The 143848-nt window shown below is 46.8% G+C and overlaps 2 protein-coding genes across 23 annotated transcripts; one reads left to right on the top strand and one right to left on the bottom strand.

The window, feature by feature from the left end:
- Positions 1 to 26522: 26522 nt before the first annotated feature.
- Positions 26523 to 30848, bottom strand: LOC115608769 (translation initiation factor IF-2-like). Its single transcript, XM_030488090.1, has 3 exons — positions 30807 to 30848; positions 29343 to 29606; positions 26523 to 27212 (listed from the first exon to the last, which is right to left on the bottom strand). Exons 1-3 carry the CDS (start codon positions 30846 to 30848, stop codon positions 26664 to 26666), a joined length of 855 nt encoding a protein of 284 aa, XP_030343950.1. The 3' UTR covers positions 26523 to 26663.
- Positions 30849 to 32364: 1516 nt separating this feature from the next.
- On the top strand, positions 32365 to 132943 carry PAX2 (paired box 2). 22 transcript variants are annotated; one of them, XR_003991460.1, is made up of 12 exons: positions 32365 to 32419; positions 32627 to 32775; positions 48872 to 49040; positions 50262 to 50459; positions 79053 to 79138; positions 81222 to 81341; positions 103336 to 103511; positions 105325 to 105451; positions 117961 to 118170; positions 121738 to 122031; positions 127931 to 128017; positions 129326 to 132943. XR_003991460.1 is itself a non-coding variant. In XM_030486490.1 (12 exons), the coding sequence occupies exons 2-12, from the start codon at positions 32751 to 32753 to the stop codon at positions 129464 to 129466; spliced, it is 1419 nt and encodes a 472-aa protein (XP_030342350.1). In that variant the 5' UTR covers positions 32388 to 32419; positions 32627 to 32750; the 3' UTR covers positions 129467 to 132943. The 22 variants fall into 22 exon arrangements, 15 of the variants coding, with proteins under 15 accessions (XP_030342350.1, XP_030342349.1, XP_030342347.1 ...); XM_030486490.1 differs by having other exon boundaries at positions 32388 to 32419; positions 48875 to 49040; positions 121930 to 122031; positions 129345 to 132943; XM_030486489.1 differs by having other exon boundaries at positions 32388 to 32419; positions 121930 to 122031; positions 129345 to 132943.
- The last annotated feature ends 10905 nt before the right edge of the window (positions 132944 to 143848 follow it).

The raw sequence follows: 143848 nt of genomic DNA, 5'->3' as shown, positions 1-143848 counted from the left end.
ATTCAGTACCTGCCCTTGCATTCAAGAACCAGCTGGTGGAGATAAGTAAAGCTCCCTTGATTCCCAAGGAGCTACACTGATTTAAGCTAACTGAAGGTTCAGACCCCAACTTTTATACAGGCAAGTTTGGAAATGCTGGAGTGCTGCTGTTTCCTGCAGAGCCAGCATGTGGAAATGAGGTGCTGTTGTTTATGACAGACCACTGTGCAGGAAAAAAATGTCCTGGTCTCAAACATGACCTTTCCATCAGAGGCCACCAAAAAGTCATCAGTGATTTCATCAGATATCAACCAACTCAATTGCCCTTACGTGCACACATAGCAGTAACAACGTATAGGTCACACTCATTTCCTTGTGTGAGTCAGTCACTCTGAGCCCAAGGCCACCAGTTAGAAGAAAGAAAGATCGTCTGAGATCCTGAATTAGATTTCTGCTGTTGGCTCAGGTCTCATTCTCAGAAATATGCCTACTGAGTGATTACAGGAATTATACACCCAGTTTAGCATTACAGGAGGGTATCCTAGGGACAAGGCATAAATCAGTGTGGCTCTACCGACACCTCAGCACCTCCACTCAGATTGTGGATCTGCTCTGGTACATCTATCCCATAGATTTGTTTGGCTTCTGTCTGATGTGAGCATGGGAAAGACAAAAAGAAAGAGTAATACAGACATGAGGGTGAGTATTATCCAAAGAGGAAACACTTGCTCTAGCTGTCAATGATTTACAGGGTCGCATTGTTCACTGTTGACATATTTTATTGTCATTATTTACCACATTCACTGCCGGAGCCCTAAGGAGCCCTGCACAGGAACTTGGGCCATGTAGTGCAAGGTGCTGTACAAATACAGTAAGCTGTCAGGGGGGTAAAGGCACCGGAGTCCTGCCAGCTGCTGCCACTGCCGAAGATATTGCAGATTCACAGCAGGACGTAAAAGAAGCAGTAGGGGGAAGATGGCAGGTGTCCAGAGTGCCAGAATATTTCTCAGCTCAGCACAGAACAAAAAGATTCTCTTCACTCCATCAGGTTTATAGAGTTAAGTTCACAAATGCTAAATGCTTACATCATTTTTAATGCTTTCTTACTGGCCACAAGGCTGTCAAAATGCAGAGGAACTGCCTGCGCAGTCAGAATCCTGAACAGGAGATTACCCAATAATAATAATTATTATTGGTATTATTACCACAGATTTATACAGGCTGCCTCTATCAAGAGAGACATTGTATTCTCCTTGTGAAATAACATTTGCTTTGCGCTTCACAGAAGAATTAGAGGCTTTACAGTCAAAAATATATCGGCAAGCTACTCCAAAAGCACTCTGAGCGAAGGTAAAGGTCTACATCAAATATGTACATTTGCACCTGCTTAGCCTATGATCAGATCTGCAGTGGAGTAAATCAGGAGCAGTGTTCCTGGAGTCAGTGCACCAGACCAGACACGCCACTAATGCAAATCAGTGCAGTTCACTGACTTTGTATAAAAACCTCACAGACGTGATACAGGCAAGAGAGCGCAATCAGGCCCTGTCCGAGATCACCCCGTGTCCATATGCTGTTATTCATTACAAAGTATGATCTCAGTGCCTAGGGGCTCCCAGGAAGGCCAAAGTCCCCACTCTGCTATATTCTGCACTCATCAGTAATGACATACAGCACCTGCTTCAATAATTTGCAATGAAAGGAGACTGAAACCAGGTATATTCTGGATACACTCTCAGATGATGAAAATACTGCCAAGTCTCATAATGATATGGTGAGCCCATACAAGCCCACATTTTTCTTCAAGCCTCTGCTCCCAGTCTAGTGAGTTGATGAGATCTTACAGAGAAAGGCTTCCCTTTTACTTAAAGAAGCCTCACAGCTCAGACCTTCAGGCTGGTCTTTCTGCTCATTTCTGGTTTCCAACTGCATCTTCAGTGCATGGCACATTAGCCACTGGTTGGGCTGGCTCTCAATCCTATTTGTGCTAAATCAGTCTAGAAGGAACTAGAAGCCTAAAGAACAAAACAAAAGCAAGCAAAGACTAGGCAACAAAATGCCACTACAACCCCTGTAAGTCAAAACTGACACAAACTTTCCAGACTGAGTTTTCAATGTGCTTGAGCTGGAGTCAGAATTACCAACTCGACGTGCACATTTATTTTACTTACTTACTATTCAGATCTAAAGAAATCATTTATCTCTGTCAGGAAAAAAGTGAAATACCAACACACACTAAGAAAGAAAACAAACACACCACTGCTCCAAGACAGTGGTGTGGGAGCTATGCAGAGCTGGCAGCCGCAACCCTCGTGAGAAACAGTGTGTCTCCTCCCTGCTCTGGCATGCTCTCGGCTGTTGTTTAACCATGTTATTTTAGTTGAAGGGAGTAACCCAAGTCTCCCAAAGAACAGCTGCCGCTATTACCCATACATACAGTTACTAACAAAAAAGGAAATATAGGATAAGAGGCTGTGCTGGCCCTCCAGACAGCACAGCACCTGCAGTCCAAGTGGGAGGAGAGCCATGGCTGCTAGCTGTCAGCCTGAAGGCCTCTCTGTAGCATAGCATCCTTCCTGGACCATGTTACAGGTCCTAGAGACACCTACAACTCCACAGTGCTGCCAAGTTCCTCATGTCAAAGACTTTCAGGTCACTGGAAGACAGCTTCAGAGCCATGCCCCACAGTGCCTGTTACCAGAAGGAGGACCCTCCAGGATCTCTGTACACCTCTGTGACTTACACAATACAAAAGTCACAGACTGGAGGAGGTAGGAAGGGACTGGAGATTGCCCAGTCCAACCACCCTGCTCAAACCAGGGTCAACAAGATGAGGTTGCTCAGGGTCGTGTCCAGCCATGTTTTAAATATCTCCAATGATAGAGCCTCCACAACCTCTCTGGGAAACCTGTTCCAGAATTTGACCACCCTATAAAATCACTGGTACATGGCTGACATGGAGATATTCAGCCACCTCCTAACCTGATTTGCCCACCGTGTGTCAGAAACAAAATGGAATAACTCCACTGTCCCTAGTCAGCATGTATTGTAACAAACCTACTGCAATAGTACTTGGAGCCCAGCTGGAGCTCAGGGCCCCATATGCTACATCTGTCACACCATGAACAGACAAGACAGAGTGAGGAAGCTGGATGCAGAGAGGTGGCAAGGTTCAGTTTAGCTCACACAACATGCAGAACTAAAATCAGGTACTCCGAATCCCCTGTTCACATCACAGCATCAGGAGAACCATGCTGAAACATCCACAACAAAGCAGCTTCCTCTGTTCCACTTTGACATCAATTTGCTGATATTTTTCATAGTAAGCACAAGCTGTTACAAGTTTAGCCTTTAACTTTTCCTGTTCATAGATCTGAAAAGGAAGGGCTTCCTACAGACGGTTCATTGTCTGAGTATTCCTTGCACAAGGAACATGCTCCTATCTCTATTTAGAGTGATTCACCTTCAGAAGAACTTTCATTCCTATGAAAGACATCTGAGGTCACTAAAGTTATCTGCTCCTACTACTGCAGCATGGATTAACCATGGAAATAGAAAACAGCCACAAAATGGGAGTTTTCAGAGGGACCAAGAGCCACATGTGTCTGCAGGGCTCTTAGAGGGCCATAGATCTCCTTCTCATTGAAAAAAACAGCTGCTAACACACACCCACTGTGCTATGGTCTGTGATCTTGTTCATAGGGCTGTGTGACTTCTCCATCCTGGGCAGGGATATGCCTGCCCTGAGAGTCTCCACTTTTCCCATTTGTTGCCTTCTGCTGGCACTTTTCTGGTTAAAGGCAAAGTAGAGGGAAAGTTAAAGAGCAGCAACAGCTGCTCCAGTGTCTTCCCCAGATGTTCAGCTATGTTCAGCCCGTTAACAGTTTGAGAAATCATTCGTCAGCAAAGGTTTTGCTGCCTTGCAGGCTTAGCTCTGAAACAACATGGCACTTACCAAAAGAAGAACTTGCTCTCACCCTGCCACACTTAGCACCTAGAAACCCCTTATCACTTCTTAACCCACCACACTCTGTATTCTTTCTTTGGGTTGTACAAATTATTTAGTGCCATGACAGAGAGATGCGAGAGGCACCCACCCAGTTAAGGCTGCCTGCATGCTCTCACAGACAGCAATCTGAACATTTCACGAATAAGAAAAGTTAACCCAGTTTTTCTAGGTCCTGTGCTCCAGCACATCTCCCTGCTAGAGTGCTGTCTTCTGCCGGTTATCATTCAATTACTGTTATGATCCTCTGTTACAGGGATTGATTGCAGAGGGCAGTAAAAGGGAGAATTACAAGGAGTGTTAATGTTGAGATCAGGGTATGGTTGAGATCAGGGTGGAGCAGAGTGGCTCATGTCCAAAGTTATAGTGGTCAAATTACAAACAGCAAAGGGCAGTTTACATAGGCCAATGTTAGGACCTCTTGATACACCAGGTATCAAGGACTTGGAACTGAACTACAGTGACAAGAGCTAATTGCCAGAGGGATACAGTCAGGACCAATTACAAGTGTTAACTGCCAATTAAAATGACATGGCCAATATCAGGGCTACTACAAAGATCAATTATGGGATTACGGCAAAGGCCCACAAGTAGGTAAGAACAAAGCCCACCTGTAGCCACACAGAGAAACTCAGATGAGGTGCTTCCAAAAGTGGGAGAAGACTTTTTTGCCTTGAGGCTGCTGGAAGACAGCAGCTCAGTCTCCCACAGCTGGCACAACTGAGGTTCAGTGAAGTTCAGGAAACAAGCCTGATTTACTCCAGCTGGGGTTTCAGCCTGGAGGCCTTCAGCAGTGGTAGGAGTGAGGTAAGATTAGACTTACCTTCTCCATGGTGTTAACAGTGTCATGGTTGTAAAGAACTACCAGGAGGAGAAAGAGACAGCTACATTTACAAAGGGCTCTTTTCAGGAGCAGAGAGCACAGCTCTATCAGCCTGAGGAACCAGCCAGGTGTGAAGTCCAGACCTCCTGTATTGCTTTTTTGCTAGTGTTAACACCAGTGAAACCAGGATCAGAGGTTTTAAGCTCAGCCTTGCTCTCTCCATGCTTAATTACCTGCCCATGCATAAGTACATTATGCAGTGTGTGAAAGGGCTTTCTCAGACCTTTGCTAAGCACTCCAGCTGTTTCAGAGCAACAGACAGGGCTTTATGAATAACCCTAGAGGTTTTCCCCTCTGTTTGCAGAGCTCACACGTTGCTCTTAGGACCTGACCCACCTTCTCAGCTCACACAGACCTTCTCGTGCACTTTGAAGGCATCTAGCCACAACTCTAGCACAACTGGAACAGTAGTAAAAAAATACCATTTCTCATTTGCCCTCCAGAGCCATACAGGTGAAGATTGAGGTCAGAGCATAAGGCAGGCAGAGAGGCCACACTGGGCTGGAGGAACACCCGTGGGTTTCCCTGGGACCTGAACTTTGGTTAGTTCAAATGAAGATGCCCAGCATCAGGCCTATTCCCTCCAACTGCAAAACTCTGTTCCAAATTTGCTCTCCCCTGATATCAACTCATCAATACCTAAATGATCCCAGCTTGGAACAAATTGCTAAATGCCAATAGAGACTGACCACATGCACCTTTGGGGAAGGACACATGCCAGCCCAGAATCTTTCACATGTGGAAGAGACAGCAATCTTCTGCATGCCAACCCTACACAGTCCTGAATACTACAGGGGCTGCCCAGATTCCTTTGGAGCTGCAGGCCCCACAACAATCAAATTAGCTGCAACCTCACAGCACATCTGCCCCTACAGCATGACCAAGACAACCCCAAAACCCTATCCCAAACAGCCTGGCTTTCTTGTTGAAGCCCCCAGCCATACACTGCCCAGCTCCCAAGCAATGCTGGAGCACCATTTGCCCAGGCTGGAAAACAACAGCCCTTTTACTGCTGGACACAGCCCAAATCCTGTGCTGTGCAGAGGCAGCCAGTCAGAACTGCACTACCTCCCCAGCTCATCTCCAAGATGCTGCTGTAAATCCAAAGAGAGAATATCTTACCTGCCACAGCCTTACCTCCTTGACTGCCAGCAACGGCAAAGGGACTGGTGAAAAATGCTGTAAATTAATTAACATCAGACCTCTTGTAGCTGTTTGTTACTGTAAACAAACATTTTAATATGCAGTAATTAATTAAATCTGCCATGCTGTCCCCCTCCTCCCATTGATCTTTCTTCAGCTTTTCTTCTGCTCTGCCTCATCTTTTTCGCTTGGTGAAACAGATCACTTGCAAACAGAGACATGGCTTTCCCGGTGGTCCAACAGCAGCGACCCAATTCAAAGAGATCACTTTCCTCTTCTTAATCAAATGCTGGTTCCCTTTTTTGCCCACACATACAGGTTTTTTTCCTCCTTCTGTGCAAGTTCTTTTCTCCCTATGGCACCTTCCTTCCCATTTATCAAATGTAAATATAAAACTAATTTTTTTAGTAAAGATTTAAACACCCCCCCAACACTTACCAGTTGTTCCTCAGACAAAAAAAAACCCCAAGCTCTATTAGATTACATATGTTGGCACTATCCACTTTCCTTCAGCAGCATCTTTCCAGCCCCATCCTGCTACAACTCAGTTTTTCACTCTCAATTCTGAGCCCTGAGTTTTCTCTTAAGCTGTAGGCAAGCTGTACCAAGCACTGCTCAAACAAGACACATATCCCAGCTAAGCTTTTCTTGTACCTCTAGCTTATATTTGATAGCCCATTAATAGTCCCAGAGCAATACTGCCCTACGCTTTACCTTTTTCCCATCCCTAAATACTAACAGAATCCAATTGTAACTCTGAAATTTCTGCAGAGCTGTAGACAGAACCCCACAGCCACTGCCCAGACAGACCTGGTCACTTCAAAACTGAAGGGTTAGGGTTAGAGTTTGGGTATGGAATAAGGGTAAGAGGAGAAAGCATAAGACGGCAGCTGGAGCAGGGCTGAAGACACATAGCAAATGGGAAGCGGGTACTGTCAGGAGACATGTTCCTACTGACCAGGGCTACAGGGATGTCTTCTTTGACTAAACAGGACAGTTTAACTAAAATAACCATAGTTACAATAATTACAACTGGTAAAAAGAGCAAGCCCAGCACTCCAGTCAAGAGTAGGTTGAAAAGCCACATGGAACAGGAAGAGCAGAACTGCTTCATGTCAGGGTATAAGCCAAGAACCAAAGGTGACCACAGCAGAGGCAGCACTCACTAGATACTGTGAAACTGCACTCTGAGCAGGACTGCCATAACAGAGACCATCAGCATCCCCAGAGAAGACAAGTTGTTGAATTAAGTTCAGGGTCCTTCCAGGGTGCCAAGTCAGGAGCAGCATGAGATGGTGCTATCAACAGGACTGAAGACAAAGCTAAATTTGGTCTGAAATGCTTCCACAAGACAGACATGAAGATGAGTGTGCCTAAAATACATGTTAACCAAGGAGTGAAAGGCCAGGCCTTAGATGAAATGAAAACTCCCAATGGGCAGAGGGGGTGCGGGTCCCAAGTGAGGCTTTTCAAGTCAATTAAATGCACCAATAGCTCTCAGGACCCTGATAAGCTTCCCCCTCATCAAGGTGTGTCTTCAGACCTTACAAAGATCTAGGTACTAGCTGGGAAACAATCTGGTTGCTGTGGGTTGACATGGGAATATTTCAGTAGGCCACAGAGCCAAGGCAGCAATATGCCATGGGGGACTTAGAACTAGGTCACAGCTACGGCAGAAACATGGAAAGGGAGTAAGAATTTGATGTGGGGAACCCCAAGGACATTTAGACCAGTTCCCTTTCCCACTTTCACAGCAAATATCCATTTGAACTGCACCCATCCCAGTCTATGTTCCATTTGGCACATTCACCTTCTCATTTCCGTGCACCAAAAATGATGGTAATGTTTGAATGACAGGAGCACATGGTTTCATTGGATAAGGGCTGGGATTTCAGGGTGAGTCTGTATGTGCATAAAGAAGGAGGTGAGCATATGAAAATGAATTTACTTATAGTTATGCTTGTATAGTAAATGTTATGGCAAGGCATGCTATTTGTGAATGACTGTTCTCATTGATAGGTTGTACCATCTTCACCGTGTGCAACACCTCCAATAACTCCCAACAAAATTTTACTCCCACAAAAAAAACCTCTTAGTGTGGATGAAGCTAAGCCAACACCATGTGAAGCAGAAGGCAGCTAGAGCAGAAATGAGTTACAGTACCTCACCAATACTGGCTTATACTGCCTCAGGGAGAAGTTGCCTTTTCTGGCAACCAGAACTACCCAAAGAATGGGGCCAGGGCCAGGAGCAGGGCCCAGGAGCTGTAAACAGCTTTCTGCTATCCTGGTCACTTGATGTGATCCTTATTCCTTCCAGGGAGCAGAATTTCTGCAGACGAGGCAGGTCAGCCAGTAGCACTTCACAGGCAGGAGACAGGGTCTGTTCCACTGCAGTGGGAGAGCTCCCTAACCTCCATGAGGCTGCCAGGGTGTGCAGGTCCTAAGGTTTCCTTGTACCTTTCAAATTATGGGCTTCACCATGAAAGCTGGCTCCAGTGAAGCCAACCAGAGCCATGAGTACCCAGCCCCTCTAAGGAGCAGGCCCTGCATTTGCAGTTTTATTATCCATTTTTCTTTTAATGTCCTGCACACTTGAGAAACCCTATGTGAGAGTCAGAATGAGAGAGGGAAGAGAGAGAGAGGGAGAGAGAGAGCTCATCATGCCCATAAAAGGGACAGATTCTGATTAGCTGAAGTTATAAAAATGATTTATACTTGCAAACATTATTTCTAAGTGTATTGTTTGCCTGCAAGCGTTTACATCACATCATGGACACTGTAGCCAGACTCAGTCATCCCTTGAGACAGGACAGATGGCTAACGTCCCCTTCCTATCAAAGAAACCCCCCAATGCAGAATTGGGGTGACCAGAAAAAAGACTTTGCTCTGGCTCTTCCGAGCCTCACAGGAACATTCATCCTCATGCAGCCAAAAGAGAGTCTCAGGCACCAAGGAGAGGGATCCTGATATCAGCTTCTTCTCCTCTCTGCTTGGCATTTCCCAAAGCACACTGAGTCCTGCCTATATTGTGCGATTTCCCCGCCTCCTGCCAGCCCAGATCTAGGTTTATTTCCTCATCCGTGATTATTGTAAAGAGGAGCAGAATGAAATGCAGATGCAAAACATGCTCGTAAGAATTTCCTCTCTCTCTCTCCCCCATCTGCCAGAGAATAGATTTTAATCTTTAATCCATGAGCAATCAGCGAACACTAGCGAATTGCAAATTACAGATGTTTTACTGTCTTTGGCATTTTTAGCTTCCTCGCTTCCCCACTGCCACTCAGTGTCTTTCTCACATCCTCCCCTCTTCTGCATTCATCGAATGCCACGCGCCATCACCAAAACCATATGACACTGTCATCATTTGGTAATTAAACCTTTACTCACTTTAAATATGCAAAGCTGGATGGGGTAAGCAGCACTTAACCCTTTCCTGACAGGCTCTGTGCATATATAGAATGAAGGGAAGCAGGGGGGGAAGGTTGACAGAACAGTAGGTGAGGGGAAGCCCAAAGTTTGAAATCATATCCAAGTGCTGATTGCTTTCCTTGAAAGTATTCCTGCTCTCAGGCCAAAAGAGATGGCGAAGGTCTCTGCTCTTTCGATTTACTTTGTTGTTTGGGCTCTGTGGTACCACTGACAGAGAAGAGCATAGGCTCCTCTATTAAACCCCAGGGGCTGCTGGAAGACACTAGGTCCCTGATAATCTCCAGTAACTGCCCACTGCACCTTTAACCCTGTATCACACTTTTGTACCAAGCAATTACAGACTCAGCCCTGGACTAGCCCTGGCTGTTTCAGGTTGGTTATTGGCACAAGCTGTCCCAGCCTGAGGTCCTTGGCTTGACTCTGCTTCCCAGAGACCTCCAAAGAAAATCACATGCAACAGCAACAAGTATCAGATGTAGGAGCATGGGCAACCTCTCAAGAGGGGTGGAAAGTAGGCTTATGACCACCCTTTTTCTCTCCTTAACCCCAGTGAGGTCAGTACAGGGCACTGTGCGTACATCATTTGACTTAGTTCCTGGGAGTATAGTTCAGCTGCAAAAGACAAGGAAGAACTTTTACACTGCCTCAGTGGGAAGTTTCTAGAGAAAAGACAAAGCATGGCACAAAATGCCTTCAATGAGTGCTGCTGTAGTGGCATGGGTCTCTTGTTTTAGGGTGGCTTCCAGCAGGGGTCACAGCAGGGTCCAAGGCACAAGAGAGTGCTCATCCCTACCAGTCTGTGGGAGACCTGAGCTCCCAGCAGAGGTTACATCACCATCCTTTATCAAAGGAGTCCCAGGTAAATTGGAGACGAAGAGAGTAAGACATGGCAAGAAAGAGAGGGAGGGAGGAAGAAGGGAGAGAGAAAGGTGGCTGCAATTATTTTGCCATAGATTGGCAGGGCCTGCTTTCCCTGTAAAAAGACTGCAACATTTGGGGAGACATAAATAATAGTTGACAAGAGACTGCATCGTAGAGACAGGCAGTAATTGTTTCACCTCCCTCTGTGCCCTGTCCACTGTAGGCTCCCAAGGAACTACCTTTGTATCTTAGCTCGAGGCAGCAGCTCAGGGCCCCTCTGGACCAGGAACAGCGAGAGCCTTAATCATTTTCTACAAGTTTGTCAATTTAACAAGTGTTTGCCCAAGGGGCATCTGTCTTCCTGCCTTCCTTTATTCCTCTCTCTGCTTGTTTGTTTGTGAGCTGGTACATTCTGGCTGCTATCACCAGCACACCAGCTTCACACAAGCCTGGCTGTAAGCAGGATGCGGCCAACACCGGAAGCAACATGGTTAACCCCAGTTTCAGAGGTTATTAACTGGTATCCTCTCCACTTTCTGCCTTCATTTCTTTTTTTCCTTCCATCTCTCCTTCATGTATGCATGTGCTGCAGCAGTTGCAGGGAGAAACAGCGATCCTTCCCTCTTTCCCTGGCTGGCTGTCTGCACCCTGCACTGGAGACCGAGTTTGCTCCATGGCAGCTGGAGTAGAGCTCATCAAAAGGCTGAGGACTGGCCGTCCTTGAAAAAGCTGCCTTTCAGCCGAGTCCCCACAGGACCTGGAGCAGCACCAGGAGGTCTGGTTCATCAAGACATCCTGCTGCTGGGTGTCTCAGTTGAAAGCACATGCGTGTCAGGCAAGGAGGAGGAGGAAGGCAAGAGTGGAGACCAACTGCTGATAGGAAGGGGCTGCACTTCTCTCCCTGCACCAGGGCCCTGGGTCCTATCAGAGTGCGACAGTTTGAAACATAGAACTTGAGAATTTCCACAGCACTTCAGACCACTAAAAAACAGGCCCTGAATCTGCTTTTCTTTCTCTTTTTCCTTTGAATGCAGTTACAATAAAGTTTCTGTAGTAAAGGATTAAAGTTACTGATTTGAAATGTATTATTTTGTTTCAGATTTCTCAGGGCAGGGCTACTTTCACAGACGCTGTTCCTATTAGCCATAACCCTCAATATCATTGTAACGTTACATTAGAACAACTCAGTGTTTTCTCAAGAAAACGATTTACACCCTGTCACATCACTCTCAGCTTATGTTCTCAGAAAGCATTGGACTTCAGTGCCCATGATTCCCAAGCCTGGGCCTTAACTCTAACCCAAACCCCAGGCTTGAGAACCAAGTCACCTATCTCCACAGCAAAGTAGAATGTAGGACACAGAAGTCCAGAGGCACCAGATCTATTCCTTACTGTAAAGACCCAGCAGATTCTGGTAAACAATAGGATTGTTAAATCTTTATATTCTGACCCAAAACCAAGTGATAACCAGAACTGTCATCCCTGTAGCAAGAGACAAGAGAGGCATCAGCCCTGGTGAGAACTAGGCATCTCTCTAAGGATGATGACCCTGCAGAACACATTGATTTTTGCTTCCTCAACCTAAAACTTCACTTGAATTATAACGGACAGCCCACCCTTACAGAAAAGAGAAATTTAAGACTCGGCAGCTATGAGAGTCCTGTAATGTGCAGCTAAACTTGATTCTAGGAATTTGGACTGAGATGTTTCTGCAGCCTATATTTGGGGCTGCAGCAAGATGTATAGTCCAGTTTGGTCGTGGTACTACAAAGATTGAAGTTCAATGCCCCATAGTGCTGGGCCCTCTCTCTTTAAGAGAGGGCTGTGTTTGATCAGCAGCATTACAACAATCTTTCTTGAATTACTTGTACGGATTTCATTATTCTGATATTTCAGCACTAAGACCATTTTGGAGGTCCTTTCACAACATCTTTGGGACAGTTATTGCTCTCTTAAAGAAAGGGTACTAACACAGAGTAAATTCAGCTAATATCTCCTACAACATTGAGCAAAGCCACAGACAGGATCCAAACCTCCTGCATATTCCTATCCTAGATTTGGCTTAGGCCTAAATATTAAATACATGACCAAAAGACCAAAGTGTTTAAAGATGCCATTAAAGATGGGACTGGGAGGACATTTACTCCCCTGTGAGATGGGGCAGGGCAGAAAGGATAGAATGCAAAACACACTTGTATTCCAGACATGGCTTTTATTATGGAGCTGGATGGAAATTGCACAGGCAACAGGACATTACTGCAGGCAGGCCGTAGCCAAACTCCCAAGAAACCTCCCTGCCACTGTCAGTGATTTTTTTTACAGTGAGGCTTGTCTGAAGCTTTGTACTTGAGTCATACTCCCACTGATTACAAGGGAAGACTTGCCTGGACCATGATTCATTTGAGAAAGGCAAGCAAAAGAACAACCACTTAGCCACTTGGATTCATAGCAGGCAGGTTATATCTCACAGAAACCATAAGAGAGGCAAAAAGTTTCAAGTCCAATGGAAAATCTTCTAGGATGCTCTCACTTCTTGGCTTTTCTTGATCCTTGAGACAGTGAAGAAATGCTTTACAAGAGCCAGAAGTACCACAACAGCTACTGTTGAGATTGTCACCTCTGAGAAGGTATCAGTGTGAATAACAATGAACCATAGATTCCAGTGTTTCACTTCAGCTGCAGGAAACCTACAGCTGACAGCAGAATTTGTCTCTGTAAGCTGCCCTGTGCTCTCTCCATGCTTGGAACTGCATCACAGCCTCCCCAAGACTTGCTGCCCCCAGGCCCTTCACATGCCAGCAGCGGTTTATAATCTCAGTCTCCTCATACTGGCAGGCAAGTCTTTAAGAAAAATGGGTGCAAAACCCAGGAAATGTGTGTCCTTATTAATCACTGTTAGGGCTGACGGGGGGAAGCGAGTCCTGGACCATATCTGGATGCAGCAGGGAGAGAGTGAGAACTGGAAAGACCACTTCCCAAACAGTAAACAACACCTCAGAGCACAGCCCAGAGTGACTCAGATGCAATCAGAGAAGCTGGAGTGTGTTTACAGGTTCCCTTAAATCTGACACAGAGATGGACAGGCCCAAAGCAGACATAGCGGGGCATTTCCCACCTGCCACTCTCATTGAGAGAAGTCTCTTCTGCTTTCCCCACCCACTTCTTGAAGACAAACATCTCCCTGGGTCATTTATAACAAAGGTGAGATGGGTTTAAGAAGAGATAAGCAAACACAATACATGGTGCATTTGCAAAGTCCTGGTGAGAGGCTTAGAGAGGCAGAAATGCAGCCATCCTTCCCATCAATCTCAACTCCTTCTCCAGCAGCTCTAGCCATAGTCTGCTGGATGCCAGAGTCAGAGCTATGTTTTTCTCTGCAGCACTCCTCTCTTCATGTCATTGCTATTAGACACTCCAGGCAGGACAGAACAGGGATGGGATATGCACTTGCTCAGCACTGACCATAAACACACCTACCACTGTGGAACTAACAAGGAGATCAGTGAGGAGTTTCTGGGAAACAGATCTGATTAGCCCTGCTAAGTCCTTCTCACCTCCCTTCTGCAGCTTTGTCTGACCCACTGACATGTCTCTCTCAAGTGTTCTCCAGCTCTCCAGCTCATCTAGCCTAGGTGTTTCACTGGCACAGACTCAGCCTGTAAGCCAAGAACTGCTCCAGAGAGCAACTTGAACTTTAGGTCAGACGAACCTCCCCTGACTACATCTCTGGCTCTGCTGACTATAGACATCTCAAATATCCAGCACTCTAGGTGAAGAGATTCAACGAGACATTTTGCAGGGGTAGTGGCAAGAGCTGAGGTTGGGCAGGCAGAACAAGAAGGAGGGAGAGCAAGTGCTGCAGAACAAAAAGGCAGTGTACTTAGGTGGGTAGGTGATGATGCAGGAGAAGTGAAACCAAAATAACAATAACAACAAACTTCAGAAAATCAGTAAGTGACACACACTAGTCACACTGCTGAGGTTTCATCTGTACCAGTTTTCCTCAAGCCTAACAGGAAAGCATGTCCCATTTGATCCTGGCATGTAACTGGAGTATTTTAGTGAAGGCTACTGTGTGTCTATACCCTCCCCTCTGGTATTGCCCTAGAAGATCATGTAGAATAACACAGCTGCCACTTAGCACACTGCTCCATAACACCACACAGCAGTCTGCATTATGAACTGCAAGAGGAGATGTAGACATTAGGCTATAGCATGGACATGCAGCCCAGATGACTGCCATGGAAACAACTTGGCTAGCCTGGCTCTGTCGGGAGGAATACCTGCCCTAGGCCAGTGACCCAGCAGGGAGACTGCACTGTTGAGGAGAACAGGAGCCCATTTCCAGACCACTTCTTCCATTCCTCCTGCCAACCTCAGCTGTTCCCCTGCTGTCAAGCTTTGGCCAGGGGCTTCCCATCACAAGTATTCTCAGGATCTGCTTTCTGTTTTCTCCAGGCCAAAGTAGCTGAGGTCACATGGGAAGATCCCAGAGTGAGAAACATATTGCTTAAGAGCTTCAGACAGCAACAGAGCCTTTGATCCTGGAGCTGTTGGTTTTAAAAATGAAAGTAGGAAAAATGTTCAGAATTATTTAACCTGGCCTTCTAGCAAATAGAGACAAGAAACTCTTAATCAGAGTGTGCTAGGGAAGCAATACAAGCCACTTCCCTTCTCAGTTCCCTTTCGTCCCCTTTTCTCAACTTTTCCCCTCCAACCACCTTATGCCCCCACACCAGGTGTCTTTAGATGTATGTATGTGCTCTGTGTGTTCGTACAGCACCTTGCATACAGCCATGCTGGCCTCTGCTGAGCTACCTGGCCCCACAGCAGTAACAATCATAAACTCCATTCGCAGACAGTCCACTGGAGTAATTGGAAAAGGTCTGGAACACAAATGAACTTGTACTAGTACAGGAGGGGAGTGTGGGAAGTCCAGTAGTACTGCAGTGGCCTTGAGAAAAGGGCTTGGCAAAACCCTACTAGGGAAGCAACACCAGATGGGCTTGCACAGAGCACCATCACGTGGACCGAAACCTGGCTGATGGCCCATAAAACAAAGGTAAGGTAACACGATAATGATCAGCACAGGGGAGGGAATAGCTGAGTCTGGTGTCAGGCCAATTCACAGGTTTATTAATGATACAGAGCAGAGCATAAACACTATAGTGGATGGTACCAAAGTCTCTTGTTTGTCAGCTCAGCAGCTAAGTCAGGGCCAAGTGAAGACTCTTCACTCGTTTTATGCCTATGGTCTAATACATATAAGGTGGTCTACCACAGCTATGGCCACAGCACCCACAATTTCTTGATCATTTCCCTTTCATGAATGAAATAAACATCAGCCTGTTCAGCATCCAAAAGGATAAGGGGTCAATCTGTCCAACAAAGCTGAAGGCAAGTTTGTGTGCTGGGAATTACATGAGTGCTTGATGATTGAGTCACACTATACTTAATCATGATAAAATCCCAATATGAAAGCAGACAGGGCATGAACACCAGCAACACCATGACAACTGCCCGTGGGTGCTTTCTAATACCTAGGAAATTAATGGTAGCTTAGCTTTTTTTTCTTTGGGGAGGGGGGAGAAAATATGGGGTGTTTGGCCTCAATGATTTTGCCCTCAGTGTGGAGTGCCACAGGACAAGGACACGCACAGAAACTGCCTGAAATAGCCTACTCAAGGCACACCCAAGCTCGTTTCACCCCATGGTAACTTGTTTGGCTGAATCCTGAGCAACCACAAATGAGAATTTGCTGGTTCCTGTTACTTTCTGTGGACATTTGTACAACAGACACCATGCCAGTCACTCCCAGAAAGTGACTATCAGGCTGGTTGCCAGGATCTGTGCAATCAGCACTTTAATTAGTTTGGCTATATGTCTGTGATAAACACATGCCAGTCACAGAACAGGCAGGTAGCCTCCCACACGGCTCTGGCGGCATCAGAGAAACCAGCCAGAAGGAAAACAAGAAGGAAGGTGTCTTTTCAGCAAGCAGAGGGGAAAGTCAGGTTCAAAAAGATAGCAAGCTAGTCCTCAGCTACAGTGCACAAGTCCCATAAGCAAATAGGGGTTTAGTTCATGAGTGAGGGAAGGAAAAAGCAGCACCTCTACAGGGCACCAGAAACAGAGGAAGGTCTCTTTAGACGTAAGAGGAGTGAAGCAAGCAAGAGTCAACTTGCAGTTTATGTGGAAGTGCCCCAAAGAGAGAGGATGGAAGCTTTGGAATTAAGTCACTTGAAACTTGCCTGGATAAGGCGTCTGATCACACACAATGAAGAATAAGCCTCTGCTGACCGCCTGGGGAGGGATAGCCAAAGGACCAACCCATATTCCCTATGCAGGAGTGGTTCCCACCAAGACACAGCTGATGAAGCATTCAACTGTCCCAGAGCACTGCACAGTGGGTAGCAATGCAGCCAAATGCAGGCAGAGCAATAGCGAGGGCTCTTCACAAGCTCCCGAATCAGTATTGGGAAGTTTGGCTCATCATCAGCCCCTGATGCGAGTTCCTTCCTTTGCCCAAGCAGACTGCTGATTAACTAGGAATTAAGCTGGCATGAGACAAGAGCTTGTTGATGTCTCTATAATGCTTCAGCTGATAGACAAAAATAACTTTTGTGTTGTCTATTCTGCTTCATCTTCTGCAAACATGCCTGGTACAGGGAGACTGTCAGTCAAGGTCCTCTCAGTACTGCAGTTTTGTGCTTGTACTCAGCTGATGCGCAGCTTGCTCACCCTCCCTTTCCGACACACATATATGTTCAACCACGTGCAGAGTCACACATTCACATATGCCCCACACGTGTTCACATACAAGAATCCCCAGACTGCCCACATATAGGCATCTACCAAATGCTCAAGGCTACAGAGGTGTGACTGTACTGTGACATACAGAAACACTTTTTCCCACCTCCCTCTCAGGCACAATCATGTCAATATAAACGTGTGTGCATGTTTGAAGATGCTGTCACTTAAAGCAGTACATGCATTCTCCTATACATTCACCACCCAAGCATTCACACACACCTCAGCACAGATACCATGTGCAAATCCCATATCCTTTACACATGCTAAGACATAAATTAACACTTATATGCAAGACGCATACAACATACATATTTGAGCATGCTTACAAAAGAGCACAAATATACAGAAAGAAATACTTTTAAGTCACATTCATGTATGCGTGTGTGAAGCAGCCTTACTGAAAAACTAATTGCTGACAATTCTGTAAGAGGAAGAGTTGTTCTTCAGTAAAGATCAAATCATTTGTCTCTTTACAGTTCATTATGATGGCAGAAGCATGGAGCAGTTTTAAAGTGCAGATATTTTTACCATCATGAACATTAAAGATTCCTCACAAACCAATTTAAGAGAGAAAAAAATTCTGCCCTGTTCCCTGTGCCCAGCATACATTCAGCTCCAATGCCACCACTGCTACTTGTACTGCAGCAGTACCAGGTCCCAGGCAAGGGACCAGGAGCCCATAGTGCTGGAGCTGTACAGAGGGATCCTGACTTTAAAGAGTTTATAGCCAACATACAAATTGCTCCACGCCCCGTGAAGCATGAGAGCCAATTGTAGTGGTAGGGCCTGTTTTGCCTGGGTGAGCAGTGCCTACTTTACTTTCTCCCCTTTCCTGCCCTGCACTCACTTTCCTGATGCACACCTCTGTGCCACCGGCTTCCTGGCATTAGAGCTGGCTTCCCTTTCTGGACTCACCAGTGGGCACCCAGTTCTCAGCAGCCTCCACAGAGAGTGACGGCGCAGTAGAGATGGAACCGTGCAAGCAGTGAAACAGGCAGCAACACAGCCATGACAATGCAAAGCTCAGCATGAGCTGTGAGACCCTCCTGAGGAGTGAAGCAGGTATTAAGCACAGAGTCCAGCTTGGACTTATTATGGACTACAAACAATACCCAAATTAGCCAGTTCAAAGCCAGACCAAGCATGTCCACATGACATAATGGTCTCTGACACACATTTACATCATCAACACAATCACTGATTCGTGTTGATGATTTGAATTTTCACCTGCTTAGAAGAATATTTTCCTCTTCAAAGCTCCTAGTTCATCAGTTCTTTCCAATGGGAAACTCTGCCCTAACCCTGCCCCTGAGAAGCTTAAGACACTACTTAAGTCCAAAACTGCTGGGACTTACACAGAACATGCTTTGGCAGATCTGCCTCCAAATCACTTCAGCGGTCATGAGCTAGCTTCAAACTGAGTATAAATGCTTTCAGAACTAAGGCAGTGGGTTTGGGGAAAAGGAAAATAATAATGAGGGAAAAACCTTCCCACTATAATTCAGTTGTTAGAATTAATGAATTCAAGTTAACTTTGCATTATATGCCAATAGCCAACATGTGGGGGCTACTGTTGCAGGCTAAGAGAACACCAAATTTAGAGTCAAGACGCGCAAATTTTCACACAGGATTCTGTGCATAAGGGCTCATGAGAGAGCAAATATGGTCATTCCAGAAAGACATCTAGCAATGCATGCTTGGAGTATTCTTCCAGGTTTCATGAATAAATGGTACTGACATATGTATATGTTAAATGGGAGAAAGTAAAAGTTTAAGTTCTCTATAAGGAAAAAACAAAGATTGCAAAGGTTTTGACCCAAAAAAAGTGTACAAGCTGAAGAGGGAAGAAGGGGAAAGGAACTGTTCTTTATCTCCCCAGCAGGTTTTGACTGACCTAGAAGCCTTCACTGACCCTAGAAAATGGTTTTGAAATATCGATTTCACAGACAGCAGAAGAGGGACAGATGCCCCTCTGCCACCAACTCACAAAACATTGAACACTTACCTTGCAAGTATTTATTGAGCTCTGATGGCAAGAAACACTAGGGAGTACAGGCTCTTGGCTAATCTTTTGATTTTTTTGACTGCAGCCAGGATAACAGCCAGAATAAATAGCAGCAAAACTCCCAAATAATTCCTCAACAGAGCCTTCAGGCTTCTGTTTAAAACATCAGCTTTCATGAACAAGAGTAAGTTTCAACAGGAAGCACAAAAGGCTGCAGCAGCTCTGTGGGACATGCACAGGCACCTCTCAAGAAGGAGTAAGGGCCAGCTGTCCTCCCAGGAAGGACGAGCTGAGGCTGAGGACAGCCCCCAAGCAGGCACATGGTGCTGAGGCAGGGTGGCACAGCACCTGAGCACAGCAAGCAGAGCCAGGAGTCAGCAGCAGGCTCCATCAACAGACCCAACCAAAGCAAGCACTGAGCAGTGCAAGGGGGACATCCAGGAGATGAGCTACCTACAAAGCAAGCCCAAAGTCCAGCCAAAGGCACAGGGAAGAGGCCAAGCAAGACTCAGGTCTAAGCTTAAATGGAACTCCTGGAACACAGCTCATGGGCCAGAGGGTATGGGGCATGTAGAGACTCCAGGTGAGGCTGGTCAGGGCCATTAAAGCCTATTGGGGCATTCAGGGCCCATTTCTCAGGAGAAGGTAGATTTGTCCAAATAAGATGTGATATGCATAATATCCAAGGCTTGCTCAGAACAGAGTGCTGCTCCAGAGACATCCTGAGAAAAAGTAGCCAGAGACCACTGGAGCATTTCTGCAAAAAGTAGCTGAAGAAGAGTCTGGGTGGGATTCGGGAAATCTGGTGTGACCTGCTGGTCTCTGAACAAGAAGATCAAACCTGCTCTTGATTTTGCCCAGGCCTGAGGGGACAGCTTAGACATTTTATTTAATAGTCCTTCACTAAATTAGCAGTGACCTGGTTCCCAGCTCTGCTGCTGTTTTTCTTTGTGTCTTCCATCTCCTTCTGCCTTCGCTTCTCACCAGTAATGTGGAAATACTATTATCCATTTTTCCTACTTACCTGCTCTGTACTAGCTCTGAAAAGCATCACAAGAGGTTCTCAGGTGCTTTGAGGAGTTATAATTCTTTGCTAAATCAAGATTTTAGAGCAAAGACTAGTTTGTGTTATGTCTTTGCCTTACAAGGTAACACCAGAGTATCAACTAGTTAACTAATAACATTTCTGTTAAAATAATCTGACCCCTGCACCATTTCATGGGGGTTTTTTTAAGAGAAACTTGCACCTATTCAACCTGTTCACCTTAAAACAAAAAAAAGGCAAAACAAACAAACAGAAACCACCATGAAGAAGCAATAGCAATGAGGTTATAATACTTGTTTAAGTAGTATGACCAAAAAAAAAAAAAAAACCAAAAAACAAAAAACTAGTTGCTTTGTGCATGTGTGTCTTGGTTTCAGGTTATTCTTTAACCCTGGACCATAGGAAGTAAAGTGACTGACCAGTCACAGACTTCAAAGAAAGGAAAATGATCTTTATCCTCTGAAATGACCAGAAAGCTTGTTGTGTGTTTTTAAAGAAGGAAGCAGGTTTGATTCATAAAATATACGAGTCCCATTGTCATCCCTAAACACTGTACCAATCACGAATCAGTTATAGTTTGAGATATGTGCAAATTAACAATAAACTTTACATCCTTCTCATTTGATTGCTAAGGTTTTAGCTAAGCTTTTCCTTGCAACTATCTTAGGCTAAAAAGACACTTTTAGAAAGACGTGAAAGCTGAGAGTTGCATAGAACCACTTGACTCCAGGAGCTGGGCCTGAGAGAAATTCCTGTTAGGATAATCTCAGGGACAATATCCCAAAAGCTGTCCGGGCAGCTTCTAGGAGGTAGCTGGTAGATGGAGGTAGCTTTTGCCCATGCCCTGCAACAAATACACAAACCCTCCAATATTTCACTCACGCAAGACTCAGGCTAAGCCTGAGAACAAAGTTCTTAAATGCTAACAACAACCAAAGGAAATAATAATAACATCCAATCCTTGTTCAAAATACGCTCCCTGGGCTAAAGGGCACTCAGTTCATTACTGCTGCTACGATTCCTTTTTCTGCTGGTTGTTGATCATTTGCACTTGCAAGTCTATTTCATTTGTAAGGGCATCTAGAGGTTGGGGAGTTTGGGATGGCAGGGTGATTTCCAGCTTTATTTACATCTAATAATTCATTAAAAGTCCATCTGAGTTCATCTCCTGCATATGTACCTCTGAGATCCACTGCAGACCACTCAGTAAAACAAACAGCTAGGACCTGGGCTCCTCCAGCCTCCTCCTTGTTGACCTCCAGCCCAGCTGAGGTCAACAGAAACCAGGGAGCAAGCCGAGCTTGGCTGACTGGGGCCGGCAGGACTTGATCTAAGGATGCTGCTCCATGGAGCATCTCAGTCAACACACAGACAGAATTACAGAAGAAGAAGGAAAATAAGTGCCTAACTTTCTCTTCGGTGGACAGCTCTGACAGGGCCACCAGTTCACTCCTGCCGCTCAGCAGCTTCCAAGGCTGCCAGCAGAAAGCAGCAGCAAAGGCTGGGGGTGCAGAGGGACAGAGCTGGACAGACCATAGCCCCATGCCCAGCAGGATGACCAGGGCTGGGCAAGCACTACCCTGGCCCAGCTCCGGCTCAGCCAGCAGCACACCCAGGGTGCAGCATGGGGCAGGGGCTGAAGACTCCTGAGGGTCACCCCCTCCCCGAAAAGGGAAGCTGAAATAAAAGGCAGAGGGAGCCTTGTGTGTGTTTTTATTATTATTATTTCTGATTAAAGAGGAATTCATTTCATCTTTGCCTCCTGCCAGGGGCTGAGGTGCCGCCATTGAGGTTAACGGTGCGGAAGAATACAAAAAAATTTCATTGAGGAGGATTATAAAAGTTACTAGCTGGAACATTAACAGAAGAGTAACTTGTAAAAAATGCAATATTACAATATTCACAAGGACGGTAGAGCGTGGTAAAGCTATAAAATTCAACATTAAAATCTTCTACAGCCTAGATAACCTAGTTAACAAACATTGTATCGGAACTACTTTTTTTTCCGCGGTGCTGAAGGGGCGCGGGGCCGGGGCCGGGCGGCTGGGGCCGCCCCGCGGGGAGAGCCAGAGCCCACGGTGAGGGGCAGAGCCCCTCCGCGCTGTCGGTCCCTGCCGGAGAACCGCGATCTTCAGCGGGGATAAACCCAGGCGCGGCTCCAGCCCCTGCTTCAGCGCTGATGAACTTTTTGTCATTAGCAAAGCGTGGGAAGCGATTTGTCTCATCCAAACCCGCAAACAGGAAGCACCGATTCGTGTCATTTGTCACCAGCACCAAGTGCTCGCATAAATAACAGCCAATATATTTCCCTGCGCCGGTAACATTCTGCGAGGCAAAACACCGGCAGCGGTTAAATACATACATAAATAAATAAATAAAAATGGAGTGGAATCAGACATTACTACTACTATTTTTATGATTACTATTACTGCTGCTCCTAATAATCATGTTCTCATGCAAAGACGTCAACCCTAAAGATAAAGCGATGCCACCCTTCCAAAATCGGCACGCAGAGCCAGTTGGCTTTCGAGTCTCGCTACACCAGGCAAAACTTATTTCCCTTGCAAGAGGTGGGGATGGCATTTCACCTTGTTGTGTGTTATTTTAATGTTGTTTGCCGCCGCATCCTCCTTCCCCCCCTTCTCTCTGCACCCTCTCTCCCTCTGTTCTGGGGGCTGCGGAGCCGGAGGAAGCAGAGAGTGTGAAAGGGCCGGGAGAGAGGGAGAGGGAGCGAGAAATGCTCTGAGCGACTGCAGAGTGGAATTCAGTTCCCTGGGGAGTTAGCAGACAGTTTGCGGAGATGTTACTCCAGAGTTTCAGACTATGATAAATATGATAATTTGTATAAAATTTGAATGGGTTCTTGTTTTCAGGGAGAATGCCTCCGATGATGAATGTTCATGATTTTCAGATAGATGGCTGATAAAAAGTGTATTGAATTGTTGAAAGCGATTTTAATTTTAATTCTCTACCTGCAGATGTCTGATAATAATAATGTCTCCTAATAAAATAGGAAGGTGTCAGTTTAAGCAGCAGTATTTCGCTTCACTTCATCCTTCCCATCCCCAGACTGTGGCAACATTAACCTCTTCTTATAAAAAGGCACATAAAATTATTATAATTACAGAGTTATTAATTTTAAAAAGAGGGTTAGCAGGATTTTTTATTATTATTAATAGAGCTCGCACAGTACCCCTGCAAGTAAATCCCCGTGTGAAATGATGGATCCGATTGCTAATTCTATTATTAGATATTGCCTAGCAATTGCCTTTCGGGTTTTTAATTAGAGTAATTGAAACTAGAAGAGGCGGGGCTAATTATTTTTATTTTCCCCCTTTGTTATTATTTAAAAGTCATTGATAATGCTCCCTGCATTCAGATCTTGGCTGCAGAAGGAGACTTACAACAAAGCAACAAAGGGAAAACAGGCAGATCCCCGGGTCTGGAGGCTGAAACTCCCAAGCCAGCAGTGTGCGTGTGTGAGGTTCATTGGGGTTTGGGGGATTTCAGAGGATCCGACATCCTCAACCCAGCTCCTCCTGCCTGTGATCTGGGCTGATATGTCATGTCAAGAAAAAAAAAAAAAAAGAAGAAGGAAAAAACCCCACAACAACAACAACTCTGGTAACATGAAATCAATGACCTGGCAGTTACACTCTAATTAGCGCCTCCTGCGAAGCAGCCCAAAGCCAGCCCAGGAACATCACACGCAGGCACCGGCACACGCACCCCGGGGCGGGAGGCAGGCGCTCCCCACCGCGGGAAGCAGCGCCGCTCGCCCGGCTCCCAGCCCGGCTCCCCGCTCCCACCCGCGGCCGCATCTTCCCCACTCGCGGCGGGGAGAAGCGCGGGGGGCGGCTCGGCTCGGCCCGGCGAAGGAGGCACCTGTCCCTGGGTTCGTTCGCGTTTCCCCAGGCCATTTTTCTCTCGCTCTTAAAGGAGCGGACAACACTGCCCATCCATCAGGCGGGCAGGAATTTGGTGCTTCTGGTTGACTCCGAGACGGGTAATTCCGGGAGAAAAGCAAGCTGGATAAATGACTCGATAGTGTAAACTAGTGCGGAGGGTGCAAAGCGCCTCGCAGAGCGGTGTGGGTTTATAAACAGCATCATCTGGCAAAGGGGTAAAGGACTGTGCAGAGCTCGGAGCTTTTCTAAAGCATCACGGTGATATTTTATACATGCACAAGAGGGGAGAGCGAGAGAGATACATATGATATATGTGCATAAACACAGGCTGTGCAGCACACGGGAGCGTTCCCTTTCAAATCTCCGCACAGGTGCATCTCCCCACATATCAAATGCTCCCTAGCTGTCTCCAAAAGAAATGGTTATACGCAATAAAATATAGATAAATTAAAGTATCTTCATTTTGATATAGAGATTCGGGTTTGTATTATACATTTCGTATATATTGCCGCGTATTCCTCTCCACAGACGAATCTATTTCGGGTGTATGCGCGTAGTGGTGAATGTAACATACATAGTTATAGTTACGCAGGGAATCTGAGAATTGGTAATACGTCTGGCAAGGAGAGAACTCGTTAGATACATAGGTGCATAAAGGATCGTGTACAGTTACATTAAGTCCCATTAAGAGAGTGAATGTCGGTCTCAGCCGTTTCGCACACGAAATGCCAATTACAAGTTCCTGGCTGCAGAGCGGGAGGGAACCGACGAGCTGGGGGGGTCCGGTCCCCCCCCTGCTGCCCACCACCCCCCTCCCACTGGGGAGCGGGCTTAGAGACCCCGGGGTGGGGGAAAGGCATTTATTCTGGGCAATTAGAGGGCAGGTACCGCTTCAAAAATGGATTTATAAAGGGGGAAAAGAGTTGAAATTATTGTTAAAAAAAAAAGCGCATAAACGAGTCTAACAAAGTAGGGAAGCAGAAGCAGCTTGGCGTGTAAGGTATCACACTGGAACCGCTTCTACTTCAGACCTCGGGATTAATCAAAGAAATCGGTGCGGCTGATGAGGAGTTATTCAGCAGCTGAGCTCTGGAAAACTGCATCCCTGCTTTCTTTATACATTTTATTATTTTCAATTGGGTTGAAAAATTAGGAGTGTTTAGAGAAAAGAAATACACATTTCTTCTTCCAGCGGGCTGGAAAGCTTTGATTTTATTTCCCCCCCTCTCTTCCTATCTTTCCTTTCCTTTCCTTTCCATTTTCCCTTCCTCCCAAGTTTGCGGAGGGGGGCGCAGGGAAGGATGCCTTTGAGAAAGTCAGAACTGCAGCGCTTTTCCGGAGGGGACTGTCCTCCTCCGCCCCACCCCAGTACTGTGGCTGCTGCCTCCACCGACAAGCCCAGCCCTGGAGCTGCCAGACAGGGAAACGGGACAGACCTGGGCTCTCCCGGACGGTTTTCTTTTTCTGCCCTTAAACCTCTCCCTGGCAGGACTGGGGAAATGTGTATGTGTCCCCCCTTCCCACAGGCATTCCTCGGTGACAAAACTTTCTTAGGAAATTTGTGGGAAGACCCAGCTCTTGGCAATCAGCTACCAGAGTTGCCCCTTGCCATCACCCTTCCGCAACGCTCTCCACTTCCAAAACCAGCTTTCCAGGCTGCCCATCTCCCCGCTCCGTTATTTTTAAGTGCAAATCTTTAACGCTGTTGAATCAGAATCTGCGTCCCTTGGCCAGCTCGGAGGCAAAGTTGACCAACCGAGGGGACGGTGGGGAGGGAAAGTTACTGACACGAGTGGGACAAGGCAGGGGCGGCCGCGGCTCCCCGCACCCACCCGCTGGAGTGACAAGGCCGTGTCCCACTCGAGAGATAATGCCCCGGTCGCCTCTCTCCCCCGACGGGAGGCAGTGTGCGACGGTGGGGGTGAAGAAAGCAGGGGGAAGGAGGTCTCAGGCCAATTCATCAGTTATTAAAGGACTCTTCCTGGACCTACAGACCTCAGGGGCATTCCTCATTTCAACTCCAAATAGGAGAGGAAAAAAAAAAATGTAGTCAGCTATCTTTAATCATTGACTCGAGGGCACACTTCACATCATCTCTCAAATCTGCATTTTTTATGAAGTGGCCAAAACGTGTGCTGTGTGCCTAATTTTCTCTCCCATATAGGCGTTAAGAAGAGTAATGAGAAATCGGCTGGAAATTAACTTGCTTCTGCCCCTGCAGCCTTCTCCCCTCATGAGAGACTGGAACTTTTATCCCCCTCGCACACACTTTTATATCAACCGGTTCGGGGCCGGGGGCTGCCGGGGTGGCAGAGGGAGGGGGGGCACAGCGGCGTACGGAGACAGACCTGCAAACTTCCCTTTTCTCCGCAGCTCCCAGACCATAACGGAGATTCTTGTCACAAGGACAATGGTTGTGTTCCCGCGATAAGGTGAAAGGCACACGAGTTACATCTCCCCCGGCTTTTACTCTTCCAGTCAATATTGCTTTCCCAAACCTGCCCCGGCCCCCGAAACACTCTGAAAACTCAGCGAGTCCCAGAGATGGGGTGACCGGGGAAGCACCGGGTGTAGGAGGTCATTCGTTTCCTAGATTTTAATATACGGCAACGCATTATCACTGTTGTCATTATTGTTCCTCTTATCATTATTAGTGCCCGGAGTATCGGAGTTTTCCACCGAGGTTTGGAGTTTTCCACCGACGTGGAGGCGGCGTGTGAGGACAGGCTGCCTGGGAAGGGAGAGCCACTTCGCTTCCTCAGCCCTGCGCACCTTGAGGTCTCTCTTTTGTTGTTCCTGTAGCCGTTCCCCAGCCCCCGCCCGGTGAGAGCTGCGGAGCCCGGCGGCCTGCCCGCGGGGCCGGCTTCTCCCTCCCCGGCCCGGCCCGGGGACGCCGCGTCCCGGGCCAAGAACGGTTCCTTCCCCTCCCCCGACGTGCCGGGGAACTGTTGCTCTTCCCGCCGGCAGCCGCGGGACCCCCGGGGCAGGAGGGCAGGAACTGTCGCGCCCCCGGGCGCGGAGGGGCGAACCCGCTGCCCGCGGCCCGGTGGGAGGCACTTGCTGTGCGGGCGGTGTGCGGAGCCCAGGGTCGCTGCTCGCCCTGCACCGAGGGGCCCGCGGTGGAAACGGGAAGTGAACCTAAAATAGAAAAGTGCAGGGAAAATAATTCTTACAGTTCAGCACAGCACTAGGCTGAGATTTAGGAGCTCCATAAAATGCCAATGGGGATATCGCCTCGGCGCGGGCTGCCATAAATGTTTCAGCTTTTCTGTTCTAATTCTGATGCCTACCAACTCTTTGACGGCTTTTTAAAACCTTTTTCCTCTTTTCTCCTTTCTTTTCTTTTACTTGTCTTTTCATTTTCTTTCTTTTCCTTTCCTCCTCATTCTCTTCTTTCTGTCCATGAACACTAGAAAGGGGTTTTCCCCCTCATTTTCTTTTCCCCTTTTTTCATATTTTCTTTTATTTTATAAAAATTCAATCTCTATTCTGTCCATCTGTCCTCCTTTCATCTTCAAATTAAACATCCCTTTCTTTATTCGGCCCTTTTTTCTCTAATATTAGTAAAAATCAATGTATGTCTGTCTATTCATCCATCCTGATTTCCATCATCCTGCTTGGTTCCATCCTTCTTTTATTTCCCCCTTCTTTTCCACATTAGTACAGGGCGTGCTCTGTGTCTCCAGCCTCTCGGATCTTTAACGTGATTTTCCATTTTCCCTTTCCCTTCCTTCAGTTCTGGCAACGGCGACCGGGTGTCCCCCGTCTTGCGTGTCCCTATCCCTCCTCTCTCCCCACATTCCCAAGGCCTGGAGCAGCCCCTGGTCTCTGCTAACCCAGGCTGTCCTCAAGCACGGGGCACCCGCAGGCCACTCGCTGCCGGCTCCCTTCCTCGGGATAGAAACTTGTGCTGGACTGCGCAGGGAAGGAAGAAGTGATCCCACCGACGTCACCCAAACCCTGGGAGAGCGCTCTCGCTGCCCCTCGGCCCCGGCGCCGAGCCGGCCCTGCGCAGGGGCTGCAGTAGCCCGAACCCCGGGAGACCTTGCCCGGTTCTGCCAGCCGCAGCCTTCGGTCGGGGAGACGGGACGGAAGCGTATAAGCGTCGTGGGGAGCGCTCTTGAATCTGACCTTCACCACAGCTCAGCGAGGGGTTAGAACTCTCCGCCCCCCGCTGCGGCTAGGGCAGAACTCCCTGCCCGGGCCGAGGCCGGAGCTCCGTGAGCCCCGTTCCCGGCGGGGCCCGGCACCGCCGATCTGCACTGCCCCCTCTGGCGGGACGCGCGGCCCGGCCACCCCGCCGGGAGCGGGAATGGGACCGGGGTCGCCCTGCTGCGGGGACGCCGAGACCCCCGGGCCAGCGGGGGTGAGCTCACACGCAACACCCCTCCCGGCTCCCTCCGTGTCGGTGCCGGGGACCGGGCTTCCCGCAGAAGCCCGCCTTGGTGCCCCGGGCCAGCCCAGGGCCGCCCGCCCAGCCCGCTCCTTTCAACGCCACGTCCCGCCCTGGTCCCGCCGGCAGCTCCACGCTGCAGCTCTACAGGCTGCCCCCTGCCCTTCCTCCCCTTCCCCCCTGCCAGCATCTCGATACCCTGCCGGAGAGACCCGCAGGCTGGGGAGCCCCCGGGATGCCTCCCGCGGACAGCCCGTTGGGTCCCATCCCGCGGCGGCCACGGCCTATCCAGGCACTGCGCCCACCACACAGCCCTCGCAATCCCCTTCCCACCGCGCTGCTCTACCCCAGCCCAGCCCCCAGAGGGGCAGCCTCTGCCTGTGCCAGCAGCATCCCTCCAACTTCGGTGGTTCGAGGTTTTCCAGCCTCTGCAGACAGTCCCGAGTCGGCGAGGAGGCCCACTCCTTCCCCTGCCCCTCTCTACTTCCCTTGTGTCCTCCCCAGCTCCACCATCACCGTCACAGGGCACCAGGCACCCCAGCACTAAGGCAGCGGCAGGGACATCCTGAACCTCTGAGGTCACCCCGAAACCCTCGGAAGGGGCCGGATCCGCCCGGGCTCGGCTGCCGGCCGGGCGGAGCGCAGGGGCTGAGCCCCTGACTCTGCATCCGTCTTGCAGCAGGTCCCCTCCTTAATATCCTTTCTGTCCTTCAGAGAGCACCCTGCCTCGAAGAAAGGAAGAAGAGACGCCGGACGAGGGGGAAGGCATCCACTTCCTCACGATGCCCTCAAGCCAAACAGACAAGCAGCGTGCGTTTCCCCTCGCCCCTGAAAAGCCACCTTTCTCCCCGGGTCGCTGGTGTCTGCCCTATTACCTGTTGCAGCCACTTTCTGTCTCGGTCTATGGGGAAAGAGCCTGCCTCCCTCCTGCATCCCCCAGCCCCACCGGGAGCGTATTCCTTAAAACACCCGGTCCCGATTGCTTTCCCCAAACGCGGAGGCAGCGGAGCCCCGAGCCTGCGGCGGAGGGGCTGAGAGCTGCCCCGGGAGTACCGCGGCCCGGGGTGCGGCCGGGGCTCGCTGTGCTCCTCCACCTCCCCATTTCCCTGGGAACTTTCTACTCCGAAGTTAACTATTAACTGCAGGAAAGCAGGCAATTTTCTTCGGAATGTGAACTATTTCCTTTATCCAGCAGATAGATGGGGTGATTAATTAATATGGAAATTGATATTAAAATATGGGTCGTAGGCAGGAACACTTTCCCTGTAGTCACAGCCACACGGCTACAGCTGGACGGAGGAACCGGCGTCCAGGGTGAGCAATGCACCCAGCTACTGACCAGTGTTTTCCTGGTTGTCCAAGAAAGGCTTTAATTGTGAAATACTTGAGGATATAATTATAGCAGCTCACATTAATACGTCCTGAACAGTGCCGAGTGAACGGGCACACGGGGGGGCATAGGAGCACTCAACTGGGGGGAGCAGCGCCGGGGGTCCCGCCACAGGACAGAGAGGTGTTGGGATAATGCTGTGGTCACCTCGGAAGCAAAGGCGGGGCGGGGGTTCCATATACTGGTGGGGTCAGTGGATAAAGAGCAGAGAGTGCTGTATGTAAAGATGCTGCATGGCCAAACAGGTACCCGTAGCCAATTGTAAGGTACCGGTCTGCTGCAAGGGGAGAAACAAGAAATTACAGCTGGAAAGTCTGTAATTCTAGGCTCGAGTTAGGTAATACTTCAGCACGGCTCTAAGGTGGGAAGAGATGTGTGTCCGTAAATGCACCCACGAGCCTTCCCTCCTTAATCGTTCGCTCCGTTTGTTTGCGGTAGCACTTACGCTCTTTAGTTAAGGGTCGCAGACTGACACCAAAGGGAACTGTTACACTCCGGCAAGGCGGGAGAAGCCCGCTCCCCGTTTATCCCGGCCCCACCATGTGTTGCTGTTCCCCCTCGGCCAGCCCTGTTCTAATTAACCGGCCCCTCTTTTAATGAAGAGGAGGACTCCCCCGGCGGCGACCCCCGGCTCTGCTCAGCCCCCGCTGCCCCCCGGCCGGGCGGGACCCGCGGCCGGCCCCGGCCCGGTTGCCCGCAGGGGTGCCTGGCACGGTCTCCGACTCCTCCCGGCCCGGTCGGCTCAGCCTCCTGGCCAGACTTTTCACCCTTCCCCCCTGAGCCTATTCACATCTTATGTTTTTTGGCGGATCCTCCCCACTTCCCCTCTCTTTATTCGGGGGGGGGGGAGGGGGGGAGGAATTTTCCAGCCTCCTTTGCTGCTTTTCCCTCTTCCCCGGGCTTGCCCCTCTCCCCCTTCCCCTCCGTTTCCCGGCCTCTCGCCCCCCACCCCCCCGCCGGCTTTTTTTTGTCCCGGTGCCGGGACGATCATCGCGGTGTATGAAGTTCTAACTGGTTTGTGTCAGGCAGCTCTCTCTAAGCAGCCTGGCGTGACGGATTAAACATCAACTAGTTAAATAAAAATTAATATCAACTGCCTCCTAACTTCTAATGTCATGTTGTTTATAACTAATGAACTGATTAGGGGATAAACACATCAGGAAGACATTTCTGCTTCCCTGCTCTTTCGAGAGAGATTTGCAGAATTCAAAGTAAATCTCCCAGCGTCCCTCCTGGGTTTTTCCCACACGGGTTTGGGAGGGAGGAGGGGGATTCCGTGGGGTTTCTCGGGGTTAGGTCGGAGGAAGCCGGTAAGCGTGTGAGGGTCAGCGGGACTTATTCAAACATCTCCCCGTGGAAGCAGGTTTCCGAGCGGCAGGAGCAGGGCTCGGGCTGCAGCGGAGTGAGGAGCTGTTCCAGACAGATCCGGCGGCTGCTGCAGAGCGGGCTGGAGACCACTTATAAATATATTCTTATAAAAATATTCCTTGCTGTCATTATTGACTTTTGCCGTCCCATTTTAATATTTAAAATTAAACTTTTTTTTTTCTTCCCTTACTTGAAGCGACAATCGATGATTTTTAAGTGTTATGAAGGAAAGTGCTCCCTCCACCTTCTTTATTTTCGCAATGCTTCGCTTGTCTGGGGCATCCTTTTCGCCAGTCCGCGTTCTTAACATTTTCCTAAACACTTTAGAAAAAGCAGCACATGCCCAACAAACCCCTCAATAGCCTCATCTTGGAGAGGTCCCAAGCTTTTAAATACTGTTTGCCCAGCACTGCGGGCTCTGACAAGACAATAATAACAGGGGAAGCTTTTTAAAACCAATTTAGCAAATGCAGAAATGTAATTTTAATGAAGAATCGATAGCAGAATGGTTCATTTTTCTTGGGACTCCTTGTTGGAGCTGAGAGAGACTTTCAATCAATGGGGAGATGGAAAAGGGGGGTTAGAAAGAGAGAAAGAAAAATATTCGCTCAGTGATGTCTTTAGCGCTGAGAATTTTTCTTCTTTTCTTTGGAGCTTTGTTTTATATATTATTTATTTTCAGTCGCAAAGCCTTTACCAAAACGCGGCCGTAGAAGCAAGGAAGAGACGAGTGAACAGATAAATGGATGGGCAGATAGATAATCTCACAGAAGCACAAAGCCAGGCGTTCACAGGGGCAGACTTTACAGGACTGCCCCCCGCCGCCTCCAAAGTCGGAGTCCCCGGCCCTGCCACCCCACCCGGAGGTTGCCGGGCCCCGGGGGCTGCGAACCCCCCCGGGTTCCCCCCCCCGCCCCGGCCCGCTTCCTCCTCAGCAAGAGCCCACCGCCTCCCTTTTCAACTTGGAGGAAGTTCCTCCTCTGTCCCGCGTCCCCCCTCTCCGAGCACATTTTTATGGTAATAAGACAACAAATTAATCTGCTGTTGCAACAAGACTTCCCTACAGGTAGCCAGTTTGCGGGAGGGGGCAAGGGGAAGCAGATTCAAAGTCCAGACGTTGCCCCCCCCCCCCGGCAAGACCACCCCCCCCAGCCCCTTTCCTCCCCGAGTGCACAGCCCTGTACACTGGAGCAGGTGAGTCCCTCTCCACTTTTATAAGCAGCAGCGCTGCATTTGCTTTGATTGTTATTTATTTTCCCCTCCTTTTAGCCTGTCCCGGCTCAGTAGAGCGGCGTTTCTTTCTCTGTGGCTGGCTATTTTTTTTTTTTTTTTGGTGGTGGTGGTGCTCTGGTGTGTGTGTGTTGTTATCTAAACCGTTTAGTTTTGGGTGGTTGCGCCTAGATCTCGAAAGTCAGCGGGGGAAAGCAAGACACCCAAGCGGGGAGGAGAGAAGCGAAGAAAAGGCCGCGGCGGATCTACTGGTTTGCAGCCGTCCCGGGGAGACGGGCCATTAGGCAGCGGAGCCATGGCTCAGAGCTCAGGGAGAGCAGGTAAGGGGGGCGGGGGGGCGCTGAATATTCAGCAGGGAGGGATGAGACCGTCACCCCCAACTCCCTCCTTTGGCAGGAGGCAGCCTGCCTCTGCTCTCCTCCACACGCACCCTCCTCGCCTCGCCAGATTCCCCTCTCCTAACACTTGCCATCTCACCTGCTAAATGCCCCCCTTTCCTAATGGGTGCCTGCTCCAGCCCCCCTCGAAGGGCCGGGCCCCACCGTGGTTACCGTGTGAGCTTCGCAGGGACCCGCAGCGGAGCCTCCAGACGCGAGCGGGCGCCGGGCCGAGCCTCGGCCCCCCGATCCCCGCCGCCCCGGCCGCTCTGCCTCGCCGCCCCCCGCCGCCCGGCCCGGCCGTGCAAGTCCCCGCAACCCGCCCTCAGCCAGCCGGTTTCACGCTCCGGTTTTGGCGATTTGCCCCAGCCCCGGAGGTCTCTCCCGTCCGTAGAAAGTTCAGGGGATCGCCTAAACTCTTCCCCCACCGCCTCCCTCCCCACCCCGTGGAGCTTTGCTCGCTCCGGTGGCTTTTTCGCTCCCGGTCCCGGCCCGTCCCCGCCGCGGGGCTCTCTGGCAGCCCCGCGCCTGGCCGGTCTCGACGGGTCCGGGGCCGCGCCGGTGACTCTGTGCCCCCCAGCCCTGCCCCGCCGGCGGACGGGTCTCCGGGTCGCCCCCCTCTGCCCGTCGTCAATTTTATGATTTGCAAACAAAGCTTCAAACGAACCCCGCCGGAGACGACAGGTTTGGTTTTCCTCGGCGCTGCCGCTCGCGGTATAAAAGCACAATTACGCGGTTTGGCTCCCTCAAATTACGTACAGAAACGGAGATTTTAATTTAGGGATTTGGGGGGACAAAACAGACAGGGAGGTTTAAAATGCAAGCCTCGCCGAGTGTCAGCACAGAGCCGTGCTGCTGCCAAGCGCTTGCTGAAGGGGAGAGGCTTGGAAAGAAAGCCTCCGGAGGCGCTGGGCACCAGGCTTGCAGCTCCGGTTTTCCTTTGTCAGTTCTGGCGGACTAGGAGGGAGAAATGTCCCCGGTCTAGAGCTGATTGAGGTGCACAAATAGCGACAAGCAGGGGAGGCAAGTGAAAACACCCGCCCCTCAGAAAAACACCTCTTTTCTGTCGATACATTCCCCATATATAAATGCGTGTGCACCATCTCCGTAAATCTTAATATTAAATACGTTCTCTGTGTGTGTATATATGCGCATATACACACGCACACGTGCGAGCGTGTATTTTCATCATCGAATCAATTAAATCTATTATATGTGCTGTATATTATAGATAAATATGACAAAGATTCAGAAAAACATAAAGGAAAAATCTAAAGCCAACGAAAAAGGCCTCCTAAAAGAAAAGGCCACAGCGGCTTTTTTTCACTGTTCTGCACCAAAAATCTTCTAAGCCGAAACTGAAAAAAAACCATCACAAAGTTTGCAACCCCCTCTGTTCCTTTTCCCTTCTGTGTTTTCAAAGGATCTGCCGAAGTCCCTTTGCATCTGAGGTTTAAATAGGGAGATCAATAGAAAACAGTTGTAATGATCTAATTAATTATGGCAAAATTAAAAGCGAGTAGAAAATCAATCTCTGATGGTGTTGAAGATGGAATTAAATTGATAGTCCATCTGTTCACCTCCTAGACCGTATAAATATGCAACCCAAGGACGGAGCTAATGGGATCAAGCTGCCTGGGAGACTCTCTCTCAATCTCTCTCTCTTCTTTTCACTTGGTTCCTCGCGAAGTTGGGCCCTCAAGCCCCGGCCGCCCATGTCCCCCATCGCAGCGCCGTGTTTGCCCAGCGCTGCCCCGCTCGCCCAGGCACGCACAAGGCGCTTGTGCCGAGCCGCCCAAACCGCCGGCGGCAGCCGCAGATCCGAGGGTAAAACCCGTGTGGTTGGGTGGGGGGAGGGAGAGGCTGAGGAGACAGCGTTCAGTGACAGCGTGTTCCCTCTCGTGCTGGGTTTAAATCAAGCGGACAAGCTTGATGATGATGATGGTTACGGAGCAATTTGAAGATGCTCTTCCTTCCTCCAAGCGTCTTTTTCACATCGCTTGGGGTTTCAGAGGGCAGGGAGAGGCGACACCTTGAATTAGTTTTGTTTGTCGGGTTTTTCTGACTCTGGGAAGCACGAAGGGCAGAGACCCAGCGGGAGGACCCCAGTGCCGCCCTGTCCCGTCGCCGGTCCCGGGCTTCCCCGGCCAGCGCCTACCCGCCGCGCTGGTGTTCTTCTGAACATCCAGTAAGAAGGAAGGAAAACCGGTGTCATTGCTAAATTAGAGGGAGACCACGGAATCCTTGTATTTTCCCGTTAAAAACAACAAAAAATAGTAATAAAGAAACACCCTTTCCCCCCAGTTCCCACTGGTCTGCAGGTGTGGGGCTCACGCCAGCAGCAGAGAGCCAGGAGGAGCTGTCAGGCTGGAGGAGTCCCCCCACCCCCGGCCCCTTTTTAATTGTGAAAAATGAAAGCTGGGTGCTGCGGTTCCCTTGGAAAACAACCGAACGAACCCATGATGGTTAGAGCTGCGTGGGGCAGAACGGAGTGTGGGGAGGGGGGTGTTGTTTAAAGTGAAGCCTAAATATAAATCAGCTAAGACGGGGGGTCCCAGGCCCGGCTCTAACCGCGTATGCGCACCCCCACCGCCGTGCCGTGCCTCTGGCACGACCGTATCTCAGGTTGTGTCAATTTACCTCTGCCAGAGCCCGAGAGCCGACGGGGAGAGTCCCGCCGGCTTCGCCTGCCGCCCCCAGCGCCGGGGCTGGAGCCGGTCCCGGAGCCCAGCTCAGGGCCGGAGGAGGAGGAAAGGGGGGGGCCGGGCCGGGCGCTGCCAACGGGGACTTCCCTGCCAAAGTTTGCCTTCCCCTCACACTTCCCCATCCGGCCAGAAAGAGTGCCCGGGGGGGGGGGGGGCAGCCTGCAGCACCAATCGGATTTATTAATTGATGTATTGAAAAGGATTGATTGACATCTCCTAATGGAAATTACAGCCCCGCTTTCCTGCTGCACGCTGCCCTCCCGGCTATCCTTTCATAAAGAAACCCTTGAGGCGAAAGGTAGATTTTAATTTAAAGTGCCCCCGTCCTCAATTTCACAGATTAGATACATTTTAAACACAGACACACATATTGCAAATTAGAAGCTAATTTAATTATAAATCAAAACTGGGCATAAATCTGCACTCACCACAAAGGATCCATTTAGCAGAATGCAACCACCTCCCCTAACCCTGGAAAACTGCCTTGCAGAAATAACACTGTACATACACATTGCCAAAGTTATGGATTGTGCACAGTTCAAAGAGATCCACGGGAGATATTTTTTCCCCACGCTGGGGGAGGGGTATAGCCCCGCGTGTCAGAAATTAGCCGATCAGATGGTGACAATTCCTCTTTCTCCTAGAGAAAGGCATTCTCCGATAAATAAAAGTTTGCATAGATGTAGAAGGTTGTAATTCTGAACTTACAGGCTGGGAGGGAGTCGGAAGCGGCAGATTTTTGAAGTCCAGCAGGTCAGGATCAACAAACACGCTCCCACACACGCACGCACACGCACGCACACACGCACCCACAGAGCCGGGGGTCGTATTGATTGGTGACGTTGGGTTTGCGAACCTCAGAGAGGAGAGAACAGGGAAGGGACCAGGGTGCGAGAGAGAAGAAGGCGAGACAGGCAGCCAGGAAAAGCGCTCCGCGGCTCGGAAGAGCTCCCTCCCTCCTTCCATCCCTCCCTCCATCCCTCTATCCCGGCTCCGCTAGTCCCTCCTCTGCTGCCTGCCGCTGTCCCTCGCAGTTGCTCCCCGGTTCCGCTCCTCTCCGAAGCCCGCCCGGCTGAGGCAGCCAGGGCAACCGGGGGGGAAATGCGGTGTCGGCTCACAGTGCAATCCCTCCCCGCCCACTCCACCTTAGAGGTCCTCTTTTTAAGTTAAAATTCTCCCTTTCCGTCCGTCCTTTAATCTCTCCTTCTCTTCCTCCACTACGCTTAAGAGACCCCCCCTTCTTTCAGACCCTCCGTTTCCCTGCACGGTCCGTCCCCCTGCCTCTCCCCCTGTATCTTCCTCCTCAGATGCACTAAACTCCGAGGCCATTAACAGCTGATGTTAAAGAGGAATGACTCTTCCTGCCATTCTTTCTAATTAGGCGCCGAACTTGGGCTTTCGCGGCTCTCAGCCAGGGAAGGGAAGGAACGAGCCCCCCCTGTGCGAAGGGGACATGCGGAGAGAGAACTGAAACCGCCGGTTTCCCAGCTTTCCCAGAAAGAGGGGAGAAGGGAGAAAGTTTCCCCACCAACTTAGGACCAGTTCCTCCTGAAGCCCCGCAGACACCCCCCCCCACCCCGCTCGCCTCAAGCAGTGCCTCGTAAGCGGCCCCCCCCCCGCCCGGCCGGGCAAGCCCCAGCCCTCACCTGCGGCTCTCGCTCCGGGCGGAGGGGCCGCGCCAGGTCCTTTGTTGGTGCGTTTCCAGCCTTTGTTTAGCGGTGGAAACGAGCCTGCCTTCCCGGGAGCGCATCTCCCCGGCCCAGAGAGCCGGCCGTGGCGGGGGGAAGCGTGGCAGAGGCAGGGCTCGCACCGGGGCTCGGGGAGCGCTGCCAGAAATGCGGCCGGGGCAACTTGCTCTGGGGAGGTGGATTCGTGTGTGTATGGAAATTGTCCGGGCTCAGTTTGGCTGGGAAGGAAGATAAGAGGGGAAGGGGAGAGGGAAAGGAAAAAAGTCGGAGAGAGGAAAGGAAAGGAAAGGAAAGGAAAGGAAAGGAAAGGAAAGGAAAGGAAAGGAAAGGAAAGGAAAGGAAAGGAAAGGAAAGGAAAGGAAAGGAAAGGAAAGGAAAGGAAAGGAAAGGAAAGGAAAGGAAGGAGAAGGAAGGAAGGAAGGAAGGAAGGAAGGAAGGAAGGAAGGAAGGAGAAGGAAGGAAGGAGAAGGAAGGAAGGAGAAGGAAGGAAAAGGAAGGAAGGAAAAGAAAGGAAGGAGAAGGAAGGAAGGAAAAGGAAGGAAGGAAGGAAGGAAGGAAGGAAGGAAGGAAGGAAGGAAGGAAAAGGAAGGAAGGAAGGAAGGAAGGAAAAGGAAGGAAGAAAGGAAGGCAGGAAGGAAGGAAGGAAGGGAAAGGAAGGAAGGAAGGAAGGAAAAGGAAGGAAGGAAGGAAGGAAGGAAGGAAGGAAGGAAGGAAGGAAGGAAGGAAGGAAGGAAGGAAGGAAGGAAGGAAGGAAGGAAGGAAGGAAGGAAGGAAGGAAGGAAGGAAGGAAGGAAGGAAGGAAGGAGGGAAGGAAGGAAGGAAGGAAAAGGAAGGAAGAAAGGAAGGCAGGAAGGAAGGAAGGAAGGGAAAGGAAGGAAGGAAGGAAGGAAAAGGAAGGAAGGAAGGAAAAGGAAGGAAGGAAGAAAAAGGAAGGAGGGAAGGCAGAGGGGAGGGAGGAGAAGAAAGGAGAGAAGGCAAGAGAAAAAGAGCGAAAGAAGGAAAGAATAAGCGAGACTCGAGGCATATCTATCACTTTCTAATGCTTGTGAGAAGTCTGTCCCAACTTCCCCCGCCGGCCGTGCAAAGGGAGTGGAGCGCAGCGGCCGCCTCTCTCCCCGCAGGTCCCTTTGTGCGATCGGTTTTGAAGATGCGAATCCCAGGCAGTCATTACCACACTTTGCCCCTCTGACTGCTGGAATTACCCTTTCCAGGGACTTTAATGGGCAAGCCATAGGGTTTTTCGCTGATCCGCAGCAGTTTTCGCTCCCTCCCCGTTTTTATGGGTGTATTATAGTTAGGGGTTATATAAATGTTTTTGCTTGTGATAACTGTAAATCCTAACATTTGCGAATCGCCCGGAGGCAAACTAACCTTGGACGGGCAGAGAGAGGGAGGGAGGGAGTGAGGGTCTCCCACTACTGCTGATTAAAAGGAGACTTTAATAAGCGTCTAATTCACTCATCGGGAGTTTTATGGAGAAATTAGAGTAGGACAAAAAAAAGACATCTCCAGTGTAGGGGGAGGAGGCAGCGGGGCGGGGGGGGGGGCTCTACCCCAGCGGCAGCCCAGGGCAAAAGGCAGAGGCAGCTGGGCCTCGCCAGTGCCACAGCCTAACGGCACGGGAGGGGCATGAAGGTTCACATCTGGGCCAGCTCCTCTGGGCCCAAGGAGCAGCAGCACGCCCCCCCCCGACCTCACCACTCCCCATCCTCGGCTCCACCGCTCCGGGGCAAAGCAGTGAGCAGGCAGAGGCGCGGAGGGGCCCGGCGACCGGGGACAGACAAAAGGACAGAGACGTGGCAGGGGTTTTGCGGCGAGCGGGCGATGCCACCTCGCTGGGAGCCAGGTCCGGGTCTCCGCTTGCAGTGAGGGCTCCCCCGGCCCGGGGTCAGGGGCTGGACTGAGGCCTTGCCTGGCACCGGCAGCCCCGTGCCCGCTGCCCCTCGGCCTGCTCGGGGAGGAGGGAGCTCGGACGGCCTGCGCCAGGCTGTGCCCGTCCCCATGTGTCTGTGGCCCGGGAGGCCTGGAGGCTCGGCCCAGCCCCGGCCGGCCCGGTGCGCTAAGAGGCGGCTTTGTTGCAGAAGTGTCTCTTCACATTGTTGGCTTTTCCCCGCTCTTTCTTTCTTCCTTTTTTTTTTCCTCCTCCCCCCCTTTTTTTTTTCATCCTTCCCCTCAATGAGGCTGCAAAAGGTCCCCGGCTTGTCTCGTTTTTGTGGCAAACGCTCTCTTGTATAAAGAGGAGAGGTTAAAGTGTCGGTGACTGAATAAAGAGCAGCACACGTGGGCTATTACCATTCAGGGCAAACAAATGCAGAGAAGGGAAAAGCCAGCAGCAGGCAGGGCAGGGGGAGCGCGGTCCCCCCGGCGCACACGGCCCCCGCCCCGCTGGCAGGGCCCGTTCGCCGGCCTCCTCACGGCCCCGGCGTCCCCCAGACATGCAACCCACCCATGGCTCACAAAAGAGCGAGAGAAAGAGAGAGGGGGAGACATGAGGGGGTCTTAGATGGGAAAAAAAGAAAGTAGCTTTAGGGGGAATGTGCTGTGGAGTGTGAAATTGCAGCCCGTGGTGCTCCATATTGTACCAGAAGCTCTCCAAAAACTCATCCTCCAACGTGACCAGAGGTGCTTAGAAGGGGAGAGAGAGAGGGAGAGGCGGAGAGGGGCTCGGAGACATAGGGGGAGGGGAAAGATGGGGGTCTTTTATTCTTTTCGCGCTCTCTTTCCTATTAATTGTTCGTTTAAAACCTAACTTTGTGTTTATTTGTTAAACTCGGCCACCAAGAGCAATCCCGGGTCTCCTGGGCAGAGCGGCTGGGGGAGCAGCGAGCGACGGCGGGGCCCTGCCTGCTTCCCGTCGCCCTGCCCGGCCCAGGCAGCTTTGACCCCGCTGCCTCATCTCCACGCTGCTGCCTCCTCACCTCGGCCCTGCCGCACAGCCCTCTGCCCCCTGGGAAGATCAGACCCCGGAATCCCTCCAGCCAAGGAGTGATCCTGGTCTGGACACCCCTTTCCCTGGATTCTCCCTAGGTAGAGGCAATGGGATGTCTCCTCAGGCCAGAAATCGCCCTGTCCTCAGACAAAGCACCCCAAAAGTCGCCCAGGAAGGTTTTATCAGGGCGCGCCCTTGCTCATAGACCCCTCTCACACTCACACACACTTCGACTAAAACGCTCACATCCCTGGGCTGGCTTTTGGGGAGTTTTGTTTGTTTCTTTCTTTATCTTTTCATAACCAGGGATTTCGCCCCCGACTTTCCCAGGCGAGGTTAAATTAGTTGTCGCAGGACAACAAAATACATATAGAAGGTCAGCGCAGATTTATCCTGTAAATATGGTACTGGGGATGTTAAGAGCAGAGCTAAACCCCCTCCAAACTACCAACATTTTAGGCTGTGAGCGCTTGTCCGCTTGGCAAGGGGAAGAAGAGCGGCGGTGTGCGGAGCCGAGGAGGTAGCGGCACCTCGATGTGTTGTTATACAAACACAAAACACAAACATAACCACAAAACTTCTGGCCCCGCAGCACGCCGCAGGTCGCGTTTAACTAGTTCCCAGCGCCATCAGCGACTGACAATCCATAGAAAACTGGGAGCCAACGTGGGTGCAAATCCCGGCTCTGTAGTCAAGGACGATCGCAGACAGCACCGTTCCGCTCCCGGGGCTCCCTCCCCGGCGGGCAGCCGAGGCGAGGAGGCGGCTGCCGCCAGCACCGGTTGTTTGACCCGCGTTCCGGGGACAGGGCGAGCCCGGCGAGGTGCGGGAGAACCAAAACCACTTCGAGGCCCTCGCGGTTATGTGTATTGGGGCCGGGGGTGGGAAATGGGATCAGTGGAGAAGATTTCGGCTTGATCAGCTGGAGAAAGCCGGCTAATGAAGCAGATCGAGAGATGGCTATCGCCACAACTCCCCCAAAAGTTTATTTTTCTTGAAATTTCCGCAGAGAGGCGGCCGCCTCTTTTGAAGTGTAAATGTTTCCAGCTTGGGGAGGGGAGGCTGGGTTAGCGAAGAAGGGGGAGATCCTCAGATCCTCTTTAAGAAAGACTATAAGAAATAAAAGGGGGGAGGGAAAGAAAGAAAAGAGGAAAAGGAAAGGAAAACGAAAAAGCGAGAAGAAAAAAGAAAGGAAAAGAAAGAAAAGAGAAAAGAAAAAAGAAAAGAAAAGAAAAGAAAAGAAAAGAAAAGAAAAGAAAAGAAAAGAAAAGAAAAGAAAAGGAGAAGAGAAAAAAGAAAAGAAAACAGAAAGGATCATTTAAAGTGGGACAGGGAAAAAAGCACTCAGAGCTGGTGAAGTGGGGCTGTTTGGGGAGCTCCGTGAGGAGCCGTGGCAGCAGGAAGAGGTCTCGGGCCGTGGTCTTGGCCTCGCCCGGTCCTGCCGGGCACCGGGCACACAGACCGGCCCGGGGCCGCGGGGCAAGGCCTGTGTTTCTAATCGGGGCAGACACAAATTGTTCTGTGGATTTAAATGTTGACAAAGCAATTCTTCCAGGAAGTCTGGTGTGGGAAGGGGCACCAGGTGATACTGTGGCATGTGTGGTGGGGGAAGGGGATGGCGAGCGGGGAGCTCTTTCCTTCTTTTTCCTTCTTTTTCGTTCTTTTTCCTTCTTTTTCCTTCTTTTTCCTTCTTTTTCCTTCTTTTTCCTTCTTTATCCTTCTCTCTTTTTCATCTATTTCCTTTCCTTTTCTTTCTTTTCCTTTTCCTTTCCTTTTCCTTTTTCTTTTCCTTTCCTTTTCCTTTTCCTTTCCTTCTTTCCTTTCCCTTTCCTCCTCCCTTTCTTTCCCAAGAAAAAGGTCTTGTTCTGCCAGGCTCGGGGCTTTCCCGTTTTCACGGGTGCCCTCCGTGCCGTGGGACTCCAGCTTCGCCTCGCAGAGTGCTCCCGTTGTATATTTCTCGAGTCTGTCATTCCCGTCTTCGTCCTCACTGAGATGGGGAAACAGCAACAGGGAGCGAAGAAACTACAGCAGCACACATTCTGGGGAGGAGATTTAGGGTCCGCCGGCTCCCTCCACCCTGCTGTTATCTCCTCGCCGTACAATCAACAGTTATAAAGGCCCAGAGCACCTCTGCGAAAGACAAAATGAACTCCCCGACTATTACTGAGGGCCCAGACCAGGTAGGCGGTGAGGAAGTTCCCTGGAAGTAGGGGCGGTTGGGAAAGGCGCTGGGAGATACATTTTAGACGGGGCGCTGCTGGGGCTGTCTCCCTCTCCGCCTGGGCTTTGCCGTCGCCGTTCGCCTCAGCCCGACCCGAAGGGCACAGGGAGATCGGGGCTGCCTGTGGTGGTGGCGGGGAACCGCCCTGCGGAGGGCAGTTGCGAAGGGCGGTTTCCGGGCACGGGCGGTAACGTAGCGGCGGCCGTGACCGCGACCAAGGGAGCGGTGCCGCTGCGGGACCCGGCGGCCTCGGGGCCCGGCTGGCAGGTGCGTGCGCGGGGCTGGGGCTCACGTGGGCCCCGCCGCCGCCGCCGCGCGCCCGCCGCCGCCAAGCCGACCGGAGGGCGCCATCTAGGGGCCGCGGCGGGGCGCGCCGCCACCGCCCCGCACCTGCGCCCGGCCGCCCCTCCGCCCCTGCGCGGGGCCTGCAGCGGGCTGGCGGGGAATGGGGTGGGGGGAACGGCTGATCAGGGAGCGGGCGGGCGGGCTGGGTGCGGACACTGGTGGCCGAGCTGCGGGCGGCAGGGCAGGGCCGCGGCGGTGAGGGGGCACCCGGCTCGGCGGCGGGGCTGCCCGCGGCCGCTTGCAAACTTGGCGTCCGGCGGGAGTTCCGCGGAAGGCGGGGAGAGGAGAAGCGAGGAGAGGCGAGGCTGCTTCTTAAGCCGGGCGGCAGCGAACACGGCTCCTGGCAGCGGCGGAGAGCCCCTACTCCCGTGGAAAAGACACCCTGCATGGGTAGCTGTCAGGGGCTGCGCTTGCGTTTCGGCTGTGCCCGGGGAGCTCAGCGCGGCCCCTCCTGCCATGTAACCCTCGGCGGCGTCAAAACCAAAAAGGATTCTTTTTTGTTCTTCCAAATCATCCTTTTTGCACACAAGAGAAAGAGAGAGGAGAGAGGGGGGAGAGATAGATAAAACATCAGCTGAAGTGCCAGAATGATTTATGAGACAGTGGAAAATATTTCATAAAGATGTCTTGGAGATTCTTCACTTAAACCGGTTAGAAAACAAAGGGGCTGGTGACAGATAGGCAGAGGGATGGGGAAAGAGGAAGGAGGAAAAAAGGAGAAGAGGACAGTACATTCCAGGTGATGGTAAACTCTCAGTCCAAAAACCAAATCTGAGCTCAGCACAATTTCTACCCCGTCCCTTTACTCCCGGTTGTCGCTGTCCGAAGGCGCTGCTCTCACGCTCTCTGTTACTCTGCCACATCTGTTTTAGCTGTACAGTTACTTGTGAAATAATTTTAAAATCCCAATCTAGCATTAAAAGAATAAAAAAAAAAAAAAAAAAAAGGAAGAAAACCCCAAAAGGCCGCAGAGATGTGGAAAGCGGGGGTTGATTTGCTGTTATTTTCCCAAATGCGTGTAAAGGAAACTTTGCCATGACTGAAGTGGGCCCAAGCTACCGCGTCACAGAGGGGCGAAAAGCTCACTCGTTCTCTCTTTCGTTCTTTCTCCCTCTCTCTTCCTCCTGGTCTCTCCAGCGTCCATTTATTTTCCTTTTTCTTATATGTCTTTCTCTCTCGAGCTCTCCCTCCTCTCCCTCTCCCCGTTTCCCCTCTCCCCGCTCATTCCCTTTCTCTCCCGTCCGGCTTCCACCCCAGCCGCACACCACGAAGCGCTGGCGTGTATCGCCCACCGCTCTCGTTTCACCCCGAGTAAAGTCTCCGGTAGAAAAGAGCGGGGCGTGAGAAGGGATATGAAACTGCCGAGCCGCGTGTGCGTGCGTGTGCGGGTGTTGAACACGGGAGTTAAAGGTCCAGAGCCGCAAGGGACAACAAAGCGGGGCTCGAGTCCCCTCCCGCGCGCCGGGCAGACACGCGTGGCCCGGGGCGCTCGGGGTGCAGTACTGGGGCTCCCCCGCCGCCAGGTCCCGAAGGCGACGCCCCCCCGCGCCGAGCGCCGCCGGCCCGGCCCTCCTCTCCCCTCTCTTCTCTTTTCCCCTCTCCTCTCTCCTCTCCCCTCTCCTCTCCTCTCCTCTCCTGGCCGCGCTCGGCTCGGCGCGCTGGCGAATCAGAGAGTGTCGGAATCTATTGCCTTTGTCTGACAAGTCATCCATCTCCGGGGAGGCGGGCGGGGGGCTGAGGGCGCTGCGGCTTTTAGAGAGACACACACCGGGAGCGGAGGCTCCAGTCTCCGGCCCCGGCTCCTCGCAAGCACTTTCCACCTCGGGCGAAAGTCCGCCGGGCGCCGGATCCTCCGCCCGGCCGAGAGGAGGGGGCGCGCCCGCCGCTCGCAGCTTTCCCGGGGATTGCTACTCCGCTTTGAACTTAAATGAACTAGCCCCGGACCCGGGAGGAGGAGGAGGGAGAGCCGCGTCCTCCTGCGCCTTCTGCCGCCTGGCCGCCCGCCGGCCGGCCCTTGCCCCGGCACCCCCTCCCCGCCGCCGGGGATGCTCCGGGCCCTCCCAGCCATGACACACACCTGCTCCCCGGCGCCGCCAGCCCCCCGCTCCCACGGACTCTGCTGACTCCGCTGCCCCGGCCCCAAAGCCCCCCGGAAAGTACTTCGCTCCCCGCTCCGCCGGGCAGGGGGGCCAGCGCTCCCCGCCGCTCCCCTCCTCTCCTCTCCTTGTGTGTTTTTCTTTTTTGTTTTGTTTTGGTTTGGTTTGTTTTTTTGTTATTTTTTTTCTCCCCTAAGTCTTGAAGTTGAGTTTTAGAGGCGACACGGCGGCTTCAGCCGATTTCTTCCCCTTCCTTTGCCTCCCCATGGATATGCACTGCAAGGCAGACCCCTTCTCAGCAATGCACCGTGAGTACTGGAGCCCGGCTCCTTCCGCTGCTCTCCCTCTTTCTCATCCCTCCATTCCTCCTTCCCCAAGCATTCTTCCTCACCTGATCCTCCTCCAGGTCCATTCCTTCACCGCCAGCCTCCTCTCCCCTGGCCGAACCCAGGCTTAGAGAGAAGGCAGGACGGGCCCCGCCGGCGGAGCGATGCTGCCGGCCGGCTCGGGCCGGGAGCGGCGCGCCGTGCCGCGCCGTGCCGGGGCAGGGGCCGGGGCCGGGACCCCCAGCCCGGGGCAGGGGGCTACCTGCGGCTCTGCCCGTGCCGCGGGTGTGCGGAGGAATACCTCCGAAACAGACCTCTCCTCCGTAGCGGCACTTTCCACATCGCCTCTCAGCCAACGCGAGTTGGCTCGAGTCAGACACGTGTCAGCCCCCGGGCCGGACCCTGTCGCTGTCCCTGCCCCAGCGGGCCAGGGCTTCCCGCAGCCCTGCGCGGCCCTGGACCACCGGTTACCCCGCGATCCAATGCTGTTCGCTTTGATTTCGGGTTTCAGTGACAGTGAGGGGAGACGCCAGGTTCAAATTAATGGCGGGTTGGTCGGTGGTGGTTCCGTGCTTCGGTCTGGTTTGGTTTGGTGAAAGGCTGGACTGCGGGAAAAATAGGACAATTGTATGGCTGGGAGATCTGGCAGCTTCAGAGGCTCCCAAGAATTCGCCATCCCTCCTGGTTTATTTACCAGATCCCCGGTGTGCATTTTAAACGCATTCCTGGAAGAGAGGGAATATATTCGTGATATATTTTCACTTTAAAGAACCTTCTCTAAAAGGGGGACGGAGGAAAGCGAAAAGACGCCTTTGCCGGGGACTGTAACAAGGAATTTTCAGGGATTTTAATTTCACCGCACGGAGGGAAAATAATTCCGAGATTTAAGTTAAAGAAAAAAAAAAACCCCAAACAAATAGAAAGCCGAGATTGAGAGCGAGCTTCTCGAGTCAGGAAATGAATAATTAAGAGCAATTTGTAACTTTTGACACCGAAACTTTTGAGGACACGCCCTGACCGCTGCAGCAAACCCAACCGAAAAGAGATAAAATGGAAATGCTGGAAGTTTAGAAAAATCCCGATTTTTGCCTTGAGAAGGAAGGCGCAGAAACACAAACCCATCCTCAGATCCCCAGCCGGGGATGTAGGCAACTGTCTTCCTGTTTCCAAATGAATGATTTCCAGGATACAATGCTTAAAACGTAGCGTTTAATTTTCGAAGACCTTTACCAGAAAACAGCCTCGTGCATTAGATATGATTTTTAGTTTCCAGCGGTGCGACCCGCTTCAAGCCGCGACGGCAGTAATTCTGCCTCCGGTACGATCGGAACATGCAGTCGAAAGAGGCTTCTCCCTGTCGCTGCTTTCAAAATAAAACTCTGGCGAGATTCGTGAACAATTCTGGCTTCTGATTTAAAAAATTAATAACAAAATCAACGTTTGATTTGTTCTATAAAGTGTATTTTTAGAGCGACAGACCGAGATATTAGTGAGCAATTAAAATATATGCGGGCACGGGCTCCTCACACACAGAACACCATCTGTACGGCAGCGGGTGTGTGTGTGTACAGACACCGGCACCCACAGGCAGATAAATACACACAAATATCCCTCTGCTCTGATAGAAATAACCTTAGAAAAGCACGGGACAGAGCAAAACAAACTCGTGTGAAAAATATCCGGGCTGCGAGAATGTGAATTATTCATTTTTAATCTTTTTTGCATCTGTTGCCTTTTAATACTTTGTAATGCGAGGTATAAAAGGTGCCTTGAATTATTTATCATGGAGTTGCCGAAGAAATTGCTGTCTTGTAACTTTAGAGGCAACATGTGCAGAAGGGGTTCTGAACAAATGAAGAAAACACAGGGCAACATACACCCGCGGGTTTCAGTGCAGGACGATAAATATCCCCCCTCCCCTCGGAACCCCTAAATATGATTCAAGAAAGACTAACAAAAGAGCGCAGCGAATAAGCCCGGCTCCTGGGGAAAGGACGGGGAAGGCAGCCGGCGCCCGGCAGAGGCGGCTGGGAGGGGGTATGTGGAGGTGTTACTGCAGGGGTGGGGGAGATGGAAAAAACTCTATTTGTGCGAAAGGACTTGGATCGATCGCAGGGCAATGAGAGTTTCCACTAAGTTCAGAGCCAATAAGTCAGTGTCAGAAGCAGGGGAGGGGAAAAAAATAAAAAAATAAAAAAATAAAAAAATGGAACCGAGCGAAAATACAAACAGATCATTTTTCAGCAAACTGCAAAACGAACTAAGATCTCTTGGTCAGGAAGATGCAGAAGGTTAGGGCTGTGTGAAAGGAAAGCTTTAATACAGTGTGCGCTCCACAGCTATATCAGCTGGCTGTTCGGAGATAGAGACGCGCAGGTAGCAGTGCCAGCGAAGCTGCACCGCCTGCGAGCGAGCATCCATCCATTCACCCATGCATCCCTCCCGCCCGGGCAGGGCGAACCGCTCCCGTCCCTAACGCTGACCGCCCCGGTGGTGGTCCCGCCGAGCCCCCACAGGAGGTATTTCCCTTTATTCCCTCGCTCCGTTCCCCTGCCCGCGCTGAGCAGGTGCATACTTATTTTTTTCCCCCACATCATTTCTCGAAATAGAGAAAAACAGATTGGAAAAAAACGATCATAGCAGTTCTACCTGAGAGAAAGCGGGGTTTTGCCTGGAAAGGGGGAACAGAGGAACATGGAGCATTTTAAATTCTCCCTGAATCAGGTTGGGGGGGGGGGGGAGTAAAAAAGAGAAAAAGAAAAAAGACAGAACCGCACAAGTCTCTTAGAATTATAATTTATTTTTTACTGGAGGATTTTTCCTTTGAAGCTCGCAAGCTGAGTGAGGAGAGAGGGTCTGTCTGTAAACTAACACCGGCCGCGGGACACAAAATATTTTCTCTCTCCCTCCCACTCCCTACATTTCTTTCCCTTTCTCTTTCTCTCTCTGAATCCCTTCAACTCGCATCCGAAAATAACGGGAGAGGACGCGGTGCATGGGGGACATGCCGCGGGGTGAGGGAGGGCGGGGTTCGCCAGTAACTCTAATTGACAACGTGATAGAAAATCGTGAAAGAAAATGAAAGGAGAGAGGAAAAGCCCGGGAGCAGAGAGCAGGGGGCTGCGGCGGGCCCGCCCGCGCCGCCGAGCAGCCGAGCTCGGGAGTTGGGGCGCGCACCTCTCCCCAGCCCTCGGGAGAGGAGCCGCCGGGGCGCTCACCCACCTCGCCCGCCGCTCCGGGCCGAGCAACCGCCGCTCTGGCGGGGGCCGCGGGAGGGACACGGGCTCTCCGGCCCAGGGAGGGAGGGAGGCGGCGTCCGGCTCGTGAAATCCACCCTGTCTTCTCTTTCCTTCCCATCTTTCCTCCTTTCTCTTATTTCCCTTTCTCTCTTGCTCATTCTCCTTTCTTCCTTTTTCTTTGCCTTCTCTCTTCACCTTTGCTTCTCTCTCTGTCTTTCCTGCTCTCTTTCTTGTTCTCGTTATCTTTTTTCCTCTCGTTCTCTGCCTCTTATTCTCCCTGTTTTTTTCTCTTCCTTTCTCTCTTTCTCCCTATTTCTCTTCTTCTTTCTCTCTCCCATGTCCTGTCCCCCCCTCTCGACCCCCTGCCATCACCACCATCCGTCTGTAGTGACTGGAGATTTTGCAGTTACGAGTGGTGAAGAATCCACGACTAACGGTGTGTTTCTGGTGTGCGTGGGTTGTTGTGTTTTTTTTATTTCTCTTTCCCCAGCAGGGCACGGGGGTGTGAACCAGCTCGGGGGGGTGTTTGTGAACGGCAGGCCCCTACCTGACGTGGTGAGACAAAGGATAGTGGAGCTGGCTCACCAGGGGGTGCGACCCTGTGACATTTCCAGGCAGCTGCGGGTCAGCCACGGTTGTGTCAGCAAGATCCTGGGCAGGTAAGGACAGAGGCAGCTCCCTTCCCTCCCCTGGGACAGCAACGGTGCGTCCCTTCCCCGCTCCGGTGTGACCTCCCGCCCCTTCCCGAGCAGCCCCGGCACCTCCGCGCCGCGGGAGCCCGGGGCTGAGTAGGGCCCCTGCCTCCAGGCGGCAAGGACGGGCTCCCCCCTTCCCATTTGTGTTTGGAAACTCCTCGGAAGTCAGACAATTTGTGAGGGGTGGGCAGGAGGGCGGGAAAGAGAAAGGACGGGGCAGGGGGCGGGGGGGGAGAAAAAAACGAAAGAAGGAAAAAAAATCCCCAACAACAACAAAATCCCCAACTCGCAACAATGCGCGAGCGGCCTTAGCAAACACACGGGTAAATAAACACACAACGGGGCAAATAAATAAATAAACACCTGCGGTAACCGATCGGCGCCAAATGTGGTGTGAAATATCCGCAGAGCAGGCCGGGGGGGCGCCGGGCGGCCCGGGCCCTGCGGCCGGGCTGCGGAGCGGTGTCAGCAGGCGGCAGAGCGCCGGGCGCTGCGTGCGGCTGCCAAGGACTGGCCAGAGCCGCGGCCGCAGGCAGAGCTGAAGGACACAGGGAGATGGGCTGGAGCTGCCCGTTACGGGCACCCGCTGCCGAGGGACACCGGGGAGGGCTGAGGTGGGGATAAACCGCGCTCCCGACCCACAGCCCTGCCAGCGCCCCGAGACGGGAGAGCGGGGGCCGGGGAGGAGATGTGAGCCCGGCACGGCTTGAGCCCCCTTCCCGGCCGCCCGGCCCGGCCCCGCGGTCAGCGGGCCTCGCCTCCGGCCGGCTGCATCGGGGCGAGGATTTCTGTTTTGTTTCCCGATGCCCGGGCCTGAAACGAGTGTGTGCGTGTAAGGCGGGGGAAGGGAGAGGCAGCGAACAGCCCAGCGCCCCTCGCTTCTCACACACAGGGGAAAAAAAGAGGGATTAAAAAGAGGGGTGGGAGGGAAGGAGAGCAGGAGCGAGCCCTGTAGAGGAGAAGGGACCTCCCGAGCTCCAGCCCAGGCGGGCCCGGTACCCCGCTGAGCCGCGCCATGCGGCCTCCGAGTCGCCGCGGCCCGACGCCGCGCACCGGCGGGCCGAAGCCAAGGTGGGGAGCGGGACCGGGGGCCGCGGGGCGCTCCCTGCGGCGGCCGGACACCAGGTGCTCGGGGGCGGTGGGGCTGTTCCGAGCACAGCAGGTCACTGACCGTCCTTTGTGCAGGTATTACGAGACGGGGAGCATCAAGCCCGGCGTGATCGGCGGGTCCAAACCCAAAGTGGCGACCCCCAAAGTAGTGGATAAAATCGCCGAGTACAAGAGACAAAACCCGACAATGTTCGCCTGGGAGATCCGGGACAGGCTACTGGCCGAGGGCATTTGTGACAACGACACGGTCCCCAGCGTCTCCTCCATAAACAGGTAAGGGCAACCCCGCAGCCCTGCTCGCGGCCCAATCGCCTCTTTACGGCCCCATAAAACCCCTGTCAACAGCGCAGACAGCCCGATCCTTCCTCTATCAGGTTGGATCCAGCCTGCTCCAGCCCCCGGCCCGCAGCGGGAGCCCTGAGCACGGCTCGCCAGCCCCCGGCCCCGGCCCAGCGGGCGCTGCCCGGCCCCGCCGAGAGCCCCGAGCCCAGGCCCGGGCAGCGGGGGAGCAGCTCTGCCCCGGGGCTCGCTGCTCCCGCCGCAGGGATGCGGTTTGCAGCCGCCGCCCGGGCCGGGGCGGGCAGCGGTGCTGCGAGAGCAGTGATCTCCCCGCCGAGCAGCCGGCGGTGCCGCAAGGCCGGAGGGCAGTTCGAGGTGACGGGCGGCGGGGCCGGGCTTTCTCCTGTCCCTTCCAACGCCCCTCCCGGGCGCTCAGAGACCGCCAGCCTTGCCGGGGTATCAGGGCTCTGAGCGAGCAGCTGCCCTTACCCGCTGCCAAGCCGTGCTCACAGCCCCGAGCCGCTGAGCGCTGGAGGAGGAAGGCTTCCCTTGCACCCGCTCCCCCGATTCACACCCCATCTCTATCCTGAGGGAACGGCCCGACCGGCACGGCGGCCCATGCTCCCGGCGGGGAGCGCTGCTCCCTGCGGTGCTGCGGCTCCGGCCGATCCCGGCCCTCGCAGCGCGCTGGGAAGCAGCAGGATCGATTCAGCACTGGCGAACAATTTCCCCCAGTCTCCTTCCCCAGATGCTAGGGTGCGACTTTTGTTGGTGGAGGGAGTCGGATTTGGTCTCAGGTTGGAGGTGACAAAAATAATTATATGACAGGCAAAAGAAAAAGGGTCGATGCCGGAGAGAAAGGCCGGTGGTAGCTGTAATCAGGTACTAACGCATGGCAGGACTGTCCACATGCCTGCGTGCAAACGCGGCATACATCGGATCTTCACACTCTGGCAACACACAACACTCTCAACACACACAGTAAAGGTAATCATGCTGGTTTAGTGTAATGTATGTACAGATACCTTGGCTATGCTCACAGAAATACAACATCTAGAAACAGAGTAACACAGGGGTATTTGCAAAGGGTACGTAGGTAGGTGCGGAATACCTCACCAAATGAGTAAGAACACGCAAAATTTTGCACACAATCCCAAATATACAGTGCTTCCCACTCAAATAAATGTATATAGGGTGTAGGTAAATATGCGTGCAGGCTCTTGTAGTATCCGCATAGATAAAACTGCACAAGTCAGTATATTGGCCCTTTTGACATATAACTAGTTTAGCCAGATCTTTTTTTAAAACCTGGTGTATTTATAGGAAGGGAAGCAAAAAATAAATAGCCAGGAAAATGCAGTGGTATTTTTTGTCTTGTGCTTTTCATGGCAGATTTATCAAAATATGTCTAATAACTCAGACTGTGTATTTCTAAATCTGGCATCCTATATAAATGGGTTTTAATATTTTGCAAATGATATGGAATTATCCCAAATAATCTTGAAAACAGCAGGTAGAATTAGCTAGTGGAATGTACCTTGGCTAAGAAAGATTCCCTCAGACACACTGTCTCTGTAATATACTGCTAGGCTACCCTAGGAAATTATCCCTGTGTGTGCCATCTGTATTAAAATGGTTATTAAGTTATGAACAGGGTAACATAATACTGATCGGCTAATTATACACCCTCCTAAAAAACCTCCAGGTCTCTCTTACTCTCTCAGTCAGGTATTGAAATAATAACAGTTTGACATTCAGACACCTTACAAAGGCAGCTGCAGAAGGACAGCCAGCTATCCCTGAGAGGAATTCAGCTGGCGGTACAGAAGTCCAGAATAACGGCTCTGGGCTCTTCAGAGGAAGAGCATGTACAGACCTGACACGTGCATACTTCTGCTAGCTCAAGGGATGTTAGCAGCCAAATGTTGCTGAAGTCCCAGCCTCATGCCTGGGTTGTGATGTCCCGGGCAGAAGGCTGAGCACGGGTTTTGCTTCCACCTTTGCTACCAGTTTGTGGCGGGGCTTTGGGGTTCTGTACCTCAGTTTCCCCACCCTGGAACTGAAAACTGATCCTTCTCAGGAGCAGGTGGGAACAGATGTCAGTCAGCTTACGCTTATAAAATGCTTTGAGAAGGACAAAAGCTTTGTAGCTACTAAGTATTATTACATTAAAGAGGTTCAGCTGTGACCCACCATGTTTGATTCACACTGCGATGGAATTTGAGTGTGTAGTCACCAAGGCACAAGAACATTTTGGCTTCCTATGAGTAAGTCTTTCTCCATTTCTTTTAAACATTCAAGCCCCCGCTTGCCACTGTTCACCTTTGTATGAGGCTCCTCAAAACTCACGTCTGTGAGGAAGTGAGCCCATCATATCACAAGTCATAAAATTTGCAAGTCTGTGCTAGGTAAAAACAGGACAGCGAACCAGGAAAAAAGCAGTTGAATATGAAAGAGCGAGTATATAAGGGCCCAATCCTGGTGCCACAGAGAGTAGCATGAGCTTCATCACTCCGGTGACTTTTGTGACTCCAGCTCACAAAACCCACAAAACACAAAGATGGACTAAGTTCACAATTTAAATACATATTTCTTCTCTCTCCCATTGTCAAAATAGACATATAGAATAGGGTCAATCTCTTGTAACAGCATATCCCTTACCCATGGTACGATCACAAATTGGAGTTCATCTAACACTCCAAATCTCTGAGCAGTTTCAGATAGATGACAATTTCAAATCCCAACCTTCTAGAAATCATCTTATTTTTGCAAAATATGGAGTTTCCAAAGCAAAACCTGCATTGGTCCAGTGTCCAGAACTGTTACTGCTCATCCACGAGCGGTTTAACTTCTTGAAACCGTAAATGAGGCATTTATGGAAATACAAGTTACCTATGTCCTTAGATAGACCGCGAATACTGCGCTTCAAAATGAAGATCCCTTGTACACACAGAAAAATTACTTTTGGTTATTCTAAGATTTTCTGAAAGTGTATTAATTATTTTTTATTTTCTTTCTGGGGATTCGTCTAACATTAACAAAGGCTTTTGGGTGAGAGCCTACAAAACAGCGCAGTTTCAATTCCATTTCTAGAGTCTCCCTAAAACATTTAAAAATCTATTTTCTATTAATCATTTTTGTGATACATGAATTCTGTGTGCCTGTGTTGCTCTGATCTGCCAGTATTACACTGAAAATATCAGGAAGCATTTGGGATGGCATGTAATTCAGTACTGAGATTTATCAAACACTTGTTTGTACCAAACTCAGGCAGATAAAGGCTAGATGCAAACTCTGGTGAAAACCATGACTTAACTACCCTGTCAAGAGTCAGGAAAAAAATTTAAGTCTTCTACTATGCAGTAATTTTCCTTTAATTATGCAAAAAAAAAGTCTAGAGAGTATACTAGTTAATAAGCAAAGCGCACCAGAACTGACAGGATCAAGACAGAGCAGTTATCTCTGGGAGCTTTCCTGTTCCCGCTTCATACATTAGATAGGATACAGCATAAGCCTGTTGTGTATGTGTAGGTACACACACATATATACACATGTGTATATATATATACACACATATACGTGCATTATGTAAACACACATATACATAGTGCATGTAACTGAGAAGCAGGCAAGTGACAGAAGCTCTTAACTCCTTGGTAAGCAATTCATGCTTACTTTAAATCACTTGAGTGCCTTTCTTCTTGAGCACTCTGCCAGCCGAAACTTTTCCATTTGTCATATGACTATAAATCAGTTATCTTTGGTCACTTTGGGTTAGAATATTTCAACTGGAGGTAGGCACTGCTGTGAGCCTTGCGGTGGTCTCCTAAGTATGAACTCAGAGGCAGATGTCAATGAGAATTTTCCCTTTGTTTTGCAGCACATACAGTTAGTCTAAGAACACAGGTTTCCTGAGATAATAATCACCCCACAAAAATCTTTTGAATTAGGTGGAGAACTGTAGTGGGAACAGGGTGGAGCACATCACGGACACGCGTTCACGGTTATGCGGCAAGTGATGCAATGGACATTGTAGTTTAAGCATTATTTCCTGCTTCTCTTAAATTAATGAATTCTTTACACGTCCAGAAGGGCAAAACAACCCCCCCACCCACACCAATTTGTTCCTCTATCTCAGCTCTCCTGAGGCTGAGCTCGGTACTAGGGAGCCCTGGTTAGTCCTTATCCAAGGAATGCTGAAGCCAAAGTATTACAGAGGTCAGTCAGCTGAATTGATACACTTTGGACCCTGAGTTTCTGAGAGTAAACCTAATTAATACCCCACAGCAGAGAATAGAGTTTAGTGGATATATTATCTCAGTCAAGCCGTTAGGTGTTTTTCAGTCTTCTCGTAGGTATTGGGTATACGTTAAATTTCTGGTGTTAAGTGCTTGGTTTGGGGAGATGTTTCCTGTTTCATTATATAACGATTGGCTAACGATTCCTAGTTAAAGTCTCCAATAATGATGTGCTTTTTAAAAACACATGTGGGAAGACACACACACACTGATTCAGGTTGTAATGACTGGTGAAATTTACTTGTACATTGAAATACTATTGCTCATGTGGCCAATTTCAGTGGCTGTGGGCAGGCCTGTAGTTTAGGACAAAGAATGGCATATTAGGAGACCAGATTTCTCTTACCACTAACTTTCTGGTTGATCTTGGGCTGGTCACACGGATGCCTTATGAGGCTGCTTTGCCACCTGTAAAGTGAAAATAACAGTATTTAGCTACCTTTGTAAAACTCGGTGTGACCTTTCACTAAAAATGCCCATGGAGTTCAACACGTAACAAGAAAAAGTTCAAAACTGGACCCAAGGTTGTTCTACATCAGCTGAGGCTCTAGCCCACGCAAGGGAGGTAGAATTGAACAGAACCTCAATTCAGGTAAACGTAACATCTCAAGACAAACAACTGAGCCTGGCAAAAGGCAGGCGATTTAGGGCAGTGGCTCTGCCATATGCGGAAGAAATCAGTGTTATGCAAACAGCTTTCTGAGTCACTCTTGCTAGCCTCCCTTGAGAATTTTCCCAAAGGACACCCTGGCCAAAGTCACCTGTGAATCTCACCCTGTCTTTCCCATAGAAAAAAACTGGAATTCCTGGGGGACAGGTAATGAGTCTAGGGAGAAGCTGGAAGAGTACAGATTATCTCTAATAGCACCTTGTTCATAGAGACCAAAAGCAGTGACAACTGCATGGCCCACAGTGAACACGGGGTGAATCACTCAGTTTTAAGTGGCAAGCGTGTGTGTGTGTCACACAAACCTCCCACCACCATCAGTATTTAGTAGCTACAAGTCAGTTTTCTCAACAGAGAGGCCAAGGATTAGACTGGCCATGTAGACTGGATTAGCCTCTGACCGACCGTGTGTTGGTGTAAAGCAGGGGTGAAGAAAACTTGCCCAACACTACCCAACAGAGTTCACCAGGCCTCATAACGTGGCACTTCTCAGCACGCACAGAGGAAACTCTGGCTGCTAGCAGGAATCCTCGCCCTTAGGTGATGCTGAGTTTAAGGTTCCCATGTGATTTCCTGCATCAGGGCATGATCTCAAGGTAAAACACCTCTACTGCCAGTTGCTTTCAGCTGAGCAAAGAAAGCAATAGGGTCACACAGGGCTTCATTACAGGGAATATGCTCCTTTAAATTCAGATTCTTTTCCATCCGACACAAACCTGGCATTATCTTCTTTTTATCATTGCAAATAAAGGACAGGCTCATAAAGCAGAGGTTACAGACAATGTTACTGCAGCTGAAAGAGTAAATGAATGCTCACAGCATTTCCCTTTGTCTTATTCCTCATATCTGGCCACTGGAAGGTTGTATGGTGGGAACTACAATAAGCTAGCCGCATTTTTTCTAGTTTTCATATTGCAGAGATATTAGCTCAACAGATGTAGTTAGCAAGTAAAATTGGTTGTGCCTGGGAAGTTTTGAGCTCCCTGTTCTGTGAACCTCGAAGTTCAGAACCACATCGGTCCCTTTATCACCTAAAAATCCCAGCCCTTCTTTTTTGCATAGATGTACAGAAAACTTGATTTTTGTTGGAAGTTAAACATTCTCAAGCTTTTGCATCTAGTGAGTGATTGCTGCATTTTGTCACAGAGGTAGCTGCATTTCAGTGCTGGGTGAGTGAGTCTTATGGAGCTAAACCTCATTTACCAGAATCACTATTATGTAAAAAAACTCATTTGACTTTGGGAGAAAAGAAGAGAAAATATAAGTGGCTTGGCCAAGCAATGATGAAGTGGTGAGAACAATACAGTGATCTGAAGGACACAGTTCCTCCAACAGGAAAGGAATTATTTGTGTTTAAACAAAGCAGTATTGCCAGGAGTGAAGGAAGGGAAATAAGAAAGGAAACATTTAAATGGTAGCAGAAGGTATCCCCTGATAGGGAGGTCCATTAAGTTGTGGAATTGCATCCCATAGGAATTCCTGATTTCTTGGAATATATATAACTAGATGGCATTAATAACAAGCAAACATACAATAAGAAATAATCTTGTGCTGGTTAAAGAGATAGATAGTGCTCTAGCAGGCCAGCTGGACCATTTATGATATGATGACATGATGCATACAAAACAAAGTCATGTTTTCAGCTGTATATCAAATATCCTAAAAAACCTGCCTCTGATCCTAAAGCCCATTCAAACAAAAGATTTCCACGTTACTTGAATAAAAAAACATGACTTCTAAACAGTGGGACGAGGCTGAGCTTCACTTATATTCCATGGTCTTCAAATTCAGGCATGTTGAAATTCAAATGGAGTTTAGGCTCTCTACTTACAATAGGCAAAATATTCAGGGATCCCACTTTCGGAGAGGGTCTCTATAATTGCAGAGGTAGAGACTTCCAAAAGTGTTTGTCACTGGCCTGACATCCGCACAGCTAACTAGGGCTTTAGGAAATCCCATCTGTTTGTAAACGGCTCAGATGATGATTACTACTCATGAAAGCATCAGAGAGGTTTGAGTTTTTCTCCCAAAAATTATTCTTTAAACTGAGAGCTAAGAGGAATAAGGATTTTTCCACTGTAATCCCAATTAAGCTACTGGACCCCATACACACATGGCCATATTTACCACTCCCAACTATTTAAAAATGCCAAGGCAGAGCCTAAATCATGCAATTGGCATAAAAATCACTAGTAGTTGTAATACAATGTGGGTTTGTTTTTACTTGTTTCCTCTTTTCTACCGTAAATTTTAAAAGGCATTTGGATATCTGACTCACATTAAACAACTTTAAAAACACCTTAACAATGCAGCCCTTTGAGTGTCCAGAGAACTGACAGGTCCCTTTTCAAGCCCCCCCCAAGCACTGGAAACATACTTTATTAAATGAGAACTGAAATTCTCATGCTATCACTTGACTAGAGGAGCTGGAAAACCCACAACAAATACCGTTAGGCTTGTGATGAAATACTAGACAGTAGGATATTCAGCAGTAGCCTCCAATTTTCTCTAGTGCCAGTAACTGAGAGCTGATTTTGTAGCACTTATATGGCTATCTACCCAGCTGAAAATCACAAATCTAATCACTCTGTTTCCAAACTCCTCAAGTACACTTACAAATATTCATTTCCAATCAATTTGCACCTGCTAATATTTCTCAATGCTCACATGTGATGACAGAGTCAGAAGCAATGCCAGTGCTTACTATTTCTACTGCGATAGCATAAAGAAGCTCTGTGCATAGATCACAGCCCATTGTCCAAAACAGGCACAGCGTAAATAGGAATTTCTTTCAAGAGGCTCTTTTAGGAAATCACTATATACACACATCTTTCTTTACACCACTGCCTTAGCTTCTACTAGGCTCATAATTCAGACAGTCCTCAAGGTTTCAGGGATCCTGAAACAAACATCTTTGTCTCTTGTAGGAAATGAGACATCTGGCCAGGGCTCACCCACCAAGCCCAAGTCTAGGTAAAAGGCAGAGCAAAACTGGAGAGCCCTCTTCTTTGGGTTCATATCTGATAAGACAGAGGCTGAACACTAGCTAAGCTGCAACAGCCTCCCCCCTCTTCCCTGATAAGTAGGCATATAAATAAATAAATAAACGGCATCCTAACTGCACTGAGAACTCAATAAAACAATCACATCAAATATGAGGAGGTATAAATCTCATGTCTGCACAGGTAACCCACTCAATCGCTTTTATTATGGCTCAGCCTGACTCCATTTATTACCATCCGTGGCCTGGGTGAAGGATGTTTGCATGGAGGGTGGTCTCCTGGTGAAATCCTATCCCTGAAGCAGTGACAATCAGCCCATATAGAGGTGGATTTTGGTGGGGAGACCAAAGGCAGATCCATCTGTCTGCATGAAAACCAATCAATAACCCTGTAACTAGAGTCCTTGTCACTGGGAAATGGACAACACAATAGTTCAATCCTGGAGCCATAGGAGAGGAATAGCTGTGGTTGAGGTGTGAAGAATGACAGGATATACGCATGAGGTGTTTGAGACATATGGACAGAGTATGTCTGTCCATATAGACATTGAGGGGGAGTGATGGAGTGGGAGGAGCATAGAGGGTACATTTATACATATAGCAGGCAAATTTGAAAGGTCGATGTGTTCAAAGGAGGGTATGGGGAAGGTAAAAGCAGAGATATACTGCATTTTTTTATAGGACATTTATAGGAGGACTGTGAGCACAATGCAGATAGGCACCTTTGGGGAACTGCGCCTGATGGTTGGAGACTACACAAGTGTATTGGTATATGGCAGGGAACATGTGTCTCTGGGCAGGCACATAGATGGTGACACAAAATGCTGGTAGGCTAAAGGAAGCATATGCGGGAGTTCGATGTGGTCGGGGAAGGATATTCCTTTGTCCTCTGGCTTGGGATTTATGTGTGTACTAGTTTTGACAGAGAGGAGGAAGAGTGATGTGCCAAAAGCCTGAGTTAACGGACTGTGAGTTCACAGATAGGCTTCCCAGAGAATGCTATGTATGAAACATTTACCCAAACCTCACTGTTAAATCAGGAAGGGAGATTCTGGTGGCTTTCATACAGGTCTCTGCCTATATGAAAACTAGAAATAGGATATTTCTTGCTGCTATCACCCTCTAGCTCTGCAGTTCCTGTAGCTTTTCTAAAATCTGCACAGCGTATTGTTCCCCAGGCTTCTAGCAGCTCCCCCAACACTTGCACACATGCATACATACAGAGAAATGCTGGAGTTTGCCTCTATTAATTGTTTTCTCCTGGGGGTCAATACAGTTTATTCCTTTGGCTCTATTTTGAACAGTTCCTCCTTATTTTGAACAGTTCCTCCTTCCAAGGTAAGCACCCTTCCCTCTCTGCAGGGTCCAAGACACAGCGTTAAACATCCATATCTGGTTGGGAGGCAAATTGCATCAGGAATTGCTATCAGCTCTGCTCAAAACGCCCATCACTGTAGTTCAGTTGAGAGGGTGGTATCCATGTTTTGCAAGGCAGATTAATGTCTGTTCGTTAGTTTATAAAAGGAAAACTAGAGACTGTGACCAGATGACAAAGTCACAAAAGAAACTCTCACACACCTGTCAGACAGGATGCCCTGCACCACCTCTAGTTCACGGTAGTTTGGGTGGTTCTGGTAACAACCCAGTCCCTCTTTGGTCAGGGAGGGTTAATATCCCAGCCCTTCAATTCCAGGAACTAGTCTGCATTTTCTTCAAGCCGAGTTGAAATATGAGGGAAACCTCATTGCTCCACTGCCCATTTTCAACCTCTCACTTTAAAATTGTGATAGTCTTTGGGCACGAACATTTGGGCACCTCTTAAAGGGTGTATTGCCTTTCAACATACTCATGTTTCTCTAAAAATTCTTTTAAGAACAATTTTTGGTCATCTGCCCTTAAAAAGAAAGGCCACAGCACAATGTAGCCATGTAATAGTGCCTGCTGTTAATATTTGCTTAAATTTAGGCCCTTTGTTGGTTGTTTAAATTCAGACTTTCAAGCTTGAAAAAATATATATTTATACATAAATCATACATACACAAAAATATATACACACTTATTAATCAATATGGAAGGGAGGAGATGTAGAATAGAAGAGGAAAGGAAGGAATATTATTTCTGAAGAAAAGGACATGATGTTTGCATACTAAGGGCACTGGGGAAGCATATTTCTGGGACATGCTACCTACAAATGGGGCAAATGGGCAGAGCGGAAACTGCACAATGTAACAAATTCCCTCTCCCTACGGAACAAACAGCAAATGTAGAGTTTTAAAGAGGCGGTGTTTGTGATGCTGAAGGAAGCTTCCGGAGCAGGAGGAGAGCTGGGTGGAGCTGGGGGAGGAAAGGACAAGAGAGAAGAATGGAGTGAAAGGCTGAGGCAGATTTGACTTGGATACTGTCAAAACCAGAGCGCTGTGTTTTTACATAAGGCAGCCTTGGCTACTGTGCCAAACAAGAGGCAGAGTCATCCAGTACTGACATCCAACTCCCTTACGTGGCTTTAACAACTTTGGGCTCTGTGTGTGCCTGCGTCGAGGGTCTCTGCATATGGAGGCAGCCAGGATGGTGACACAGGAAGTGTATCTGGCTGTGTGCTGTTTCTTGTGAGGTGCAGAAGCTGGAAAGCGGGCGGAACTGCAGGGTGAGGGTGTGTGCACATGAGAGCGTATGTGTAAATTTGTAAAGATGACTGCCATAATTCTAACCCCTTTTGCAAATTACATGAATTTTTGTGACCTGCAAATATTTAAAGAAAAATACATGCCTATGGGTGACTCCCCCAGGCGTCTTGGTGCCCAGCGGGCAAAACTTGCAGGGCTGGTGGCACAAGAAGACATGGAATGGAAGGGAGTGTGGCCCATTTCAGGTGGATGTGTATACAAGGAAATGCCCCTGGCACAGTGAAAGGCAGTGGATAATGTGATCCTGGGAAATACAGTCTTTAGAAGAGTGTGAGAGGAGGGTGCCAGCCCTGTAAACGAAGCCCTTGTGCTGCTTAGAGCACCACCTTTCCAAAATGAAAGCCTTCTGCACCACTTGAATGTGCTCAGGGATCACTCTGGGCACAGTGAGGTAATTTGAGCATGGAAACCTGGGTGCGTTTATGCAGATAGGCCGCTGAGTCTCTATTGTTCCACCAGACAATCTTCTCTGTAATAGATATTTGGGCGAGACATGCCCTATACCCCCTGACATGTGTACGAGGAGCAGGAGCGTGGGCATATCACTAGGGCAACATGTCCAGCTGGGAGTATAGACTTATAGCAAGTAGGTATTACTGGTCTGTGTAACAACTAGGAATAGTCTTATCCATGAAAACAATGTTGTAACTCTGCAGTTACATGCAGGGAGTCATAGGGGTGAGGAAGGCACAGCAATACATGTCTTGGAAGCCTGTCTAGGTTTGTGGGGCTCTGCACAGGATTCTGCGTGACTGCTTCCTAATGGCAAGGCAGTCGCGTGAATGCACTGATGAACTGTGGCTGTGAACAGACGCATGGGGAGGTCCTAGCAGTGCTCGTGTCTTTTTGACAGCAGTTCTTTTGGGTAGACCTGAGGATACGGTGCTATGGCAGCCATACCAACGCACTGAGGAGAATGCAGCTGGTGAGATGAGCAGCGTCAGTCACATAAATGTGTGCGAGCGTGTGTACGGCAGGGTGGCATCTGCTGAGATGTGTGAACACAGGAGGTGTGTGGCAGGGCAGGTACAGGTACATATACACAGAGACATCACGTACAAATGTGGGACGTGCCTATCGGGGGTACCTAGTGCATCTGAGGGAATGACGGGTGTATCTGGCATGATATATTTGTCAGGAACTCTATGTGTGCTAGTTCATCTGATACCTGGGGATAGTGGGGGCAGAGGGGTTATGCTAAAGGAGATATTTCTAATGACAGCCATAGTTTAATGCACGGGATTCTGCCCTCCTTTCCTCTTCCCTCCGCTCCCTTCACACTCTTCTCCTCATTACCCAGGTTATCTTGTTTGGGTTAAGAGGCCAATTTCAACAGACTATAATTGAAGAGTGAAGAGAATCTGATAAGATAAGGAAGGGACATCATTCCTCAAGGGATCAATAGAGGTTTCATGTTCCTCCTTCCCCTGCTGTGTCCCTAACATGCTAACACTCTGTGTCCATGGGCCTGGTTTATTTGCTCTGCTTGTCTGCAAGCCCAGAAAGGAAGCGTGGGAGCAGGAGGGGCTGTAGCCCCGTCTGTCACATAGCCAGAGCAGGGGAGGGGGCAGAAGGAAGGGACAATGAGGACACTGGTGGTGATACAGTCCCCCTCACCTCTGAGAGCCAGGAGGAGGCACAGAAGTGACAAGTCTGATGCCCTCCTGGCTCTGGCAGGGGTATGGGCTCACAGCGGAGGTGTTCACCTTTGGCCTTTTATCTTGGCGTTGTGCTCTGCAAAGGAAAGATATTGATAATTTGTCTAGACTTGCTTTTCCTAGAGTCCCCGTGCAGACAAGCCCGAAGCTTTCTGTGAGCACTTGTGGGGCAACCTCTCAGGGCCCCTCAGGGTAAGGGAGGAATAATTACCCCTACCACAATGAGGGCTGGTAGCTGCTCCTGATTAGGTTTATGTTAGGATCTGAGGTTCAGGCTTGACAGCCCCAGTATCTTACAAACCACACTTAGTAGTTTTTTTGACCAAACCAGCATTAGAGGATCCCCTTAAGAAACATGGAGCTGCCTCAGCAGTGACTAGAAGTCCCTTCATGGCAGAGCTGCCAGGGCTCCCATGCTGCACAAGCAGAATTTGTTCCACTCCTGCCTGATGCTCCTCAGCAGGAAGATGTGTATCTCACACAAGCAGTGTGAGGTCCACACAAACACATGCGCAGGGAGCAGCGCTGCCTGGGGCAGTACAAAGACGTCTCTCCAGGAGGCCTAGCCCCTCGCATCAGGCAAACGCTGCGGATGCTCCCCTGTCCCCACAGCCAGCGTAGGGATGCTTGGGCATGGGGAGATGAGCTGAGAGGTTAGTAAAGTGCAGGATCCAATCCAGATCCCATACAACAGGGCTGGGCAAGCTTCTGGAGAGCCTGAGATACAGAGGGGTCTGCGGCTGAGATATCTTCTTCCAGCTGATTTCTCTTTTATTTTTAACACCCAGAGAAACAGATGCTGAGAGCAAGTCAGTCATGCAGTGAGCATGTGGCAGAGTTGGGAATACAACCCAGATCCCCTGACTCCCAACCTCAGGCTTTAACCACTAGACCATGCTTCCCTCTAAGCCACCTTGAACTTTCCTCAGTGAGGATGGGGGCTACTAAGCCTCTGTGGGCTGCAGTTTACCAAGCTGTCAGGAGTGTGCTCACTGGACCGCCTCACCAGAGACAGCCTTCCTCACGCATGCTAAAAAAGTTGAAAAGAAATTCATTTCATGGCCGGTGGTTGCTTAAAAAAGGAGATTCCAGCATATGTATGTGATAAATGTTAACTGTGCATTAATCGCATTAAAGAGGACCCTATAAACTTTTCATTTCTAATTAAATTCTGGCCGGTGATTCTGGCGAAGCCAGCACACTCCGGGCCTTTGTTTATGTGGAAAATTAAAATGCAAATACAATGGAATTTATTTCCATTACTAGAGTGATATGCTGGGCTCCTCTGTTTAACAGCCTCCAATTATTTTCAAACAGGTCTCTCTCCCTCTCTCCCCACCTCTCTCCCTTCCTCACTCCCTCATTTTTTTCCTCCCCCTATTACCCTGATGCTGCTGCCCCAGTGTAAGGGGTGGGAGCTGGTAAAGCAGTGGGTGGCCAAAGGATGGTGTCATCTGATCAAGGTCAAATGCAGGCAGGAATACCAAGGAGGATGGGGGGGAAAGAGTGGGAGAGTACAAACAAGGGGGCAGGGGAAGTTAACAAGGCTTGCCATAATAGGAGGAGTAAGGAGTTACCTGTTGGCAACCTCAATGAGAAATACAAGCTAAACTCACTGGCTTGCTAAATCCCAGCCATATAGATGACCTGGCTGAGAGAAGTCCTTCCCTGATGGGATATTTTGGTGAGAAGGTACAGATGAGAGCTCACTCTGGAAGTTTATTGGATCTTTCACAGCCTTTTTTGTAGATTTTGTCTGGATGTGATTGCTGCTGGGCCAAATCCTGATGGCTGAGGAAGCACAGAACAGGCCCAATGCCAGACACATTGCCTGCGCAGAGCAAATAAATCCATGCGGCAATGACACATAATCATCGGCTGAAAAATAACTGAACTCTCTTGTTCATTTCCAAGGGACCAAATGTGCTACACTGTCTTAGGGCATTAGCGCACAATATCCACACAAGTCAGAAGCCACTGCACAAACCCAGAGATTCATTGTACATTTAAAATTTCTTAACACATATATTTACTGCTAAATGCTGCTGACACAGAGCCCCATTCTTTCTTACATATATAAGAGACCCAGGTCAGTTCAGACATGGGAACATTGCCAGACAGTCAAACACAGATCAGAAGCATCTGCTAACTGACATGGATGCCCTTCTATGCATCAATATAGAAAGTCACACAGAAGACCCTTGCAAAAGCAAGTGTGCACTTCACTGTAGATACATGTTGTCATTTATAGATCCCTTCACAGACTCAGTCAAATCTATTTGAAATTGCACAGTATAGTCTAGTCTTGGATATATTTGCGAAGAAACCCAGCATATGGAGACTTATCCAAAAACATAACTGAAAAGTCTTATCAAAACCCCTGAGTGCACCTGAAGGCGTGCACACACACATGTAAACATGTTCACATAGCCTTAGCAATACGCTGACACACAAGAAAGTGGTCACAGACCTTGAGGCATGCGGCTGAGAACCAGCCAGATGTGCCACCCCGTGTGTCACACACACACACAAGTGGCATATCCTCGGCACACCCTGCTGGCAGGGAATGCTCGGGAGCCAAAGGGATATTCTTTTAGTGCATGTGAGCATCTTAAGGAATCACCTAGTGTAAATGATCCTGCCCCAGCCTAGACAGGGAAACAGGAGAAGGACACATTCACTTACAAGACTGAAAAGAGGCCATTACCCAGTCAAACAACCCAATCCCTGACATCATTATTCAATACACAGGAGCCCTGAAATGCACACTAACTCAATCACAGAGACACGATTACAAAATAATACTGATGGAATCAATGAGACAGACATGCGGTCATACAAAGCACACCCGCCCCGGTGTTAACACACAGTAACAGCTGCCCAACAAGCAAATACAAACCAGCCATTCACAACCACAGTGGCAAAACATGGGCCCACATTCTCGAAGGAGATTTGAAAACACTGGCAACAAAAACCACACTTGCCAGAAGGCCTTTGAGAAAAACTTGAGGTGTGGGCAAAAATCTGGCTGTTGTCAGCCTAGTCAGTAACAAATAGTAAAAGCCTCAGTGAGGAGTACACTGAGCATGTTCATGTCCTAGTGAGGCTGGTGGACATCCAGGGCACTCAGGACCATGCAGGACTGCACCCATAGCTTTTGAAATAGGCTGGTCCATTAAAGTGACACCTTTGCTCAATGACCAAAAGCATCATGCAGTCACTCTTAACCACAGGGGTGCATGACTCACCATAATGCAAACCAACATAAGAAAGTGAAACCAGCTGAATATCAGAAACACAGCACATCCACGCTATAGATGGATGCCAGTGCAGTTCAGCACGCAAAGCCACAGAACCATCTCACAACGTGCCTCTGCAGAACAGCCCAATCCTCTTCCCAGACCACAGCAGCACACCCAAAAGACGCAGCACTAGTGTCTTTCCCCTTCTGAAAGGAAAAAAAGCAAAGTGCCCACATAAAACATGCTCATAACGGCACAAATAATCGACCTTCCTTGCACCTTGTAGACTGCGCCAGAGCATGCTAACCCAAGTGCTTAACACAAGGCCCAAATTTGCAAATCCTGCATGATCCTCTTGAGAAGGAGACAGGGGAACCGGACCCCAAGTCCTTTCCCTGGCACAGCAGGCATCAGCGCATACCAGGCTGCGTGCACAAGGACATGCCATTATTGAAAAAGCCAGCAAGGCTGGGGAAGACTGCTGCGGTTGTGTGTGCCTGTGTACAGGAATTCCCCTTCCTCTACTGAGTGCCGCTGCTTGTAGCCATTAAAAAGCCCAGGTCCTCATGTTGGGTGTTCAGTGAGTATTGATTCAGTCTGCAAGCAATTTTAATATTTCTTCAGGGACTTTCCAGCAACAGCACAAGTCATTAATTCACCCTCCCAAATTGCTTATTCAATAGCAGGAACATGGCTCCTGAATAAAGTCCCAGAATTTATGTGACTCACATGAGTCAGGAGGTCAAACAACTGTTATGGAGCGAAGTTAAAAATCCAAATAAAATATCGACACTTTTTTGGGGAGTGAGAGGAGGGGGAAGGGGGAAGGGAAAGAAAAGGTATTTAAAATAGGGTTTTGTTGCAATGCCCCCAGGATAAAGAACAGAAAGAGATTGAAGACAAGTTGGAGTTTGTAAAATCAATGGGATTTATTGCATATCCGCTTGGCATTTAATAACTCCTTCCTTTGCACCTCCCGCTGCTCTGTATGTACATGGAGGAGATAAACTCTTAAACAAAACTACAAATAGCCAGCCACAGTGTGCACAGATGGACACCCAAACACCAACACATGAAGGCAGGCATGCAGGGATGAGTATTACTGTAAGGCAGTGGCATAGTATCAGAAGATCTTCTCCGGACCCAGGGTCTTGACTGAGCTAGACAGAGCGCGCCACATATGGCATTACATATGCCCATATAGACAGTCTACATCCATAGTCTTTGTAAAAGAAAGATAAGAGGGAAAAGTGAGGCACACAGTGGATTAAAAAACCCTGCTCAGTCGCAAAGCCCATCAGCAGGGTGGCTGGATCAGGATCCAGGACTCCCAATGCCCAGTTAGTGTTTTTCATGGTGAAGGACACTGCCCTTTACAGGAATGAAAGCACACACAGTGACCGAGATCAGACCACAAGAAGGCATCCATCTCACAGGAGGGCCACACAAACCACACAAGAATAAATGCATCCAAAGACACCATAAGCCCATCCATATGCAGATAGACACACACACTGATACAAATACATACATGCTTTTACTGAACTCATTGCTATTCAGAGAGCACCACAGCCAGATTACACACAGAAGTAGAAACATACCTGCAGACAGACATACACACAAATGATTGCCTACAAATACAAAAGCACATACATGCACACACTGGTACATTGGTATAGCCTCATGCAGCTGTATATCCACACTGAAAAAGTCAAGCAAACTGGTGTGTAGCTACAAACCTAGATTTTACTTACAGTGGTACCTCTCTAGCTAGCCACACATAAATGGATGCCTCCCTCCCCTCCCTGCATTCTGCACAAGCATATTAATGTATAGGATTGTCTCCTTATTATATTATACTGGTAGCTGTTTCAGTGAACCTACGCTAATTTTCTACCAGTGAAAGATCTGAGACTGTAGTAGCCATCAAACAACACTTATTCATTAGCACTAACTCCGTAAAACCAAGCACACAAAAATATAGCCTAACCATCTAATCAAATATTACTTGATGGCTTGGGATGTTTAAGCAGGCTTTCTCTGATTTATTTGGGTTTTTGTTTGGCAGGTTGACTTTTTAGCAAAGATTTAGGGCAGGTGCTTTCTCTGAGTTGAGATTTTCTAGAAGGCAATTTTTCAAGGGCTTTTTTGCATTGCGATAAAAATAATGTTCAACAGTATTTTCCCCCTGTCCTTTCCTAATATGTCTTTTGACCAAATACACAGTGTGGTTTTATAATTAAGCAAGGCGATGAAAACTTTGGAATTTCCATACTGAGGGTTAAAAGGGATTACAATTTTTGCATTTAAAATATGCTTCTGTGTTATTTCTATGATTGTTTTGTTCATTATTAATTTTGCAACTGCCCTTTAAAAATGGAAAGATAGAATCTTTGGGCCACTTTATGCTACCTCCTGTCTTCTTAGACTACAATATATTCAAGAAAAAATGTAAAGATAGTATATGTTTGTAAATACCATTGTCTGTGTTCCTCTGTACTCCTCTGCCTATGAATCCTCATTGCATCTGATCTTGCCCAATCAAAGTTAAATCAAAAAATGAAGTACATGCTAATTTACAGCTGGAGGTATTCCAATTCATTAGGTGAGCAAGTACTTAATTCAGATTAAGCGGACAATGTTTTGAAATAATGGAACTGGATAAATCACTACAATTCTCTAGAATATTGTGATTTTCAGAAAGAATATCTTGTAATTTGCAATACAGTATTCCACTGTAAAAGCTGAAACTGAAAAATTTGAATAATTAGCTATTTATAACTCAGGTCTTCAGATAGTGTTAAACAATTGCTGCACCTCTTCTCTGCTTACCCCAGCTAGTGCCTGGCTCAGTGTGTCAAGCTCTGGACAAATCAGTCTTAAAGATCACTAAAGCTCAAAGGGAGAAAAGTTGCCTGCATGGGGATGTAGGGATGAGGAAACACACGTGTGTGTGAGGATCATTTAAACCACTGCTCTTGGGAGGTTGGTCGTCAGTCTGGAGTTGCTGAAGGAGTCTCAGCTGAGACAGTTTCATTGACAGGGAATATGCAACAGGCTTGTTTCCATGGGCAAGCGAGAAAATTAATCTGAATTAACTTTGCCAGTGCATTGGTTAAAAGCATTAAAACATTGTTCGGATGCTCATTCAAAATTTGAGTGTCCTAAATTGAATTTAGTTTACTTCATTTCCAAAGTGAATTAAGTTAAACTAAATTAAAGCTGCCTTAATTCTAAACAAGGGAGTCAGAGGTGTAATGAGTTTAACTAGACTGCTCTAATTTCACACATTCAGTTAATTCACATTAGTTATTTTGCACAGCCATATGTAGGTAAACCCTTAGACTGCAAACTCCTATGGAGAGGGACTGTATTTATACAGAGGCCAGGAAAAGGGGACCCAAAAGTCCAGTATACTCAATCAGCCATTGTGATAGTGACAGAAGAAGATAGATATTACAGGTTGCTGAAGGCCCACAGAAACCCACAGCTCTGCAGCTAATCGGGTCAGTACCAGGTATGAGATTTAGAAATAGAGCAGATCTGCACTCACAAACTTATACAACTATGCAAATGTACACACAGGATGAGCCTTATAATACAGCAAGGTTCCACATTAATTATGTATCAGTGTTCAGATATGTAAGATATTACATCAGGGATATTATAGCCTTGTTATGGATGAGTTCTAGGTGGTTATGACTTACTATTTGCAGTAACTGTGCTTGGTGCTGTACAAAAACATTCAAATAGCTAGCTGGTGATGGTCACAAGCCACATATCTGAACAGCCTATTTGCTTATTAAACTCTGTTAAAAACTGTAATGGTTGAATAAATATTTATTAATTCTTCATGGGGGCTGAATATATAATATGTGACCCAAATGTCTACCTCCATATAGCCACAATTATAAATCCAGACCTATAGCCAGAGATAAACAAGTATGTACATTATGTGATAAATTAAAACATACCAAGAGACAAATGCTAACGCATTTGCAAACACAATATAGATACATAAACAAAAATATAGCTCGTATTCTCTAAACATGAGACCTGATACTGACTTAAATGAGCCAAGCAGACTGGCTACAGATTTGCCTTTTCATTATAAAAGATTGTTTTGTCCTATAAATATGAAAACTAGACTGTCTTCTGTGGAGATGGGCACTAACCTTATGCTGGGAGCCTATTGAGCACCCGCACCTTGAAGTGCTCGCCTGTGTCTGACTGCTTTGGGCAGCATGATAAAGCAAGGAATAAATAATACCAAGAGCAGTGAGGACTAGAACAGAAAGGGAAGATTCAGGTTCTCTGTGGAAATTTTTCAACTTCTCAATGTGGTTTTGAATCAGAACTTTAATAAAATTCTACATCTACATTTCAGTGTAGTTGGAACCTGCTGTTTCAATAAAATCTAAATATATTATTCTAATTCTGATATTTTTATTATAGTCTCTCATTCACCCTAAAAAGGTCGTTTTAAAGGGGAAAAATACTTCCCATTCTGCTAAGGCTTGAATTATCACAATTTCGTTAATTTCTTTAAAACCCAAAGTTAAAATAACATTAAATCTAAACTGACACGTTCTCAGCAGAGTTTTGATTTTGGAAAACATCTTCTACTGGTATGGATCCACCATGAAATTTTCACCAGTTCTGATAAATGTAAGGGAGGCACACACAACATCACCCCTGTAAAGGGGACAATTTATTTACCCAACACACACAAGTGTATACTGCAGTGCAGCACTCTACAGGATACAGAGATAATACACAGTTAATACACAATGCTGCCAAACCTGAAAGTTAAAAAGTTTTGAGTCGATACCCTCCAAAAGGAAGAGATTGGCATAAAATTCACAAGGCTGTAAATAAGAATGTATTTGGGTTTCTTTCCTTTGCCTCCAGTTCTGGCCCCTTGGGAGGCAGCCAGGTCCCACTTTCACCTGGTCTTTGCAGCCATGAAAGCCAGAAATATCTTGGTATTAAATGAAAGCTGAAATAATTGCTTATCTTCAAGATCTGAGGTTTTACACAAAATACCAGGTATGGCATAACTTGCAAGAGAGTTGAAAATGTTATCTACATTTATCTGGTTCCTCCCAGTTCAAGACTCCTTTCCTAGTACACACATGTCTTCTGTTAATCAAAATGAATGTCCACAAGGAATTCAGCACAGACTCCTGAATTTTAATAACTGGAAATAGGCTCAAAGCAAAGCTTTCAATTAAAAGTTCCCATGCTCCAGATTAAGATATTTAACCCTGGCAAGCCCATGTGTTTCTGTATGTCTTCCTTACTCACTTGTTGGCACAGCCGCTGTTCTGACAGCTCTGGTCCATGCTGTGTGGTAGTCACCAGTGTGCTGGCAGCTCGTGGGGCTGGACCCTTTGCCAGCCCCATGCTGCTGCAGCAGTGCTGCTAGCAGGACCCAAGCTGGCCAGTCTCTGTGTAACAGAAGATGTCACTTTGAACTGCAGTCATCATAGTGTAGGTGTACTCTTAGGAAATGATTAATTCCTCAGAGCTCAAAAATTTCTGGGTATTTTCATGGCGGAAATCTCTTGTCAGTGAAGGGGACCTAGCCACCAGCAATGCTTCTCTCCTGCTTTCTTCATGTGGATTGTTGTTTTTGAAGCTTTTGGTCTTTTGTTGCAGAGATTATGAGTTTGTTGAGGGGGAATGGTAGATCTGTAGCTGCTGGGCTGGATACTTTTACAGGTGCTGTGAGTTGACCATCTGCTTCGCGGTTGCCTACGATAATAGAATTTGGACTTGATGACCCTGGTGTTTTCTCCCAGAACTATGTTTCTATGTCCAAGACCAGCAGAACTCTTTTTGTCCTTTAAGATTTTCTTAATTCACCTTAAACCCAGGATGTCAAACATCTACACCCAGGATCAAGTTTGTTTCTAGTATTTTGTAAATTGTATGACATCTTCTAGATGTTTGGGTTTTAATGAATTTCTGTCTTTCCTGACTGCAAAGAAAGCCTTCCAAATGTGAACTGAGTGTAATAAAAGTAGAAACACCTGCCTGAGGAAGTTTCTATGCTGCAGTCACTGCTCATCTGCAGCTCATGTAGATAACTTTACCGAGCTTTAAGCCAGCTAGCTTGGGTCCTGATTGCTCTGTAGCCACAGCGTTGCAACTATTCAAGCACACCTTCTGTTTCCCAGGTGGGGTTTGCACCTTGACATAAATCCACTTGAATGAACGGGAAAAATGCTTCTTAAGACCTGATGCAGCAATTTATTCCGGGAGTTCAGAATATGCAACCAATACACGTGGGGCTGACCACTGCCAACCCCATCAGTACCAGTGGCATGAAGTTGTGTTACTGCCTAGCAGAATGTGTTAGCAGGCCAACTCCTGCCTGGCAGATCTCCTCCCTCACAGAAGGCAAACATCTTCACCTTTCTTTCCTCCCACCCCTCTTCCTTACATCTGGACTTGTACCGTGTAGCCCAGCAGAACTGGAATGGGCAGAAATCTGCTAGAGGCCAAACATTAATGCTGTGCTCAAATTAAATGAAAAAAACCCCATATGGTGTCATCATGGGTCACTGATTTAAAACAACAACAAAAAATCCTAGCTCCTCTCTAAGCCCTTCTGATACTAAAACTGCTGCTGTGAATTCTGCCTCTCCTCAGAGTACACCCAAGAGATGCAGTGAGAGAAAAGGGCAGGATTGGGCTTTCTCTTGTGTTTGGAATGAGCAGGCTGACCTGCTCAAAACAAAGTGACACTTTTTTCCCATGTCTTCAGGCATGATATCAGTGTAGTTCCAGTGAAGTTGATGGACCTACACAGATTACCAGCAGATGAGGAGACAAATCTTCTCGGGGGGGCTAGGATTGTGTTTTAAGATATGAAAAGCAGCTCCATTTTGAGCTCTCATGTATTTGGAAGCTTTATGAAAATAGATCTCTCTTCAGGCACCTTTTAGGACTATCAATCTACCTAATCAATCTAATTAATCTGTCATAGTTGTGCTTACACTAATGTAGTACAAGATCACCCTTCTCCTCTCTACCTTTCCAAAAGGTAGGGAGAAGGAAATGCAATTTTCATAGAAGGAGAGAGTTTGAATGTGTGAATATTGCTCGTGGCCCTTAAATATGGCAGAGTTTGAAGGCATTCTGCTATGTTGGCAGGGAGCACCAGAGCCTCAGGCCAGCTAGCAAGGAATCTGAGTCTGCTGCTCCTGCCAATGTCAGCTGTTGTTCTGAGGGTTGCAAGCGTTGTGGTAGGTTTTGAGAGCAGTAGGAGAAGCTACTGCCCCACCCCCCCCCTTCCCAGTGGAAATTATGTTGTGGCTTTTGGGGGGCAACTACAGCTCTGATCTTCCCAACTGCATCTGCAAATTCAAACACGACCACCAAAGCCAGCACAGCTGAAATACAGCTCCCATTGCCTTTGCCTACCTTCCCCTCACACACAGCCACTGTCAGCAGGGTACATGTCACTTCTGCTTCAAGCAGGAGAACGAAGCCAATACTGTGCTACAGCTCGCTGAAGCACTTACTTGGCCCCTGTTATTAGAGAGTCTGAGCCCTTCACTCCTCCTTCCAGCTGTCCTCACTGTGCCCCAGGTGGCATGGCAATGCTCCTATCTTCACACTTCAGGCAGGAAACAGAGCACAGAGAGAAATGCCATTTGTCCAAAGTCTTGAGAGGTCCATGACAGAGCAAGGAACTGAAGCCCTTTCCCTCAGTCGGATTAGGCTCTATCAGACTTTCTATTTCCCTTCCTTCACCTCCCAAATCCCTTGGTTGTTTTTCCTCACCATGCTACGAAGCTTGCTTTGTGCAAAGACGACTTTTTATTTCTCTCTTCTTTTGCTCAACTGTGAATTCAGCTGCATCTTGACCCATGCACAGAAACATAGGACTCTCTCCTATTTGAACTGAAGCCACGTTTAGAGCTCTTTTTGCCTGCACAGCACCAGTCTTGCAGGTGGGATATTGTTGGCACCATAGAGGCTCTCACCAAGGAGCCCAAAGCTGCCTCTTTCCATCCCAGGTTCTCCCTTTTTTCCTCGGGCATGCTTTGGCACTAGCATCACTGGGGTGGTCACGAGCCCTTTTGTAGGAAGCAATCTGATGCAGAGAAGGCATCACTGTCTCACTTAGCCCCGCACCAAGTCCCCCGCAGGCTGCCTTGTCTCTGCCGCCAGCATAGCCCGTGGGTCAGCAGTGCAGCCCTGCGCCAATTAAGCCATGCAGCACAGCAGAGTGTGTGTTCCTTGGCCATCACAGCCTCCCTTGGACACTGCAGAGAAAAGGCTGAGGCTTCACAATGTTAGCCTTCCAAGAACCGCTTTAATTGCCCAGTAATGCACACCCTGGGGTCTTGTAATGTGCTTCTAATATGGAGCATTTAAAATATGAATACGTCAAAACAATTACAAGGAGTTTGGTGCTCTGCTGAGTGTATCCTTCCACCCCGAAAAATAGTCCATGACAAAGGAATACCATGAAAGTGAGGATACCAGTGCTTTCTGAAGTCTGACAGGGTCTCCTTGGGGCAGCAGGACACATCACTCTTTCCCTTAATGCAACTTTCCTCCTTTCCAGATTAAAAGAATCACTAGAATGGGGCTCCAGATGGTTCAGACCTACCTCATCTCCCTCCGATCAGCCCTAGCATGATTTTGTTTTAATTTGAGATACCGTCTAAAGACTCTGCCAGCAATAGTAAGAAAGAAGAAACCACAGAGTATGTCAGGCAGTAAGAGAGTTTGGATAGAAATGTCAGAGAAGCAAGGGTCATTTCCTGTGATCTGTTATTCTTTTAGCAAATAATTTCTGGACAGGTTTAGAAGTGATTTTTTAGTTGCTTATTTATAAAGAGTGAAAGAAAGTTCTGCTGCTCAGGAAGGACTATGGCTTACCTAATTTATCTTCTAGTGTTTCTCTACATTCTTGACCAAATTTAATTAGAGCTTGTTACAACTGTCATATGAGGAGAGATGGTTTTTGTCTGTCCATCTGTATTCAGAATCAGCAAAAGGAATAGCGTTAAAACTGCTGAACATGATGAAATAGAAATCAAACATTGGAAATTCATGATCTAATGCTGAATGTTTAAGAAAGTTGAAGGCATTTGGAAACAGACAGTTAGTTTCAGCTGGAGCTGTATGCAGTATTAACTCTAGAAAGAGTTACTACAAGCCAGCTATGGTAACTCATGAATTTCAGGAACGGATGTATAATTCACAGTATGATACTATGTACTGTAATGACATTATATGCCATTGCTTAAGATAATATCGCATATTAAATTCAGATTGTGAAATGAAGTTCAGTTGCTTTACTGCAATCAAAGATCTATAAATGTCCTGTTGCTGAAACCTCAGAATATTGTATTAAATCTGTGTATATTCTCTGAAACTCAAAGTAGACAACTTGTGCAAAAACCTCCCACTGGAAATGAAAAATGGGAATTTGCAGTAAGTACCAGTTTGTGCCCCTAATTAAACACAAATATGGTTTTCGGAGTCACTAACTGTGATGGAATTAGAGCAGGGATGAATTTAGTCCTAAGTGACAATTTCTTCTGGAGAAAAAAAGAGGTTTTTGAAATACTGGCGTTTACCTCAAGAAATCAGCACTGCTGACTGGCATTCCAGGAATTGTGTGCCTAATGCTTTTGGGAAGGGCTGAGGAAGCGTTCTGCAGAAAGGCTTGTCTTTCTCCAGTGCCTGGAGGCAAGAAGAAGCCATCAAAGGCAGCAAGAGGTGAGCAAGGTTTTGCTCCCTCTTACACAGCAGTAATCCAGAAATCCAAGGTTTGAGGCAGCAGAGCTGGCTTAGTGTGTATTTCAGTTTCCAGTAAGGGTGAGAAGCTTTCAGCAATCCCCAAGTTTAAAGACAGCATTATAATGCTGCGTCTGTTGCTACAGGACCAGGTCAGCTCTGTTCATCTTTCATCTGCTGTTTCGTTAAGTGGTCTCATGTAGGACAGACTCACTCGAAGCCTCCTAAAGCAGCAGCAGCGATGCCCAGCTATCCTGCTGTTTATCACTGTTCCTAAATGAATTGATCCAGAGGGATGCACTGCTGTATTCCATATTGAGTGTTCGGGTCCTGAAATTTCTCCTATTTCCTTACAACACTAGAGTTCAGTCACAACTATAGGGCAAAGAAGAACCACTGGAGAGAGCCTCTTCATGACTTGCTGCTTCTTTTAGTCATAGGAAATACCTTCTTCCTGAGACTTCAGGTAGATTTGCTGTGCATTTGATGCCAAGAATTATTTGACCTAAGACACTGGAGGTTGCACAACCAGAACTGCACCCCTTTGCTCACTGTTTCCAGACACTTCCTCTTGATATAAAACCAGTTTCATGCCTGAGAGGGGAACATTTTTGAACAGAGCCTTTCACCTCTGGGTCACTAGCTGAAATCTGGCCCTGGTTGGTAGTGACCGAAAATCATTACCAGCTGATGGCTACTTGGGGAAATGAGCTGGTGAGTCTCATTCCAGTTCCTAATGGACACATCTCAGCAAACACAGTCACAACTGGCACTAACTGGCATTCTCAGCTGAGAGACCACAAACTGAACAGCGAAGGAAATGAACCTTGCTTTTCATCCCCTGCCTGGCTTTCTGAAGCATTACGGACAGGCATTCTATACCACCATTGTTTCACGGGCTGGGCTTACTCTAAATGGCTTTTCAAAACTTTGCCATTTTTGTGCAGCATGATTCAGCACAGCCTGATCGGCCATCCCAAGATAATTAGGCTCATCTATGGTTCCCCTCTGTAGAAGCTGAGCTGTCTGATGCCACCTCCCAGTATGAATGGCAAATCTGATGTCATATCTCAGTATGAATGGAACTGTCTGATGTCACCTCAGTGCTAACAGGACATTTTACAATATGACATCTAAGGCTGCAGGGGAGATCTTCTAATCCATTCACTGTGCCACACTACACTAGAACATAACACAGTATAATGTGTAGGTTAACTTAGGCACCCTCAGGCAAATTTTGGATAGATGGACAGATGGATGGATGGATACATTTATACAAAGTATACATACATTATATCACTGTATTGATTTTTAAAAAGTTCCAGGTCTGCCTGGCTATAATGAGATTTTTGAACTTTGTGTTGCGATCAATGAGAGGAATATTATTGGCCTGGAGAATTGATATACCCGCTCTCTGCGGCTTGTTCTGCTCCTGGACTGCCCCTGCCCCCAAGGTGTACGATTCCATCAGACACTTAACCTCTTTTACAGTGTCATCAGGCTAAAAGGAGTCTAATAGTGACACGGGACTTGTGCTCAGCACTCTGGCACTATTGCTTTCCTGTCACAAATAATTTATAGCTTTCTATTTCCATCCCTTTGCCTGCACCCCATCCCCTTTTTCTGTTTCTCTGGGCTGGGGGAAATCAATAAACTCACACAACCAGAGTGGCACTTCAGGGGGTTTTAGGGGGATGTGAGAGAAGAGAAAAGAACAGAAAAAAACAGAAAAGAAGAAAAAAGTTGTGTTATTTGCCCTATCACAGACTTCTCACATCAGCTCCTCAGCTAGTACAAATCAGCATGACCTCAGAATCTGGCCGTGTGAGGTCCTTGGACACCTTCTCTATAGGTCCTCAGCAGTTATAGATTACCTCGTACCACTGACCTATACGGGGTGAGGACCTGGACCTCCATCCCCAGCTAGAACCTTGATATTCCCTGCCTCCAGCTATGTCCCAGGCAGCCTCTCTGCCACTCCAAGAACTGTCCAGACTTCATTATGTGTGTATCAGAGTTTCTTAACATACCGAGGTGATACACTCTGAAATACCTGTCTTTTCCTAAGAAGGTTTCACTCTCAGGAGACGTGCTTTTTCAAAAATGCCCTCTCAATGTCTCTGCCTATCTCTATCCATGCCATACCACCCACTAGCCAAACATGTGCTCTTTGAAGTTTTGCCAACTTATTCTTTAGAATAAATCTTTAAGGGAAGCTCTCTCTCGGGTGGTCACGGAGTTATTTGTTTTCACTTTCTTGAGATATTTTTGGGGAGAATTTAAAGCTAATATAATGCAGGGCTGAGAGTTCCAGAAACTCAGGCTGAAGAGCATCTGCAGCCTTCACCCTAATTGGAAAGGCTTGTTTTAATCCAGAAAGGAATTTGGTCTTGATGGCCTTTGCAGGTCATGGCTCATTGGCCAAGTTCCTTGGTGAGGCGGTTGTTCCTGAGCCACAGATACCCACACCTGCCAGTAGGCAGGGACCTTGCCAGTCAAGTACTAGGTGCTAGTGATTTTCTTTCACCACTGACCTCAGCTGGATTTAAACCAGTGACCTAGAGGTGAAAGATTTCATGTAACAAGAAATAGAGCACTGACAATTACAGTTCACTTTATTTTCATTCTGAGATGTATTATGAACTTTGTGGGATTCACTGAGACATCTTCTTGAGTTCCCATGCTGAGTTCATTCACCTCCTGATAAGGACCAATTTTTGCCCTCTTTGCTGGAGCTTCTTTTTCCGGGTTAACTATATCCCCTCACCACTTCCTGTGGATGCCTTCTGCTCCCACCTTCTCATTTATAAAGGGCAATGGCTTTGGGCAAGCCTTCCATCAGTTCAAAGCATTCAGCATTCAGTTCTATGCCAGAAAGGTATTTTTTAGGCACACAACAAAATTAAATCTACACCACTTGTAAATCCAGTAGTGGATCTATTAGCTGCAAAGACTGCCTTGTGTTCATGCTGGCAGATCAGGTCATAAATGATAATGCAGTTGCTAACACACAGGACATCCTAGCTTACCTGAGCACCACAGTTTTGCAGTGAATACTCAAGTTTGGGAAAAGATGAGAGAGCAGAGCAAGGACAATCCCCTAGGAACTGGACCATTGAAGCAGTAGAGTCAGGACCGCGAGAAGGCAAATGAAGTCACTCTGCTACTCCCAGAGCTCAGGCCAGACCTTCAGGTTCCGAGCTGGGATCGCGGGTATGAAAAGGCACAGAGAAGTTGCAGTTGAGTTCTGAACGTGTTTTGCTCTTTTTCAGGATCATCAGAACCAAAGTTCAGCAACCTTTTCACCCAACACCAGATGGGAGCGGGACAGGTGTGACTGCACCAGGACATACTATCGGTAAGAAGATTGGCATGAGGGGTGGTGACAGGACAAGTGGAAATGAGGATGATGCTTAGTTGAGGGAATGAAGTCTGACAAGCAGATGCTAAACAGAGCAAAAGGAGGGATGGGGAGGGGGGGAGGGAAGGAACCTCAATGGAAATCAGAGGTTTCTGTTCTTCGTTTCCCTCGTTGCATTGCAGAGAAGGGAATCATGGCAGAGAAAACAGCCCAAGGTAGGGGTTTGCCCAAAGTTATTCTTTCTTAATATCCATTTCATATTCACGCTCTTTCCTTAGCTTCCCTAGGGAGAAGTATTTACCACTACCCTGTTTAAGCATCAGTCTTCAACTGCTGTCTCCTTCTTAATCTGATTCTCTTTCCCCCTCTCTCTCCCAATTTCTTATCTCTCTCTTTGTTGGAACTGGCCCATTTCTTAAAGCTAGTAAAAACAGACATGGGTAAGATATTCCCGATGCCTCATAACTGAGTTCTTCATTGTTCTGGCTCTGCAGTAAGGTATCCTATGGGTGTATTTCACTGAGAAAATGCATTTTCTGCTGGGGGAGATGGGTTTATCAAGGTGAGCAGAAGATGGAGGCTGTAATAGTGACCAAATGTGTTAAAGATACTGTGCTAGATGTGCAATGAGGTACTTTTCACTCTGTGGGCTGTATGGTGCATATATTGCTGTAGCTTTATCCAGTAACACTTCAGAGCAGGAAAAAACATGCAATATTTTGGGATACTGTGATATACAGTGGCTTATTCGTGGCAAGACACTGTCTGAAATACTGTTGGTTACCGACAGTTAGCTGCTATACAAGGATTTACTGGAGAATACTAAGATTTACTGGAAAGTGATGTCTACATGGGACAGAGCTGGCAGATATAATTCTGTACATGAATTGTGTTCTGGAGCACAGTGAAATTAATGGGCCAGTATGGAAGAGCATTTCTGGATGGCCTTTTAATCCAATGGCAAGTCCAATCTTGCTCATTGGACTGGGAATCACTAACTACAACAGATGGAGCTAGCAAGGAAAAGTAGTGCATGTCTAGGGAAAGCACTGGCTGAGCTGGGATAGTGATTGCGAGTTCTGCCACTGGAGTGTCTCATTGCTCTGGGATGAAATGGGAAGTGTGGGTCTACATTGGATACTGTTGACAGGTTCTGCTCCATCCAGGAAGGCTTGTATTGGAGGTATTGATTGCTTCAGGACAGTGCTTTATGAGTTGAATGATAGGTAGTGGCCTGCAAGAGACTTGGGATATTCTCCCCATTACTGGGACATGCTGGGACATAATGGGCATGCCTACTGGATGCATAGCTCTACTTGTTCTGTACTCGAAAGCCCTGTTTATCATGAAGTGATCATTTCTAACCTGGATTACTTGTCATTTCTGATACACTGGAAACCCATGAGCAGTCTTGGGCAGCCCTGAGTGGCAGGAGGAGTCTGCCTGTTGACATTGGTCAGTGCAAAAAGGAGACACTAGATTTTTATTAATCTGGGTTGGAGTATGTATCACCAACTCACGATTTGTTCCAGTAGGGAACTGAATTTATTGAACCAACAGTGAAGTGCTTCTAACCCTATGCTAAGAAGGTAATTTCTCAATGAGTGTTTTGGATGGACACGTAAGAAGCTGGTCTGGCTAAGACAGAACATGTGCACTCCTGGTGGAAAAATGCTGAGAGGAAATGATCTGGCAAAATATGGATGGACTAGGAAGTCACTAGAGAATGTGGGCTATGCACCATTGCACTCCGTTACCATGGCATGCACTGGGAAGCCTGCTCTGAACTGGGATATAACAACAAGGTTTAGTTAGCTTCTTGATGGAATACACTTGCTTGTTATTAATGGCCCTGTACTGGAAGGCGGTTAACCTATGGTATAGGAATGGACTGGCAAAGCTGGGATGCAGCAATTTTAGCAGTAGAACAAGTATGAGTCTTTCAGTGTGCGGGACTGGAAGTCTACTTAGTGCCCAGGCTTTCCTATGAGACTGGTGGCATGTGTAGCTTTCAGCTGGGGGATCCCTGAGTGCTGTGCTGCTCTCTTCATGGCCCTTTTTCCCTTTTCCTTTTGTCCAGTGCCCAGCACAGCATCCCCTCCCGTCTCCAGTGCCTCCAATGATCCAGTGGGCTCTTACTCCATTAACGGGATCCTGGGGATTCCTCGGTCGAATGGCGAGAAGAGGAAACGTGATGAAGGTAGGGGGAGGGGAGAAGCTCATCCTCCCTTTTATATTCTTTGTCCCCATGTACAGGCTCCAATTTCAGGCCAAGGTTTGCAGCTGCTCCAGGGGCTAGATCAGTTTTAGCAACAGAGACCAGTTCCCCGCCACTGCCCTGCTGGCTTGGAAGGCTCTTCTTCCAAGGCCCTTTCATGACAGGCTGCGTCTCCAGACGTCTGCTCAGCAGGCAGAGAGCCGTCTCCATTGCTGGAGCTGATCCCAAGTTCATTCACTGCTGGAAACGGCTGGAACTGAACTCCCCAGGTGCCAGCAGGTGCCCAGACTTTGAACTGTGGGTAAACATGGTTTCCCCGACTCACTCGTTTCAAACAAAATGCCATCTTGGAGAAGCACCAGCAATGTAGGAGTTATCTTTCATTCCCCTTACAAACAAGTTCCTGCCCTGTGAAGTGCCATGAGCTACATTAGCTGGTGATTATAAGGGCACAGTTTTCAATGCGTAGCATCTACCACAGCAGAACTGCCATGCTTGCAACAGTCTGAAAGCAGAACAGGAGGTCTTCTGAGTACTGTGGCCCTAAGGTTGTTATCTAAGACTTTCACTAGGGCTCTAAGGAATTAGGATTAAGCCATCTCCTTTTCCTTCCTACCTGCTGGGAAGGACTCAGAGCAAAGTGAATCCCGAAATGAGCCAAAAGTTGGAGGTCTAGATAGACTGAGTCAGGATGGGTGGGTAAGGTCTTGGTGCTCTTATGGTGGCTTTGTAAACTTTTTTCCCTTAAATCTTGTTCTTTTAATTTGATGCATTCAAAAATTGAGGGCCAGGAGGTGAACTTTTCTAAGAGTAGTGTTTGTTCAGTACAGCCCTGCCTTCAGTATGTTGTTTTCTACTGTTGTCTATTGCATGGGAGGAACCTCTTGGCAGCACTGGTGGCTCAGTATGCTGTGTGTGCTGTAAGCATGAGGCTGTGTGGTACAAGAGAACATGAGGGTTCTCTGTGTGATATGCGGTGAGAAGAGAAAGTTCTCCTGAGAGAGATGCTGCATTTTAGGGGTTTGCTAGTAATCTTCTCAGCATTGGTTCTGGTGAGGTTCACATCTGTGAGTTTTTGAACCAAATAAGGACAGTAATCCCAAGGGGGGGAAAAAAAAAGGCAGTCATTGTGACCCCTTTCTCCCTAGTACAAAGTGAAACGAGAGGCAAAGACCCAATCCAGCTCCTGTTAATGCAAATGGGAAGACTTTTGCTGATGTCATTGGAAATTGGATCAGGCCCCAGAGGAAGATCCATTTCCCAGCTAGATGGCAGTAGGGCCCAGCTAAGAGAAAAGTATAGCAATGGAAGGGCTGAGTCAATGCCTCAAAGTCAAAAAATGTCAGGAATAAGACATTGCAAACGTTGCAAACCCCTCCAGCATTTCCCATCATTACATGTACAGCAAATAGTGACATTTCAAACTGAGTGACAAGTTTCTTTAATGTTTGTGCAAATCTCTTGGCAGTTATTTTGTTTTATTGAACCCCTGTTCTCATACAGTCCAGAGTGGTGATCACCAGCTCTCAACATGGGGCCTCCGTATCTCATTTTGAAATGAAGCAGTTCAATCTGGCTTTGGTGGCCATTCTTTCCAAATACCTGGAAAGATCATGCCACTTTAGATGCAGCCACACAGTCACTTCCAGCCTCATAACCTGAGCTTTTCTGGAGCGGTACAATTAAACACAGAAACAACCGAGCAGCCATCTAAGACTGTGACACTTCACAATGATATACTGACAGTAGGAACAACTCTCTGTTGTTGTCTGTCCTTAATTCATCCCAGATTTGATTTATGAAGGGCAAGCAACACTCTGCAACTCTCTGCTGTTGGCCAAGAGCCCATATATCCCACTAGGAATCAAAACAGTACCAGACAATCCTGGAGACGTTGCTTGCCTTTGGTTCTCAAGAGTTTTAGGCAGAAGCTACATTTACAGCTACAACTGCAGCTACAATTACAGCTGCAACTACCTTAGAGAACAGCCTTCATCTTGCCATCCCACATACCTCCTGCAGGGAGATGTCGCACTCCTGTCCCAGAAAAACTTCACATGGGACCCCCTGCCAGCTGCTGAATACCCCTACCCAAGGGTTGAGTTATCTGGGCTCACACTGGCCTTAAGAAATGCTGAAAGACATCACCACTTTGCAGGGTTGGGTCCTAAGGCTAGAAGGGTCCATGGCGGGGTTTGCACAGCCAGTGACCTGCACTCACTCCTGGGCAATCTCCCCTGTAGCAATGAGGACTGTTCTTGTTCCTAGCTGAGATGGGGATCAGGAAAGCCTGGCAAGATATCCAGTGCAGGTATTTCTTTCATGCTCTTGCTGGATGCATACACCTCCTCAGTACGTCCCAGAGCTTCTGAGCACTGTTCTGTTGCAGTTTCTTAACTGTAGGGTTTATTCTTGTGTTGAAAAGCCCTTATGAGCTCCCAATGCACATCTACTTCCCCAGCATTTTGGGGATGGCTCTTCCCTAAAGGAAGCAGAAGAAGCAGCACTGCTGTCTCTTTTCTTTCCGCTCTGTTGGACCAGCTCTGCTGCAAGGATTCCTCTGTGAGGAACGCAGTTCAGCAAAAAGGGGGAAGTACCAAGCTGCTCCTGAATCCCTGGTTCTGAAAACCTTGTTAGCAACCTCTGTGATGGCTGGGGGGAACAGGGTGGGAGAAAGACAGAGGAGCCTCTATCTGAGCACACCCCCTCCCCCAGGTCCTCCTTGCTGCAGCTGGTGCCTACATTAGTAGACAGTAGCTCAGATGATTAAGAAGAGGAGAGATAATTATGTGTCAAGATGATGTAGCAGAACTCCCGAGTTGGACAGAAGGAGCCAGACGGATGCATGAGGTGGGCTCAGCGATGGACGCTGACAGCCAGGTGTGTCCCTCACAGGGAGTTAGAGGGAAGAGGGAAAATCCCAACCTACCAGATTTGCTGGTTACATCTGCAAGGGTAGCCTGGGAAGACTATGGCAGTCAGAGAGAGCTAGCAGGGAGGTAGCTCTGCATGCCTACTAGTCACAACAGGGAACTCTCAGATCACAAGTCTTTCCTCAAAACTCAGTGTCTTCCTCAGGTGAATGCTTAGGAAGGATGGTCGGGATTTGCTCTGTTAAGACTATGTATTCCTTTTGTTTCTGTTTTTGACCAGTGGTTGTAAACCCTCTGACTTCCGTGTCAGATTAGATAAAGCAGAGAATTGGTCTCCTATGATTTAAAAAATAATTTGGCTAAAAAAGTTCACCACCACTTGTGTAGCACAGTGTGTGCCACTTCATGCAGTTTATGGGCACTGCCAGTGCTGCTGTTATTTCCCTCTGACCTTCCCCACCGTTTACACACACCATCTTCCAGAGGCAGAAGTGGCCCTGCAGCATATAATAATTTTCCCAAGACCACTGAGGGTCTTGCAGTATCAAGCTGCAGCTGGAAACAGGAATTCCTGGCTTTTCACAATCCTAATGTTGTACTATGCTGGGATAGCAGGCCAAGCTCAGCAGGCTCACTGTCAGGCTAAGGAGCATCAATAAGAAGTCCAGAAGGATAAAGGAGAAACATAATATGCAAATATTTCTGTTGTTGCATAATCCCATATCCTTTAGATGATAGCTAAAAGGATGAGAACTGGGGTTGGAAGCACGAACAAAAAATTAGTATCATTCAATCTGTAGTCTTGAGTACTGTATAAGGAGAAAAAGGGAGAGATGAAGAGAAAGGGAAGGATGGATAGATGGATAGATGGATGGATGGATGGATGGACAGATAATTAGAAAATATGAAAACAGTATTTCAAACTGTCCTTGCATACCACAGGATCTCCAGCTGGGTGAAACTTTTGGGATCTTTACAAAACCACTCTTACTAGAGATTAGAGATAGCTCTTTCTTTCCAGCAGACCACAGACTTCCTCTATAGACCCAAATTCTCATTTGGGATTCGTCTTCCAGTGAGGCTGGTGCTGTAACATTCTCAGCATCATTAATCTTGGCCCCTGACAGTATCTGTAGTATTTGACAGTATTACTGGCAATAATATCTGCAGTGCTGACAATGGCAGAGATAATATCCCCCGGTATTATTGGCATTAGCAGGGATCATATCTTCAGCCTGTTATTGGTGGGAGCAGACATAATGTGTCCAGTATTATTAGTATCAGTAGTAATAAAACTCACAGGCTTGTTAGTATGATCAGTGCTAATATCAGCAGTAGGTTTGTGGGAGAGGAGGGGACAGAGTGATTGCTACTGTAAATGGCAATAATACTCAGGCTGTTTGCAGTAAAGGAATCCCCAGTGGAGATGGGGGAGCAAACCTGAGAAAGCAGAAGTTCCTCCTTTCCTTTCTTCACCTGGGGATCTGATGATTAAAGTGATTTACATTGAAGTAAGCAATGCAGGGCTGTGTCAGTGCAGGAGGACAGTAAAGGGTCACCAGTATTTTGGCAGGTCTGCGATGGTGATGTTTTTCAAAGAGTGTTAGCTGTATCAGTGCAGGTGGCTCACTGTACACTTCAAAATGGGGTTGAGCTATGCAGAATAGGGTGCTGCCTACTAGCAGTGGGAGCACTTGCACTGTTAGTCATGTAGCTGCAGGATAGTTAGCATAACTGCCCTTCTCATTGGTGCTACAGGCATAATTTTCTGCCATTACCACAACACCCTCTACTGAGAAGCACTGCTTTTGTTACAGGTGGTTTTCTCTTCCCTCATTCCAGATGGGAAGGCTCTGACTGCAGGGCAGGGGTTTGGCAGTGTTTAGCTTGGGGATTTTCCTGCTTGGTCATGATCTCAATTTCTTACCAGGAAAGTAGAAATGCCTCCTTCAGGTGGAGTTTGAGGCAGGGAGATCTGCAGCAGTCCCAGTCCTGAAAGTAGGTTTTTTTTTAATACTGCCCCAGGACATAGACTGTCTTGAAGGAACTCAATTGTTTAAGTGGAAGGTAGTGCAGAAAGATCTGTAATGTGCTTAAGGTCTGAGGTTTTGAGCAGATCACAGCAGCTGAATGTGCCACTGCAAGTATGATCCTATTTGTGCTGTTCAGAGTGGCAATAATAGTACGATTTCAGAGACGTAGTTGTGACATTTCAGGTGACTTTGTGCCATTGTCAGTGGCATCAACGTATGTTTGCAGGCAGTGTGGCTGTGGTTATCATATTGTTGTAACTGTATCACTATAGGTTATGGGTTTGTGATACTAATGATGAGATTAACTGTATCACTGCTTGCTATGCTGCCCCCTTACACTCAAGGCCATTTCACTTTTTACAGAGGCGGTTGTGAATTGTTTCTGGTGGTATGTCAGCATCATTGCATGCAGTAAGGTTGTTTTGATGTGGTAATTGTTGGTACACTGGTGCAGGCTGTACTGTATTGTCACTGCAATTCATATAGTTGTTACTGCAACTGAGGTAACATATTGACAGACAACAGACTGTCACCTGGCCATGAGTGAAGTCAATACAGCGATGTCACTGCAGCGCTGTGTTGAGAACTGTGTGTTTTCACAAAGTATGACCATACTGTTCCACAGCATAGTGGGGTTGTTTCAGGACATACAGCATACTTACGCTGTCATCTGCAGTATGATGGTGCTTTACCAGTGTTGTAGTTGTACTAGCGCAGAGAGATCTAGCCCTTAACTGTCCTGTAGGGAAATACACTCATCTTCTTATGCCGTCTGCATACGTTCGCAAAGAGTATGAGTGAATTATTTCACTTGACTGTATCATGGCACCTGATGTATGTTCATCTCCAGGCATATTAGATGTATTTTGGTTCTCCCAAAACTGTTGCATTGTTGAAGACAACAGAATGTGTTTGGACCCTCGCAGGTGACACAACAGCACTGCTGTCTGTGCTGTGGCTGCGTTGTTCTGTGCTGTGACTACTTGTCACCACAGCTGATGTGTTTGTGTTATTCTATATGATTGCTTTATTGCGGGTCAGCAATAGTCTTAATGACACTGGAGACACATGCAGTTACATTGTCCCAGGTGCTAACCCCATGTTCCAACATCACACACATGGCTGTAGGGTGTGCACCCAGCAGTTTATGGCTGTGCACATGGAGCGAGCAGTTTCTGGAGTGTTTCACGCTCCCACAGTGTCTTCCTCCTACTTTCCCTGGAACTCTGTTGTTGCATGCAGTGTAGCTGAGTTTCCAGTGGCTGTCATCATGCAGGATGGTGTATCACTGCAAACAGCAGTGGTCACAGGGGACATCCAGTCTCATTGTGACTATACACACAAATGTAGGTAACACTCCTTCCATTCTAGATGAAAATGTAAATTGAAGAGGGAGTTTATTCTTGGCAGCCACCGCTTCTCCCTCTGGAGGGTCTTTGGCTGGTGAGACTCCTAGGAGGACATAAGAAAGGTGCATGCTACTAATCCTGCACCTCTCTAAATAAACTGCAAGAGGATGGTAAGAAAAGGGAGAGTATGTGTGGGAAAAGAGAGGAGGGGAAAACTGTATAAAGGAGAGGACAATGAATAAGCAGCACAGCACTGTCAGAAATGTGGGCTGCTGCACCACAAATTTGGAGTCAGTCTATAAGCAAGAGAAACAGTGTGTGTGTGTGTGTCTGCACACATCCTGGGAGTTTGGGGGTACGCATTGCTTAGGAGCACTTCAGGTAAGGGAGAGTTAATAGCTTACATCACAGAAAGCAGTTTGGACAGAATGCTCTGCTTCTAAAGCTTACAGTGCTGCTTAGTTTGGCAGGGTTTGGTACTAACTGAAGACAAGCTGGTCTGGCTTCAGCTGTATTTGCGTTCATCTCTGCTTGTGTATTTGTGTCTCTAGGAATGCATGCTTGTTTGTTTTTGTATTTCTGTATTAGGATCACTTATCTGTGCTTATATACTGGGGTGAGTGGCAGGTTGGACCCGTATTTTTGTGCATGCTTATGGAGACCTGGAAAATGTGTATGTTAAGCTGTGTATAATACTGCCTAGTAGGAGAATGCATTCTGTGGATCATATGGATGCCTGGGCATGTATGGCTCAGTATTAGTGCTATGTATTTCAATGAATGCCAGGTATTTGTATTCACATTTGGAGCATATATGTGAATGTTGTATATTTGTATGTATATTCTGTGTGTATGTGTTACATACTTGAAGTATCACTGTATCTTTGTGGTTGCTGGATATGAATATGTAGCCTGTTAGTGCTGTGCACTTCTGTATATAGTGTATACAGATGTGTATTTGCATTGGGGTTATATATTTGTGTGTTTGTTGTGTATATATATATATTGGTTCTTCTTGCTTGTGAGAAGGTTGGTTATTTATGTAAATAGTTTGTATTTGTTTACATAATTTAATTCTGTATATGTGAATTTAAGGAAATGACTTGAGTTCCAGGTTTTTGTTTAGCTAGTGTCTGTATATTTTTGTAAGTTATTTGTTTATTCAGAAATTACATTTAATTGACACACACCTGCATTAGTACCTCCTTGTGTCCCAGTCCGCATTCTTGTGTCTTTAAATGCTATTGGCTACGTTGTGTGAGTCTTACCTATGCATAGAGCTTTCATTTAAGTTTATTTGTGTGAGTGCCATGAATGTGTGCTTGTCTGTATGTTTATTTATAGGTATTTAATATGTGGTTAGATCTTCCACTTTGACTTGTTCCTGGGAGGGGCTGTTGCAGCTAATGTGTCAGCAGGAGTCAGGCAGCGACAACTCCTCCCAGTGCCACTTCCTGCTCCACTCTCCACCTGAGCAGAGCCTGCTCCAGAGCTTGACTGGTGCCTGTCTCTCTGTATCTTCTTGCTCACTCTAGATGAGCTGTACACTGGGTCTGCCTGCATTCAGGGAGGTGACTCTTACATTTTTGAATGTGTGTGAAGAGTATGGGAGTAGGAGGGAGCATGGTGCCTGGATCCATGAGGATCCCGGGTTAATGCACAGTGGATGACAGAATAAACTGCTAAAGAGATCAGGAATAACTGGCAATGTGCAGGCAAACGGTATTTTAGAGGCTTGTTCGTGACTGGTGTAACAGTGCATCAGGGTGCCATGACAGAGCGAGACAGGGATGACACTATTTTGGGGTCAAGTGACATGGCAATGAGACATAAGGGCAATACTGCTATGGAATTAAGGTGTCACAGCACTAGGCACAACAGGGATCAAGGTGACATGCTGATGACCCAGGCTGATCTATCAGCACAGGGAGGACTGGGAAACCTCCACTGAGAATCAGCTGAGTAAGGCAAAGGAGAACAGGAGGAGCAGTGTGAAGAAGATCGGAGGCAAATCAATGGACCTGTATGGTGGCTGTAGGAGCCAGGTCACCAGCAGTGTGGGACATGCAGTGTCTCCACAAGGAGATCAGTTGCATCACAGAATCACAGAACTGTTAGGGCTGGAAGGGACCTCTGGAGATCATCTAGCATGCAATCCCTGCATCCTGGTGTGAAGAGCTGGGGCAGTCTGTTAGCAGTGGCTGTTCACATCACAGTGAGGGAGAGCAGGGATAACACAGTGATGACATCAAGTGATGGACATATCCTGTGACGGTAGCCATGGACCATAGGGACTGCGTGGGCAGGGGCACTATTCCCAGTTGCTGGAAAAACAAAGAACCTAACGGGCAGTAAAACAAAAACAAAGGAGACTTGGAAGCACCTGACAGCACTAATTCATCACAGCCCAAGATTTTTTTTTTCCCCCTCATGTTCCCATTATATTTGTTTGTAAAAGTGGAAATCAATTTTGAAGGTAATTTTCTGGAAAGAATGGAAGGGAGGTGGGAGGGCCGGATAAGGCAGAGATGGCAAGAGGAAAAAAAAAATTAGGCCAGGCACAGCCCAGGGGCAGCTCTTGGCAAGGTGAAAGAAAATTGCATATTCAATCTCCATCCATGAATCTCCCTTGCTGCTGCCCGCCTCCTGCTCGAAAACAATGAAGGCTTTCTCCCCTACGCTGCACAACGCCTGAGTATCAGCGCTCACTTTAACTTCAGGGTCATTAATTCACCTGATTATTGCAGGAGAGGAGAGGGTTGCAGAGGCATCCGTTCTAAAGAGCCCTCCCTTAGCTCATCCTTTGATTAGTTTGGGGTGGGGGGAGTTGAGAAAATGTGTTGTCTTGGACTCAGTTTAAAATGGGAGGGGTTGAAGAGGGGGTGGAAGGAGGTAGAGGTGGAAAGGGAAAGATGTGGCCCGGCTTGCTGTGGAAGGGAGGGTTGGAAAGCAGTCATTCTTGCGTCCCTCTGCTGTGGTGTTATTGCAAATTAAAAGTAGCATGTTCCACTCCGTAGCTATCTTTCATGGAGGGGAGGGGCATGGGTATATGTCGGCATGGGGATGGGGGGGGATCTTATCATTGCTTCTTCAGCAGCCCAGCGTAGTGTCACCCTGTGAGGTGACATTTGAATTTACAATTCCGCTGAGAAAAGCCATTAATTCACAAATTAACATTTCTCCCTCTCTCTCTCTAGCTCTCTCTCTCTTCCTCTCTCTCTCTCTCTCATGGATGTGCAAGCAATTGAAAAGACAAAGGAAATAGCCTTAAGGAAGAGACTTTACTGCTACTCTGTCTGTGCAGAGATTGCTACTACTGCTTCTAGATAGATAAACCAATTACCTGAGCTGCTCTGTTCATGGCAGCCTGCTATTACCTCCTTTTGTAGAGCTGACTCCATTGCTGGATTACACTGTGTGTATCTCATTAATGTAAACCAGCACAATACTGGGCACTGTCCCTGACCCTTCTTGCCAGAGCCCATTGCTCTACAGTGGGAGAGGGAAGTGGGAGAGGAGTGAAGAGCAGGGGTGATGGTAGGCACAATGTACTTCCTAATGCATAGGGACCAGGCCACACAGAGAACCTGCTTAGAATACCTGTGCTAAGCTTAGAGGAGATGGGGGCTTCCCTTTTGTAGATGAGGCAGCATGACATTAACCCTAGTCTCTTCCATGCCTTGGTGAGCTCTGAGAGTGCTGCACAAGAGGACTCCTGTATGAGCATCAGGTCTGGGCAGCCCCTTGCAGCTCAATTCTCAGCATTACTCTTGACTATGAAATAGAAATATGCATGGTAAGCAGATGCAGAAGTGTGAGTACAAAAGCTATGTATACATAGCGGTAGGCAGATGTAGCTGACTGCACCCAGGAGCTAACTGACTCACATAGGTACACAACAAACCTCAGAATAAGAAGCAAAAATAAGCACTCTATCTTACAGACAGAGAGGGTCAGATTTCTCTGTAGTGCAGCTCCACCGAAAGCCAGCCAGTGATGCCTGTGGAGATGTTCTTGTCAAAGACAAACACTGGATACTACTTCCACACAGCCGCCAGTCCTGTTCTCATTCCCTTTTGTTGCACTCTTTTGCCATGTTCTTTCTCACATGCTTCTGCTGTCAGTGCTGCTATGGGTGCTTGGACAGCACATGTGTACAGTACACACACAGAGGCACTCAGCCACATGCTGATGCCAGCCCAGGCACACGTGTGTGTCGCCAGCAGCCTGCCTGTGTATACTCACACCCCTGCAGGCATGGCTTCTCCCCACCTGCTCTGCTGAGGTCCCTGTGAGTGGCTCCAAGCCTGCCTGCTGGGGTGCACAGTGGCAGAAAGCTTTCTGAGCACCTTCTGGTGCTCTCTGCAGTCAGCCTTTTAGGAACACGCCTGGCTACCCCTGTCCTTTAGCCAGGTCACACAGCTATGTGTGTTTGGGGAGAAATGTCCTGGCAGTGTGGTTTACATAAAGACTCGCATGTTAGTCTTTGCTCACGAAGCATCCTACTTATATGGAATTGGATAGAAACCTTCACCAACAGGTTTTTCATCCCATAAGGGTTTGATAGGCCCTGTTCAATCCATTCTCCTAGCTTTCATGATGGGCAGAATCTTACAGGGGGCAGTTCTCCAGGTAGAAGAAAACCAGATCAGAACTGCTGTTTCTAGAAACCTGGTCTCCACATGCTCAGCACATGGAATACGAGCCTTTCCTCAGCACTGCCTCAGCAACTTAAACCTTCCAAAAAACTTATCATCTTAACAAGAGCATCTGCCTCTCTTGCATTCCCTGTGCCCCACACCGCGCGCAGCACGTGGCTGGAGCAGCATCCCGCAGCCAGTGCTGGAAGACGGATCATGATCAGTGGAGGAATCGGCAGGCAGTGCCAGTAATTCAAACCATCCTGACCGTTCAGTGAACCCGAACCTGCTGACCTTGACAGCACTACACAGCAGCGGCCTCAGGAATCCCAACCTTTAGAGAGGCATTGGTGGAGGATGGCTTCTGCTCTCTCCCTTTTCTTTCCTTCTCTCTGTCTCCCTTTCCAATCACATCCTTGCAGCCAAGGGGGCCCAACAGTCAACCTCCAGTGCACCAATTAGCTCCTAATTTCGCTATCTTGCACTCCCATGTCTATGTCAATGTAATGTTAAGCATCGCTTGCTGTTCACAGATGTAAATCATTCCCATAGAGGGGTGTCTTCTTGTGCTAAACGAAAACACTAAGCACCTTGTTCTTAGGCAGAGCCAGAGAGAAACCCCTCCTTCTCCCAAAATGGGGACTGCTGCTGTTTGGAAGGAAAGCAGGAGCTCTTTGCTTCCCTAAGTGATAGCATCAGATCCTCCAGCCTTGTTTCACTGGATCCCAGGGGGGAAGCAACAAGATCTTACCAAGTGATTAGCCTGTGAGAATCCTGGCTGGATACATGAGGGGCAGGGAGGCGACTCAAGTGGAGGGGAGAGAGAGAAAAAAAACCCCATCAATTTTGTTTTATTTTGCCACAAGAACTTGCATTAAAGAAAAATGCAGTTTGTGAACATTTTAAGACCCTTCCAAGGAGTACTGGATTTCCTCCAGCTACCTCTGTGGCTGCAAAGCAAGACCTAAAACAAACAGCATTTTGTCTTGGCCTGCAGAGGCTAGGCTACGCTCTAAGACCTTGCATATGGAGGACAACTCTATTAACAGTACAGAGCCTGAAAGAAGCAGTTACAGATACCTATGTACCTATCAAGACGTAGCAGACATGACTGTCTTCTGTCTGTCTCCATCCATAATTCTTTGAAGGTGATTTTTCCATGCATCAATCCAATAAAATAAAGAACACTTTGAATAGGTGTCAAATGCAATTCATGACCATTTCAAGGCCCTTTAAAATACTGGAGTTTTGTCAAGTGCCCTAAAAATAATGCCTAGGTTCACATTTCTCCTTGGCTTTTCCTTCATCCATCCGAGCATCCTACTGGTTACATCCCACCAGGTTGAAGTACAAAGTCCTCTTCCCACACAGGTCGACAGCTATAGGAAAACACATAGGGGCATGGTGCCAGAACAGGAGCTAGGTCATGGGTATCACTGTTTCCATTTGGATGTGGAGTAGGTCAGGATTTCTTTCTCTCACTGGCTCTGCCTTTTTTGGGAGCTGAGAGATGTTATTTTGCTTTTCAGCTAGGGGATCTGCATCACGACAGGTTTGTAGGTGTCTGATTAAACCTTAATGAGGTGGTTATTGTGTATGAAATGTCCATCAAGTCTTGAGTATCTTCTAGTCCTCTCTTAGATGCTTTAGAAAAGGCTGTTATAAAGGACAGGTACACTTCCATGCTCAGTTTCCCAAAGGAGCTGTTGTTTTTTGCTTTGTCTGTTGGCATCTAGTATGGGAAGAGGTAGGCCTTGAACAGAAGAGTTGCCCTTGCAAGCAGATCAGAACTATCCTAGAGTTTGGGACAACTTTACTAAATCCAAGCAAATTATAAAACAAAAAACCAAAAACCTCCCCTAGCTAATCCTCAAAGACACTTATAGCTCTTCTCTGCACAGCTTCTTGTTTGTGAAACTGATTGCTAGCCATGGCTGGGCCCCCTCTTGCTTGAGGACTACCTCTTACAATTTGGAACATCTCCAACATACATCTTACAGAGGTCATATCAGTATAGGTTCCTTCATATACCAATGAAGCCTTTTCATGAGCTCATGCAGAAAGATGCCAAAATACTCTGTTAATGATTTACAGTTATTATAGGAATGAGCATGCAAAAATAAGAGTTTGCATGGTGGCAGTCTGAGCAGATTACTGCATATTGCAAGCCTGTAGCTCTTTTATTGCACAGCATTCTGCAATTACCCATCCTGTACCATACATTGTTTATTAACCTTCCCATTCTTAAGATCTCATTTACCACTGAAATGTGGCTGACTCTCAGGTGGACCATGGCAGATGTTGAACAATACAGAGCATCAACTGTGAAATTTTGCTGTGCCATGTCCAAATGAAACCACAGGAGAATTAAGATATGCTGTGGGTAATCACTCAGGCTGGATTTTGTTCAGGACAGCCAGGTTAATGTCTGCACTCTTGCAAAAAATGCCATGGGAATTTTAATGACTCTGAATGATTGGAGCCTTTGTTTTATGGCACGTCAAAAATGGCAGCTCTAAAAACACTCTGCTTGAGCACTGGTTTAGTGCTGACTCAGAAGAGCTTCCAATAACATGATTCACTAGCATCTGGCTCAGGGGCAGGCACAGCCTTCCCTGACTTGCGAGGTTAAAGTAAAAGAGTGTATGAGGGGAAAATAAGGCAGAAGGAAAGGAAAGGGAAGTCTAGGGCAAGGAAGATGTAAGGAAAGGAGGGATTAAGAGGCATGTTAGTGGGGGACCAAGCCAATGGAACCCAGTAGGAATTCGTATTTTCTACACAGTGCATTAGAGGTTTCCATGGCCTGATCCAGTTCTGCTGAGCCCTAGCGCTGGTGGCCTCTCAGGTGCCAGTGTGCTCCACTGGAATCTCAAGGATCTCGCAGACACTGGGAGATGGGTCTGGCTGGGGACAGCCTACCTCTGTGCTCCCTCCCTTGTCTCTAGTGGCCCTCATAGCAGTGTTGATTTGCATGTCAGGCAAAGCGCTGCTTGAGAGAAAAAAAACCCTCCGAGTGTGGCAGTGTCAGCGCTCGCTGTTGTTCGACAGTGTAAAATTAAATTAATAAAGCCCCCAACACAGGAAAACATAACAGGAAATTAATGGCCTTTACTGTCGCTCTGATGCAGTCATTTGCAACTCTGCTTTCCGCACCAAAGACTTCATAAATGCAAGCAGTTTCTCTAAACAAGCATAGTTAGGGCTGCATGCGATGTAATTTTTTGCATTGCTTCTGTCCTTTGGAGCTAACAAAAGCCACTCTTTTTTATGTGCTCACCAAGGGGGATCCTGCCAAGAAGTAGCTCCCCAACAAATGGGTTTAGGAAGATGAGAGGCAGGAGCTAAGTCATGCCAGTGATGCTAAGAACATCTTCTGCCTTGGCAAAGGGAACAGCACAGCTCCTGGTGCCCTGCTTTCCTGCGACAGCAGCTCTCCCTGAGGGCTCTGCGCTAAAGGCAGTGTTGCAGACGCCACAACAGCATAAATCAGGATAACCCTTCTGATAACTTTCAAGATGTGTAAATCAGTGTAATCACTGAATGCGAGAGACTTACAGATTTACACTAACTAGAGGATCTGGCCTGCTGTATGACAGTGCTGCCTGCTACTCTGCCAACATGAACAAAGTGAGTGTATTGGGTGCTGCAGGCAGCTGCATCTCTATCTGGCTAACAGTCAAGCATAATAGTGCTAGCAAGAGATACGGGATCTACACTCTGCCCCTCATTACAATGGTATAAATACCCAGTGCCTCTTCTGAGGTAAGGGAATTGTGTATCTGCAACAACCTGACTGAGAGCCTGACTGAGAGCAGTGTACATCCACTCACCTCCAGCTTACCCAAGGGTCACAAAGCTGTGCTGATCGCTCGCACAGAAGCCACCAGCTTAGACTACCCAAACCCACACCTCATCTGCACACCCATACATGCTGTATGTAGTACATGCTGCACATGCCTCTGAGGCAGCTGCTTGTATCCTAACATCTGGAAAGGCCTTGACTGATGTATTCAGTAAGGTTGGACACACAAAACCTAACACACAAACCTAAATCTGTTCAGACTTAGTTTCCCAGATGCTCTGGGCTGAATTTGCAATCATACACTTAGATGCTGTTGTAAATACATATGATTTTCATACACATACACACACTCACTTCCTTAAATGCACTTTGCATGCTCCCATGATAATCCAAGACAGATCTGAGTACACACTTCATTACACATTTGCACACACAATTCATTTCATTTACATTCTCATTGAGCATTGCCATTTTGCTCATGTAAGCCCTGCATTTAAAGCTGCACTGCCCCTCCCTGCTTCATCTGAGGTGCTCTGTCATACACAACCCCTGTGTTAAAAGCACTGCAGCCCCCAGCTGTCAGTCTCCGGCACACATCACACTCCTTGGTCGGGCACACTTACTTCCCTGCATGAGCAGCCTTCCTTCTCACCGACTCCTCATCGGAGCTATACCCTCATTTCCAAATGTAAAATCCCTTCATTTCTGATCCTTTCTGCTCCAAGCCTGAGCATGTCAGTAACAAATACACACAGTTTATGTGTCGCTGACACACTTAAATTACAGAGACACTTTGACCAGCACAATACCATCAGTTAGCATACTCAAATTCAGGTTTGTGGATTCCCTTGAGGCAAATGGGCACAGGAATCTGAACAACAGTAGAGTTCACGAAGGCAGATACAGTTCCTTGAGGTGATATTACTCCAGCACTTGTCTCCCACTATAGCTATTTCTTCAGGATAATGTAGATAACCTGAACTTGTACTGTATCTTCTTTCACTACCACAATATAGATCCCTGGTAACATTCCTTCTCTGTACGATGCTGAACCTTGCCAGGTCCTTCCATGCTCTGTCATCAATATCCTGCACTCATTTGGGATCGTTTCCATCTGAATTTGAGATTCATCTTTCTCCCCACCAGTTCAGTTATCACAACCAAAGCCCTGACAATTCTTGCAGCACTACTACATGCTGAACTACAGAACTGACCCGTCTGGAGATGACACCTTCTTTCATGCTGCCCAAAGGGCTGCAAAATATCTTCTGGAAGGAAATTTAAACCAAATTTTACAGCCTTCCTTTTCCAAACCCTACTGAGTAGGGCAAGAAAGTTGCACAGGTGAAAAGACCTCCAGATTAGGGCTGCCAATGCTTGCCCTTGTCCCTAGTGTGGGGAGTACAATACTAGTTTAATAATCATTGAGAATGCAAATGGAGCCTCTAGAAACATCGTGACAACCAGACTGGATCAGCTTGTGCAGACCAGGACACCAAGTAGCAGACACCTCTGAAAATGTGTGATCAGCTCCCTCAGCCAGGGCTTTGTCCTTATCTCTCCCTTGGTTGGGGTCAGCTCAGGCAGGGATGTCTGCTGTTCCCAGCAGGAGCTTGATGCCAGGGTCTGAAGCCCAGATCTGAGAGCACTGGGCTCCTTGCTGGACCCGTGCCGAATGCAGCGTGGGGGTCTGCACAGGGCTGGCTGCCGTGAATAACAAGCACTGGCTATCGATCGCGTTCTGAACTCGGCCCAGCCGATAGAAGGTAATTAATGACTCCATTTGCCTCAGTACCGAGGAGAACAATTGAGTTTGAAACTGCAGCAACTGGCAGTGCAGGGAAAGGCCCCCTGGGACGTCCAGGAAAGCTGCCTGACAGGCCTGGGCTGCATGGGGACAGGAGAAATCAGAGGGGGAAAAAAGAGAAGGGAAATCGGATAAAGGAAAAGAGCAGTCTTAACACAAAGGGTGACTTGGGAAAGGGCAGCACACGTAGCCGTGAGTGCCCAGAGAATGGGACACGGCTGCCCTAGGTTAAGCACCGCAGCAGGGACAGTGGCAAAGGCAGGCTGCAGGAGAGGGCAGGGTTGTCTCCCTGGTACAGAGGGATGGCATTGCAGCAGCCAGCTCAGCACCGCTGCATTAGACAGATGCATTTCCCTCGGAGGCTTTGGCAATTAGATGTGTTCTGCTGTGTCACCTGGCTGGCAGTTCTCATGCCAGCCACATTCGCTTTTATTATGACTGTGATTTTTACTGATAGTGCTGCGAGGCCCCAGCTGAGATTGGGGCCCCGTGAAGCAGCGGGCAGAGACATCATGGGGGTGGTAATAGCGCCTGCCCCAAAAGAGAACTGTACCTCCATGTTTGTGTGCCAGCTGCACAGCTCACGATCTTCCTACATGTTTCTGTGCCACAAAGGTCTTCCTGTATCAGCAATACTTCTGCATTATTTGTTGAGATGGCCACATCCCACCCTGAGCAAAGGTCCTCTCTGTCACCCGTAGCCAGGGAAATAACCGTACTATGCTGCTTTGTGCTGCATGCACATGATGGAGACTTTGTTTTGCAGCTATTTAACAGGCATCTTTCCTGTCTCAGATGTAGTTCAGGTTGTTCCCGTGTCCTCTGGCACAGCATTTCCTTGTTATCTGTCAGGATACTTCTGTGACACCCGTGGAGCGTTTCTGTGTCTCGTGTCGAAGGTTTACACTGAACATGAGCTGTGTGTGCTCCCTTGGCAGCCCCTTGGGAGGAGAGATGTTTCCTGTCACATGCACAAGGCCAGTCCTGGTCACGCTGATAGCAACGGCGTGCTCTTGTGAGGGACACAGTGACCGAGGCCATGGTTCATCTCTCAAGCTGTTTGTTGAGATGCTTCTGGCTTAAGAGAAACATGTCCCTGTGTCACAGTACCACAGAGCTTCCCTCGCCAGTAAAAGGGAACTGGGAAAGGTGGTGATGGTTCCTAATGGCACTAGGAGCACATTTACCTAGGTGGCACCCCCAGACTCATCCTGCAGCTGAAGCCTTGCTTCACCACAGCAACCCTCCAACAGCTACTTTCTTGGCAAATCCCCATCCCTTAAGCTTTTACTCCTGAGCACCATTCTTCACCAGTTGAAGTGACTGTTGCCCACCTCAGTGGCATTCCTTATGAGATCTGCTAGTCTTTCCCAACCCAAATTTTCCCTGTGAGCCCCCCTTCACTTTCATCCACAGCCCTTTGATGGACACTATCTCTTCCCCAGTCTTTTCTGCTCCTTACTGCCACCTTCGCTCAAATCCACGCAGTTTTCAGCTCCCATATTTTGTGTATTATGATATTTGAGGCTTCTCCTGATTGTCCAGCTCACAGTCATATGCTGAGATGTGGACTGCAATTTCGATCTAAAACCAGATATAAGTGTCTGTCCCATGCAGTTGCAGGGAAAAAATGAAAATGCATCCTCTATAGGTTTTGACACCAGAAGACAAACACGGGGGATTTACAATCTTTTGGTTTTGAAGAAAATACAATGATCCGTGACTGTGAACGTCTCAGTGTTAGCAACACAAGACACATAAATCTATCTTTCAGGATCATCTCTGTGAAACTTTTTCTGCTTCCTAAGTAAAATCCATATGCACAGCTCATATTATTGCTCTGTGATGTTTGGGATTTGTGTACCCTACTGTTATGAAGTCCAATACTACTGCAAGCTGTTCAGACAAGGTCCATTGTGAGGTAGCCTACAGACCTCTGACAAAAGTTTCTCTTCTTTTGTACATTTTAAAGCCCAGGCCATGGCAGAGCCCCCCCTCCCCATCCAGAGCTCCCACCTAAAGTGGTGCCTTTCTCCTTACAACTTTTCCACCTCCCCTATCTATTCGCTTGCTTTGATCATCCTGATTTCTTATCTAACCCTGTTCCTTCCATTTCTCCTCCCTTCATCCCTTCCTTTTATTTCTCACTGACAACACAGGTCCTTTCTTATCAGCTGGTCCAGAGTTTCCCAAATACACACACGCACTTACGCACACACACATATGCTGGCACAAATAAATAAATAAATAGAAAGGTCAGTGAGCAGAGCAGCAATAACCCCTAAAACAGTACTATCAGAGGGACATGATTGATCAATTGAATTCCATAGCGGCTCAAAAATGTGGGATTAAGTAGTGTATTATACGCACAATGAGTTGAGGCATGATGTTCATTTCAAGTTCATTTCGCCAGCCCTCTGCCACCAGATCAAGCAATCAACAGGGGCAGCAGATATCATATATCACCTCTCTCCGTGCTGGGGAGAGAGCACCATAATCTCTCGCAAATTTAGAGTGACAGATTTGTCAAGATCTGAAGGGCCCCTGAATAAATGAAGGAAAAGAGACTCCTACAGCGGCTTGGGAAAGCTGTGGTTTCAGCTTCTTCACACAAAGGCATGGCCTGTGCACACCCAGGAGACACACGTGCACAGGGCTTTGCAGGCAGACAGGAATTGCAAACACATGTGCATGTATGCACTAACCTGTGTAACCACCCAGGGCAAGGCAGTGGGGTAAAATCCAGTTTAATGACAATCAACGGAAGTTTGACGGGATAAGTGAACACCCGTCCACCCACACCAAACACCACGCACAGTGTAGAGCTGCCATTCTGGAAAATCAAATATAGCCTAAACCAGTCACCGCGGACAAATGGCTGCTCAGGCATGTACGCTGCTGCAGAACCTAAAGAATACGATAATAATCATCTACTGCAAAAATACCCATGTGTATTAGCATCGTGGTGTGCACAGTCATGCACACTGACTGACACACATGGAAAAATCCTCAAAGGCAAAGAGCTTCACAGGCTGCAGACAGGTTGAAACAAGAGCTGATTCAGAAACACTTGGGTTTTTTTCCCAAGCCTGGACCCAGTTGTTCTGTGCCAGCTTTCTGCAGGGAGGACCAGAGGGAAACTCCTACTGGAACTGGGAGCACGAGCCTTGAGCTACCCTAGTCCTTCTGAAAACCACTCCCTGCAGTAACGGCCCAGTCCATCTAAAACACAAAAACTGCACTGACACACATAGTTTGCAGTCCACCAAGCCTGGTCTTTGCTTTGTTTTCTCTTAGTTGAATCTGTTATGAACTCCAGCTTTCAGGAACTTGAGAATTTTCCCTCATGCAAATAAGCCTGAGGAGAGGACAGAATGCCAGGGATCAGTGCCAGTGGACAGCCCTGCTCCGGCTGGTGGAAAAGAAAGAGAGAAGAGGCTGCTTGAGGGAAGGCTGCTGGCTGGGACAAATCAATATGTAATATTTTCTATGGTCTTGCAAGTGGTACTGTACTACGTTACTGTATATAATGTACTATTGATTATATCATATCGTATAATCACCTATAAATGGATATATCTCATAGCCAGAAGGCAGCAGACTCAGTTATAACTCTGGGCCACCAGTCAGGCATTACTGTGCCAGGAAAATACCCCTTGGCACCATGTCACAAGCTAAAAGATGAAGCAGCAGAGTGGCATGGTTCTGGCCGTTGCATAGTGAATGCCACTCCAGGCTCCTGGGAGCATCATCTGCCCATGAGCACCTCGCAATTGCATGAAGGAGGGAAAAGATCTATGCAGGTCCTTCAACCCCTGTCTTGGCAGACAGCAAGTTCCTGAGATTCACAGACTGGAAGCCACCAAGGAAGGCTGAAGTATGAGGAATAATAGTGGAAAAGCAGGCAGGTGATCGCGGCGCCAGAGTGAGAACCTGATCTTAGGTTAGAAAAGGTGATAAGACAGTCAGACTTGTGTCTGATGAAGCACAGTAGGTAGAGATTCAGCATGGAGGGTATGGAGGTATATCAGCATGGATGAGACGGGATTATAACCAGTCTCACCAAAGTTAGGCTGAGAGGTGACAGCAGAAAGATACTCAGCACAGTTGGAGAAGATTATAATGAGCAGACTTGCCTCAGATGAGATGAAGGGTTATGACAAAAGAAGATTCACTTCAGCTGGGACAGGAGGTTATAACAGCCAGACTCACCTTGGATGTGACAGATGCTAATAGCAGGAGACTCACTCACTTCAGATAAAAAGGGGTTATAACCGAGACAAATGCACCTCATTTGAGGTGGGGGATAACAGGGGAAAACAAAACAAACCAAACCAAACCCAGGTGGGTGATAAGATGGTTTATCACAGGGAAAGATTCACTTTGGATGGGGCAGAGCATTTATAATGGACTCACCTGGGAGGAGATAAGTGGGCTGTAAGAGACATGGTGTAGCACAATAGAGAGAGACACCTGGAACATGGCAGGAGGCACTGCACTGAAATTGGATTGTCAGAGGGCTGTTGCAGGGACAGAGATTCACTTCTGGCAAGGCTTCTACCAGAAAAAAGCTTTTTTCCTAGTAAGAACAAAGGAATGCCAGGAAGGCCAATTCCCACTGAGTAGGACTAGATTTTGTAATACAATAACTCAGTTTGGATAAGAAGGGGAACTGACAGAGACAAAGATTCAATCTAATTTTGGAGGGAGTTTTATAACAGAGATATGTGTTGTGATAAATCGAGAGCTACACGTAGGAGAATGGGACAGAGATCATAACAGAAACCAACATATGCTGGATGGGACAGACACTCCACAGAGAGAGACCTGTCTCTGATGAAATGCAGAGTCAGAAACAGGATTATTCCTGTTACCCAAGGGGGATGAGAGAATGAGATGATCCCCCTTAAGCCCCAGGTTCCCTGTTACCTGGGCTATGAGACAAGATCAGACAAGAAGGAAATTATAAGAGAGATGTAACTTCTATAGGGACTGGGGAGCTACAACAGAGACTGACTCCCTTCCAAGCTGTAAGAGAACCCCCTTTCAATTCCAGGCTTCCTCAGCCTTCTCCAGTACGGGTCCACCCTCAGCACTCTGGTTTCTCTGTGAGCTGCCTCTCCAGTAGCCTTCTAGCGATGCTAATCGCTGTGCTTTGCTCCCATTTTATGCTCAGCAATGGAGATTTGGCAATTTTTAACACAGAAAATCACTGGAACCAAAACTTATCTCTGAGCTGAGCTCCATTCTCCACAGCCTCACTCATCCTGAGCCCAAGGGAGCAGCCCGGCTGCCCCAGCAGACAAGAGGGGGGCTTCCCTCGGGTCCCTGCAGCCTCCTCTTCCCACAGGAGTGGCACAGCTTCCTGCGTGGAGGTGGAGGGCCCACTCTTTCCCGCTCTGTCCTTGTCCTGCATCCCTTTCTGATCCAAGCCAGGGTGGTGCTAACTCCCTGTTTTCTCTGTGCCCTGCAGATGTATCCGAGGGCTCAGTTCCCAACGGAGATTCCCAGAGCAGCGTGGACAGTTTGCGGAAGCACCTTCGAGGCGACACTTTCACCCAGCAGCAGCTGGAAGCTTTAGATCGAGTTTTTGAGCGTCCTTCTTACCCTGACGTCTTTCAAACATCAGAACACATCAAATCTGAGCAGGTGAGGGCCTAGCCTGGTATGGGGACCCACAGGCACCCATAGGATGATGGCAGGGAGATTCCCTCACCAAAATCACTCTCCCCCTCTTCGCTCCTTGTTCTCACCCTGACCTGTTATTGCACGTACTTCACATTTACATTTTACAGCACCTTCTAGTTATAAATGTATCACTGTGCTGATGCATGTGAACTTGCATCTCCTCTTGTGAACTTGCCATATATGTGCACACTGTGCTCTCCCTAAATCCCTATGTCTACCTTTCCCTCTGCGCACACACTTGGAGGTGTGCAGGTGTGTTCTTGCCATGACCATGCAAACGCTGTCATGCATGTTCACCAGCACACAGCCCTACTTGGAGACTCCTGCACTCTCACATCGCACCGGGGACCAGCAAGCCACAGGGTCGGGCTTTAACGGAGCATTTTCCTTTATGGCCCAAAGCTGAGACTTGATCCCACCTCCAACCTAGTTTTCTGCACTTCTGCAGCTCTGCCCCCCTTTCCCTTACTCCCCCACTCCCCTGGCCTTTTATCCCAAAAGCTGTTTGTCTTAATAAAATGAAAATCAAAAGTCTTCTTAAACCGCCCCAAGCCATAAACCAACAAAGGAAGAGAAGGAGAGGCTGGCTGTGGACTCCCTTCATCCCAGAGTCCCTGGGTTTATTACAATGAATAACCTTTATTTACTTTCATTAGACTATTAAGCACCAGCACAGTCATTTTTCCCCCTGAAACTCTGAGCAGGGCCCATAAAGCAAATCCGAAGCCTAATTGAGTTCATTTTAATTTCTCTCCGATCACAGCGAATTACTCTGGTGATAAATCAGGGGGCAGGCTCACCCCCAGTAGAAGGCCTAATTTGCAGCTAATTACAAAACTGATTTCTACAGGAAGATCAATACAAGAAGGAATTGGAAATGACTAGGCAGTCCTAGCCAAGCAGGGACAGGGGCGGGGAGGGGGCAACGTGTGGGGAGCCTGCTGGAGGAGGGGGAGATGTCGGAGGGGGCTGGGGAAGCGCATGGAAAAAAAGGGAGCAGAAAGAGCAGAAAATCAGTTTTAATTTAACGTAATATTAATCAGAGCAACTTTTCCTGCTGTTTTGTAGCCTTCACGGTCTCCCCAGCTCCCGCGTCTGGTCCGGAGGCTGCCACAATAAAAAGGCAATTACCAGAGCCTTTCGGACAGGACACCCTTTCAGATTCAATGGCTCTCCCCCTCCCACCCTTCTGTTAGCCATGTGGCTCCCCCCTCCCCAATTTCATACCCCAATGCACAGAGTGACAGAGGCAGGGGATGAGGCTTCTTTGTTTGTTTTTAAAGAGCTAGGACAGAGGTAGCAGTGGAGGGGAGGCAGACAACTCCACAGACAGCCTGGCTACAATGGGCCAGCACTGGCGGCTTCCTAGAGCCCGCCTGCCCCAGTCATGTCACTGCAGTCCTTGTCACCAGGGCAAACACTTCCTGGCTCAGCCAAGAGGAGGGGACATGGATTTCCCTTTTCTTCTCCCCTGGACTGGCACAGGCAGCCATCCCCATCCCCACAACACTGAATGAGGGCTCGGTCATCCCGCAGATAACCAGCCGCATCGCTCACTCCTGTTCCCCTTCACAGCGGCATGCAGGCGGGTGGGATAGTTCATCCCAGGAGCCCCTGCAACACTCTTGTCACTTCAACTTCTCTGTTTGCTCCTCCTCCTCCTCTTCCATCTGTGCAGGGGTTTGCATCTCTCCTCTTCCTCCCTCCCATCTGTACACCCTTCCCATTCTCCCGGTGCATCAATAGCGAGCTGTCTTTCTCCTCTCTTCCCCAGGGTAATGAGTACTCCCTCCCAGCTCTGACCCCTGGTCTCGATGAAGTCAAATCAAGTCTATCCACCTCTGCTAACCCAGACCTGGGGACAAATGTGTCAGGACCCCAGACGTACCCTGTGGTGACCGGTAAGCTGCCTGACCAAACAGCAGAACCAAGCTTTTTATTTATTTCCCTCATCACCATTAGCTTCTGCTTTTTCTGCTAATGCAAGATATCCCTCTGTGGCAAACATGGAAAGAGACAGAAAGACTGTGGAGGACGTAAGGGCTCAAGAGAAGCTTGACATTCAGAGTATTGGCAGTTTCGGGTACACCCAGAGGTGTGACCCTAAGACAGGCAAACCCAGGCATGCATTGGGAACTTGTATGCCCAGATGGGGCTTAGGGATGGATGTTGGTGGAGGACAGATATGTCCAAATAAGCACTGTGAATTTTTCCTTTGTGTCTGAGAACAAGAGGGTCATGGCTTGCTCATGACCTAAACTTGGTTTGGGGAGAAATAATAATTTAAGTTTTATTCAGCATTGGCATTTGGAAGGGGCATTTGCAAACTAAATACTGAGGTCTGCTGAACGGTGACTGCTAAACTCCCTTAAGCTCATGAGTCTCTCATCCCCCTTATACCCTAGGGGATGTTATAAATAAGGGGTATACAAATTACTTTTGCCAACAGCAGCCACCAAAAAAAACTTGTTCACAGCCTTCCCCCCTTCCCTTCCATGTGGGGACATGAAACTCAGGTGTGCCTGGGAGAGTAGGAAATGAGAGCAAGTGCATGACAGCAGAGGAATCGGGATACATAGAAGGAGAAAGCAATTTCTGCAGAAGCTGCTCCACAGAAGCTTCCTCTATGCTGGTGTCACATGCAAGACCTGGGCAGCACAAGGTTGTCCTGGGGCCATGGGGCATGCCATCCTGGTACAGACATTAGACTGCCTGCCCTGTGCATGTTTACAGCTGTGAGCAGACATTCTGGTGCCACAGCCCTTCTTCTCCGGCTTTAGTTGCCACTGGTCCTTGCTCACACAGCTACCACAGACTTGCACGTCTCCTGGGCAGCTAAAGCAGCTGGCAAGGCCTGAGTGACTTGCCTCTGTTTGGTATACCCCCATTTCCCTACAGCTGCTGTGGCCCTTTTGCAAACCTCATGTTTTATGTTGACAAATAACTCATGACGAAGAGGTGTAAGTCCTGTTAGCAAGGGAAGGAGCTGTTGCCTCTTGGCCAAAAAGGTGTTCTCTGACGGCAAAGAATCAAGAGCGCTGGAGTTTGTATCTCAATTTTTTCTTGCAGAAACCCCAGCTAATAGCCCCTCTGGTCAAAGCAGTTCATGGCCAAGGCAGGTAGTTATTCACTGTTCAACAAATACTTAGCAAAGGCATATTGTTGCATGCAACTTTTGGCTACCAGGAACTTTGGGACCAGGCATCAGTAACAGTTACCCCAAATACAGAGAAGATCTGGTGTGTGGTCTGCAAAATGTCATGGAGAACCATGGGGAGGCGAACTGCATATTTAGGGAGTGTCCAGAAAGCCTGACATCCCCAGGCTTTTTTCATAACTTTTCCTACTATCAGACTTGATCCAGGATCCTTGTAGTCATGCAGTTTCTTAGCCAACCAGAAGAAAATGACTCAGCTGTGACAAAATTGTTCCACCTTCCTTTGTATTTGCATTTGCATATGCAAGACAAAACTCAGCTGGTGCCCATCTACTATTTAGCAGATCTGCATCTCTTACAGGAAATACTTTATGGCCTGTGGAGGGCAAAGCCGGTAGGAGAGCAGTACTATCCTTCCTTCACGGTAGGCAGATCACCATAGCTGGATGTGAAGGTGAGGTGCCTAAAATCAGAGTTTAAGATTCAGAGAGGCATTAAAATAATTCTTTTTAGTCCTTCTGCCTAAATGTAGATGGTGCATTCTGTTAATAATAGGAGCAGAATTCCTGAAGGCTTGGGACACTGCACAAGCTTTGGACATGACTCTCACAAGGGGACAGCAGGAGAGAGATTTGGCCTCACAGAAGAGGCTGTGGGCTGAGACAGAAAATTTTCTTCATGTCCCGCCACCCTGTGCCTTTCCCACTCTGTTTCCTGCAACACTCCCAGCTCAGCTCAAGAACATCCCCATCTGATCCATCTGGATCCAAGAGTGAGAAAAGTTCATTTCAGACCCAGCTTGACATTCCCAGGTGGCAACTTAGCACTAACATCTCAATCTGTATGCGACATTTCAATCAGCGCAGAGTAACAAAAGCAGAACTATTAGCGCTGGGAGCTGTTCACTGGTGGTAATGATGGGGAAACTCAGAAACTGGAAATGGAAAGGGGAAAAAAAACCCTCAACACCCTGAAAGGCAGCAGGGGAAGAGGGGCAGAGATTTTTTCCTCTACACTTAGGCCAGGATCCAATGTTTGGATTAATGGTGCCATTACCCAAGAAAGGACTTCAGATAATGCTCATTCTTAAAATGTTTTTGCTGGCAATTAAATGGTTGCAGTTATTGATCTTTATTGATCTGATGTCCTCAATTTGCATAATCTATTAAAGATGAATGATTCATGATATGTTTGCTGTAGGGCTGGGCAATGCTTCCAGGACCAGAGAGCTGAGGAACTCTGTGCTGCCTCCTGATCTACCCCAGCCAGGAAATTCAGGAAGAGGCTGGGAGCATGCAGATTTCTTTGCTACCACCCAGATCCCTCTCCCAAGAAGCGATATTGGAGTAATAGCTAGTACTGAATTGCTGACTGCCTGTTCTGCTGCTATAGTATCATTTTTGAAATGCCGCTTTGCTCTTGTCCCAGGGCAGTCTGTGAACCCAGGTGATACCTGAAACAAATGTGAAACAAGTCATGCGGAGTACAAACTCCGTGTGCAGCCACTTCAGGATGTAAATTTAGCCTCAGTCTAGAAGAAAGTCTTCCCAGCTCAGTCTTCCCAGACAGAAAAAAAGTATCACTAGCTCTTTCCAAACCAAAGCTGTCTGGCACTGGATTCTTGCCCTCTCTGAAGCCTTCAGAGAAAGTCCTCCTCCCTCTGGCTCATGACTAGCTTTCCTCGGCAAGCTCTTTCAGCTTACACCATTCTGAGAATACCCCCCATCCAAAAGCCATCAAAACCTCAACAACACGTAACTCCCTAAAATCTTGGAATGCAGTGAGATCGTTACGTACAGATGTTGCTGAAATCCCTTTGTCTGTGAGCTTCCTAGAATTGACGAGCTAGAAATGCTGCAAAACAGGCAGCTACCTCTCCAGGCTGCAGGAAGGCCTTCCTCAAAGTCCTGGGCATCTATTCAACACAGAGATAGCCCACGCTTACATACAGCACAGCCTTGCCTAGTGCTGCCAATATCAAACACTCCCTTTCAGATGATTATTGTAATGCACCTTAGATGGTCTATTTATTACTCGTGCCTCCTAAAGCAAGTAAACAAAAACATTTGCTTATTATGGAGCAGACAAGTCATCCTTCTTTCTCCCCATTAAGTGTCTTCAAAGAATTCCCATGAACAAGCTGACACTTAGGGGCTAGCTGGGCACTAGGCTGGGAAGCATGCTCCCGCTGTGCTTCATACAGAACAATGTACAAATTTTCAACTTCCTTGTGAAGTATCAAAGAGAGAAAGCTCTTAAGAGCTGCCTGAGAGCACCACCTCACTTCTTCCTTCACACACAGGACCAGCTACATCTTATCTTGATGTTGCATGGCCATCATATCTAGATTGGTGTAGATCCTTGACAGTTTCTTGGACAGCATCTTTGGACACCAATCAGATTTCCTAGAAGCAAAAATCCAAGCTTGAACATTCCAAGATAAGGCGAGTACATGCAGATGAACACCAAGACAAGAACTCTGCTGTTCAGAGATGTTCTTCTTCAATTACGTCTATTGAAGGCAAACAGCCCAGGCGTGAATATAAATCTGTACAGGGCTAAGTAAACGCAGAAGACTTCAACAGCCTTCTTTTTATTCAGCCGTTTCCACAGATCTTTGAGTTTGGAAGGTAGTCAGTAGCTAACGCCCGAGAGGTGAGTGGAGGAGAACCTTAAGATTTTGACACTGGCAACAGGAGTACTCTAAAAGCACAAGGTTGTTCACAGAAGCTTTGAATCCTTTCAGAACAAAGGTTAAGATCCTTCTATAAGCACCATCAGAAGTCACATATTTTGGATAGGCATGCACACAATAAGTGAGTTGTCTTCAAACCAGGTTCTGAGTTCCAGGGATTTAGATTAAAAGTTTGGAAGCAGAGTCCTTTCCAACTCAATTATCTAGCCCAGAAGTTGCTCAACAGAGAGCAACTATGGGAAATAAAACACAATGGACTTTTAATGTATGGTTTGAAACTCGCTTATTAACAGACTACTAAAGGGGAGGATATACCTACTAGATGGATCATAAAATTACAAAAAGGTAAAGAAAAACTTCCCTTAATTGAATCCTAGCACTTTTAACTAAACAGACCTTGTCTGCCAGCCCACTACAGTCACTGAGATGTACGAAGAGAAGGTAAAAGACAAGTCCGAGAAACACAGGGCAAACAAAGCACTTCAGGAACTTCCACCATTGACTGAAATGGGAGTAGGTGTCTCCTTCTCTTCCTGTGAGGAGGTTTCTGAGTGCTTCTGTGCTATGGTTAGCACCTATTAACAGGAATAGGTTACTTTTAAAATCACCACCAGCCACCAAAACAGTTACCATGTCCTGTATAGAAAACGTTTCCTTCCTTCTGAGAAACAAATTTTTCCCTAAAGCAACAAATATCATCCAGGGTGAGAAGTCTTGATGACAACTCACAATGCATCAAAAAAAATCATCAAGAAAGAACAAACCCCATTGATCTCACTTTCCCCCAGACCTCCCCTCTCTGGCATCAGGTCAGATTTTTTGCAGTTTAAGTTAATTTTTTTAATTCATACATGAATGCATGCAAAAAAAAAAAAAAAAAAAATCAGAATTACTGACAAAAAAGGCTACTTTATGTATGAAAGACATACAAAAATAGTACTTAAACAGCATCGGCTTTCTACGAAAGTTGCGATGCTATGCATGGGGAGATCACTGGCTCCAGACCTGGATCCAAAGTCTTCCTGAAATGATAAACAATCGTTGGAGAACTCCAGCCTCTTGCAAGGTGAAAAGATATTATTTCCTTCGTTTCAGCTTTGTGAGTGAACTGAAGAGAATTTTGTTCAGTTCAATAACCAGGTCATTCAAAACTAAGAAACAAACTAGGATTTGAAAAAGCAGGAGCATTTGTTTCCTCTGTCAGTAGTGAATTAAGCTTGGTGTGAAAGGATGAGATCTATTAGTTCTAAAATCAGGTTTTGAAATCAGTTAAAATTCCTCCTTATATATACCCTTTCCTTCATTCGATAAGTCATTTTTAAAGCAAAACCTGCTTAGAAAAGCTTGCTTTTTCTGTTCCAGTATGTTTAGGAAGTCACGGAACTTGTGGTCATTTTATTTAATTAGCATGAATAATTACAAATCCTGTTTTAAATTTAATTCTAATTTCCATCCAAATATAACTTGACACAGCTCAGAAGTAAAAAGTTAATAATCTAATAAAATAATAATAATTTAGACTCATCGTTCACTATTTTCTCATATTATAATACGTAAAGACAAATTATATTAAGCAACATAATTGCTTGAATAAATGTGCACAGATGCAGTTCATCTACTTAGCATGAACTGAAATAACCACGTTCAGTGTAAATTTTGTATTTGTCAAAATATTTGTTACCACCCATAAAATTCAACCTTTTAGAAAACAGCCTCACACAGCAAATGTAAACCAAGTTGATCCAGCTTGCTGTTTTAAATCATGATTAAAATTGACCATTACATTTAATTGTACTTATATCATTATGCTGAGAGGGGGAGCATTTCCTTCCCCTTTTATTTGTTTGTACTGGTGAAAATTCCCTGTCTCACTCCAATCTACTTTAGCCTCCGACACCAGTGAGCAATGGCCCTGGTCAGGGCTTGACTGAGCTGGCTTATGAAAACCTCTTTAACAAACTGCTAGGGGCCCCAGATTGGCTTTGGTGATGGCAAACCCTGCAGATGCAGACCTGCAGCTGCCAGCAGTCCATCAGCCTGTTGGGCACATCTCTGGATGCCCCAGTGCTGTGAAAATGGAACATGATAATAGTTCTTGTGGCTGCTACAAGGTTGTTACTGTCCTGCCTCATCAAAATGAAGGAGGTTGTTTTCTGTAAGCAAGCCTCTCCTCTATTTAAGATGAGGAACTGGCAAAAGCAGAAGTCCGCAAGACCTCCAAATTTCATTAACTGTTTCCCATCTCTAAGAAGAGATAATATCTTCTTATCTAGTCGTGGAATTTGGAAAGGCAAAAGGTGTTACTGCTCTTCCCCAGGACCAAATGGCTGAGGGTGATAGATGGTCAGATGAATGATCTCTGGAACAAACAGGAATAGCGGGGGGGAAAGGAATCACATAAACTATTTCCATGCATCCAGTGGAAGTTTCACTGATAATAACTTTATGGTGCTGAAGAAGGCAGTTTGCAGGCTTCAAAGGCACATTGAAGTGAGGGACCCAGAAACGGATGGGCCTGAAAGAAATAATGTCTTCGCCTTCCTTAAATTAGCATTTAAGTGAACAATAGCAGTGAATTACAATAATGTCATGTAATGACAATAGCAGTGAATTGGCATTCCCAGTCTGATTTCCCTCAGCACGGGGACAGGATTGCAGGCTGCCACACACTATGCTGCCAGACAAAAGGGACTTCTTTAGAGAAAATAACTTTATCATCTTCCCAACAATTCAGTTTTTGCCATTTCTTTTGAGGCTAAATGAGGAATCCAGTGAGTATGGCTGTGATGAAAATTTTTGTGATGTAGAATTTTGCCCACTGACAGCGAAGACTGTGCTTTATATTTGAGCTAAGGAGCACCTGTCAGCAGACGTTAATAACTTTTGATCTCCATCAGCTATACTGGATTTAACCAGGCCAGCTGCTTGTACCACTGAAATTGCCCACTGCAGCCTTTCAGAGAAATGGAGCCCTTGTGGCAATCTTCGGCCCTTCTTTGTAGGTTTAGGGTTACTGTGGGCTAACTGGAAAGATTTATCCTACCTTATGATCAGTAGAATATCATTGTGATGAATCCTTGGAAATATACCTGTAATGAGGACTGTGTGAAAAACTAATGTGTTCTAACTACATTTCCCAGCATATATTTCAAAAGCAGCTTCTTTAAGAGGTAACATTCAAATCCCAACCCACCAAGGAATAAGCATATGCTACAGTTTAAGGCAGGAAGTAGTTGCCCAACCTGATGCGCTGGGGCTCAAGAAAGGGGACAACAATATGAACTCCACTGAACCTCTCTGTTTGCCAACTGCACAAGTTGCACATCCCCAACCCCCCGACTTTAAAGCATATCTTTCTTCATCAGTTCCATTGCAAACAAATGTACTTAGAGCCACTTGAAGCTGACTTTAGTGGAGTCTCCAGTGATTAACACTAACAGCACTCAACTAGCCTCAAAGAATGAGCCCAGATCACAGGTCTACTGGAAGCCCCATGTTTTCCTCTGCACAAAGAGTATAAAGTTTTTCTCTACAAAGTAACACACAGAGTTAGCAGGTCAGTTTACTTGGAGAGCAGCAGTTAAGATAGATCTGATCTAAAGTTAGGTCAGACACAAAATCTAGATTTATAAAATTCAGTTTTCTAAAAAATGGGGCAAATAAATAGATTTCAAAACTTGCCATCAAAGATGTTGCAACTCTCAGTTTTAACTCTCAGGGGAAAGCAATCCAAGGTTGTTTCTTTAAACATGTACTTCAACAACCCACAAGTAGAGTACTGAGCTAAGAATGTGGATGGATATGTGCAGAAACAGAAAATAAACCTGAACATGCAAGATTCATTCTCCAGTCAGCAGGAATACAAAGAAAAGACAAGAAAGGTACGACGAGAAGCAGATTAGTCTTTATAGACTTTTCAGTTCCAGCAAAGGTCTGTTACGATCACAGAGAAAGGAAAAAAAAAAATAGGATGATCTTTATCTTCAGTGCAACTTGCATAATGCTCTTGCAAAAGAAAAGCTAGAAAACTAAGAAAGCAGAGAAAAAGTGGTTCTTCTGACATGACAGAAAGCAAAAGTGAAAGATATGCTGCGTTGGTCCATGGTCGTGGTCTTTTGCATGACTTCTAGGATTTGAGACAAGATTCTCATGTGGGATAAAGCGATGTGGCTCCACTGGCTCTAGTGTAAACTCACCACTTTATGAATGCTGAGGACCCAGTCCCATTCTGTTTGCCCTAAGGAAACTTTTCTAGGGAACGGAGAATGCCAATATGGAAAAAGATGTTTCAATGGTGGGTACAAGCACAGGGTTCAAAACACCTGAGATAAGACTCAGCTTTGGCACAGGGTTCCTATGCAAACATAGGTATGTCTTCTCTGGGTTCAGTTCCTCATGTATAAAACAGTGATCCTTAAGGTATGCTGTAAGGATAAGCATTCTAAAGAGTGAGGCGCTGGGGCATGCAAATATTTGATAGCTACACCAGGAAAAGATGAAGAACACTAACCATTGTCAAGATGGTGAGCAGTGTTCTTAAGTGGGTGTGTACAAGCCATCCCTTATGCAGGGATGTGCCATCTTGGTATTCTTTGTTTACTGGAAGATGCAGGTTTACTGGATGCAGGTAGCTTATATTCTAGGAAGCCAGCAATGAAAAACAAGCAGCTTATCTAGTCCTGCAACCCCCCTGCTTCCCTTCCCTTCAGCAGCTGAGAGCACCATAAAAGCCGAGGCAAGTCTCTGTAGGAACCCAAAGCTGTGAATCTTCCTCTCAGTCTGTCTGGCCAAAATCCCTTCATTCGCAGGGGGAATTTAGGCCAGAGATCACCAGTTCTAGCTCTCCGCCAGAATAACAGAGGAGAGGGTTAGAAACGAAGGAAAACAGCCATAACTCAGCAAGTACAGTCAGAAAGAGAGGAGTAGGAGATGCAAAAAATACATAGTCCTCTGCTATGTTTCCAGGTATATCCCCACCCTCCTGCCCCTTTCAAATTTCCCCCACCATGACATTGGGTGGTATTTTTTTGTCGCTTATAAACAAGGATATTGTTTGCCACTTAGAAGAAGAAAGGAGCCTGGGATAGGAATAGATTTTTGCTGCTTTGGAAAGGGGTTGCAAACTCATTCCACCCCCGTTCTATTCCAGATTGGTTTTCCAGCCTTAGGAATAAGACACTGACAGATACTCTGGGGTTCCCTGATGCAGCCTTACTGAGGGACACTCCCCAAGACACAGACAAGCCACTACAGCACTGCTCCACAGCTTGCTAGAACTAACAAGACTTGAGATAAGAAGGGGCAAGTTCAAAAGTATGAAAGAATTAGAGAATGGAGAAAAACAGAGGTGAAAACAAAAAAGGTGCAGCTGAAGTTTGAGGTGGTTAAAATGAAAAATGGGACTGTGCCATTCACAGGTGGATAGATAGATCAATCAATTGATCTCATCTACACTGACACACTTTGGAGCTATAATTCACTGCTGGGGCAATTATTCCAACATAGCAGTGGCAGGAGTTATATGGGAGACAGAATTCAGGGGCTTTTAGTCAGGGGAGAGTTGGACAACAAAGGAGTACAAAATGGTAAATGCTATCCGCCAGTAAAGATACATGGGATATAAGTTATGACTGTGCAGTTGCAGAGCACACAGGGAAAGATGGACAGATAGATAAATAGACACATAAAAGTCTGAGTTTTGTTTGTGCAATCATTTGCTGTCTGATCTTATCCTCCCCTCCTCTCCACTACTCTTAGAGGGAAGAGTGTTTAGCATTATTGTGTCCCAGTCTCTTTGCCATGTTACTGTTGACTTCTTTATCCCCCCGCACTGAGTAAGTGGTGCTGCCTCTGGAAGGTGCGAGGAATTTTTCTTCGTAAGCCTTGATGTGTTCAAGAGAGGGCTGGGCTCATCTCCGCCGTGAGCCTGACAGGGGCTTTAACAGCCTCACACCACCGGGACAAATAGCTCCTGGTCCCTTAACCCTTCTCAGCTTTGCAAAGCAAGGCCTAGCACTGTTGTTCCCATTGCAAGGGCTTTAGACAGTCTTTCAGGCTGAAATCCTCTCCGTGGTGGCTGGGCAGAGCGGAAATCCAGGGGCTGGATCAGATTGGCCTCATGCTACAGCAGCTTAAGCAGTCTGTTTTACCAGGGATTATGGTTTCACTTACACAGAGCGCCTGAAAAATGCTGTGGTTTAGGAAGGATTATAGCTGAAAATTCCATGCTTTAAAAGAGAAATAAAGCAGGGGAGGGACTAGGAAACCCAGTGTGCCTGAGGGCTGTGCAAACAGGATTAACCTCTGCCCATAGCACCTCTTGCTTCTGCCCACCCATGCTTCCTGTGTCCATCCCCTTCCCTGCCCTTTCCTCCCCAGCGGCTCCCACACCTTTGCCCTCTTGCAAAACACAGAGAGATGAAAAAGAAGCCTGGAAAATGCCCAGGACCAGAGTATCCCTAGTTTATTTAGCTATGACTGTCAAATGGCTTCCTTGAAAAATATCACTGCACTTGCAGCCCCTGAAAGCCAGGGGAACTTCTGGCCCTCTGCCTGCAGATAGATCCATTCATCCAAATTATCTAGTATCAACATTATTTGGATAAAGGCTTCAGCACTCTCAGGCTGCTGGTGGTGACGCTGCTTGCCTGGCCTGAAGGTAAATCTGTGCACTCCTTGCCATCTGAGACAGCGAATGCAGGAGAAAAATAGCCCTGGGGGTTCTCCATCTACAGAGACCAGCACTGGTACGTGAAGCCTCTCTGGTAGGACTGTAGGACAGTATACAGTTGTAAAAAGCAGAAGCTGGGCACCGACGTGCTGCCTGCTCTGGTGTTTTTAATTAACTGTGCAACAAGAGCCACATACTCCAGCTTCTACTCTCCGTGTCCGCCACAAAAGGTCTTTGCCAAACAGAGCTTCCTATAGCAAAAAGGGAAAAGAAATTACAATCCTTACTTAGCATACCAGAGCCTTCATGTAAGTGAACTAAAGAAAGAGGAACTGTACACCTTTTCGCCAGGACTGATCCTTCCCAGTCATCTGGTCCATGAACATATGTCTCTGCTGCAAAGGCGTCTCAGTGATCAGAGACTTTTGCTGGCCATCCCAGTTAAGAGGTACTTGGAGAAGAACACAGATGGCAAACTATCATTTTTTCCAGGTAGCAAACCTTTGGGAAACAAATGCCTCAGGATAAAGAGCATTCACAGATAGAAACTGCCCAGCCCTTTATTGTCTAGGTGAGCACTGCAGCCTCGCAATAAGGTGCCTAGAGTTAATTAAGCCAGTTCTATATTAATGAAGTCAGATTTATGACCTAATTATATGTCACATTTATATTTCTCTGTATAAATCAAAAACACCAGAACTAACTTATTTCATAAGCCATTGGCAACACTTGTCATCACGGCAGAGAGATGACTTTCCTTTATTCACTGTAATTTGTTTACCTGAGGGTGGATGGTTTGCTAGACAATTTGGCTCGGATCTGATCATATCATCCATACTTCACTTTCAGGTGTTCAAATACAGGACTCTGTAACTGCTGACCCAACCACAGTGGGTGTTCTGGAGTATCCATGCTTTAGGTCTCTGAGCTTTCCAATTCCCAAGCCTCTTACTTGACTGCCAAGTTAGGAGCAGTTGCAAACCTCTATCTATTGTGCCTATTCAAATCTGTACATCAAAAATGGAGGTCCAATGCAAACAACAATATAAATAAGACCTTTTATAAGTCTCACACATTTCCTCTCCTCCATTATATCTCTCTGTCAAGGTATCTGTCTGGCAACACTATACTGTGGGAACAACCAGAGTCAGTACTGACGGCTTTTGTGGTTAAAGCTCCAAAGGGTGCCACTGTGAACAAGATTAATTGATTGATCTGTCTAATTAATTACACAGTCCCAATTTTACTTTAACCACCTCAAACTTCAGCTACACGTTTTTTGTCAAAGCTTTTACGGAGTTTGGGTTGAGAAGCTTTGGCCATTACCCTGAGCATCCTGTTTAACAGATGCTCATAATAACGCTGCTCTCCTGGGGAAGGTTACCCTGGTTGGAAGAGACAAAGCAGTGTAATTCCCTGGGTCAAACTGCGCAAGCGTAGCATCGTCACGCGCCCTCAGCCCACGAGAGAAAACAGCAGGAAAGGGAGCACAGAAGCTTCAGAGCATTCTTCTCCTTCCCAACCCTATGCTTCCTCCTGTCCTCCCTCTCCTGCATGTCCCCTCCCTCACCTCTCCTTTTCCTGCATCCCATTCCTCTCATCTGCCACTGCACTCCATTCTCCTCATCTCCTGCTGCCCCTGCAGAGGCATCCCTGCAGTCAGAGCCTAGCCCCCAGGTGCATATACTGCTGTTGTCTCAGCACTGGCTCCTCTGATCTACTCCTAACCTTTTTATTTTTATTTTGTTTTTTAAATTAATTTCCCTGTAGATTTTAACCACTCCATTTTCATTTACCCATTTTGTTCTTCCTCTCCTCCCTTCCCCACCCTCCTCTTCCTCCCCCTGTTCCCTTTGTCTGTCTGTGTCCATCCCTTACCCTACCACAGAAAACCTCTCCTCTCCCCTCAGTATAAAGCAAGAGCCTCATGGAGCCTCTCTCACCCCTTTCACCCCCACCACGCCGGTCGGCTCTGGGCAGGCTGATCTTCAGCCCTTCCACATGGCCCTTTCAGATGATGCGTCCACGCCTTGCTACAGTGCCTTCCTTCATCATGGTGCCCACTTTGGGCAGTCCAGCAGCCAGCCTCTGATAGCAGGTAACCGGCCTTGGCCACTCAGTGGGGATGCTGCAGGCAAGGGGTTCAGTTTCGTCTGATGGGGAGACCAGCAAATGCTGCAAGCTCTTTGAGTGCAAGTGGGAACCAGAGCAGCCATGTTCCAGTTCTGTGTATGCAGCATGTGTTCTCAGCTCCATGGAGAGTCACAGAAAGATTTCATACCAGTCCTTAATTTTTTAGAATAAAATGGGAAAAGAAGCTGTAACTACTTAGAAAGATGCCCCAGTTGGATGGGTCTGGGACTTACTATAGAAATACTCATACAGCAAAATCCTGTGTTGCCTCAATAGTCATAATGCCCCTGAGTACTGTAGGGTTAGCAAGGGTACTGTGTGCTAGCCTAAGGTAGATGATAGCAGCTTGAATAACCTAGTCAGCTATAGGATTGACAGGAACATTCAGCATGGGTTGTACAAACTACTAAGCTAGATAAATATACCTGCAGTTGGTGAGCACTGTCATAGGTATGTTGTGAGTAGTATTTGAGTCACCTGGTTTGAGAGTGAGAATGTCAGTGTGAGCTGGTGCCTTCACACAGCAGAACAAGCAGTTAAGGAACAGGACGTCACATCTGAATGTCAGGACCAGGAAGAGTGGGTGAGAGACTATAATGCCTTACAGCCAAAGGAATACAGGCCCGGGGTAGGTGGTCTTTATGGGAAGGAGACAAGTGAAGAAACAGGTTGCAGAAGATAGCAGCGCTTAGGAGCAGCAGGCTGGAGGGTAGGGTGGGGAGCAAGGATAGGTTTCAGGTAGGTATTAGGGGAAACTCCTGTGCAAGGTGACCGAAGCAACATTGCTGCAGAAGCTCAGGGGTGGCTTGGAGGAAATGGTGGGTATCATTTTAGGTGACCACTGAGGCTGTTGTCACTCCATTGTCAAAGAATATAATTTGGGCTTTTTCAGAATAGACAAAGTCTCAGTGCAGACCATAGTTCCTAATGCTCAAGAAACACATCTTACCTTTGCCTCCTTCATGGTCCTATATTATTTTTCTCTTTTGACCTAACATCCTCCCTTTGTCTTGTCAGGTGAGATTTGCATTTCTAAATCTCTCTGTAGGAAAGCAGCAGGTAACAGCAGAGAAGACTTTTGTGTTCATAACACCGTCTTGGTCCATTCTTACTGCAGCCAATAAGAGTCTCAGCTGTGGGCACTTCCTAAGCCAAGGAGTCTTATAACAGACTCTCTCCAACAATATAGTTCTCTGGGGATGCAGTCATATGTGACCACCCTCTAGCCTAGAAGGCACTGTGTTTCAGGAGAGGCATCTGCCTTAGGACCCTTATGGAGAATTAGACAAGGGAGAAAGTGTTCAAAAGCTCAAACAATGTCATAGCGATGAAGGTGCTGTTCCTCACGAGGAAGGCTCTTGGAGAGGGGAGAATGGCTGGAGCTGGAAGCATGTTATGAGCAGGATAGGTGCTAGCTTTGCCATAGCCCTGGAGTACAAGAATTTAATAATCCTGTCTACCTGTTGGTAATAACAGGAGGTAATGGAAGGGGCCTATGTATGTATGTATGTATGAGCGTAACAGCATTTTAAGAGTCTCTCTGTGAGACTCATTCATGCTGCTGATACTATACTTGTTTGTTATCTTCCTTTTCAAGATTGGGATTTTGACAGATGATCACTTCCCAATGAATTTTCCACACTGAATTTTGAACATCAGCCTCTGTGTGCTCATGTCTGAATAAAAACACAGGGGCATATGTGCATAGATCGGATAGCAGAGTGAGTGTGCATGTGTTCCCACCTGAACGGAAGTGTCAAAATGAATTAATTTTGCCTGCTGCTACATAATGTTCTCTCTCACTTTTAGTGCCACTGTTTTCTCACTCATCACCTGTTGTTATTTCTCAGGCTAGTCAATAAATGAAACCCAAAGAACATGAATTTTAAGCCTAAAACTTTCTTGGGGAAAAAACCCAACCTATGTCTAGTAGGTGTTAATCATCCAGCTTAACACACAGCTACCAATCACTAAAGAAATGAGGGTAATAAAAGAGTAGAAGAGTGTAGAATATAAAACCCTGAGGCATTATATATTTATTTTTATCAATATTGAGGAGTGGCTGAAAAATGGCTCAGCTGTTGTCTGGTAGTTCTGTCCCATTATTGAAGAGGAGGTGAGACAGGAACATCAGCCACTGATTAGGAACCTCTTCAAGGAGAGAGAATGAACTTGCATTTCTTTTATTCTTGAGCAAATCACCTCAGTAATCTTTAGTCAAGACCTGTGAAAGCAATGAGGTAGTTAGCCTACCTCATCCCAGAGTAACTTCCTCCCTTCACGTTAATGCTCCATGTTGATTAGTTTTTGCTTTGCTGTGTAACTGTTATTTATTTCTGATTGCCCAGCGAAGGTTCATGCTTGTTGCAGGGCCTGCTTTATCAGTTATCATTCATTCTTCCATTAGCAGAGATAAACCAACTCTTACTCTTCTTCCACTGGCATATCCAAGCATGGTACCAGTGACTCTAGTGGTGTTAATACTTAACCTGTCACTTCTAAAGGTGATCACACTACAGCCCTCCAGTTAGAACAGACAGGAAAGACAAAATTTAACAAAGGAACAACAAATGGCACAAACTTCTTGGTGAGCTGCAGGTCACCTAGGGAATGTGAAAGGCTTTGGATGCCTGCAACAGGCTGAGATCTCAGCAGGCAGCATTGGAGGTTGAGTTATAAATCTCTCGGCAGCTGTGGGGGAAAGATTATCTTAATTTATTTAGCCTTTGTTTGTTTGTTTGGTTGGTTGGGTTTGGGTTTGGGGCTTTTTGGGGGTGGGTTGGTTTTTTTTTTTCGTTTTGTTTTGTTTCGGTTTTGGCTTGCAACTCCCAGCAGCTTCTGAGATGATTTTAGTTCATTTAAATGCAATAAGCACTAACAGCAAATGCCCTTCTGGCTGGCCCATTTTCAGGCTAACAAGTCCAAATGAGGAAATGCCTCTGGCATCAACCAAGAAGCCTCCAGCTGCACTTCCTAAGAGATGAAAAATAAACTACAACCATTCACCCAGTCCACACCCCTCTCTACTTTGGTGGAGAAAAGATATCACTTGTACCTGTGATAAAAATGAAGTGGGACTCAAACTAATTTGCATGATTCTATTACAGTATATATTACACTAGCACCGGGAAGGAGTCCAACCAGTATTGATCTAATGCTAAGCACTGTGAAAATGTACTAAGTGTGCCCTTGCACCAAAGAGTTTGCAGCATAAGAAGAAGCACAGAGAGGTGAAGTGACTTGCCTAAAATCATCAGTAGGTGAATGGCAGAGGTGGGAAGAGAGGCAGGCACAGAAAACTCTTGGATCACTTTCCAATGCCTTGCACATTGATCATGCCCTAAAGCAACATCCTACCAGTTTTGGAACTGCATCCACTGCAGATAGACAGGACTTCAGCTACTCTGGCAGAGAATATGCTACCATTCTCTTTGCAGCACAGGGCCATTTTGATTTAGTTAAAATAGATCCAAAATCAACAATGAAACAAATTCCTTTGAGCCACACAAAGTTTTAACATCTGTCCTTACAGCGTGAGATTGAAAGTGCCAAGATCTTCCCCCAGAATTTCCAGTGGATGAACAGCACTTATGCAAGAGAAGGCTGCACAGCACTTGCCTACCAAGCTGCTAGTCATGTGACAGTGGGACAAAAGGTAGTATCAAATCAATGTTGAAAGATCTTATCCCTATTGACCCCCTGTCCTGATTCTTTCCCTTTCCAGGTCGTGATATGGCAAGCACCACCTTGCCTGGCTACCCACCCCATGTTCCCCCAACTGGACAAGGCAGCTACCCAACCTCAACTCTTGCAGGAATGGTTCCTGGTAAGTCAGCCCTCAGACTTCAGTAATGGTGCATACGTGTTTGAACAGTATACTAGCATCGTCATCAGGTGCCTATAACCGTTGCAGCTAACAACACTTTTTGTAACATGCCTCTTTCCCCCTAGTAACTGATTCACTGCTGCTGTGGGCAACTAGCTATCTATAACCTGTGGCAATTAATTGGTAATTAATTAACCTTAGTATTCATTAACTAATGTAATTATTTTCCAACAACCCGTGTAGATTATTACGTACTGTTCATGGCTCAGGATATTCAGCTATCCGCTAACTTAGGGTAACAACTTACCTTCCATTTAAAGCAAAGGCATCGAACTGAAAATCATCAATGGTAACTTAATACCTGCAATTTTTGGAGACCCACTGTCCATAGCTTAAACTACCTAAGAACTCAGCAATGATTAATAGCATTTCAGGAGAAACTAACTATCCACTTTTAACAACCACCCACTTACCCACCTCCTGTTTGTAAGACTGTGCCTCCAATCCAAGAAACTATCTACCTAATCCTACATCTAAAGGCAATCTCTTTCTTTGCTACCCGATTTCTTTGGAGAAGTATCTTCTATTGGCATATGGATTTTCCCTCTGTTTACGGAGAAGAGAGGACTATTTACTGTAGGGCAACTGAAGAGTTTATTACCCCAGGCTCTATTCCCCATTCCTCAGATGACAGTTATCCTCAGCAGACAAATGAAGAGGCAGGATTGTTTCTCAGCCACGGTAGCTCAGAACTTCATCTGCCACTGACTTCTGCTTCTGTTACTGCCATGGGTTGTGAGTCATGATGGCTAATGAGCAGGTACACAGCCCATTCTGCAACCTCTGCTACTGAAGGGATGATTCCAGAACCAAAGCAGCAGAAAGCTGAGGACAGAAAGCTCTTAAATCACTATGATATGATTTGTCAGGGCTCAGGAGTGAAAAGCCTAAACTTAACCCTCATCCAAATCTTAGAACAGCTAGCTAAATGAACATACACTGCAGCAACACAAGTGAAAATATCACTGATAGAAATGGTTGCAGGTTGAAGTCTTAATGTCTTTAAATGACAAATCACTGCTCATATACCATGAAGTACTGGCTAATGCCCATGGTCACATTCCATAACTAACAAGCTACCTACTGCTTATGATCCTAAGGCACAACAAAATCTCAGGCTATGCCGTGAAGATGATGTGATTGATCTCCAGATCAGGAAAAGATAGTAGATTGATCCCTTCCTCACCTCCGCTTTAGTCCCTTGGTATAGCTGACCAGCTCACTGAACTTCTGGGGTAGTGCAGAGTTGGCAAATTTTAAGGCATCTCCTTCTACACTAAATTTTTCGGGTAGATGGTTTGGCTCCAGAATCACAGAAGCAGTAAGACAATATAGATCAGTTTAAAAAACCCACACAGTAACAGTAGGTAGACTTAGTTGTCAATATTTAAGTCAACTATAGGTCAAAACTTAGAGAAGATGGCATATAGAAATTATTAATAACATCAAAGTAGCCGGCTCTTTGAATAGGTACTTCTGAAAAATAGGCTTTTCTCAACTTCTGACTGTTCTCAACTGTTCAGTGACTGCTATGCAAGTTTAACATCCTCATCACAAGGATAATATGAAATCTAAACTGGGACAAAGAATAGAGTATTTCAGCTCCTTGATGTGAAGGCTACTTACTTGTAAGATGGCAGTGTCCCCAAAACCACACAGATGCCCCCAGAAAGAAAACAAACAGGATGATAAAGAAAAAGGTTGATTTATACTTAAAAGAAAAAAAGATTATTCAAGTCAAATGGGTACCTTTAGATTAAATCTGATGTCAACATGCAATTTGAGGAAGTTTTTCCAGTGGCCTACTTGGGCATCCTGCAGTAGTTACTGCATCTTTCCACAAAGCATCAAGTTCTGGCTGTTTCAGTCCTACCCACTGGTCAGACCCAGCCTGGCAGCTCTTCTGTTCCTGTCTTCTAATGTGACTGAAGCCAACAAGCTGGGGAGATAAAGAGGCTTCCTGGGAAGGAACAGAAGACTCGGCTTTAATGGGTCATGCTGCAGATCTCTGTAGCTCGGGGCCACAAGTGAATGTCTGGGGAAGGGTATAGACGTATAGTAAGGTAAGAATAGAGCAAACATGTATTGGTACTTTATCAAAAGATCTCCCAGCCTCCAGTAAGTTGCAGCTCAGAGACTTCCTAAGCCAGACTTAGTATCTTTCTATTTAATTATTAGACACCCTCAATAGGTTTCCCCTCCACAAACTTGAACAGTGTCTCTTGAACCCATTTAAGCCTTTAACATCTGTAGCAACCTATGGCAAGAAGTTCTGTAGCTTAAGTACATATTGTGTGAAAACTACCTCCCTTATTTGTTCTGAACCTGCCACCTGCTAGGCTCACTTCATGCCTCATGGTTTCTGTATTAGAAGACTAAACGTGCCAAGATTTAAATACAGATACCAAGAAATACTGTTAGTAAAGGTTTCCAGAACACGGATTGCACAGAATATAGGCCTCATGAGATCGATCCTCTGTGCTTGCTTGCAACCACTGTTAAGAGTCCAGGTTGAATAGAGAAAACAAATATGATTTTGCCAATGGTTTGTCACATGCCCCCAGGCCAAGAAAGATGAGGGGCCAGTGCTTTAACCACATTGGAAACAAGAAGTCAGCAAGATGACCACTCAGGGAGTATCTCTAAGAAACATACTGACGTGCAAACAAACCTTACTGTCCAGATGTGAGTGAATATGAGAAAGAGCCTCTGTCTTCTCTAGATAAAGCTGCAGAGCTAAAAATAGAACTGGTCAGAAACCAGAATTTCCAACCCATACAAAACTCTGATTCTTTGACATTTGTTTCCATCTTGCATTGGTATGAGGAGTCAGAATCTTGAAATAGTTCAATTTGCAAACATCAGGATGAAACATTTCAATAACATCAACATGTTCTAGATGTCAAGACATATTAAAATAATGAAAGAATTGAAAGGAAATTAAATGAGATGAGAAAGGCAAAATGAAACAAAACAAGAAAGTTGAAACATAATACTTTGTTTCAATTTGCAATCATTTCAGAACTTTTCTTTCCAAAGCTCCATTGAAGCCGACAAGCTTGTGCAAAACATTTTCATTTCGATGAGACAGCATTTTCCACTGGAAGACTGTTTCTGAGAAGACTGTTTGACCAGTGCTAACCAAAACTGCTCTGTTCTATCCGTGACAACCTTTCACTAGACTTCTACTTGTGTAATCTAGAGAAGAGCTTGTCTCCAGTAGCAGCATATCCATGCAACATGGCCAGTCATGCATGCAAATATCTCTGAGGTTTATGTGGATAATGTGGTAAGATACGTATCCTGCATCTGCCCTTGCCTGTAACTGCAGGTCCCAGGCTGAAGACATGGATGAAAGCCAGTAGTCCCTGAGCACACACTTGAAAAAGCAGGGGTTAGTCACTCAAAGAAGGATGACTCAGGTACTGTGCTACACACTTAACCTGTGTGTCTGAGAGATGTTTCCTGCACAGGTAGTAGAGCACCTTTGTTCCCTGCCTCAATTCTTCCTCTTTCCCAGAAATGCCATCAAGTTTCTGCAAACTGTTTTGGAGACGCGAGCATCCGCTGAAAGGAAGTGCAGTTTACTCAGAGCAGCGCAGAGCCTGCAGAGGGCTGGTGATGGCAACGGCAGGGAGTCGTTAAACAGAATCCAATGTTGATGAGGAAATTACACTTGTTTCATTAGTGATCGAGGAAAGCGATAGCTCAGTTCCTCTTGGTCACAGTTGAGCTCAAAAGCTCATTATCCTGCTGCATGCATGCTTTCACTCCTCGTCAATAAACACTGTTTCCAGTGGCTGCCCTCCCTCCTCCCCAGCCCTCTGTAGCTGGGGCTCTTTCTCCTCTACTTAACCCGTGCTTTAGGAACACTAGAAACAGTTTAGGGTGACAACTCAGAAGATGGTGGGAGAGAAGCCTTGAAATGTCAGAACTTCTTCCCTCTGTGCAGTGAAGAGATGTTTATATGAGGCATTTCAAAGCAGAAATTCTCATTCAGATATTTTTTTTCCTTCTTATTGGGGGCAAACTCATTCCTTTATATCCCACAGGTAAGTCACTTCAGTAGAGATTAATTAGGATTATGCATTGTTTTTTGCCTTTGTATCCTATCCCACAGTGTCTCGGTCACCTTGGCAGGTTTCACCTACTCCTTCCCAGCAAGCTGTCAGAATTTTCAGTGCAGGATGTTTCTAGATATGGAAATATGCTGAGTTATTATCACTAAAAGAGTGTGTAGCCAGGTCTGTCACACAAATGAGGTTTTATGCTGAAACTAAAAGCTACTGTGACTAAAATACTTTGGATGGTGATTGTTTTTGATACATACACCTTTTCATACTGACTACTTTGCCTATTACCCTGAGTGTCTTTAAAAATCTCATTGGACAGATTCTTCTCAAGTTTAAAGCAAGCAAATCCCCTGACTTCAACAGACTTCATTTCCACCATCTGAGAACCTGTGGTTTGGCTTTAACTCTCCAGTGAGGGGAGATTTGCAGAGATTACAGTATAATTAATTGACATTTCTTCGGTAATTGTATCACAGGCATCCAGCGGGTCTTGCATTGCCTTCTTTCCTTATTCCATGGTATCTAGCAGGAACCCCAGATGCTTTCCAAACACTTCGGTTGTAACAACTCCACCCCTTGCTCAGAGCAGACCAGAAGCTAATAGTCACGCTGTTCACTGTCTTTTAAGTGCATAACGCCACTCATATCGCATTAATTGTCCTCAGTCTCTTGGTACTAGATTAAATTGAGGTTATGATCAGGTAATAGCATGTTTTTACTTAACAGAATCATACATTTTTAAGTTTTGGGAAATTTATTTACTTTGAATGCAGCACCACACCTCCTCAGTTACCAGATATAATTCCTTAGCCCTGCACAGCCTTCTATAAAACAAGGAGACTCAGCTCCTTATCCACAATAAAATTGAATATTTAAGACCCTACAACATTCAAATCTGGGGTCAGAGTCTTATTAGATCACAAGTATTTTGGCTTGGGTCCATTTTACTGAATGTGAAAAAGGGAGCTGTAGCTCAGCTTGCCTTTCAGATTCAGAATAGTACCTAAAGCAGCAATCATTAGAAAATTATTTTCTGGAACTGGAATACAGCAACTTTTCTCTGTAACTCACTAACTAAGCACAAAGGTGGGTTTAATGATATATGAATCAGTTTTCTGACTAACACCATCTATATAGAGTAAGAAAGATCCATATATTTTCCATTTTGGTTTATATTTAAGCCCACCCTACTCTCACTGTATTCGTGGAGAAATTACTCTTCTCCACAAACACATCGTCACCTTCAGTACCCTACGAACAAAACTTAGCAATACATATTGCCATCAACAGCCCTGCTACTTCCAGTGAGTTTATTGTGAGCTTGTCCCATCAAGCTTCCATGCCTACTGTTTTGACTCTACTGCAAAATCTTACATTTTATTTAAAAGAAAGATGATGGTTAATTGCAGAAAAAAGCTTGCATGTGCTTTACAATCCTACTGCAACCTGAGAATCAGAAGTCGGAAGGCAGCAAAAAATAAACCACTTTAATTATTTATCTGTATTATTGAATTTCATTATTTTAAACTAATTTCTTGATTCTGAAGAGGCCAATCTTATGATTTTTTTTAATTGTATGGGTAGGCAACATTGCACTGAACAAACACTACAACATCCTGAAGGGCACAGTCCCAGCCGAGCAAGGAGGCTACACACACTAGTTTTTCTGCTGGCATACGGATTCAGCTTGAACACTAGCTTGATGGAATAGTAAACATAAATCTTCACTCTTAACTGTATTTCGCACCTTCCTTGGTTTTTTCCAGGGAGCGAGTTCTCAGGCAACCCCTACAGCCACCCGCAGTACACAACCTACAACGAGGCCTGGCGGTTCAGCAACCCTGCATTACTAAGTGAGTATCTCTTTCCCACAGCACACCCCCAGCCTCGCGCTCCTTCTGTTTGTCTCTTTGTTTTATTTTCTTTTTTGTTTGTTTCTGGAGAGGGCTTTCAAGTATTTAGGCAGGTGAGAGGCCTTTTTCCTCACTCTCTGGTCCAGTGTCTAGATGGATATATACCTCACATGTGTTTTGTATCTGTTCTAAAGCTGATTCCTCTTTCCTGAGATGGTTCAGAATTCCAGTTCAGCAAGGGCTTCTCTGTGAACTGCATCCACAGTTTATTCCAGATTAGATCAAAAGTTAAACTCAGATTCTTCTGTTCTCTCAGGCTGGCATCCACATCCATTCAAAGTATGATTAAAACTCCAGATAAGGCTTCACCCTTTTCCCAAGCTAAACCCAGAATCAGTTCCTGGGGATCTGGAAAACCCACAGAAGTTCTTGCTATCGGACCAGTTGGAACTGTGTCCAGGGTGGGAGACAGGCTTCATAACTAGGTTTGTAGTAGCCAGTAGAGTTTTCTAGAACGGCTATATCCATCCCCAGTGACTAATATGCCTAGAAATAGTCAGGGTTTTTTCAGAGGGAAAAAAACCTCCCATAAGACCATATCTTCTAACACAACATTCATTTGCAAGGGAACGGGAAGAGATTTATTATATGTGAAATAAATCAGCTGTGATTATTACGTATGTATTTACTGAGGTTTAACAGCTGAATAGATGCACATTTTATTCCAGTGTTGTTAAACCTCAGTAAATGTGATCTTAATAATCAATCACTATTTAACACACATTCAATAACCATCTAGAGAGCTTTCATGCCAAATGTGACCAAAATCCCACACAATAAAACATTGGAGTTTTGTTTCATTTCTCCCCTCCTGGTTTTAAAAGTGACCCATTATACTTTGTAAGGTATGCTCAGAACATCTGGCCCTGACACTTCCCTTGTGGCTGCAGATCAGGTGTGGTGTATTTGTGCTGCAATGCTCATAGGCTTCCCTCTCAGTAACTTACTGACGGTCAGAAGGAGCAAAAAGATTTCCTTCCCATTGAGGGGCTCCAGAGCCAGAGGCCACAGTAGCATCTCTCCACTGAAACGCAGCCCTCGGCTGACCTCAACTTACTGCATTTCCCTAATCCCATTAAGAGCCAAGTCCCCAGGTTTGTTCCTTTCATTTTCTTCCTTCCTTTCCTTTTACTTTCAGTTCTCCTTTGTTTCTTTTCTTCGTTTGATTTTTTTTTTTGTTTTATTTATTTTTTTTTTTTACTGTTTGTCCTTTCAACCAGTCCATTCTTCTCCTGTGTTAACTTTCAGGTTCCCCTTATTATTATAGTGCCACATCCCGGGGCTCCGCACCTCCCACTGCTGCCGCTGCCTATGACCGCCACTAGTTACCATGGAAACCACATGAAACTGCAGGGCGACAGCTTAGGCCTCCACATTGTACCTGTCTGATCACCTCCCTCCATCCCTGGGAAGGGTGAAGAGACTTTCTCCGTTCCTCCCCACAGTCCAGTTCCTTCCTCTTTGCCACGAAGGCGCCGGAAACAAGTGCTCACCACACGAGACTGAACCCCCGCCCTCCCCCTGCCTTCCGCCCCCCCCACGCCGGGAAGAGCCTGCGGCCAAGGGGCTTCTCCTGCCGGAGCCCTCCACCGCGCCTGGGCAGAGTGCAGCCACGCAAAGGCCCCTCGGCTTCCAGGACTTCAGGGGGGCGGGGAAGCAATGCAGCTGGCAACCATTGCCTTACAGGACCCCCTTCCGGGAGCAGTGAGGGCCAGGGGAGGCAGGGGAGAACACTGTCCATGAAACACTGTTCCCCAAAGATACGCTCCTCTGTGGTGGACTCTTCTACATGTGCAACGCGTGATGTTCACCCTGTTTCCCAGGACAGAGGGAACAGTCTGGCTAGAGCAGAGATGGCAGTACAGAGGCCTGGCCCATCTGGCAATGAAGAAAAGGACCAAGTAACTATCTGCACCCCACGAGGGGTTCTCTGTGCACCTCATCCCCACTCTGCAGCATGGCTTCCCCCATAGTTGGCTGCACCTCACACGTGGTGACTTCGCAGGCCAGAGTTGGGAGGAACCTCACACATACACCCACAATTTCTGTGACACACAATCAGCTCAGACAGGAGGATGGAGCAACATTTACAAACCAACCGACAAAATGAAGAAATATATAAATAGATATATAAATATAACTGTGTTTTTATGCTTTGTCATGAAGGTCTGTAAAAAGGAAAAAAAAAAAAAAAAGAACGAATCCCCAATTTTCTAAAAAACCCAAGCAAACAAAACTAACAAAAAAACCAAAATAATAATTAAAAAAACCTACAAAAATAAAACTCCAAGTCCCATCCCTCCCCGCCACCTGAATGGCAGACGAGTTCCTCTGACGTTCGATGCTCCTCTTTCACTCTAGGGTTTTGTTTCCTTTCTGTTTTGCACTACAATGGGATGGTGGTATTGGAGAGGATTGGATGCCAGCTCCACCCCTGTTGCCTCCTCCTCCTCCCCCTTTCCCAAATCCTGTCTCTGGGGAGCAGTGTGGACAAGTCACATCTGACAAAGTTACCAAACACATCAGTCGACAAAAAAGCACTCTGAGTCAACAAACGTTTTCCATGTCACTGGTTGGCAAACAAAGAAAACAAGCCCAGCTGTGCTCTAACTGCGCTGTGTGGTGGAAAGTGTGGGGCTTCATGTGGGCCCATCTGATTGCCCTCTGGACAGCTGAGACTGAGATGGACAAATTCAGGATTGGCTGGGATTATTGCTTGGTTCCCTAGCCCTTAGCCTCCACATCTTTTACCTTAATCCCTGTACCTGTGACGACTTCAGTTCACCCATATCCTGACTTTCGCAATTTTAGATATGCCCAACACCCAACTCCAGATCCCCACTGCTGGTGACAACAGCCTCATTATTCTGTGTCCAACACCTAATTTCCTAACCACTATAGCCTTGCTACATGGGCCCCCTTCGATTCCCAGTCCATCTGCTCATACACCTACTAATTTATAGGCCTCCATTCAAAGCTGTATGCCTGCATCCCACCAGCCAGTCCCAACATACAGCCCCATCTTTTCATCTTCAATCCTATATTGTGCGCCCTAATATTTACCCTTTATCCCAAATGCTCACCTGATGATTCTCTAGGGATTCTCTGCTCTTTTTGGTTCCCAAGTGACTGGCAAACACTGTGCTGCAAAAGGCTAACTGTCAATAGAAATGCTTATTACTCCTGTATCGTCAGCAAACTCATAAACTGTTCCTTGCACTGACACTTCCTAAAAACTACTCAAAGAAAACATGAAGGCAGCTATAGCCTGTCCCCAGGGCATCAAGTCTGCCAAAGTAGATCCTTGTTGTTTTAGAGAGGTTTCAGATAAAACTCGTGGGCTACTGTCCATGGACAAAGACAGGATTGAGAATCAAACCCCCCAAGGGCATAAAAGTGAACAGCGGAGCAATCTGTACAGCCAACACTATGTATAAAATCCAAAGTTCTAAGCCTCAGAGGAGATGTGGTTGTGGACTTGGTATTCTGTCTCCAAGCTTGACTTGTATGTATGAAATCCATCATCAGTAAACAACTGTGTTGATCCCAAAGGCCCCCTTCACCTAACACTTTTAGCCCTTGCATGGCTCTAGCTGATTATAGGTCTGTGTCTTCTTTAATAGGGTGCCCAAATGATAACAGTGTTTGGGGGGATGTTTACATAGAAGATATAGAACTAAAATCTGTTCCTGTACAGTACAAAATCAGAGGTTACTCCTAATCTATTAAAAGTGTCATTCTGCATATATTACCTCTGAGTAACCTGCTGCAAAGAGCAGTCACCAAGACCAGAATTTGGCCTGTTATCTCATCTTACATGAGAAGAAAATTCTGAATAACTTCTAAAAAATCACTTTCACCACTCCTTCTGTTTTCCTCCACAGACACCAGATAGATGCTGGACCCTGTTAGTAAGTCTCCCTTTTAGTCTCTCATTACAGCCTTTGCTCTATGTGTGCACCACCCAGTTTCGCTGAGCAGGTGGTCAGAGCAGAGGCACTAAATCCCAGGACGAGCAAGGAGAACCTCATGAGGAGGCTAGAGAAAAGAAGACTGTCACACCTCACGCTTGACAACCTGCAGTCCAGGGCCACCTCAAGAGAAGCTAGCAGCTCAGAAATGCTTATTTTTATAATGGTGTTTCACTAAACTTGAGACATGAGCTCGGGTATGAAAGCAGGATGTGGTTGGCTTACTCACGGCTGGCTTGATTTGACCCTCGGAGGGCCAATTCCATTGGTGGAACTCAGTTACTTTTATCAGTAACTCCACTGATAAAAGAGGATTTCCACCAGGCGTGATTGGTCTGGAAAGTTCATAAGTACGGCATGTAGTTTGACCAGGAAAATGAAAAGGAAAGCAGAATTATGCAAAGGACTGGGCAGTCTAATCCTCTTCCACCACCATCTGTAGACCCCCATGCGAATGTACTGAATTACATTTGCCAAAGAGTTTCTTGTATTGGTTGTTTTGATTTACAGTCGGTGGATGCATTGTAAAGCAGTATTATAGCTAAAGTCTAGTAGCTGACACAGGGATTTATGTGGTGATATTATGCAGAAGAAAACCATCAATATTCATATAGATTCCATTAGACTGGACTATGCAGGAAACGCAAAAATTCTACCAATTATTTAATATTATGTTATTTGCAAAAACAATTGCTGCTTTGTAGGAAGATAATGTGTGTAATGTGAAGGCAATTCCTCTTGTATATAAGTTCATCTCCATCTTCATCATGGTAGTTATTAAAACAGCCTCGTCTCATCCTGTAGATAAGGAACACGCTGTCTGTACTGTGCAAGTCTCGTCGTGCTCACTGAAAACAAAACGATGTGTTCAATAAAGCACAGCACAAATCCAGAACCTGAGGGAACAGCCAAAACTTGGAAAGACCCCTTCCCCAACAGGCCAACAGTTGCTTTCTTATAGGTGGAATTTTTTATTTTTTATTTTAATTTTTTTTTCATTTTTCTTTAAAAGTTTTCACAGGAAAAAATGAAAAAGAATTGGAGAAAGAAATCACTATGCAAAATCCAGTGAAGTCTATGACTCACATCTCTCTCTTCCATTCTGCTGCCTCTTCCGTCCCTCCAATTTCTTTCTCACACCCTCTTTCCACCCCCTTTCTATCACTCTCTTTTATTATTGTTCATTCCCAATGCACTTTTCTATCCAGAGAGGGAACAGCATTACTGATGTGAGAGCAGATATCTGGGACCTCAAACTCCCCAGTTCTCCTTGTGACTCTAGAGACCCTTTGTCAAGTCCAATTTCCCCCCTATGCCTCAATTCCAATCTTCTGTAAAGGGGGATAACAGTAGTTCCTAGTTCACAGGGGGATTGTGCAGCTGAATTAATTAGCACCGGCTCAGTGCTTTGAGATCCTGGAAAGAAAATTCTATCACAGTGTTAAGTATTATTCTGAATAATAATTAATGTTTCCATTACATTTCTCTCTCTTCCTTTTTCTCAGAAATCATTATTCGTTTCTTTATTCTTCTTTCTTAGCTCTCCCTTCACTTCTTTCTCCTCCTATCATTCATAGCTCTGCTGCTATGTTTGCTTTATCTAACGGACCAAGCAGAAATGTTGTGTGACTGGATCTCCTTCTGTCACCATTTCTTTGCAGGGGAAGAATCTCTCACATGCCATGTTTCATTGGAAGCAACAAGGACCATGGCATTTAAAACTGGGCAGCACTTTTGAGTCCTGTTCTCTGAGGCTCCTTTTGGCCCAATGGGATGTGGGGAGGGTTGCACAGGGCAGATGCATTAAAGCTGACACCCTTCTGACCTGTAAATCTGTTGGGGAGGGTTGGTGGCAATGAGCCCTGCTGTGGAAACAGGGAGAAACCTGCATGCTTCAAAGTCAGAGTAAGACTTCAGAATTAATCACAACATGAATGTGAGGATGTTGAACAAACAACAAAAGGAAAACAAAAAACCCTGCACCTCTTTCTCCTCCTGAGTATTATATATGCACATAAACATTTTCCTAAAGGAATTTTTGGTTTGCTGAACTGTTGGAAAACCCTCACCCTTTCATCCCTAAGGAAAAGCACCCCTCTGGGGAAAAAATAAGAATCACAGCTGCCCCCTTTGGCACTGACAGAATGAGGGCTTCTGAGGGACCCCACAAATACCACAGTGTGCTTCTTGGCTGGGCCCAGGATGGTGGCAAACTTGCAAGGCAGAAGGAAGGACCAAACAATGACAATTACAGAACTGACGACAAATCCAACCCTGAGCAGCTCTGCTGATGCTTTCCAGCCTAAGCTAGGTGTGAGAGCATGGAGGGGAGGGGGCCAGTGCCAGGTACAGGGTCACATCCATTCTAGGCTGCTGCAGCCACTCTTGGCTTTTCCTCATTGCTTCAGTTCTGTTTGACTCTTTTCTTTTCTCTTTTTGTGCACATATGAAATAAAACCAATTTTTTTTTTTTTTTTTGGTATGTCATTTTTGTGGCTTCCGGCTTGTTTTTCTTTCCCTCTCCTCTCTCCCCCCCCCCTCAGAGCTTCTCTCTCCAGTGGATTCCCCTCGAGGGCTCCAGGATGTTGGATCTGCTACACCTAGCACCCTTAGGGCACCATGTAAACAACACTGTGATTGCTAACAACCACCACACCGTGTGATGGAAGGCACCGCACATGCTGCAACACCGTTCAGTGCAATCCAACCTCTGAGCCCTCACCAGCTACCACTCCTCTCCTATTCATTGCCAGCAGGACTCCCTCTTCTATTGATCTCACTCAATTGACTCCCAATGATCCATAACACATCAGGTGTCCCCAGGTAGTTCAGAAAATCAAAATGCTGTTGGGTAGCCACATCATCAGAAAGACATGGGACAACCTAGAGCCCCTTCCTCTGTGCATGTTTCCTCACAGCCCCAACCGGGCATGAGCAACATCAGCGTGCCCCTGGGAGGATGCTAAATTTTCCCAACTCAGCCCTGATGCTCCATCAGAGCACCGTGCGAGGTCTCAGTGAAGGGAGGGTGGCTGACAGCTCTTACCCCCACTTCTCCACTCCCTGGTTTCAGTTTCACAAGAGGAACTATCAGCGTGATGTTTTATTATGACTTGCTCTCTCTTAATCTGGTCAAGCAGGGGGCAAAACCAAATGCTAAGTCATTTATAACCCATTTTCCAAGCTATTCATTGTCTACCTAATGAAGAGCCAGGCATTATATTAAGGTATGCTATAAACGTACCAAATACTGAGGTATTCACTCGAGTTTTCCTCAGTCAAGCATTAGTTCTCTGGGAAGTCAGATGCAGTTTAAGGTCATAGAGGTGGAATAAAAATGTAGCAAGGAGTCAGGCTAGGCTAAATCAAGTTTGCTTTTACAATTTTTAGTAATTTATAAATATTTTCACAACAGCTCATGAAAGCCAGTGGGCCACATTTTCTGCTGGGGTGTGTGTATCCTAAGGAAAGCTTGAGCAGAAGTGCTGTCATGAAGTCAAGTCCTTTCATGAAGCTTTTGCTCATCAAGAGAGTTAAAACATTTCCTTTTGTTTCAGTTTATACATTTCCCTTGCAGTATTAATAGAATTGGCTGAAAATCCTCGAACAGGGCATTTTCCATAAGTGAAAGTCAATTTGTTGAAATCCAAGCAGTCTGTAAAAGCAATTCAATTTTCACAACACCGCAGCAGAACTGCCTGGCAACTATCTCGAGTAGGAGGCCCCGGCTTTCCAGGCTCCGCTGCCTGTGAGACAGACAGGCCTGGGATGTGATGCAGGGATAGGCTTGCACTCAAAATCAAAAATGGATCGAAAATGGAACAAAACTGGATTCCAAAATTCTGAAGTCTTTTATGTATCAGAATTATCCTTCTCATTTGTATCACACTTAACACAGCCCAGAGAGCTGCGCCCTGGCACTCCCGTGTAAGTCTCCTTAACTGATAGTGGAACTATAGCAAAACTTTTTCAATTTCCAAGAACTTACATATCTTGCAAAAATAAATACTTGCACGAAAGAGCTATTTCTACCATTCCAGCTAGTATTACGTTCCTTTAATTATCCTGCATAATTAATGGGAGTTCTCAGTGTGAAAATGTTATGTGATAAAACTAAAAAGAGCACCACAGTCTGTCTCCTAATGAGGAAAATGACATTGTAAGAGATTATGCAACATTAAGTAAAGAAATCCTCTTCATGATTACTCTGACAAGACAAATAAAGAGAAGTTTGAACATTTTGAGATGAAGACAACTTTCTTTAAAAATAAATACCTTCTTTAACGAGGTGTAGGCAAGGAAAGGTAATACACACCTGCAGGTATAATTGAGGTAGTGGATGAATTTGCTGGACACACAATCAGTACTGAAAAACTATAAGGACCTGGGGAATGGTGAAAATGGAAGAACAGCAAACATGGCACCAATGCTTTAATGGAAAAAAAATACCCTGAAAACTATCATCTAGTAAATTTACACAATGCTGCTTGTATCCGAAGGAAAATACTTTGAAATATTAAGGGAAGGATTAGCTCACTAAACAAGTAGTAGTTAGTGAAGATATGCATAATAAACAGTCTGCACATAAATTCTTGTCTGCTTTAGAAAAAAAGCTGGCAATATCCTTGGGACAGTTAACTTTAGTGATTCAAGAGCTGTCTACAGTGAAGCAAAGGAAGTTTCTTAGAGCCTTGTACTATAAGTATTATATATAATATTCTAAGTATTGCCAGCCCCTTGTACTTGAAAACCATGAACCAAGTACACACAAAAATCACAACGCTGACTGGAAATAATGTAATTGGTATATAACACCAGATACCATTTTGTATATATGCATATCTATATACATGTATATAAAATAAAAACAAAAGAACTTATTGACTTCTAATTTCAGTGTTCTCCAGACATCTATAGCTACATTACAAATTGTGCCTCTTCCACTGTGAGAGTCAGAAATTCATTTCTTTTAGTGAAAAGTGAGCATCTTGCTGCATCACAGGGACCCTGTGGTGTAATGCTTTTGGAAGCAGCTCAAATGCTACAAGATCTGGAGATGGCCCTGTAAGTCCCGGCAAGGCTGACAGAGCTGGTCTGATAACAAAGATTGTCAAAGACTTGGGATTTTTTTCCTGCTTTCTGCTGTGTGACATTGTGGTGGACCCTGCCCATCCAAAGCATATTTGAGCATTTTGGGTTTAAAGTTTTGTGTTTGGGTTCTTGTGTTGGTTGACGAGAAGCTCAACATGAGCCATCGGTGTGTGTGCGCAGCCCAGAAAGACAACCGCATCCATCCTGGGCTGCATCAAAAGAAGCGTGACCAGCAGGTCGAGAGAGGTGATTCTTCCCTTCTGCCCTCATGAGACTCCACCTGCAGTACTGTGTTCAGCTTGGGGACCCTCAACACAAGAAGGATGTGGACCTGCTCAAGCAAGTCCATAGGAGGGCCGCAAACATGATCAGAGGGCTGGAGCACCTCTCCAGTGAAGGCAGACTGGGACAGTTGGCCTTGTCCAGCCTGGAGAAGGGAAGGCTTCAAGGAGACCTCATAGCAGCCTTCCAATACCTAAAGGGGGCCTACAGGAAAGCTGGAGAAGGATTTCTTACAAGGGCCTGTAGAGACGGGACAAGGGGGAATGGCTTTAAACTAGAAGAGAGTAAATTTAGATTAGATATTATGAAGTTCTTTACTGTGAGGGTGGTGAGACACCAGCACAGGTTGCCCAGAGAAACTGTGGATGCTCCATCCCTGGCAGCGTTCAAGGCCAGGTTGGACAGGGCTTTGAGCAACCTGGTCTAGTGGAAGGTGTCCCTACCTGTGGCAGAGGGGTGGAACTAGATGATCTTTAAGGTCCCTTCCAACTCAAGCCATGTTATGATTCTATGATGACTTTCAGCCTGAGACCAATTTCAAACACACCCTGTTGAATGTTTATGAATGGAAGACAAAAAAACCTACACAGAAAACTCAAAGGGTATAAGACTGCACAGTGTGAAATTTCACACAGATAAAGTACCTGTGTGTACAGCAGAAGAAAGCATTTTCATCCATTTCAGCCTCCATCAGCCTGGAGTTTTAGCTACAGACCTGCATTTGGCACCTCCTTAATACTCCTGCTATGGTTAGTTATAGCGCCTAGCTAATAAGGCAGCTTCCACATATACACTTTTCAAACTCATACATGAAAGTCAAATCATCATTAACAAGCAAATCAATCCAAAGCCCCTTATTTTCATGCTCTTTTCACTAACATCAAGACGAGTAGTTCATAACTTATGTTTTTAAAATCTCCAGTTTATTTTGAAGGAAGCTGCTTTTAATGGAACTGGGAAAAGCAAGCTTATGGACCTAATGCACTATCCTGGCAGCTATACTTCTACTGATTGTTTTTTGTTCTTACTGTTTGCTAATTGAAAAAGATTGAAAATCACTTCTCTAGATACGCTTCAAATCTCAGAGCATGACATAAAATCCAGGAATCCAAATTTCTCCCAAGCAATGTCTAGCTAACAGTTAGCTGTCTAACCCATGGGGAAAGTGTATATATCCTACCCCCCTCTTAAAACTGAGTAGAAACAGGATAATAGCTTGCTAACACTATCAGCTGAGACAACCTTTTATCTCAAGCAGGCACAGCCCACACTCGGAAGTCCAGACAGACTCTGCACAGAACCATTCTCCTTAAATGTCATGGATTGCCTGTTTTAAATTAAAAAGTCCTAGAGAAAAAAAATAGCAGTAAAAGAATTGAGCCAAGGCTGCAAAGCTGGGCACTCAAAGTTAGCGAGTGTCGTAATAGAGGAAGACTGAACAGAACTCTGCAGGCAACATGCCAGAGGTAACGGGAGAGAAATTGAATGAACTTGTCATACTCTTTGCTCTCTAACTTTGTTGAGTCTATTAGCAACACAAGGTAAGATTATCACAAGAGGTTCACACCACCACGAATAGAAACCCCTCCCTGTGCACTGGTCTCCCCTAACACCCACCTTTGTCCAGCAATCCATTTACACCATGCAAGTGTAATACGTTAATAGGTGAAATTTGCTAATAAACGAGGATGTGAGCATGTTATACCTACTTAGTATTCAGTTTGCTTTTTTTATAAATGCTTTGGTAGAGAATCAGGCCCTCCTCTCCCTCTCTAGCTGACTCTCATCTGATTCTAATTCAATTTCTCTGCCTATTGTTTATTTCACCGCTCCCCTGTGAAGTGTCAAATGCTGATGTTCCGTCAGCCTAGAACTGTCGTTTATATTTGTCATTCAGTCCTTGTTAAAAAATAAAACAGGACTGCGCCTGCCTTGGAGCGCTCTGCCTGGGAATTCCCTGTGGTAAAATTAGTCCATTTAGATGGAAAGTTTTGTGTCACTCCCCTGTCTAAATTGGCAGATCTGGCTCTTTTGCAAAAACCAATAAACTGTGAACCTTGATGCATCTGTCAATCAAACTCATCTTTCGTGAGCAAAGCCAGATGACAACAAAAGCTGGGCAGGCTCCTCCGATTGGTTCTTCTCATTTAGGCATATCAGGAGGCACCTGTCACTCCTCTGGCTCAGCATCGTGCTCAGAGGGACTCCACGGAGAGATGAAGCCTTATTGGGGGCTGGGTTGGGGCTGGGATGGGAAAGGAGGAAGGGGGAGGTTACCCTCCTCACTTTCAACCTGCAGCCTGGTTCTTTCCTCATGGCTCTGGTGAGACGCAAGGAACTGGCATCATCTTTTGTTGTGGACACATTTTGGGGTTTTTTTCACATCTTAAGTAAAGGCTTTGATTTCTTAAACTATGCAGGTTTTCTGGTGGCTAAAAGGATGTAGCAGGGGAAGTAAATGTGACATGCTACATCCCTCGGGCTCTGGGGACTCAGCCACAGTAGCACAGAGGAGAGAGAGGACATATTCCAAACCCCTCTCCAAAGCTGCTGGGTGCACCCTGCCTATCTAGTTACCTCCTGAGGAGAAGTAGAGAGGGTGTTTCTACCTCTCTGCTAAATAAGGAGGGGATCACAGACTGATTGAACAAGACCTTGCATGTCAAGGAAAGCATTTTTTATAAGGGTATAAAAAAGGAAGAAAAATGGCAGCAAAGAGCAATAGCTCACGCCATGGTGCTCGAGAGGAGCTGGGGTACTTAGGAGCTGATGAGACCTGTGGCAATGATCCCCAGAGAGATCAGACTTCAGGAGACATCTCAACTTGTCCAGTCTTCAGTGGAAAATTCTGGACTTTGTTGTCTGTGCCAAAGAAGGGTGCCAGATTTTTATTAATTGTCTCTTTTGCATTCAGAAAGAGAATTTAACCTATTTTCTCAAAGTGTAATCATTTGCATATTTGAATTAGGTTGGCACTGAACCATTCAGGAAATTTGTCCTTCCACGGAGCTGCTGCTTGATGATGGATTTCTGTTGCCTCTTAAGCAGCCCATCTCAAACCTCACCTCAGGCACCTGTATTTTCTCTTTCCACTTTGTTTTGCTCAGAACAGCTCTGCCATCACGTCACACTGTTTGCAAGTGCCAATGTAATTGTCTGGGCAGTGCAGTTGCCAGCCAGTTGTCTAAAAACCAGAGTATGGTACACGACTAATTCGCACAGTTGCCTCACAACTTCTCATCAAAGTTTTGTGCTTTTGCTCCAGTATCAGGATAGATGATATAAGATGAAAATCTTAGCCTTCCTAAAATGGTTGTGAGTTCATTTGGTTCTACCATCCAGTTTCAATTACAGGCTCAAAAAGACAATACAAAGACCTTAAAAACAAAGAGCAAAAAAGCTCTTTATGACATTTAAGCACATGTCATTGTTCTTGCAGGTGGAGGAAAGCAATTCTTACTTACTGAGTGTTTGAGATTTGCCAAACTGAGCATACAAAGTAGTGATTTTCATGTGAGAGATGAATCCAGTAAAACGTTGACCAGGTGATGCTGGTTAGCATTCATATACACGTTTGCTGGGCTACACACATAAGGTCAAAATACAATCTGCTCATCATTGCTTGGGGTCTTGGAAAGATTGCTGAAAGATAGCTTACAGCAGGCAGCTTCAGGGGTACTGAATGAGTACAGAAAATACCATAGCCACAAGCTTCAGTCATGGAAAGAAACATTACAGTCCCTATGTACTGTGGTTATGAACCATGTTACAACATCACCTAGAGATATGGAGACGATGACTCTTGTGTGTTATATACTGTAAAAAGACATCATTCCTGTCCTGACCAACCTACTTACCATTAGACAAAGCAGAGAACATTAGACAATGTGAGTCATTCAATGCTGCTCACCTGATCATTGACAGAAAGGGAATGACACACAAATGTCACCAGCTGTGCCAGCACACTGGATTCTCCTTCTCTTTATGCAGGTACGAATACAAGCAAAGGGGGCCACGGCCAATTAGGCCAATTAGCAGAAGCATGCTGGGAAGCAATCACATTCTGGGAAGAGACAAGAGGTGGCTTCTCAGACCCACCTCACTGACATGCTTTGAAAGGTTTGCCAGATTCTTGAGAAAGTAAATGAAATAAAAGGTAATGAATGTTCAACACAGGTTTTCTACCTGCTGCATCCTTTTCTGGCAGGGGAATACATACACATAACCTAAAGAATGTCTAAGCAAAAGAGTTGGAAAACGCTGTGAGAAAATAGAAGAGAAACTCTAGGATGTTATATAGTGGAAAGAAAGTGCTAACAGATAGCTCACAGAAGCACACTGATAGCCCAAAGAACGGTCATAAAGTGATTACTACAAGGAGATGCTTGGCCAAGATTCCCAAAAGCAGGTCTGTAAAACGTAACCCATATTCAGGGATTTACCCAAACACCACAACTTTCCCAAATGACCAATAGTCCAGCACTTTCCCAGTTCATGAGCCTCTGTACTTGTTGCAGATGCACTCAGGAGTGGAGTGAGACTTCTTTCCATGATTTATTGCTATCCCAGTATTCTGCTTTAAGGATTCGCTGGCCAGTAACCATAAGAACCTGGCCAGTATTCTGAACTGCATGATCTTTTGTTATTTGGGTTCACCTTTGACAGAATATTCCAAAGGCTCAGTTTCTACAGTTGTGACCAGCTCCTCAAATGGCTCCAAATGTGAACTAAGCATGTACATATGTACAGCTCCGTGTTTTCACTAGAAGACTTCGAGGAGTGTTTGGGACTCTCAGCTCTCCATTACACACTGAGCTTTTCTGAAAATGTTTGTAACAACAGCTGCTTCAGATCCCTGAAAATCTATCCAGCTTTTTGAATGTGTCTAATCACATCTGAGCTTTAATTAATGAATCTATTTTAACTTGCCCTTCTTTGAAAGTTCTCTAAGTTCATTAGGAAAAATCTCCCCCTGCTCTTCTACCAGCTAGGATACATACTGACCATCCAACTTCTTCTTAGGTTTTACTATAAGGCAGCAGGGACTTAAATTATACCCTGTGCTCCAACTACTCCACTGTGCTCCCCCTTCTGTCCGTACCAGGTGATCACTCTCACTAGATGAAGGTTATTACTGTCTGTAGCAGGAATTCTCTTACTGCTTTGTGTTTGCACAGCAGGTGATGTAGTGAGCTCCTGGCACACACCAGAGGTCTCAAAGAGCTACCACAAAGTAAACTTTAAACAGCGAAATATATTTTTTGGGAAAGGCCACAAAGTACCACTCCCGGGAAACATCCTGGTGATGTCAAACATTTCTTCTCCTTGGAGACAACTTCTCTGACTTCCCAGAAAATCAGACTCTGGGCAAAGGGGCCACATGAGACATTCCCACCAAAAGCAGGGGAGAGAGAATGGAAACAAAACTAAAGGGAACTCAGAACAGACTCTGATCTGGAAAACTTGCACATCTTTATTGCTACCTCTGATATTGTCCTGTGTGCCTATTTTTATCTTTGAGTATGGATTGCCTATTTTGACCCATTATTGTTTGTTTATTCACATGTTTTACCTCTTTATATGTATTTTGCTTGGCTGATAAAGCAAAAGAAAAAAAATCAATTAACATTTTTATTTGCTCTGAGACCTGTTTGCCTTCACAAACCAAGAATGAGCACAGACATCGCCTGTACCCTTACAAGAGAGAGAGGCACCAGAACATTTGAGACCCATGGTGAAGGATGTGGCAGGGGAAGGCAGATGCTTATGTGGTTATATCACAGGGCTGGGCTTCATCATTTTTGTGTTCCATTCAAAGCTGACTGGGAGGAAAGGAGACAGGCTTTTTGCAGCCCTTCCTTCTGAGCAAGTCATACGTCAGCAAAGGTGCTAGATTTGTGTCATCTCTGCACTACAAGGGTTATAACACAGGAAAAGCAAAAGTTTTGATATATCTCTTCCCTTGCTCAGCCACTCAGAATACAGAGAAGCCAAGAATGGATTATTTGATTTCATATGCACAGAACTGTGTGTGTGTTTTTTGAGCGACATGTATCTAGCTCAGTTAATGCTACGATATTGGTATGACAGATTACTTGTGCCCTGCTAAAGACAGAGATTTACAAATATCAGCGAGAATATGCCAGTTCTGCTCATGACTGAGTATCCACTTGGCTGGGAGGTTAGTCCTCTGAATTTCCTTCTACATAAACAGACTTGGTTAAAGACTAGTGCCATCTCTAGCAACATATTGAGGAGTTCTGCTTCTCTCCCAACATCAGGCACTGGTGGTATATCTTAGAATACCTCAGTTAGGATCTTTAGGAGCAACAGACTTCCCACAGCTTTGACTGGAATCACAAGTACACAGAAGGCACTCAAGGATCTCTTATCTTCAAGCAACCACAATAGTTCTTCCTTACAAGTC

The sequence above is a fragment of the Strigops habroptila genome, chromosome 5, assembly GCF_004027225.2.
Source record: "Strigops habroptila isolate Jane chromosome 5, bStrHab1.2.pri, whole genome shotgun sequence".
In the NCBI taxonomy this organism is placed as follows: Eukaryota; Metazoa; Chordata; class Aves; order Psittaciformes; family Psittacidae; genus Strigops; species Strigops habroptila.
This window is presented reverse-complemented; position numbering and strand designations above follow the sequence as displayed.

Excerpts from the sequence above, each read along its gene's own strand:
- LOC115608769 (XM_030488090.1), bottom strand. The coding sequence starts at position 30,848 with ATGATCGTCCCGGCACCGGGACAAAAAAAAGCCGGCGGGGGG. Across the intron at positions 29,607-30,806 it reads AAAAAAAAGCCGGCGGGGGG|TTAATAGTTAACTTCGGAGT; the intron begins GTGGGGGGCGAG and ends GCTTTCCTGCAG. Across the intron at positions 27,213-29,342 it reads ACAGAAAGTGGCTGCAACAG|GTTCACTTCCCGTTTCCACC; the intron begins GTAATAGGGCAG and ends TTTCTATTTTAG.
- PAX2 (XM_030486498.1), top strand. The coding sequence starts at position 48,718 with ATGTCCTGTCCCCCCCTCTCGACCCCCTGCCATCACCACCATCCGTCT. Across the intron at positions 79,139-81,221 it reads TGCACCAGGACATACTATCG|TGCCCAGCACAGCATCCCCT; the intron begins GTAAGAAGATTG and ends CCTTTTGTCCAG. Across the intron at positions 122,032-127,930 it reads TCTTGCAGGAATGGTTCCTG|GGAGCGAGTTCTCAGGCAAC; the intron begins GTAAGTCAGCCC and ends GGTTTTTTCCAG.